At 38.2% G+C, this 144,179-nt stretch overlaps 1 protein-coding gene and 1 long non-coding RNA gene across 9 annotated transcripts; one reads left to right on the forward strand and one right to left on the reverse strand.

The window, feature by feature from the left end:
- Positions 1-20,127: 20,127 nt before the first annotated feature.
- LOC106552659 (uncharacterized) lies at positions 20,128-25,844 on the reverse strand. Its single transcript, XR_001313808.2, has 2 exons — positions 25,177-25,844; positions 20,128-21,764 (listed from the first exon to the last, which is right to left on the reverse strand). It is a non-coding gene; the product is annotated as an uncharacterized LOC106552659 (long non-coding RNA).
- Positions 25,845-26,053: 209 nt separating this feature from the next.
- Positions 26,054-98,279, forward strand: CSNK1G3 (casein kinase 1 gamma 3). 8 transcript variants are annotated; one of them, XM_087715853.1, is made up of 16 exons: positions 26,054-26,343; positions 26,813-27,050; positions 35,316-35,384; positions 40,116-40,536; positions 59,758-59,798; positions 69,956-70,025; positions 71,517-71,665; positions 72,299-72,533; positions 74,227-74,312; positions 74,411-74,495; positions 80,669-80,817; positions 82,776-82,871; positions 85,324-85,419; positions 91,371-91,477; positions 92,427-92,450; positions 97,898-98,279. In XM_087715853.1, exons 4-16 carry the CDS (start codon positions 40,362-40,364, stop codon positions 97,950-97,952), a joined length of 1,368 nt encoding a protein of 455 aa, XP_087571979.1. In that variant the 5' UTR covers positions 26,054-26,343; positions 26,813-27,050; positions 35,316-35,384; positions 40,116-40,361; the 3' UTR covers positions 97,953-98,279. The 8 variants fall into 8 exon arrangements, with proteins under 8 accessions (XP_087571979.1, XP_087571975.1, XP_087571980.1 ...); XM_087715849.1 differs by lacking the exon at positions 92,427-92,450 and adding an exon at positions 92,703-92,751; XM_087715854.1 differs by having other exon boundaries at positions 80,672-80,817.
- The last annotated feature ends 45,900 nt before the right edge of the window (positions 98,280-144,179 follow it).

Raw genomic sequence — 144,179 nt, forward strand, 5'->3', positions numbered from 1 at the left:
TCCGTGGCCTTATTGCAGAGAAACCGTCCTTGGGATGAGATCTATATCTTTAAACTTATAAATTGAGAACCAGAATTTGCACTGAAATAAATATATTGAGCAATTTTTAGATGTATAAAATGTCTTCTGGGAAATCTATATCTTTATTATTTGCCTCTTCCTGTTAATTACAATATGTCACATGACCTTAGTATAGGAAAAACTATTGAAGAGTTCAAAGCTTCAATTTCAATTCTAGCCTATTTTCAGCAACTTAATGATAGTTATGTAACATTAAATTTTTCTTATATTTCCATGCTAGGAAAACCTGTCATATGGACCTCTGAGACAGCTGGAATTTGAAACGTCTTCTGCAATGGTTATAACCAATCACAATATGATTCCTACCAACATTTCCATGTTCTTCAGAATACTTCATCCTACGTTCAACATACTTTTAACTGTGCTTTTATTACTATATGATAATATTTTTCTATAACCCTATTTTACTCAAATCAGTTACATAACTTTTCATGAGTATGCATCCAAACAACCTGGGATGCATTTAACCCACATAATGGGTTAATCTTGGTTGAGAGTTTATGGTTCACTGTTACCAAAAATACATTGCGTCCTCGTTTTTATTGTTTTGTTTTGGGGAATTTTTTTGGGGAGGGAGGGCTATACTCTTCCAAAGGTAGCACTAGAGTACCGATACTCATCATTCCCCTCCCCCTTAGAAGAGTGCTTTAATGATGCAGAAAGCTGGCATTTTGCTTTAAAGCATGCCAGTATTCCACTTTTAAAATGTAACATTATCTATCTGGTTAAAAGTCAGAAAAAGCAGGGAGCTAAGAAAGATCTTTGCATGCCAGTTGAATTCTATAACATTGTAATGGTGCAGGTGCACAAGGACATCCTCAGTATAACCGGTCCTGCAGAAAAGTTAGCATTGTCTCGTTATGAGAAAAGCTGGAAAACAGTAATAACTCAATGCCAATGAAGGGAACAAAAATATTATTTGCTTAACTTTCCCACCATTTTAATATAGTATCAGCATTAGCAGCATTAACTCAAAGAAGTAAATTCTTTGCATTTTTCCCAATAACTTATATATGTTTGTTATGATTAAATGCCTATTATATAAGACTATTTTGCCTGTTATTTCCTAATTCATGCTTTTTAGTAGTTTAGATGAGACAGTGAAATTAAAAAAATTGAATGGCAAAATATCTTCATGTTGTTGTAATTCATGCAGTCAAGGGAATCAAAGTCAGCTCAAGGATGTCTACCTTTAAAAAATTGCCTCAAGAGCTAACTAGGAAATTTCTACTATATATTTGTGGCTATTTTTATATTATTCCTAGTTTTCTTTCCATTCTAGTTATTGAATTAGTGCTGAAGAAGACAATTTGAGTTCCATTTTTTTATGTAGCATGCACCCCAAACTCTTTTTCATCATGTAATTTGAGATGTATATTCAAAGCCATATATTTGTGCATTTTTAAATTGAAGTTGCTTCAATTATTTTTTTTTCTTAGTGGAAACAGGGCTCAAATATAAGCCCTGCATTATCATTCTGTGGCATGTCATCCAAAACTTTGTAAAATGCCAACTACATACACTTAAGTAACATTGGGATAATTGCCCACTGGTTTAAATATTTAGATATAGATGTTAATGCTTTTAGAAAATAAATAAATATCTAGATGAGGCCAATTTGTTGCCCACAACAAAACATTTCTATTTCATTTTACAAGGAAACAAAAGTGTATTTCCATCTTTTTATTTCAGGGTCCAATTACTGAAATACAGATTGAGTAATAAGGCTCTTAGTTTATTTATAGTAGACATTTTGCCTCCTTTGGTGACAATTCAGCTTTTTCTTGTTCCGTGCATTTTTCTGTGTGAGGAAAAGCAGCCTTTGAGTTCTCCCTCCAAAGGAATTTCTAATTGCTGCTTTATCCTAGGACGCTTCTCAGTAGGGCTTCCAAAAAACAATAGGCAAGTAGACACAGAATGTGCTGTTTGGGGAGTAAGAACACCTGCCACTCTGTTCAATGTGAAAATTGAGGTCATGCAAATGTTGAATCAGCAATTAGCTTCACTGTTCTGGCTCTGGACTCAGTGGAAATTGATCCAGGCCAGGAACCACTATCTCCTCTTCCCAGCCCTCAATACTGCCAGCACTGAAGAGAAGGCATCAAAAGGTGGCACAGGAATGTTTAGTCTTCAAGCAAACCTGGCAAGGCTCCATTGCAGTAAGTTGCTGATGGGAACCAGGTCTGAGCCAGCTGTGATCAGGCAGAATAAGCAATTATTTAGAAAACAACCTGGAATCAGGAATGCTGTTCTATGAAATCCTTACTAATTCCTGCTGTAGAATTCCTAGATACCATTTCCCTCATTTAGTTTCCCTTGCTCCCCCTTCAAATTTATTCTATTTGGTGAGCCTGATAGGGTGTGCCTGAAATGTGGACTGAATTTATGATATTGAAATAGGCCCAATTGATTTACTGCTGCTTTAAACCTGATAAATCACAACTATTTACTACATGGGACATGGGCAGCATCATTTCTCCTTTCCATATTAAAGATGAATCCTACACACTGTACTGTAGCTCTTCTTGAGATGTTCAGCACTGTTTGGTTGGCATTAATAATGCCTATGTGAACAGCACGGTGGCCTAGAGGCAGGGGTAGGTTCCTGCCAATTCTAACCTCTTCTCTCTATTGGGCGAACTGGTAGTTGTGATCACTGGCTGGGCTCGCCCACCCGCCACTGCGCTATCCTTTCCATTTATAACTAACTTACTGGCTCATTCCTCCTGCCCATGCTGCCCAGCTGAGTTCCGCGCCATACCTGCTATACTCACCGGAGCTGCCTGATTTGATTAGCTGCATGTTTGAAGCTCTGTTTCTGCCCTGCATGCCCTCACAACCAGCGAACCGGTTGTTAAAGTAAGTGCAGCCCACTTCTGCCTAATGGGGGAGCTCTCGCCTCACAATCAGGTAGCAGCATATATTTCTCTCTCTCGGTGCAATGAATAATTGTCTGCTGTGAACTCTGCATAGGTGTCAGGAAGGGCAACTTGTCAGCAAATGCTCAGTTCCACTCAGTCACACTGATTCTGTCCCAATGCAAGGGGTTAAACAAAAAAAAAGCTTGTTATGTGAAACTATAAGAGTAACAAGCAATTCATGTTTAATCATGGTTTTTTGATTAAACCAGAGTAGCCAGTAAGCTATAAAAACCTGTACGCTCTTTCTCTATGTCTACAAATATGAATGTGTGTGTGTGTTCGTGTGTGTGTGTGTGTTCGTGTGTGTGTGTGTGTATACACACACATGTATATGACAATTTCTGTGTGTATGTATCTTTTATTTAGTACTTGAATGTGGTAATATAAAAATAATGAAAAAAGAAAATATACTGGTATCCTTCGTTTTATTGTATTTCCTTTGTTGTGCTTCACACATATCACTTTAATTTTTCACAAGATCCTCTATCAGCAAAAAGATTGGTGAAGTCATAGATGATTACCATTTTAGCTCTAAAGTATTTTTAATTAAGGTACATACATTTTTAAGCACAATATTATTGCATGTTTCATAGTCTATAGTATAGTGAAAGATTAACTTTTATAAGCACTGGGAACCAAAGAAAAATGTCTCATTCACTTTATTGCAAATTGATTTATTGTAGAGGTCTGAAACTAAACACACAATATCTTCCTAATATGCCTATAATAGCAATATAAATATAATAAAATAAAAATAGAAGCCCAAAAAGGAAAAATAAAACAATAAAAACTATGATTTATATATCATATTGGCTAAGCTGAGGTAAAATCAGTTAAACTGGGTTCGAAATGTTTCTAAAGTCTTTTATTGGTATGTCATGTTTCTCATGTATGATCTCTTGTGAGGTATTTCAGCTTCCAAAGATCTTGATAAGAATATAATCAAATTAATTTGGAAAGAGTCCTTTCTGGTGACGGATGTTTATGAAGTTGTCCTAGCTGCTGTTTCATTTTTGCCAGTAGCTGTTTCTTTGAGAATCTGCCAGTATTTTGATACTTCATCATATCAAAAGGCTTGGTTAAGGCCAGTTCCTTATGCACCATGATTAATTTTAGATTTCATTTGTATAGCAAAGCCAAGGAGCATAATTTTATCAGAATTGAAATGTTATTATTTCTTTATAAATAAATGCTGTAGTTTTAACTATTTTCATATAAAGGGGGAAATAGCTTTTGAACTGAGTGGCTATCATGATCCATAAAATATATGTAGCATATTTTGCAAATCAGTCACATTACTAAAATAATTAATGTTGTTTGTTTTGCAGATGCTGTTAGGAAAATGAACAGTGAATCAATTTCTATATGATTTTTTTTCCTTAAAAAAAACAAACATTATGCGTACAAGACAATATACAAAATCCTGTTGCTTCTTTTGTGTTTATGCTGCACAAATTAATAACACTAAGCTGGCCATTTAGTAGTGGAACTATTCAATTATCATATAAAAATCAAATTGGTCAGTCAGCAGCATATAAAATTTACATCTTGTGCTCCAAGCCTCACTTCCCCATAATTTGTCAAGGAGGCTGAAAAAGGAAAGCAGAGGTTTAGTATTTTCACATATTATAAATTATCAGTTGCATTATAAGAACGTAATAGTAAACATTAAATGAAATATTTACAATTTGTCCTTAGTGAAACATACAGCATGTACTTCTTTGGGAATTATGCCATAAATCCATATAATTATAAATAATACGTTATTAAAGATTTTAATTCACTGAATACTCTTTCTTTCCTGTCATGATAACCATAGTCATTAGGAATTCTTTATTAACTTATTTTCTTGACCCATTTTCCTGGGGAAAATCTATCATAAAAATTTTGAATGCATGTATAAACCATTTCCTGTAGAAGATGGCGGAAGAGAAGAATGTATGCTTCGCTTATAGCTCCAATACCTTCATTGGACTGCTGCCGATCCTCTCTCTTATGGTTCTTCCTGGTTTATTCATTCCCCCAGAGGCCTTGTATCATATCCAGGAGTGGGCTTCAAATTTTTTAGCAATGGGTTCTCTGCCTGGTTGCTGGGTGGGCAAAGCCATAGTGGGTGTGGCCTAGTTGGCCTCCTGTACAATGGCACAAGGGGAGGGCTTTCCCCCCCCCTGCGCTCCCTAGGCCTTCCTTGAGCCTCCGGGAGGGTGAAAACAGCCTCCCCCAAGCTCCAGAGGTTTTCCTTGAGTGTCCAGGACGGGGAAGACGGCCTCCCCCGGACTCCGGAGGCTGGAAACAGGCCCGTTTCTGGACTTGCAGGAGGCCCAGTTTTTGCCTTCCCCGGGCCCCGGAGGCTTTCTTTGAGCCTCTGGGAAGGCAAAATCAGCCTCCCCTGGGATCCAGAGGCCCTCCAGAGACTAGAAACAGGCCTGTTTCCAGCCTTTCGGAACTTCCGGGAGGCCCGTTTTTCACCCTCCCCAAGGCTCCGCATAGGCTCTGTACTTACCTGGCATTCCAAATGGGCCACGTGGGCTTCTGGGTGGGGCAGGACGGGGTTGGAGGGGCAGAATGTGTGGGGTCAGCCAGTGGTGGGATTTACGGGTTTGCTGAAATGGGCAGATCCTTAGCTAGAAGATCACGCAAACCTGTGCGAACCTGCAGCAGCCACCCCTGATCATATCCTCTCTTATGTCTCACTTGCAAAAGTAGTGAAATGTTCTATACCAGTGATGAAAGAAATGTCCTTCTGGGTTCGGCTCCAAGTGAGGAAAAAGACACTGGAGACATGGAGGCTGCTTGGAAAGATGGTTTATTGTTGGACAGGGCCACATGGCTTGAGCCCTGAACAGAAAAGGTGATCACATGCTTCAATATTGGTGGAGAAGAAGAGAAGGCTGAGGGAGGGGCTTGCTAGGCTTTTTATAACCTGTTCAGTCCCACCTCTCTGTTTCCTGTTCCTGTGTAAGAAATGTATTCTAATTGGTTGTCAGACTCCCATAGGGCCATGCAGGGGCAACTCTCTAGGCTGTGTTTTGAATCCAGGTTTAGTTGAGTTCTCAGATGCCGTGTGGTCAGTTGCGTAAAGGGCCAATATTATCATGCCTTTACTCCCATCTCCCCTGGGGCTGTAGTGGAGAAGTCTTTATTATGTAAAAGAGACTAACTTGGCCGTCTTAATAGCCCATTAACAGTTGGGATGGGCAGGAAGCTACAGGCAACTATTCTGTCTTTTAAAACATGTTTCTTTCTTTTCATATCCAGAGAAATATTCTGTCTTTTCAATATTTTCTAGGATATTTCATTTTTATGGGAGAGGGCCAGATGATAACTTCCCACACCAGGCTCCTTTAGCTACCTGAGACATCTGTAAAGTTATTATAAGGTTTGGGTTACTCATGCAACCCATAACATTGCAGTTCACTAAAAAAATTTACCTGTTTGTTTGAAAAGAGGTAACAGCTGATTCACCATGGCATATGTTAGGAACTACGGAGACTCAGGCCCAAGTCAAGCTTCAGTCCCTGAAGCTCACCAGGTGACTCCAGGCCAGTCTTCTCAGTCCTGTGAAATAAAATATAACTTCAGCAAGCCATTCTGATTGTTTAAATAATCAGAATGGGCTTGTTTACTGAGTTTATTTCACTCATAATCAATGGTCGGTAACAACTTGTCCTTCTTGCCAACAGACAAGTACTGTTTCTAATTGGTGTTTCTGCTAGCCAGTAATGAGTACATCATTCTGCCTCTTCAGTTTCACACTATAAATTTAAAAAAAATCCGCTTTCTAGAAATACATGGTAAAAAGAATTATATTTTTAGCTTTCTGCTTGCTGGTTTCAAAACTGGCACAATCCTCCTGCTGGCAAATATTTTGTTTCATTTAGCAGTTCTGAACCTCATTGATGCTGAAAAACATCTCCACTAAACACAGCTGCTTTTAAAAATTGGACTTTGCTGCCTTCAAAGGGGGGGGCTTTGTCTTTCAAATGCAGATCAACCAATGAAACTTGTCCTGAGGGGTTTGATCTCCTATGTTGTGCCATGTGCTTGTGAAATGGTTGTTTTGTTTCACCAATGTACAGATCTGCACATCTTTCACTGCATTGTATTGCATATATCACATTGCTCATTTTGCATCTGGATGTTTTATCCTTGGGGTGGACAACTTCTGCCTTAGTGTATTCTTGGGGTTAAAGAAAGTACAAGAATACATTAAGGCAGGAGCTTGTCCACCTCAAGGATAAAACCAACACAACATATATGTACACTTAAAACCCAAGAATACACTAAGGCCGAAGCTCACTCTTTTGAAGACAGAAAAGTCCACATTTTGGATAGAGAGGGCCATCTATGTTAGAATTGAACACCCCTCCCTCAACATGGGGGGGGGGGAGGAATAAGACACCATTTATCTCCACTTACAATGCAGTCCTTGCATTAGTTCCAAGAAGATTCTACAACCCATTGCACCCTTATTTAGCTGAACCTGAGAGAACAAAGAAATTCCCAAGTGGCCTTAACAGCCTTCAGAGAATGCTAATGACTAGATGACTGCAAGAAATAAAATTCTCCCATCCTCCTCACCATCCTATCTCAAAACATATCCTTCCATCACCTCACCATTGAGTCTCAATGATCCATCAGAATTGATCAAGCTTCTTGGATGAGAAGAGAAATATTTTCTTGTTCCTCCTCAAGGAAAAAACAGTCCAGTTGCCTTTTGAAAAAAAAGTACCTTTATGCACCCCGCCCCTTTAAATATTAGTTGCTATGGGCAGGATGGGAAAGTCTTTGGTCTGTAAATAAAACATAAGAGTAAGTACACTTTAGTCTTTGGTGTGATGATATACAATATTTCTTTGTTCATAGTTAAAAGCTCCTTTTTAGCTACATTGCTTTGGGAGAATTATCACTGAATAGGAAAAAAAACTTTGGTCAGCTGTGAAGATGCACTTCTGTCATCATAGTCCTGATGATGCCATGGTTATGCTGTTCTGTGGCTTTGATCTTTAGTCCAATTCATCTTTTATAAGTACCATCCAAGAAATAGACTGATACAGTATTCCAAAAGGTTACATTTCAGCATTTTAGTAATAACATTACAGTATGTGCCCATTTTGGACCTGATCTAATACTTGCTAAAGTTAATAGCTTGCTAGAGTATTTTTAAGTCTTCAGGCAATCTCTCTTTGCCAATTTTCCACTGTTCACAGAAATAAGGAGTGAGTAATAAAGCTGTATCATACTGTACCAGCTGAGATAGTTATACAACCATAAAACCAATTTATCCCAGATGGTATACAATTATCTAATCAAAGCAGAAAGGTAGATACCAGTATCACAAGTTGTTCTACAGCCATATTACAGACTAATCTAAATTATACATTTGGCATACTCATTATAAAATTTCACAAACAGAATATGAAATAGATTTTTTTTTAAATGTCAGAAAAAAGATGAAAACCTGAACTTGTACAAGATAAAATGGCAAACATTAGAAACAGCTGGGAAAACACTTAAGATGGACCAAGCTATTTCTTAATTGGAGAATGTTGCTTTGTCTAACACATTTGTCTAAAACTGCTGGGTGGAAAAAGTATGATTCATTCCTGGGTCATATTCAGTATGAGCTGAGTCACACAGCAGAATTCACATATTGTGGGAAATTTTGTAGAAGAAATAGGACAATGTAGTGAAATGAAAGGATAGAACAAATGAGAATGAACTCATATAATTAAAAAAGAATTGAGCACATTTCATACTACAGTCTGACATTAAACATAAAGTCAAAATTTGGAAATTACTGATCTAAACACAAAATATAGTTCAAAAGTCGAAAGAAGTAAGAGAATGAACAGTCAGTCATATTCTGCTAAAAGTGAGTGCTGAAAAATCCAGGCGAATGAGCTGCAGGAATTCAGCTCCAGAAGGGATGAAAATCTCTACAGTAGGATATTTATTTCACTTTTATTTCACTTTTATTTATTTCACTTTTATTCCAGGATTCGAACTTTGATGTGTGTGATATATCAAACATGAGGCCACTTGGCAGAGCCCTATTCCCTTTCACAATATTAAATTACACATTTAAAAATACTAAAACTGGGCTTCAAGAAACTACGAGAACACATTAGGTTTATTTATCACATATTTCTTTAAATCATGGTTTGTTGACTGAGGCACAAAGGTTTACCATAATTCAAATAACATTTAAATCATAAAGCAAATAACTTTGAGTCATAACGTGGCACACAAACCTAGACAATATTGGTGTGATAAAAGGAAGAGAACCCAAAGATAAAGAATGCAAAGTTTTAGAGAATCCATTTTCACATATCAGAATACACTCAAAAGGATTTTTTTCTTGGGGACATGGCTGGGCAAAAATGAAAGAGAATGTAATCGAGAAAATTAAATAAAGTTGGATTCTCTTCTAATTTAAAAAGTACAAAAATCATTCTTCCCAGAGGTGGTATTCAGCAGGTTCTGACCAGTTCTGGAGATCCAGAAGCAGAAACTGGTAAATACCACTTTTGACTGGCCCCGCCCCCATCTATTCTCTGCCTCCCGAGTCCCAGCTGATCGGGAGGAAATGGAGATTTTGCAGTAACCTTCCCCTGGAGTGGGGAGGGAATGAAGATTTTACAGTATCCTTTCCCTACCATGCCCACCAAGCTACACCCACCAAGCCATGCCATGCCCACCAAGCCACACTCACAGAATCAGTAATACATTTTTTTAAATCCGATCACTGATTCTTCCACCGATGACCATATATTGCTGCTGCTTTCATGTCAGAAGCACCAAGGTACTTCCACAGTGAAAGGATTAGCTGATGATACTACTGTTGCCCAGGGAACGACCAGTTAAGAGGTTCCCTTCATGTCCCCATTAATGTGCCCGTTAAAGTGGTACCTATCTATCTACTCGTGATTATTCACTTTTGAACTGCTAGGTCAGAATGATCTGGAGTGAATGACAGGAACTCACTCACCACCTAGCAACACTTTGGTCTCCAACTTACTGATTGTCAACCCAGCATCCTAACTACATGAGCCATGCTCCTCATGAGTCTATATTTAAATGTTATGTGGATTGTTATAAGTGATTATTTTTACCTGAGTTCTCATACCTGAAATACACTAAAGAAAACCCAGCAACTTTGGTTTTTTATGATAAGAAATAAGAGCTTCTCCAGTTGCTGCTATGAATAAGTCAGGGATTTTAATTTACTTGCCAAGAATTCCTAGGAGGCACATTCTGTCAGTAGATGGAAGTGTATTGCTCTGACTTTCCCATCTTGCAGAACTGGTGTTGTTTTTTTTCCTGGCTCTTTGCCCAACAGCATTCTCTCTCAAAAGCTTTGGAGTTGTATGTGAAGTGGTATCTGACAACAGATGTTTATTCTAACCAGAATTAGCAAGAGGATTTGCTTGAGAAATATTATAGGTTAAATCTATGGTTACGTTACTGTGTATTTGTTTGTCACAGAGTTTTAAGCATACGACTTCCACAAAACAAGGGAATATAAATTGCTTAGAAAAAATGTCATTGTGTTAGAGCTCATGTCTTTGGACATAAGGATTGATTTTATATTGCATTTTGATTAATAGTGCACATGTCACATGAAGCATTTTTAGTTTTACTTAAGTTTATTCATCTGAAGCTACAAATTACAAATTACAGTACTGTATGTCTTAAGTATTATGTGAGCTAACCATCATATGGAAATAGTCCCTACAGGAGGCTTTTTCCAGTCACTCATGGGATTAGCTCAGCAGTTGACCTAATTCTGTTATTACACACCTATCACTGTGGATCAACAGAAGGTTTAAGACCTGGAGAAAACTGGTTTTAAAAGCACAGTTATTCCAAAGAGATATAGTTCATTTGTTTTCTCTCTTTGTTATTCTAAGAGCTAAAGCTAGTTATCATAACAGAAAGTTCTAAAATGCTCTTAAAGATCTGTGGTTCATTGTCCAATACAGTAAACCACAAACTACAGAATATTTTACATTAATCTTATATAAACCCATCCCTTGTGACTAATTTGTTCAATGTATTATATGAACCTAAAGAATCAGATAAGTCATGATTCAATTAACAATGAACAAGCCTGTTATGTGAACACAGACATTGAGAGCAGCAAAGTCATTTAAAAATCATATGATAAATACTGAGAGGATCCTTGGTGCTGTCTGAGCTTGGTTATTTTCTTGCAAACGTTTCATTACCCAAACTGGCTAACATTATTATTGCTAGTAAGGAGTGGGTTTACTCTATATTTTAGTGGCTTGTCCTGTCACTGTTGGTACAAATGGTCTTGGAGGGCTGTTTACTGTTAGCTTGCTTGGATATTGTTTACTTCTTGATTATTGGTCTGATGTTAATCTTGTTAATATATGGTCATCTGAGTGTTGATTGCTGGTGGGAAGGTGTTTGGGGTTTTGTTGTTCCCTTTTTGGTCATTGTCTCTTTTGTGGAGGATGTAGATATTGTTTATGTCTATGTGTTCATTTTTCAGATTGCCAGGTTACCAGGATTTCTCTAGAAGTTTTGGACTTGTCTTGGTTTAGCATGGTCAGTGTTTTTCATTTGAAACTATGGTCTCTCATATGCTGTGAACTACTGCTGCTGTCTTCTAACTACTAGTTGGTGTTCATAGATAGGTTCTGCTAGTTTTCTGCCTGTTTGTCTTATGTAGTGGCTTTGCAGTTTTTACACTGTATGTTGTAGATGACCCCTGGTTTTTATTCTGAACCGGCTGGGTGTTTTGGTTTATTTAGTATGTTTTGGACAGCTTTAGTTGATTTGTGTGCTATACTAATTCCATGTGGTTATAAAAGTGTGTTGGTCGTTTCAGAGACATTTTTGATGCATGGCAGTGTTATCCTTTTTATAGATTGCATTGGTTGTGCTATGTTGGGTTTACTAAGATGAGGAGGAACTTAAGTTGTGATGGAATGACTCTGCTTTTGTCATTTGTTGAAAGCTTTGAACTGTCAATCCATTTAGTCATGGCATAAGCTGACAGAACAGGATCGTGGAAACAAACAACTGACTACTTTGATCTCGTTGCCAAGATGGATTTGAGTTTCTCAACCATGGAGAAAACTAAGAAAGAGGTCTTTTAAGTGTGTAGCTCAGGCAAAATATAGACTATATTGAGGTGAAATAGTTGTGCCAGAATGACTAATTATTCCTTTAATGAAGTTTATATAGTACAAAAATCTATTGTAAAAATTGAATTTGAAAAAAAAGCACAGAATTTTTCAAAATAGGGAAGATAGTGAAACAAATATACAAACTGTCCTAATTCATGTACAATAATTTTTAAAATTATTAAAATAGCAGGTTTGCAAAAAGTTGATAACTGCAATTAAAATTGGGCGTTAAATTACTAATAGTTTCATCTAGGCAGATAACACTTTAGCTGAAAGTAATGACAACTTAATTAAATTCATTATATAGGTAAAATTGTCATCTTGCATACTTAATGGTTCTTTATAATCAAAACAATGAATGTAAATAATTTTACTGAGCTCATAATAGTTAAAAAGGAAGTTGATGTCAGCAACTGAAACTAACATAAGCTATTTATGAAGTTTCAACTAAATATCCTGAAAAATGGAAAAATCCAGATTACTCATGGATAATTCAGTTGTACAAATTAAAACATTTGTGTTAATGTTTAAAAAAATTCAAGGGTGGCATCTGTGGATGGTACTTTTTCATGGTATTTTGGTTAAAAACTTATTTGGCTTATCTGAAGTTATGTTTCTCATAGCAAAGAAACCATGATCTATAGGTATTCCAGTGATAAGGAGGTAAAGCAGTAATTTTTGAATTAAACAAGGCCTATTTGCTATGTCTCTGATGAAGTATACTGTAGCTTAAAATTCTTGGTAATGTTTGATTCCAATAGTAGAAATTCCAATAATTAATATATGGAAATGCCAGCAATGCTGTGAAAAGAGCCAAGGTGGCGCAGTGGTTAAATGCAGCACTGCAGGCTACTGCTAGATCAGCAGGTCAGCGGTTCAAATCTCACCGGCTCAGGGTTGACTCAGCCTTCCATCCTTCCGAGGTGGGTAAAATGAGGACCCAGATTGTTGGGGGCAATATGCTGACTCTCTGTAAACCGCTTAGAGAGGCCTGAAAGGCCTATGAAGCGGTATATAAGTCTACTGCTATTGCTAAAAAAATAGCTATGAAAATTATTAAGGACAACAAACATGAAGTAATCACTTTTCTGATTATAACATGCACAAATTATTTGGGTGGTATGGAAACACTGGCCAGAGAAAATTATGTTTCTTCTACAATAGACAAAAGAGTGTAGCCTTTCTTTTAAATAAATACAGACCCAATATGAATATTTGTTCTTGTGCATGTAGGTCAAGTGAATCTGGTTTAGTTTCTGCTATATGGCATGATCCTATCCATTATAAGTTTCAGTAAGCTGTTTCATGGTTTGGACTAAACATTTGATCAGTGATAAATTTTCAAAAGCATCTAGTAAGGGCCTGGGTGAATCCTTCTAATATACCCTCTTTCATATTCTCTGGTATCTGTTTTTAGACATGGTCATAAAGGAAACAGAAATCTTGTCAATGCTCAATTCTAATTCTAAGATTGAGCATCATCAAAATTAAATAGGGGATATTTGTATGCATCTTGTTGATATTATTGCTTTTAATTCCATATTTATTGCAAATTTTTGCACTTAAAATATATGTTAAAGAAGGCCGAAGACTACCATGAAAGATTACCGTAATGTAAAATCTCAGATTTGTGGGGTTCTTTGATGCTTTCTGACCTTGAATGTTTCCTTGCAGACATCCAAGCTCAAATGTCTCTAAGGAAACCTTGCATTACCAAACTAGGTAATGCAAGGTAGTGGGATCTGCTCTCATTTTATATATTAGTGGTTTGCCCTGTTAGTATGGGTGAAAGTGGTCTTGGTTGTCTCATGATTAGGCTGTTTATTGTTAGATTGTTCACCTCAGTTTGCAGTTCCCTGATAGGGATATTGATTAAATATGTGAATATTTAATATTTGGCTTTGTCAGATGCCTTGAGAATAAAAAAAAAACTATTGACCAATTTCATTATTAAATAATGAATACAAACTTTTTACTGAAATATTGGCAGAAAGATTGAAGGTTTTAGTCTTGTATTCATGAAGACCAATCTTGCCTTTTGCTAAAAGGACAACTAAGAGATACTATAATGTGAGAACTGTTTGGAATGATATAGAATATTTACAATACAACAATGAGAAAAAATATTTCTGGATGTGTAGAAAGCCTCTAACAATTTAAATAGTGTCTTTATGTTTAAAATCTTGGAAGATATGAACTTCAGGAAGAAATTTATTTAAGCAGTTACAGTGATTTAAACTTCATAAAAGCAAATATTATTAATGGAAACTTAAATAAACCATGTGAAATTCAAAAGAGCATGAAACTAGGATGTCCCATATCTCCTTTGTTGTTTATATCGATGTTGGAAATGTTGGCAAGAGATATTAGACATGAAGAGAAAATAAAAAAAATTAAAAAGGAAGTTTATAAATTGAAGGCTTTTGCTGATGAGTTAGTTATATTTCTATGAGACCCCAAAACTAGTATAGAATACTTGATGAAGCAATTAAATGACTTTGGACCTTTAGCAGGCTTCAAGAGAAATAAAGAGAAACATTCAATGTTATTCAAAGGACTTTGATTCTTTTAAACATTTTTTGGTTACAATAGTTAACTAACTCACATAATTCTTGAGCCCATCATTTGTAAATTTTATTTAAGGAGGCCATTTGGTGTTTTATAATGTCTTCATTAGAAGACATTAGAAGAAATTTTCAAAGCCTTCTTATGAGCAATTTATAAGCACAGTCACTCTTCCCACAGGAAAGGATATTTTTAGTTGACTTCTACATCTTTTTAAAAACCAATTTCATCTAAATTCCTAGTATTTAAACACTAAAACCATATTTTCGTCTCTTTTGCAATTTTTACTTAAAATAAAATGTTACAAAACTAGCAACAAATATTTTTCTTCTTAAACTGATAAAAGAAAAGCTCACTCAGTGAATACAAAGCTTCCAAATTCTGAAGTTTTTTCAATCTTGAAGAGGTTGGATAAGGGATGGATTAAGGGAAGATATTTATTTTCTTGTTTATATTTGTTGTCAAGATTGGAAGTCACTGTATTTTCTTTAGCTTTTTCTTTTCTTCAACCTATTTTGAACTTTTTCCTTCTTTTTATTTTTCCTTTTTTTCTGAATACAACTTGTATTAGTTTTTATTACAGTAATGAAAAATCTTCAATAGAATATATTGAATATTTTACCTATCCCTGTTGCAATGATTTCATAAGCCAAGTTACATTTTTATTAAGATTACCAGATAAATATTAACAATTTATAACATCAGAATTATACAGACCTACCTCATGTAATATTATGGAAATTTTATAGGAGTGCAGTGGCTCACATGGTTAGCCTACTAGGTTGATAATCTGCAAGCCGTGTTCGAAGCCTGAGTGCTGCTTCGTGATTTGCTTCAGCTCCTGCCCACCTAGCAGTTCAAAAGCATGAAAACGAACGTTGGTACTTACCTCAATGTCGCTTCTGTAGGAGGGGCCACTGGTATGCCATGGAGAAAGTGAGGAGATAAATAGGTACCACTTCAGTGGGCTCACTAATGGGAACATGAAAGGAGCCCCCAAATGGATGTCCCCTGGGCTACAGAGATGTCCCCAGTTAATTCTTTCACCACAGAAGCTCTTTGGTGCTTCCGACGTCAAAGTATAGTATGAGGAAAACGTATTAGTACTATATTTCAAACATGACAGGCTCAAACCTTCTGGAAAAAATACTTTGAGACTGGATCATCTACTTAAGATTCTTTGTGGCATAAATTCTTTTAAAATCTATTTTGGCAAGTCATCAAAGAATTAAACATAAAATATAGCATTACATTCTTATAAAGTTGCATTTCATAAACTGCATTCTTCCTTCATTGTGTTGGGGGAGTTGTATACCCATTTTTGGAGAGCATGCTCATTTGGTTATTCGTTCTGATAAAAGTTTTAGGAAATTGTGAAAATCTCTCTTATTATTATTTGTAATTCTGCTATTGGTTTAATGATCAGCTTTATAAACCGGTGTAGCATAAGAAATCAATTATGTTCTTACTATTATCTGCTAGAAACTGCAAGTTTAAAATACAGTAAACAGAACAGCAAAAAGCTCAGAGGAATTATATTTAGAGAGAGTTTTAGTCAAATCTGGTTGTCATTTTGAAATTATATTAATATTTTATAATATTTTTTTCTAGGTAGAAATAGTGAATATATTGTTTGAACTGCATTTGTAAACTCTTATACCTGTTTTAAAATATTGCAGTCAGGAATTTTTCTCAGCAGTAGCAGAAATGAGAGATGCCAAATTATGTGTAATTGGAAGTATTTCATTCTAGGAAGGAAATACAACAATAATTTGTATAGTGATTTATGAAGTACAGTCACTTATGAGCTTTGGATTGTTTGCAAAAATAAAATAGGCTCTTTAAAGCTAGACATTTTCAACAGAAATGTGGAAAACTAGTGTTTGTCAGATGGGCAATTTATCCTATGATGTTTTATATGTAACAAAAAAATGAAGCACAAATATCAACACACTAATAAAAACCAAGATAGTGCTTACACATGATATCGCTATAGCAACATTAATGCTATAATTATGCACCTATTACCTAGAAAACAAGTTACTGGGCCTTACTCTCAGTAATAGTGCATAGAAACATATCCTCAAGAAATAATAATAAAAAAATCCAATCAATTTGTGCTTGCAGTTCTATGATTTAATCTGATCAGTTTAGTCTGATGTGAATTCTAGCTGAATAAAATAAGTGTTGTGCTGGGAAGAACTGCAGATATCCATTATTTGGCAATTTTCAGGGGATTCAGGGCACCATAGATTAATTTAGAAAAAAAAATGTATGTTAATAAAAGGAGGACCAGTAAAAAAAAGAAGATATATACTCTACAGCAATGAAGAAAATTCAAAACCAATGGTGTTTTTCATTATTGGATTCTCAGATTAGATCGCTGATGTTCTTCTGTAAATGAGTCTAATGTAATCACTGAAGAGTAAGATTAGAAATAAGGAGGCTCAGCCTTAAAAACCATGTTCAGCCATGCAAATCATTCTGTTGACTCAGTCTCTAACCACAACCTATTTCAAAGGATTATTCTTCTTAAGATAGCTTCCATGTGTTGCATATAAATAGAAAGGAGAAGAGAGAGATGCTTAATTTTTTAAGGACAATGATCCACAATTATTATGACTCCAGTATCAGGAGAAGTCATTTGGATGGGGTTTAGGATTCTCTTTGACTTGGAAACCTTGAGGATATTGATAGGTATCTTAATCGGTAAAGACAATCAGGCTGTTTTCCTCTGCCTTTTTTGTTCCATAACACTATCCCAGGGGTTGGCAACCTTAAACACTCAAAGAGCCATAAAGATCCTAACTGGAAGCTCCCTGTTCAATTCTGGAACCAACCAGAAGTCCGGTTCCCCACCATAGACACCTCCTAGCACGGCATCCCTTTTCCTCTACCTGTCCTAACTGAAAGTCCTATCAATTGTGGAGCCGACATGCGACAGGGAGCCACAGCAGAGGGTGGAAAGAGCCACATGCGGCTCCAGCACCACGGGTTGCTGACCCCTGCATTATCCCAAAAAGTATCCCACTGAAGTGAAAAATATTATTTTATGGACAAAGTTGTTCTTTCTTAAAAAAAAATTAATACACTTTTTATTAAATGAACTTCTAGGATACACCTGGATATTACTGATTATGTAGACTTATTTCAAGCCACTTTCAGGTGAGATATGGGACTGAGATTAATTTGGTCACTTTAGATGATCTTTGTGAAGAACTTGGTCTTATCAGTTATTTTGACTTTTCTGTAGCTTATAGAAACCTACTTATCCTTCTACATGCTTTGTGATAAGGTTCTCCAGACTTTGCAGTATTAATACTAAGATGCCTATCAGGTTTTCTGCAGATGCTTTACCACATGTCTCTGCAAGGTTTATTTAGAGCAATAAATCCAAAGAGAAGTTATGTTATGGACTATGTAGTCTGCATCATTTGAACTCGGGGTGGGCGTGGGTGTTGGATATTCACTAGAGGCCCTGTGAGGTTCTTATAATATTTTTGCTGCATTCCAAGCTGGTTTGTTCTTAACATATTTAAATCAGGTATCTTTCAAGGACTTTTATGCGAGAAGAAAAATATATTTTTCAGGGTCCTCATTTTACCCACCTCGGAAGGATGGAAGGCTAAGTCAATCTTGAGTTGGTGAGAATTGAACTGCTGAACTGCAGCCAGCAATCAGCAGTAGTCTGCAGTACTGCCTTCTAACCACTGCTCCACCATGGCTCATATAGCCCTGTATAGTTCGACTTTGTAGTACATGCCTTATAGTTGGGTTCTCTGAATTTCAGAGGATTAAACCAAATGCAAGAGTTTTTCAGTATAATCATGCAAAGTAGGAAAGGATAGTTATAAAATTTATACTGTGTCTAATTTTACTTTTTCATAAAGATCCTGGTATATTTAAAATATTTATTAAACTTATATACTGCCTGATTCCCAACAATTTTGAGTGATTTACAACTTAAAAAATATTTTAAAAATGTATATTTAGGTACTGTATTTTCCCAAAATAAGCACTTATTTTTGGGGAGGTCATTATTTTTGAGGTGCGGAAGGCGGTGAGCGTGGTCACCTCATGGCTGCTGCTGTGTTGCAATATTTTCGGAGCTGGCTTATTTTCGGAGCAGGGCTTATTTTAGCGCATGGGCTCAAAAGCTCGATTGGACTTATTATCTGGGGAGGTCTTATTTTCAGGGAAACAGGGCATACACATAGTCATTCACCATAACAGATAAAATAAATACAATAAGAGAAGAATAAAAAGAAACAGACCCGCCCGTCCACAGCAAGTCGAGCTGTGCACAGACATATGTTTATTGACCCACTGCTCATGTGGCCAGTCTCTCCCCCCCCTTTGCTGGTCCTCCAAACTGCCAAAGTTGGGACCCATTGGTTGAAGAGACATCATTTTACTATGAAGGATACCAAAGAAAACAATGAGAAACCAGATGTCTGCTACTGATGCAAAGGAAAATATCATCTCTTTGGGAATTGCTTATCAACATTCATGCCTGTTGCCTCTACCATGAAGTCAACTGGTATTAAATTGAAATGTGAAACAAAGTCATTTGTTTGGAGATAGTTAAAGATCCCAAGTACTTATTTTAATGATAGCCAAAATATTGCAGAGAAGGAAATACTAGCCACCTTTATATAGCTTATCATGATCATCATTTTCATTTAGCAACCCCATAATCCCTTGTGGGGTGGACTCTAGGCAACTGAATGGAGCTAGCAGAGTGTTTTAATTGGTCAGATGGTCTTCCAATGCAGAGTTTTGTTCAGCAGAAATATTCTTAGTGTGCCCAGAGAGAAATATCTCCCTCTACCTAGGATCAAACTCAGCCTCCTGATTGTGTGGTGAGAACTCCGCCTCTAGGCCATCGCACCACTCCTACAGATCGCCATGATGCAAATAGTATATTTCACTGTAACACTTGTATTGATTCAAATTGATGATTCAAGCTCAGTTCATAGCATCGTAATTTTATTAATTTTTATCTCAGGATTTATCATGCATTATTTATCTAAAGAAATGGGGTTGTCTGAAGACTATGCAAACCAAGATTTGTATTTGCTCTTCATTTTAAACTCTGTGCAGTGTGTGAGTAAAATGTTTATTACATTTTTTGAACAGGGCCCAGGAAGAGGCAACAATCCAATGTACAATTAAGGATGCTTAAGTTCCTTTGAAATAAAAAGAACACAATGGGAATTAATGTGCTTAACAGCATACTGGATGGTGGCCACTTTCTAATCATCTTCAACAAATAGGTTTTGGTTCCAGACCTTGGGAGCATGTTAAATAATAAAGTGAAATTGACATGGAAATGCAGCTTTTAAAAAGTACATTTTGATATGAGAGACACCATGAAGATTTATGATGGGATATTGAAGTAGCATTTATTTATTTATTGAATTCTTATTAATGCCCATTTGCCCATGGCAATTCAATGAGGCTTGCAGAATATAAAACCACATTAAAAACAATATAACAAAAAGAATCAAATAAATTAATATAGTAACAATAGCATAACAAAATCACTCCCCACCTCCCACCCCGGTGATCCCAGATCACACAATCCATTTAATGGGCTCCATCCCACTCTGGGTTCCCCAGGACCACTAGCAGAACCAGGTCTTTGGCGCCTTCCAGAAGAATATTAGAGTGGTGGGCATTCTAATCTCTGAGGGAATGATGTTCCAAAGAGAGGAAGCCACCACGGAGAAGGCTGGTCCCACCAGGTATATCTCCCTCAGGGATGGGACCTGCAACATTCCCTGCCTCCCCACTCTGATGGGTTGGGTAGATGTGACCGGCAAGAGATGGTGCTTCAGATAACCTGGTCCCAAGTCATTTATCTAGCAACAGGCAACAAAGCCAACAGAAACTTTTTTGTTACTTTCAGCAAAAGTAAAACCTATCTTTCTTCTTTCTTGAATTGGTCCAGACCTTTGATGCTTCTGACCACTTTGACAGTGACTTCTGTTGGCTTATCTTCATGTTTTTCATTCTCATCTTTGTTTTGCCATATAAACTGTTCAGGACCACATTCTCTTTCAATTCAGTCACCCGTTTGGCTCCTACTAGTTGATTATATAAAATATCAGTGGCAGCCATGGAATAAAGCATAAGAGACATTTTTCCTAGGAAGCCAAATGAATTTCATTAATTAAACTGTGTTTTAATACTTGCACATACCTTGAATTATACAAAAAAGATGTCTGTTACATTCAAGGTAGGTTATCACTACAGAATATTTAACTCCAATTGTATATAAACTGAATCAACCCCTGGGGCACAAGCTGAATGTGAGTTAAAAGGCTGTGTTAAAATCTAGTTAGTATCCGACTGAATATGCCATTTTACTATTTAGAAGGATGACCTCCTTAATGATTTAAGTTGTGTTTGTCTGAGTTACATAATTCAATAACAACTTTGGATATTATAAGCTTAAAAGCTCAAAGCTAAAAACATGATAAAACAGCAGAATCAGGAATGAATAGAACTGTTTAAAACACACAAATATTACAAAACAATTCAACAAAAATGCAGGTGCAATATATTTTTAATAAAAGTAACATTTTTATTGTGATAAAAGCTCTCAAAAATGCAATAAAGTAAATAGAATTTCCATGAAAGATTTTTATTTTTTAAAAATAAACATAGCATATATTTATAGTGATAAAGCTCTCAAAAATGGCATAAAATAAATAGAATTTCTATGGGATATTTTTTTAAAAAATGCTATTTTTTTCTACTTTTGATTATATTTGTTACTTGGGGTGATTTTTTAAAAAAAACTAGAACAAGACATGGCTTGTTTTAAAAATAAACATAAAAGGTACATTTTGAATCTTAGATTTACATTACGCAAAGGGATTTAGAAGGAATGTTCTCAGCTATCTTTTTCATCTGTACAATATGCTTAATTACCCATGTTTAGATGCTTACAGGCCTGTTTCATATTACACCAGCAACTGTTGTCCCAGGGTAATACTAGTATAATTTTCTAACTTCTATGTGCCTTAATCTGCAAAATAGAAAACAAAGAAGTAGTACATAAGATACTAACACTCAGTGTTACAATCAGATCTAAAATAATTCTGGTTGAATGCACCAATCATAGCAATGAACAACAGTAGTTTCACAATTTATGTGTACAATTTAAGGCATCATTTGATATGTAGTATCAGTGGTTATACCAGAGTGGTTATACCAGAGTTCACTATTCTTTTCTTTATCAAGCAGTTAACAAATAAGAAAAACATCCAATGTTAAGCTTTAAGCTAAATCAAGGGAAACGGCAGCTATACATGGTTACTTTCAGACAATGGCCAAATCCAACAATCAATGGGAAGGTCCAAAATGGAATGGAAATAAGCAACCAATTCCCTACATCAAAAGATAGGAACTTTATATGGATAATTCATAATGCCAGTTGCAAGTGAATGCATATGTTGCAATCAATGGTGCTGCAATAAAATACAACTATTATGGTATTTATGTTTTTCAGCAGGCATGACTTTGATATGAAAACAGGAAACTGATATTTATTACCATATTTTTCGGACTATAAGACTCTCTGAAGTATAAGACACACCTAGCTTTTGAGAAGGAAAACAAAATCTGCCTCTGAGCAAGTTGCCTCTTCGCAGCAAAGGGCAAACAATATAGTAAGCTTCCTCACAGCCTGATTTAGCACATGCAGCTGATTGGCGGTTGGAATACCTCCTGGAATACCTCCTATGAGCTATTCTAGGCTGTAAGTATTGCCACTGCCCATTGCCACCATCACTGCTGCTACCTATTGTTGCCTCCCCATTTTCGGCCTCTGCACATCCCATTTTCAGCGTCCGTATGCTTGCTTTTTCGGCCTCTGTGTCTCTCATTTTCAACTGGTTCCAGGAGGAAGGGATCCCCGCTATTGCCTATCCCCGCTGCCTGGAGCGGTCCAAAAATGGGATGTGCGGAGGCTGAAAATGGGGCATATGGAGGTGGCGATAGGTGGTAGGGCTGATGGGGGGCAGTGATCCCTGCAGCCTGGAACATTCACAGTAAAAGATGCACATACATTTCCATCCACACTTTGGAGGAAGAAAAGTATGTCTTATACTCTGAAAAACACGGTATATTTAGATCAGGTCAATTTTACCTGATGAATAATTGCTCTGATTTTTTCCAGTGATCACAAAACTGTTTCTAAACATCAAGGTTATTCTGTCTAAACTTCATAGTATTAGTAATAACATTGTTAAGAATAGTCTTGATGATCAGGATTAAAAAACAACCACAATGTAGTCCAGCGAACTGCACTGGCTACCTGTTGATCTCCGTGTGCGCTTCAAGGTGCTTCTTACTACCTACAAAGCCCTTCATGGTAGTGGATCTGCGTACTTGGGAGACCGCCTCCTGCCAATTACCTCCTCTCGACCCATAAGATCCCACAGATTAGGCCTCCTCCGAGTGCCATCTGCCAGCCAGTGCCGGCTGGCAACTACGCGGAGGAGAGCCTTTTCAGTAGCAGCTCCGACCCTCTGGAACGATATCCCCGTGGAGATTCGTACCCTCACCACCTTTCAGACCTTCCGCACAGCCCTCAAGATCTGGCTATCCCGCCAGGCCTGGGGGTAAAGACCATAATTTGCCCCCACCCGAATGTTGAATGAATGTTGCTTGATTTTAATCATATATTGTGTTTTTATGTTATTGTATGTCTTCCCCTCCCATACAAGTTGTTAGCCGCCCTGAGTCCCCTCAGGGAAAAGGGCGGCCTATAAATAAACGCAACTCAACTCAACTCAGTACTCTGTATGTTATAATGTTCAATTTGAGGCATAATTTAGAAAAAAAAGGAATTTCCTAAAATAAAGGTAGAAATTAGGTGTCTTTGTTTATTTCCACCTATTACCTATATAAAATACATCTTACCTATTATCATAAACTCAATTGCTAAAGGCCATATTTATTGTGGAATTTAGGGAGTCAAACCAGTGATTTGAAACAATTGAAATATGTTCCCAAAAGTTAATTGAGGCAATTAACCAGAGTTTCTTTTATCTTTATTCACATACAACTCAAAGCAGTGAATATACCATTCCTCCTATTTTCCCCAGAACAACCACCTTATGAAGTGAGTTGAGTCTAGCTCAGGGATGTCAAACTTGTGGCCCACGGGCCAGATGTGTCACACACTGGCCACGTCCACCCCCATTTTAGCAAAGGGAAACAAAGTTGTGATATGTCACGTGACAATGTGTCATTGAGAGTTTGACACTCCTGGTCTAGCCCAAAGTCACCCAACTGGTTTTTCAAGAATCCTGGAGATTAATCTCACAAAGAGCCATAAATCCATTCTTACTACTTCCCATAGAGACGTCCAGAAATAATGTAGACTCTTAATTGGGATGAATGGAAATTGTGTTTGGGTGAAGGTGCTGTCTTGTTTCATGGTATGTTAGTAATTAGCTATCAGAAGACAATTTTCTGTTTAAATGCATATATTTTATGTCATGTTTGCTTTAAAACAACTATTATTTATTAAACAAGTTTATATAACCTCTCAACTAACTCAATGACTCTGGACCACAACTAACTATAAAATATAATACACTATTATGGTACATGACATAGAAACAAACATAATTAAAGTCTGACTTATAAAAGAGCAGCCATAAAACCTATAGCAGGGTAAGTCTCACATTTTTTTAAATAAAGCAAAATTGGCTGAATTTTCACAATGTTCTGACAAAAATGTAAAAAGTCCTCCTGGCTTATGGCAGTATGTGAATCCAAGTATCCAAGATTTCCATATTCTTATCAATTACAATAAAATTAGAAACAGTTAAAGAAATAATGGCTTTTATTCGACCACTAGTTGGAAAGCTAGTTCTGGCAGCAGCACAAAAGAATGAATTTGGTCGTTACGACTTACTTTCACAACAGTAGTAAAAGCACAGCATAAAACTCGGTGATTTTCTTTTAAGCATTTTCAGCTCAGCTTTTCAGTTGTCTAATGTTTTTTTAAAGATTCAAATAATCTGTTTCACTTACAGTATTTTGGTAGTAGAGAATGTACTAATAAATAAGCAAGATAAGGTAATGTCTGAGCTCTGATTTTCTCTCTCTCCTTTCTCCTTTTTGCAATCCTATGACTGAGAATCCATCCACTCCAGTATGTATCCACAAGCACACGGTGCACTTTAGCTGCAATCCTAATCCTATATCCATCCAGTATGGACCAACCAAGTGTATGATTACACACATTTAATTTCTTATCTTGCTACTAGAAACATGTTAATTGTTTTTAAAGCCTAGGATTAATAAATACACCAAACTCTGGCCTTGATTAATGGAATATTCTAAGTTTAAATTGTTCTAGATACAACCCCCCCCCTTCCTAATATGTCCAGACTTACTAATGACTAAAGCAGTTTAGCACTTACCGCTGAGGAAAGCAACAATCCTTCCAGAAGAGAGCTACCTGGCCTGTCAACTATCCACCGGGAAGGCTAAGAGGTTACAAGAAAAGCCATTGTTTGTCCCATCAGATACAATCCTCTGTCCGCTCACTTCGGAATAAACTCCATTTAATCAGAGGACTGATTTCTGCAGTCAACGCAACCAGGAATGCCTTGCAAAACGGTAATCCTTTGTCAGGTTACTCCTTTCGGTTTACCTTTCGGGTAAACACAGGACAGACCCGCAAACCATGCCTCCAAGCCAATCATTACTCGGGTAAAAAAAGAAAGGAAACCACCGTCCCACAGGTGCGTCTTTCTTCCGGGCAGGTAAAAACATCGCTTGCAAAAGACGGAAACCTTCCTCCTTTCGCTCAGCATCTCTCCTGTTGATTGGGCAGAAAATGTGTCTTTCAAACGAAAGATGAAGGCGGGCTCTCCAAACCACTAACCAGAGGCTTAGTTCTCCCGTGGCGCGTTTTCTCACCAGCCGCCCTCCGTCCCTAACACGTTCCCGAGGCTCCGCCCTCCCTCCGGCGTGACTCATCCCCGCTCTTAACTCAGCCCACTTCCCCTATTGACTCCGTTTAAAAAAAACAGTCCTCATGGTCGGCTCGCTCGTGGGCGCGGCTCCGCCTCTTTCCAGGAGGCTCCGCCCCCCACTTCAGGCCTGCGGCCCGGATAGCTACGGCTCCTGTGGTTCGTGAGGCGGGGCGAGAAGAGCCAGCGAGGAAGCTCCGTTGCATCAAATCGCCGCAGCCAGTCCCAGAAAAGAGTTCCGTAAGCCGGCTCCTGGCTGAATCGAAACTTCCGGGACAAGGATTCGCGGGGCTCGTTATTCCACCCCCTCCCCCGAGAGGCGGAGGAGAGGCAACCAGAAAGACGACAGTCCAGTCGCTCGCAATCCCGGGGACTCGGTCCCGAAAGCCTCGCCCTCGCTGCCTCCTCACGCCGGCCAGGGGCAGCGCAGACTCCTCCCCTTCCCTCTTTTTCCCACCCTCCCCCGTAACCGCCGCCGCAGCAGTGGCAGCGCCACCTTCCCTCCTTCCTTTTCCCGGTTCCTGCTGCCCCCGAGTCTGAAGACGCACCTGCACCTCCCGGCCACAGTGAGAGAAGGGCAAGGCCGGAGTCGGCCGCAGTGAGTCCTCCAAGGTAAGAGTGGTTTCTCGAGCGCGCCGTGGTCAAAAGGTGGGGGGAGGCGGCGGCCGCCACGGGGATGGAGAGTGGAAGGGAAAAGGCGGCGGCGGGGAGGGGTGGCTTTCCTTGAACGGTGTACAATGGAGAAGGTGGCAAGTGGGGTGGGAGTGGGGGGGGGTCTGGGCGGAAGAGGCGAAGGCTCGGGGCCCGCTTCTTAGTTGTGAGGCTTGTTGCTCCCCTTTTTGGTGGGAAAAGGGAGTCGCAACCCTGCGGCGGATTGGAGGTGTTTATGTTCCTTGTGCGTGGGCTTCCCTGGAATAAGCCTGGGGGTCCGCGTCGCGAAGGGCAAAGCAGATCTTCTTAGGGGAACAGAGACGTAGGGTGGCTTGCAGTGAAATTCCCTCTGTTCTTCCGTGCTGTGTGGAGATGTGGAGCGTGTTGTGTATGGCGTGGTTTTTCTTTCGGGTTTTTCCCCCCCCTCCAGCGCGCTTACAGTGGAAAGGATTATGTGTGCATAATACATGAGGGTGGAAGGCTCTCACAACGCGCACGCATCTGCCGTTCCTTGCGAAGGAGTGTTAATGCGATGTGAAGATTGGGGAGAGGTGAGACCAAGGCTCCGCAGTTTGGCTGCTCCTCCAGCCCGAAAAACAGAAGACAATTAGCAGCCTGATCCTTTTCCAATGAGGAACCATCCTCCGCAGACGAGATTTATTATCATGGTAAGAAACCTCTCTCTCTCTTTACTCGGATGGATCGGATCTTCCTTTCCCAGTCACCCCAGATAGAAAGCAGAGGTGATTACTTTAGATCACTGATGCTTGTCTTAAAAAATCAGAAAAGCTTTCTGTAAATATCTGTTATTAGATGTTCTTCAGAGTTTTAAAAAACTAATGGCAACATGGTAAAACACTGTGAAGGTCTCTTTCTAGAGGCTTACTCCTATCTCTCTTTCAGAAATGGCTTTATTAAGTGGCAGTTATGACTTGTATGAATTGTTCAACTGAGAAAAAGTATTTACAAGAGCACTGAATTATCTTAAGAGTGAACACTCTTATTTACTTTTAAATGATTTGTGAAGCTCTTTAAATGTTGCATGCATTATACTGGACTTACATGCAAGTTTTGTATTATATTGAGGTATATAATAAGTCAAAATGATATAATGGGCAGAAACCCAATTAGCTTTCAAAGTTGATAATTACTTTGAGTTGTGAGTTGTTACAAAGGGTTTTGTATGTATCATATTTTTAGCCTATTCAAATTCATTTTGAACTAATTCAATCTCTTATTCAACGAATCCATTAAAAGTATTGCACTCTTTTCTTCTGTAAAGCTATTAGGAATTGTGTTAAGACGGTAAAGTTTGGATTAATGTATAATAGCAGAAGGTCATACAGTAGTATTAATAGCTCTTTATTAGACTTTTCCTATTGCTGTATACCTATATCTGTATAATTTGATATCATTTCTTTCAAGATTTGGATATACAATATGATCTAAAACTGTTTTTGTGTTTTTAATAGATGGCTCATAATGTGTTCATAAAATACTGTTCTCATGTTAGATTATGAAAACTCAAAAAAGTTTCACAAATGTACTGTGCATGTACATTAGCTGGTTGTCGGGTTTCTGAGGTGCAGTGGCCAGCTGGTCGTTGGGTTTCTGGTGCTCTGGCACGTGCGCACACACACACACCTTCCAGTTTGGGTACTGTGTGACTAAAACGTTAGCCATCATGGTGCTACTGTATTCTGTGCTTTTAGAGCGTGGGGGTCTAGTAGTGTTTCTCAATCTGGGCAACTTTATGATGTCTGGACTTCAACTCCCAGAATTCCCCTATCATCCATGTTTTAACAAGGCTAATCAGAAATTTAATCAAGCTTGAAAATTAGCCAGCTGACTGAGTAATTCTGGGAATTGAAATCTGGATGTCTTAAAGTTTCTCAGGTTGAAAAACACTGGATTCTTGAGTTTATGAGCTGGCTAGATGTAACAATCAGTTATGATTGTTGTAAAGACTGCTAATGCAGAGTAAAGCAAATTTTCCTTCTCTATTCAGAGAGAAACGATACTAGGTGGAAAATTGCCTAATGAAGGATTTGAAGAACCTATTCCCATGCTTAAATTTTTGTTTACCCTTGTTACACTTTTTAATCTATTTTAAAAATGTAATGTGCAATTTTGTCATAAAACAAATAAATATGTGTTCATAGCAGAGATGGCAACTGATTTCAGCCCCATTTCTGAAATATATAATCAGCATTGTCAACGTTTCTGGTGTTTCTTGATACAGGTGGTTGTTTTATGAGTATGGACTAGTAAATTAAAAAAAATATGTATTTACAATATGGCAGGATTTACATTAAATATGACCTGGTTTCACCTGATCTGTTGAATAAGTAATGAATACATAACTCAAGTTCTTGAGTTCTTATAATTTGATTGCACCAAATTATTTAATCTCAATGCATATGGAATTTCAAATTCACTGAAAAAGGCTCATGGGTGGACTGGGGATACTTGTTGATTTCCACATAGTCTGATAGTTCAGGTGACTGGTGGTGAAGTATTCCTTTTTTCTACTGCATTCATATTTCTTGGTTAGGACTAAATGGACTCATTCATTACCTTATGAATAGTTTGCTGTAGAACACTTTACATGGGTGAAAATAATCCAGAAACTGCAATGATTCAGGAATCCGGTGGTGAGATTTCTGCCTTGCATTCTCCGTTGGAAGAATGTAGTATGTACTCTGGCTCAGATGCACTACTTCCCATTGCTACCTGAGTCAAATTCAGAGTGTCTCTTTTAACATATACAACCCTTTACAGATTTGTCTTGTTTACCTAAAGAACAACTTTATGTTATTAATTGGGATCTCTGTTTATCATCTGTGGGCTTATAGTAAGAGCAGCTGAAAATTGGATGGCTTGCTAGAGATGGTTAGGTCGAGGGTCTTTGAAGTGGTGGCACCAATATTGTGAATGGTGAGTGGAGACTTCATCTCTACTGGATGATATTTTTTTAAAAAAATCAAAAAGCTGTTTGTATAAATAAACATTTCCTTATTAATTCCCAGAGTACTTACGACATCTGATATTGATCTTGGTTTTATATATGTTTTATATTGTTTTATTTGATGCTGTTGGAATTTGATTCTATAGTGTCCATGTATAAATTTGATGAGTAAATGAATAAATGTGTGAAGTTAGGCATACATTTGAGAAATAGTGATTGACCCCTTTATTGCAAGAAAACATTAGTAATAATGCTTTTTATTTAATTAAGACACAACATTTCTGTTTGCCAGTCTGATCATTGTTTTTCTGATTATCAATTCTAATTCAAGAAGTTCATCATAATGTAGAAGAAGAATGGGGAATATTCGAGCTTAGGTATGCCAACTTCAAATTCAATCATTCCTGGTGGGAATTGTTAACATTATCTAGGACAGTGATGCCTAACCTTTTTGTCTTCGCGTGCCAAAAGGGCACGCACATACATGACGGTGTGCACACGCATGCCCACACCCATAATACAAAGCGTGCGTGACCTTCATGTATGACTCCCTCCCCCGTGCATGCACACACTGTTACAGGTGTTATGCCTGCTTGGAATGCAGCTTTATTCCTCTCTAGCATTCATCTCCATTGTTCAGTGATATATTTCCTGCCTCTGTATGATTTACCTCTATCTGCTCCTGTGAGGCACTTCCTGTTCCTGTTGGATGTATATAGTTATATTCTTGATGGCTTCTATAGTGTTGATTAAACAACACATGCTGTAGAGACCCCAAAATCTATGTGCGCATGGGCTCTATGGCTCATGTGTTGACAGAGATGCCTCTGTGTGCCACCTGTGGCACACATGCCATAGGTTCGCCATCACAGATCTAGGAGGTATATTGATTCCCCATCTCTGATTTCAAAAATGCTAAATGCTCAAATACTTCCCTAGAAAACCTGTTTATTAGAGGCATTCAATTGTTACAGAATCAGAAACACAAAAATAACCAGAGAATTTAGTTCAGATCTTTTTTTTGGTTACAGAGTTGTCGTCCTAACATGGGGAAGTATTCTCATAATCCTACTATTCATTGTAGTTAGGATTCATGGGGATTGAAATCCAAAATATCTGGAAGATGCCAGGTTGCATATCTTTTGAGTTAAGAGTATAATAATCTTAAAATGAATATGTAAACCATGATTCATTTAGCTTTTGTATTGCTTCATTGTAATATAGTTTATTTTTTAGTTTCAGAGTCTTTGCAAATAAAGTGTTATATCATGATATGTGATCTTTTAAAAATACATACAAATAATATATTTGAGAAAATGGTATTTTAAAAAGCTGTTCATACCTTCAGTGTTGTGTGGTTGGTGGATTGGGGGTCATTCCCAAATTATTCTATTTTTAACTGTTGCAATATAGTTTAAATAAAACAGGATGTCAACCTATAGCTCCTGAAGCTACCAGTGGCTATAACAAATCCTTATAAAGTTTATTTTCATTTTGAAATGGAAACACATGAAAGCTACTGTGTATTCCAAAGAAAACCATTGAACTTCAAAACCTACCCCACTCTGTTTCTCCCATCAACCTCAGATATGTTACATTTTGGTTACCAGTTTTCCCATCCCTTGAAATAGCATTATACAGTATTTGTTCTTAAGATTATGCCCCATGCTTCACTATGACTAATAAGATTTGTAAGGGAAAAAATGTATAATGTTCAACTATCACGCTATTGGGAGATCTCAGTATATCATTACTTCCCAAACTAAAAAAAAGTCATGCAGTTTCTGAATAGTGTAGCTGTTCCAGGAGGGAGCTATGGGGATTTATTCAACAGTTTTTATATTTAAAGCAATTAGTGAATAAGCTTTAAAGAAGATTTACTCCTTTTTCCTTACATAAGTTCTTTTAATGTAAACAGCAAAAAGTGCTGTTGAGGAACTAAAGTGTCTTTTCCTAAATTGAAGTAAATTTACTTCGTTAACCAAAATGAACTTTTCCAATGAAGCTTTTATTATGGAGTTACCATGCCTGATTCATAAAATGTTACACGGAGTCCAGTGGTTTTTATTGTTTTTAAAACGTTTTGTGCTGTAAAAAAAATAGCTGAGGAAGAAAATACATAATGGCTACCCTGCAAACATAAGTAGCATTGATGTACATTGTATAAACATTTTGAATGTTCAATATTTCTGCATAAATATAATCTCAAATTATGTTTTCCACATATCCTAAAACAACCCAATTAAGTGAATACAAAACATACTTGTCCATTTATTTATTGAGGAAAATGAATGAAAGTTACATATAGGTAATCCTTGATGTATGACCATTAGTTGAGTTAGCATCTGAAGTTATGACAGCTGTGCATAAAAGAACTTAGAATGAGCGTACACCAAGTTCTGGCTGTTACGGAGTCCATGAACAAAATTTAGACACTTGGCAACCAGTTTGCACAGCAGTGTCCCACAGTAACGTGATCACTATTTGTGACCTTCCTGCCAGCTACCCACAAGCAATGTCGGTGAGTAAGCCAGCAATGAAGGGGGGGGGACCTCCCTCTCTCTTATCTGATTATTTCCCAGGTAGCATTTCTTTCCTACGTTTCCCCAAATCAGTCCTGTCAAACTGATGGCCTGCGGACCAGATATGGCCCGCGCAGGCCACCCTACCTCATCTCTGCAAAGGCAAAAAACATTAGGACATGGCACAATATGGCCCGTGATGCAAGCAGTTTGATACCCCTGGCCCAAATAATCCAAACATTCCATCACATACGCAGCTTGTATCTTCTTTTCCTGGCCTCACTGTGATCACACATATCCCATGCCTTGTTCTCCAAATCCTGTTGGTTCAATAAGACTAAAATAGAACTTTTTCATAAACTTAATAAACTTATAAGCACCACTGTCTAATTAATGAAAGAATAACATTTTGAGTTGAACTTGCTTTATAATATAGTGTGGATTTGCCTTGTTTGGAAATATTTAATAGGATATTTAAAACTAGAAAATTGGATTTGTTCTATATTTAGAACACACTAATGCAATCCATTTTATTATTTTATTCATCTTATTAGCATAACATTTTAAGGGTAAAATACATAGTTGTATCCTAGAAGATTTTCAAAAGGTTTTTGAACTTGGATGTTTTTGTCTCAAACCCAGCATATTTTGAAAAATCTTACTCCTGTGACATTTTTATTTCTTTTACTAGTGTATTCTTTGGATTATAAGAGGGTTTTAAATCATGGTTTTATGATGTACGTAATTTAAAATATGCGATCCTATCCACTTATAGCCATAACTTTGGCGTTAACTCTTGAGCAAACAAGCATAAGATTGTACTGTAAATGTTACACATAATTTTAGAATGTTCAGATTGTTAGAATGAACATTTGAAAGCATAGTAACTAATGTAACAAAGACAGCACTGACAAAGTTTAAACAGTCAGATTTAATATTCTACCCCACCTCCAGCTGAAAAAATGTTGAAGGTCTTTAGGCTTTGTATAATTGTATTGAATATAATTCGTTCATCCTAAACTAGAGAAAGCCCCACAGGCCATAAGATCAAAGCTTCACAAAGGTCCCTCTCCCCACTCTATACTCCCAAACAATGAAGGGTTATAGAAAATATTGAGAAGTGTTCGGTATGGTGATTAATTTGACGAATGAGTATATTTCTGTTTATTTGTTTCCTGTGAAATGGATATTCCATTACTGGTTGCCACATATTATATTAACTATAAGTGAATGGCACCTCCAATTGTAGTCATTTGATAGTATACATGTGACTTACGTAGAATCTCAAATCTCTATCCAGTTGCACAAAAGGAGAAAATATATTCCTGATTTTAGGTTCCAAAAATTATATACAATGTAAAATAGCACTAGGCATTTCATCTTTGGACTTCCTCAGTATATGTGATATTATGGCTTTTTGTGTTTGCCCTCTAGTTGCCTATTATGATCTGAAAGAGCTGTTTGAGTTCTTTGTAGTTATTTTTGATTCACCACTGTAAACAATGTAATTTGCAACAACCTATTCTTACCCACACTTCATTTATATTAAAAGGCACTAGTCCCAATATAGTTCTTGGTATAAATCTGTTTTTGAACAAACACTTTTTATTATTGTAATTTTTTGTTTTTGCTCAAAACTATTGTGTCACAACTCATCAAGTGAATTCAGATTTTATTGTAAGTAGGCCAAGGTCACCACAAATAGCAGTTAGCAATAGCAGTTAGACTTATATACCGCTTCATAGGGCTTTCAGCCCTCTCTAAGCAGTTAACAGAGTCAGCATATTGCCCCCAACAACAATCCAGGTCCTCATTTTACCCACCTCGGAAGGATGGAAGGCTGAGTCAACCCTGAGCCAGTGAGATTTGAACAGCTGAACTGCAGTCAGCTGAAGTAGCCTGCAGTGCTGCATTTAACCACTGCGCCACCTCGGTAAAATTGAATTATAATAGTATTTTTAAAACATTAGTTGCATGAAATATCTATGCAATTTGTAGCAGAATTATTTATGCTAAATAATAATTATTTGTATTCACTTTTATTATACCTTGTTTCCACAAAATAAGACCTCCCTGGATAATAAATCCAATCAGGCTTTTGAGTGCATGCGCTAAAATAAGCCCTCCCTGAAAATATAGTAACACAGCAGCAGCCATGAGGTGACCACACTTGCCATCTCTTGCACTTCAATAATAGTAAGACCTCCCCAAAAATAAGGCCAAGTGCTTATTTTAGGGATCAAAAGAAAACAAGACCCTGTCTTATTTTCTGGGAAACACAGCACAACAAACCAAGAAAAATAATATTGTTAATTATATAAAAAATACAGATAGTCCTCAGGCTCCAATGAAAATTGGGACCAAAATTGCTGTTACTAAATGATGCAGTGATAATGTGTGATGTGACTGTATCACTTAGTAACACTAATAATGGCAATTATGGTTGCTGTCATAGCCCCAAGACATTCAGGTTGTTAAGTGGGAAGCAGCAGGAAAGGACTACTTGTACAAAAAACTCTGCAAAGCTGCTTGTTGGTGGAATTTTGAAACTGTCAATATTTTGTTCTTGGAGACTGCATAAAGCAAGCAAAACAATTAGAGCACCTCAGTCTGCCATATCCTATATGCTCCATTCCATTGCTGGTGTTCCTACATATCTGTTTTGTCTGTATTCCAAAGATACCATCTGGAACTTCTGTAGGGTATAGACCAAGTTGAGACAGCAGTTCATAATGTATGTCTCGAGATGGTACTTTTAAAACTTAGATTACCAGGAAAAAAATAGAACACATTTTAAACTACCCTGTCTTCCCCAAATCCTGTTTTTCTATGAAGGTGATTCCTGTGTTCAATATATAAGAAAGCCACTTGAATTGATAAGTTTTAAGTCATGTTCCTTTTGAAAGAATGAAATATGCTGGATCACCCAATTCTAGTGAACGCTGAAAGCCTAAAAAGGTATAGATCTTGTCTTTACAAGAATTATACTGATTCTTTATCAGGCAGATATGTGACTTGATGATAGCTCTCTTTTAAGAGTGTTCAAATGTTATTAAGCTAACTGATGTGTAGTTTCCTGGCTATCCATCCCATTTATTGCTTTTTGAACTTCTATCACTTTCGCTACCTATCAGTCCTCTGGTATGAATGCCAGGTTTTAGTGATAAGAAAGGTGACCAGGATGGTTTATATGTATTATTGTGGAGTAATACAGGAGTTGAAATCCATAAAGGTCAAAAAATCTCAAGTATGTTCACAATAATATTTTCAGTCAAAATACATTGCTGGTATAGCTTTCACCATTAGCCTACATGCATACACATATATTTGATAGGGTAAATTGTAAAATATTAATTGCACCAAGAAGTATATATTACAGTATTTTGTGTAGTAAAATACTGAATTATGTTCATTGATAATATTAAGTGAATTTTTATTTTCAGATGCCATGCACAAATAAAACTGTATAGTTTGTGATGAGAAAATATGAAAAAGGTGGAACATTTTCTTGGGTGAGTGTGATTTATAAATTATTTTATTTTATTTTATTTACAAATGACAGATCACAGGTCTGCGACTAAAAAGCTGTTTGATTATTTTCATCTAATTTCCATGTATTTTGGTGTGCTGAAAACAAATAAAATATTGAAAAAACTCCTAGATGTCATGATTTGCTACAAGATGGAAAATTGTCTTCAAATTTATCAATTTTTAAAAAATTTTGGTATTTTTTTATATTATGAGTTTTTAACCAAATTTAAAGTCCAAATTACTATTAATTAATTCACATAAGTGAATTTAAGATATAAAATGCCCAAAAAACCTTAAAGGGTTTGTCCGAATTATGTAAAAAAAATGTAGCACTGTAAATATGATGATCAGCAATATATACATAAGCTAAGCAAGTTTTAAATTTGTGCTTCTAATTGTAGAAGGGGTTAATCTTTCCTGAAGAATCCAGTGGGAGGGAGACACAGGGCAGATAGCATCATCTCCAGTCAGTTCAGGGGGCGTGGCCAACACTGTGACGTCTCGTGTACAGACACAGAGCTGCTCTCTCCTTCATGCCACACTTGTGCATGAATCGCCATCAGGTTCTTGGTTCAAGGCTGTTCATACTTTTTCATCGCAATTCATGTTAGCTTGTCATTCTTCAACCGTTATGCTAGGGCTCCGCGAAAGTGTATTAATTCGCCAGACAGTTTCTGTTTCATATGTGGTGAATATACAGTGTTGAAGCAATAGCAGAATACTACAGACTTTGTGAAGAAAGTAAACTTTGCATACTTTGGACTAAAAATTGGATATCAAGATCAAGTTTGGGCGCCTCATAAAGTGTGCAAACGGTGTGTTGAGGACCTCTGAAACTGGATCAAGGGTAAGAAAAAATCTTTCCATTATGGGATTCCTATGGTATAGCGAGAGCAAAAGAACCATAGTGATGACTGTTACTTTTGTTCATGCAATGTGAAAGGGTTTAATTCCAAATGGAAGCATTCCATTTCTTACCCCAATCTTCACTCAGCAATTTGTCCCATCCCCCATGGCACAGATATACCAGTACCCAAGCCCCCTGCTACCTTGAAAGAGATACCTAGTTCCGAATAAGGTGAAGTCATACCTGAACCAGATGATGAATCAAGTTCTGACTTTGAAGATGATACAAGACCAAAATTGTTTTCTCAGGAGGAGATGAATGATTTGGTAAAAGACTTGAATCTTCCCAAAGATGCCGCTGAGTTACTTGGTTCAAGGCTGAAAAGCAGGAATTTATTGTTGCCAGGAGTGTCATCTTCATGGTTCAGACATCGTGAAAAGGAGTTCATTCCTTACTTCGCCCAGGAAGACAAGTTGGTTTATTGCATCGATGTCGAAGATCTGATGGGTCAATTTAAAATCCAATGTGATTCAGAGCAATGGCATCTTTTTATAGACTCTTCAAAAAGAAGTCTCAAAGCAGTTTTACTTCATAACGGTTTTTACGCTTCCATACCTGTAGGTCATTCCATATACTTGAAGGAAACCTACGAGAATTTGGAATTGGTTCTTCGTAAACTTAAATGTGAAGACCATGGTTGGCAAGTGTGTGGGGACTTGAAGGTCTGGTGCATACTGCTCGGGCAACAAGCCGGGTATACCAAATACCCTTGTTTTCTGTATCTATGGGACAGTCGAGACCGCTAAAATCACTGGACCAAGAAGAGTTGGCAGCCGAGGGTGCTAACAGTTGGTTTTCTCCTCCGAGAAACTTTAATACCTTCCCATAAAGCTCTTCTATCACCTCTCCACATAAAATTGGGATTGATGAAGCAATTCATAAAATCACTTTCAAGAGATGGAGAATGCTTCAAATACTTGGTCACCAAGTTTCCATGCCTGTCGGAGGCAAAATTGAAGAAAGGTGTGTTCATCGGACCAGACATTAGAAGGCTTATAGTTGATCAAGAGTTTGTCAATACCATGACGGATTCTCAAAAAGAATGGTGGGTTGCATTTAAAGAAGTCGTACAGAAATTTTTAGGCAATAACAAAGATCCTCACTACAAAAAGATTGTCGGAAGAATGCTGAAAGCATGTCAAGCTTTAGGTTGCCTGATGAGTTTGAAAGTGCATTTCCTCCAGTCCCACTTTGACTACTTTCCTGAAAATTTGGGAGCTGTGAGTGAGGAACAAGGTGAACGATTCCACCAAGACATTAAAGAGATGGAAAGGAGATACCAGGGAAAATGGAGCATTACAATGATGGCAGACTACTGTTTTGGATGCTTCAGAGAGACATTCCAGATGCTACTCACAAGCGTAAATGCACCAAGAGGAGCCTCACAAGGAAGAAGAATCGAGTTTAGTATGTGTAGGTGAGCTCATTTCAGTTCAAAAAAGGATTTTCATGAAAATATTGTAATAAAACTTTAATTTTATAAGTCTGTTTCCATTTATTTTGAGGTATTGCCTTATTTAACATAGTTACCTAAATTGTCAGGAAACGTGATGTCCTATGACAAAATGGAGGTCATTTTTGGATTCAGCGCACCAAAAAACATAAAGATTACGTGGAATAATCAAAACAGCTCTCGAAATTTTTTTTTGTTGCAGACCTGTGTAATAAGTGTAATTGTAGGGAGTTCAGGAAAGAAATTAAAGTGAACACCTTTAGGAAATAGATTTTTAACTAATCAACAACAGCAGGAGTATTAATTAATAAATTGCCAAGCCAGATTTGTTAGCATTTTTGATTCCTGAAGTTCCCTTTTCCGTTGCTGAAATACTTTGACCTGCACTTATATTTTTGATGACTCATTGTTTCTGATATTGATAGGCCTGTCATCCAATTGTGCTGCTTAGTTATTTAGTCTATGAGTTTAGCTCTAATGGGAGTTGGGAGTTTGTAACAGATACAGGTAGTCCTCAGGCTATGACAGAAATTGGAACCGAATTACTGTCGCTAATTGTTGGAGTTCTAAAGCATGATATATCACATGATTGCATTGTTTAATGATGACAGTCCAGATTGCTGTCATAACCCCAGGATCATGCAGAGTGTTAAACAAGGACCTCATGTGATTGTGATGGGGGAAGAGGCAGGAGTTCCAGGCAAGTAGGCTGGCAGGTGAGAGTTACAAGTGGGTACTGTGGGTGGGTGCTACAGAGTACAGATATCCGAGTGCTACAGAGCATGGGTGGGTAGGCATTATGGAGTGCAGGTGGGTAAAAAAGAGCCTGTAGGAGATGACTAGGGTGAACCCCAGGGAGGGGTCAACCTATCATATGTCAAGATGCCTGCAAGAAATCTTAAGTCCAGCCCACCTTCATTCAATGCCTTTCTTATTTCCTGCTGATTTCCCTTGACTACTAGTCGGCCAGATTCGTGTAGAGACATTAATCTTGCAATAAATCTTTAGACTAATTCTCCTGGGTATAATTAATGCTAAATATAACAGAAAGTTAAAGTACTTGATGTTACACATAATAACGGTGGCAAGGATTGCTTTTGTGCAATATTGGAAGAATATGCCGCCAGAGGGATTGGTAATCCAAAAAATATTTGATTGTGCAGAAATGGACATGCTTAAGGGAAAGGATAATTCGGAATACTATGCAGTATAGGAGAAATTGTATGAATGGATAGACAATAGAAATAAGAAATGGAAACGTACATAGGCTTAGCATGTTTGGAAATAGAATGTATATAATGTATTGAATATTGATTCTAGTTGTATGAATAATGCCATAGATCTGTTAAATATGTAATAGAGACATGTAAAGGAAAAACTGAAATAAAAATAAACATTTAAAAAAATCTTTATACTCATATAAACTGCCTGAATCTCCTGATTGCCCCAGCGCTTGGCTTGACAAAGACGGGGCAACTTGCAATCTCCTACTAACTTGCCCATTGACTTTGTGGGAAGCTGGTAGGCAGAGAAGGTTGCACATGGTAATGATTCGACTGTGGGTCTTGCAGTTGTTGTAAGTGAGAACTAGTTGCCAAGCACCCAAATCGCAAGCATGAGCTGTGATGGCCAAATTTCAAATGTCAGGATCACAAGTCCCCCTCGCTCAGTAACATCATAACTGAATGGCCTCTTAATGAGTGGTTGTAACCTGAAGACTACTTGTTGTTAATGGAAATGCCCAAAGATCTGTTCTAAAAGAAAATGAAGACAAAGGGGTAAAATGGGTTGTAAAAAATGCATTGGTGGTGATTGTAGGGCTAGATGACAAGGGCAGATGGCAGTATTGACTAGATGGGCAGCCCAAAAGGCAAGGATGGGGAGAGTGGATAGGCAAGCGGGGATTTCCAGAGCAAGTAGTTCTTTAATTGAGATTTGGAATTTTAAGGGATCAAGTCGGGAGTGGATTTGATTGGGGTGGGGTGGGGTTATTTATTGTATAGCACATTCACATAACATTTCAGTAAAAAGAATACATGAGTAAAATTGAGGGGAATATTTGGTTAAGGACTGATGGGGTTCATTTAAAAATAGCAACAGAGACTGAAATTAAGTTTAGGATTGAGCATATATTATAGTATAGTTGTTTTGATTTGTATTCGTGGGTTTCTGCAACTTAATTACAGTTTGGTATGAATTATTCTGAATAATTATTTGTGGTATCTTTATTGCTTTTTTCATTGCAGGTATTATAAGAGCATGTGTAGCTTTTATTAAATGTTTATTTTAAGAAATTTAAATTTTCTGCTATATGCAACACAATTCTTTAATTAATTATTATTTTTGTTACAGAAGCACTTTAAACAGTAAATGGTGCTGATAGAAGATCTACTGAGATTTTGCTGTAATAGCTACCAGTGAAAAACACTTTGCGAATGGGATGAATACGCAAAGAGTGACTGCCTGCAGCAGCTTCATAACTCAAAGTAACTAAGTGGAGCACTTAACTAAGGATGTTTTCATTTCTACTTTACCCCATTTGACTTGGTTTGCCTTGATTGGGGGAAGACATTCAAAGTGGAGTACCATAAACTTGATATGGATAAAAAAAAAGACAAAGACAAACTGGATGATAGAATGGCAAGGCCTAGTGCACGCTCAAGTCACAATCCACGAGGTAGCAGCTCATCAAATTCTGGTGTGTTAATGGTTGGACCTAACTTCAGAGTTGGAAAGAAAATTGGTTGTGGCAATTTTGGGGAGCTACGATTAGGTAAGCCTTTCTTTATTTAAACAGTCCAGTAAAGACATCTAAAGAGAGTGTGTGTCTAAAGAATAATTTCATTCACTAGGACATTTAAAATCATATCCACTTATATTTGTAACAGTTCTACCAATATGTTTAAACAGGAAGTAATACCGTGTTTCCCCGAAAATAAGACAGGGTCTTATTTTCTTTTGACTCCCCCGAAATAAGCACTTGGTCTTATTTTTGGGGAGGGCTTATTATTTTGAAGGTGAGCATGGTCACCTCCTGGCTGCTGCTGTGTTGTAATATTTTCGGAAAGAGCTTATTTTCAGGACAGGGTTTATTTCAGTGCATGCGCTCAAAAGCCCGATTGGGCTTATTATTCGGTGAGGTCTTATTCTCTGGGAAACAAGGTATATAATATAACACCAGGTTAGATCTTTGGAGTTATTCACATGTAAGACTCACTTGGGATTTTAAACTATAGTCTGTTGAATCATTATAGTCCGTTGGGCCACACTTCATAATAATACATATTGGGTATAATGTTAAAAAGATAATAGAATAATTTTAGCTGTTCCCACTGGAAGACATAAATGATCAGGCAACCTATGTTAGAATACTGCTTGTTTAATCTTAAACTATACTTCCCAAACAATTTCCACTAAAAGTGATATTTAACTGGCCTGTTTGAAAAAAATATATACTAGATGATTCAAGCTAGAGTTCAAGTTAACCTTGTAATGTATTAAGAAATTATTAATTCAGTTGGATTTGATATGAATTTATAATCTGATAGTAATTTAATTTGAATTCTAGTTTTTAGAAAAATACTTCTGCAAATAAATGTACATTTGGATCCATGATTGAGCCCAAGATAGAAACTTCTGAGAGAGCAGTTTCAGAATGTTTTATATGATTTCGTACATTGCTCTAAGTCATTGGTTTAACTAAAGATAATTTAATAAACCCTGTTTACAAAACATAGTGAATTGATTTATAATCTTACCCACTCACTCAAAAAAAGAAAAATTGTAGCATGAAAAAAAACAATAGTCGAAAGTACTATTTTGGATAGATGAAAAGCAATTTAGAAAAAATTGAACTTTATAGAGATGTAATTGAGAGAGTGAGATCAAAAAAAGCTGCCATGTAAAAAATAAATACGGTTAGTTGGACACAAAAATGGCCTTTGTTAAAAATGTTTTGAACAAATTGGCCAAAGCTTAGTGAGGAGCTCAGGCAGAAGATAGAAAGAAGACAGAAAAGACAAGATGTACTGGGCAGATCTAAGATAATTAAATCAGATAGCAGAAACTGACAGCAAAATGAACATTAAAGGAAATGCATATGCCACTAGACCTAGACCCTGAGACAGAGTGGGTAAAGCCAATCTCTAAAAGAAAGCTGAGGAATAGCAGGAAACAAGTTGGCAGCTCTTCATAGTGTTGTTCATGTATTTTTCTCAGATTTTTTTGTTTGCTAGTTTTTCTCTGGAATTGTCTTTTTACTTTACTGCTTGGATTTAAAATGTTATGAAAATTTTGAATTTGAATACTGGAATGGTGGTTTAAAGTTGATGATGAAAACAACTGCAAATCAGTTACTTACCTAACGCATACATAGGAAAGATGAAGTTGGTACCATGACTTGGATTCCAATGATGTGTTTAATCTGTGTGCAAGGTACATGATAGTAAAAGGGGTTGCTGGGAAAAGGGATGTTGCTGGATCTCATTATTAGTTGTCAAGCATATTGATATGAAGACAGGTAAGTTTTGATTAGTAAAGCTAAACCCATCAAATTATTGCATTATTCAAATTTACGCTATTCAAAGCAATATTTCTGTAATAGTAATTTGTTCCAGCTCAATAGTGATAGGCAATGGAAAATTGTAAACATAAATGCTTATATATGTGTGTATGTGTGTATGTGTGTATGTTTATGTAATGAAATACATTCAGAACCTAGATGTACTAGTAGATTATATAATATTAAATTTAGATTAAATTAGGTTTACTACTATTTATTTAGTAGAAAACAGCTAGTTGGACAAGGGCCCTAAAGATACACAGTTTTTTTCCTGTATTTAAGTCTTTTTCCAAGAGAGCTTTACTTACACATCAAACTCTTGATTTAGCAATTCATTTACTTATTTATTTACCATTTGTTTAGCAAATTTATCTTCCTATTCATTTTTGACCTCTCATTCCCATTTCTTTTTTTAACTTTCGTCTTATTGCTCTCTTTGTTTTCTTGCCTCTTTAGTGAAAAAGCAAATCTGCACTAAGCAGAGTGTCATTTTAGTGTAATAATTTATTGGACTTTGATTTGATTCAAAGTCCTGTAACTAAACTTGGAGATCACTGATTGAATTCAAGTAAACTTTAGTCTCTGGTCCAACCTACCTTACAAGGTTGTTATAGGATTAAAAGGAAGGGATAATTTTAGTGGGTGCAGATTAGATAGAGGTCTGTTAGAATTGCTTACAGAAATCTTCTGGAGAATGTTCTTATATTTCTTTCATAAATGAGCATCCTAGCAGAGACTCCAAAAGAGACTCAGGTGCTCCTAATATTAACCTAACCAGTATGGAAAATAAGGGATGTAATAAGTTATGCTTCAGAAAAGATTTCTTCCCTGTGATGTACATTATAGCTGTATCTTGTTGTTGTTATATATACTGCACAACAGTATGAAATCACAGCTATCATTTCTTTAGTTGGTATTGGCTCACATTCATATCATATTCTTCTCAAAATCTAGGATGTGCAGATCCAAGTAGTGTAGCCTTTTGTAATTGACAACTGTAAATTTTGTCAATGCACAGGTTTTCTAAGTGTCATCCAAGAACTTTTGATATGGCTTCCAAATGTGCTATATCAGTGATGGTCAATCTTTTTCTTACGGTGTGCCAAAATTGCATGCACATGTGCCCACACCAATTCAATCCTCCTTGCTCATTTGGGCATGCCCGTGCGACCCCCCCCCCACATTCGTGCACAACCCCTCCCCAGGCTTTGGAGGTTTTCCGAAAGCCCGGGGAGGGCAAAAATCGCTTCAGAAAAGTCTCAGGAGGCTGGAGAGGGTGAAAAATGGTGGGCCAACCGGAAGTTCAGAAACTATCCATTTCCAGCTTCCAGAGGCCCTTTAGGGGGGCAGGGGAAGCCATTTTCACTCTCCCCAGGTTTCAGGAAAGCCTCCAAAGGCTAGGGAGAACATAAAACAGGCGCAACAGGCCAACAGGAAGTTCATTCCCAAACTTCCAGTTGGCTCGTTGGGGTCGCTTTTCACTCTCCCCAGCCTCCAGAGGCTTTCCTGAAACCTGGAGAGGGGGAAAACAACCTCCCCCATCCCTCCAAAAGGCCAAAAATCAGCTGGCCAGCGTGTGCATGCGTGCCGGAGCTGACCACTGGCATGCCAGCAAATATGGTTCTTGTGTGTCATGGTGCTGTAGCATGCACAGTAAGAAAATATCAATAGCACTTAGACTTATATATGTTTTCATAGTGCTTTTACATCCCTCTCTAAATGGTTAACCCAGACATCCTAATGCCCCAACAATCTGGGTCCTCATTTTACCCACCTCGGAAGGATGGAAGACTGAGTCAACCTTGTGCTGGTGAGATTTAAACTGCCAAATTGCTGATAAAGTTGGACCTCAAGGGTCAAGTGGGTCTGCTGTTAACGTACCTGCCTCCCAACAGCGTTGCAGCAGCCCTCCCCTCGCTCCTCGAGTCGGTAGCCGAGCTGGCAATTGAGTTCCCTAGGTTGATGGTCCTGGGGGACTTTAATCTGCCGTCGCTCGGTGAAAACTCTGACGGGGCGCAGGAGTTCATGGCTTCCATGACAGCCATGGGCTTGACCCAAGTAATTCGGGGCCCGACCCATTCGGCGGGGCACACGCTCGACCTCGTATTCCTCTCGGAGCAGTGGATTTGTGATCTTGGTCTGAGGGGTAATGACATCATACCCCTGTCGTGGACAGACCACTGCCTACTGAGGCTCGACTTCCGGAGGCCAAACCCCCACTGTAGGGAGGAGGAACCGACCAGGTGGTTCCGCCCCAGGCGACTCATGGAACCATTAAGGTTCCAGACGGAACTTGGGGTCATTCCTGATTCTTTCGCCCACAATCCGGTAGAGACTTTGGCTGCTGCCTGGCATTCTGCAGCATCAGAGGCCCTCGACCGGATTGCGCCACTACGGCCCCTCCGAGGCGGCGGATCCCGGAGACCTCCTTGGTTCACCGAGGAACTCCGGGAGATGAAGCGCCGGAGGAGATGCCTAGAGCACCGATGGAGGTCCAATAAGTCCGAATCGAACCGAGCAATGGTAACCACCTGCACCAAGGAATACACCAGAGCGCTTAGGGCAGCGAAAAGATCCCATATAGCCACCTTGGTTGCGTCCGCTGAGTCCCGCCCAGCCGCCCTGTTTAAGATAACCCGCTCCCTATTAAATAAAAGGGAGGCGGGGGAACCCTTGCAGGGCAGAGCTGAGGATTATGCCCAATTCTTAGCGGACAAAATTGCTCGGTTTCGGTCGGACTTGGACTCCACCCCTGCAGTTCCAGCCGAGGCACAAGAGGATCAGATGGAACACCTCTGGGTTGAGTTTCAGGATGTTACCCCCGGGGATGTGGACAAGGCCATGAGGGCTGTGAGTGCCTCCACCTGCGTACTGGACCCGTGTCCCTCATGGCTGGTTACCAGCAGCAGTGAGGTGACACGAGGCTGGATCCAGGCGGTCGTGACCGCCTCTCTTCGGGAGGGGAACTTCCCCGCCGCACTGAAAGCGGCGGTGGTGAGACCCATCCTAAAGAAGCCATCTTTGGATCCAGCTGTCCTTAATAACTATCGTCCAGTCTCCAACCTTCCCTTTCTTGGGAAGGTTGTTGAGAAGGTGGTGGCCTTTCAGCTCCAGCGGTCCTTGGAGGAAGCAAACTATCTCGACCCCTTCCAGTCAGGCTTCAGACCCGGTTACAGCACTGAAACCGCTTTGGTCGCATTGACTGATGATCTATGGAGAGCCAGAGATGGAGGACATTCCTCCATCCTGGTTCTCCTTGACCTCTCAGCGGCTTTCGATACCATCGACCATGGTATCCTTCTGCGACGACTGCGGGAGGTGGGGGTGGGAGGCACCGTGTTGCGGTGGTTCTCTTCCTACCTCTCGGACAGGTCGCAGTCGGTGTTAGTGGGGGGGCAGAGATCGTCCCCTAGGCCCCTAACATATGGGGTGCCTCAGGGCTCGGTCTTATCCCCCCTACTATTCAACATCTACATGAAACCGCTGGGAGAGATCATCCGCAGGCACGGGATTAGATACCATCAATATGCGGACGATACTCAACTGTATCTGTCCGCCCCGTGCCAACTCAATGAAGCGGCAGACGTGATGAGCCGGGGTCTGGAGGCGGTTATGGACTGGATGAGGGCTAACAAGCTTGTGCTCAACCCAGAAAAGACCGAGTGGCTGTTGTGTTTCCCTCCCAAGGATTCCACCAATACTCCATCTCTCAGGCTGGGGGGCCAAACTCTATACCCCTCAGAGAGGGTCCGCAACTTGGGAGTCCTCCTAGATCCACAGCTATCATTCGACCACCATTTGACGGCTGTGGCTAGGGGGGCATTCGCCCAGGTACGCCTGGTGCGCCAGTTGCGACCCTACCTGAATCGGGAGGCACTCACAACAGTCACTCGGGCCCTCGTGACCTCTAGGCTGGAATACTGCAATGTGCTCTACATGGGGCTGCCCTTGAAGAGCATCCGGCGTCTTCAGCTAGTGCAGAACGCAGCCGCGCGAGCGATAGTGGGTGCACCGCGGTTCACCCACATTACACCTATCCTCCGCGAGCTGCGCTGGCTACCTGTCGACTTCCGGATGCGCTTCAAGGTGCTGTTAATCACCCATAAAGCCCTACATGGTAGTGGATCTGGATACTTGAGAGACCGCCTTCTGCCAATTACCTCCCTGCGACCAATAAGATCACACAGATTGGGCCTCCTCCGTATTCCATCGGCCAGCCAGTGTCGGCTGGCAACTACAAGGAGGAGGGCCTTCTCAGTAGTCGCCCCGACCCTTTGGAACGAACTCCCCGTGGAGATTCGTACCCTCACCACCGTCCAGGCCTTCCGCACAGCCTTGAAGAACTGGCTAGCCCGTCAGGCCTGGGGATGAAGATAGTTGCCCCCCCCCGAATGATGAATGCATGTTGGTTACTGTTTTTATTATATGTGTCTTTGTTATTGTCTGTATTTCCCCTTCCCCGATTTTATGTGAGCCGCCCTGAGTCCCCTCAGGGAAAAGGGCGGCCTACAAATCTCAATAAAATCATAAAAAAATCATAAAAAAAACTAGCAGTCAGCTGAAGTAGCCTGCAGTACTGCACTCCAACAACTGTGCCACCTCGGCTCTTCTAAAATAGTTAAATAAATACCTGCTACTCAAATAACACAAAAACCTTAAAATCAGAACCAACAGTAACAATAAAATGTCAACCCCTCCTCCCATTATGATGAACAATAACTTTTCCAAAGCCTTCTGGAATATCAGACTTTTTCAACTTCTGGAAAGCCTTTATCAGTGTGTGTGCCGAGGGGGTTGTATAATTTATACAAGGAGGCTGTTCCAAAATATAAGTGCCCTAGTTGAAAAACTACTTTCTAGTCTCGACTTCCTTCACCTCATAAAAATGGGATATCAGCATATTCTTCTGCGAATATCTCTCATTGTGCAGAGGAACACTATTTATAAATAAAAATTAGTACTTTTAATTGCACCTGGAAACCTAATGGTAATCAATTCGGGTCCTACGAGATTTTGTTATAATCATCTATTTACAGCCATAGTAAGCCCGTTTATTACAAGTTGTGACACTATTTATTATAGTTGTAAGTTGTGACAGTCATTAAGTGAAGTGTTAATGTGATCACATTGCTGAATTCTAAAACTGTGATGGAATCTCCAGTTAGAGTGGGGGTGGAGAGGGAGGTGTGATGAGGTTAGCTAGTGTCCTTGCACAGCAGGAAGTGACACAGAACTGACTTCCCCTGGAATCCCTAAAATCCTTATCTGGCTATTGCCAAGAGTCAGTCTGGCAAGATTCTTGCAAATAGGCATGCAACAATAAAGAACCAACTCTGATTAGGTGGTTGTTCTAGTTCCTTGAGCCTGACAGAAATTCCTGCTGTCCCTGTTGTGTCATTAACAGGTTCCTCAGAGGAGGCCCTGAGAGGTCTGGCATAGTCCCAGGTTTGCACAGCAGCACTTCACCAACTTACATATGGTCTGCCCTGGATCTCCCTGGACATTCCTCTCTTCCAAATACCTTCTGAAGTACTCCAGCTAGGGTGGAAGATAATGGAGGGTGGTGGTGCTGCAGCATCCCTGTGGGTTGGTCATAAGGATGGGTGAATTACTAAGAGCTTGAATTTTGTTCACATGACTAAGGGGTCATTGCAATGGATGTAACTTGGGGAAAAGGCCATAAGTCTTTTCATTCAGTGCTGTTGTAATTTCAAATGGTCACTGTAAAAGAAGCATTATATTTTCAAGCTTACAATATTCTGATACAATACAATACAATAGCAGAGTTGGAAGGGACCTTGGAGGTCTTCTAGTTCAACCCACTGCCTAGGCAGGAAACCATATACCGTTTCAGACATCATCTTAAAGACTTGCAGTGTTGGGGCATTCACAACTTCTGGAGACAAGCTGTTCCACTGATTAATTGTTCTAACTATCAGGAAATTTCTGCTCAGTTCTAAGTTGCTTCTCTCCTTGATTAGTTTCTACCCATTGCTTCTTGTTCTACATTCAGGTGTCTTGGAGAATAGTTTGACTCCCTCTTCTTTGTGGTAACCCCTGAGATATTGGAACACTGCTATCATGTGTCCCCTAGTACTTCTTTTCATTAAACTAGACATACCCAGTTTCTGCAACTGTTCTTCATATGTTTTAGTCTCCAGTCCCCTAATCATCTTTGTTGCTCTTTGCACTCTTTCTAGAGTCTCCACATCTTTTCTACATCGTGACAACCAAAACTGAATGCAGTATTCCAAGTGTGGCCTTACCAAGGCATTATAAAGTGGTATTAACACTTCATGTGATCTTGATTCTATCCCTCTGTTTATGTAGCGTAGAACTGTGTTGGCTTTTTTGGCAGCCACTGCATACTGCTGGCTCATATTTAAATGGTTGTCCACTAGGACTCCAAGATCCCTCTCACAGTTACTACTATTGAGCAGGGTACCACCTATACTGTACCTGTGCATTTTGTTTTTCTTGCCTAAATGTAGAACCTTACACTTTTCACCATTGAATTTCATTTTATTAGATAGTGCCCAATGTTCAAGTTTTTCAAGATCTTTCTGTATCTTAAGCCTATGATAATGTAGCTTTATATTAAAATAGAACTAGTTTGTCTTGTGCTTCCTGATTGGTTTATCTGGTAAGGCTGACATTATGGCAGCTCCCCTTTTAGAAACAGTAATTCCAAATATTTCTTGTGAAAATGAAGTAGAATGTTTTTTTCTCCCCTCTAAGTATAAAGCTTTATGTCTGTAAGATTGACCTACTTAATAAAGGTATCTTCTAAGCTTGAATATATCCATATTGAAGTAAAACTCATCACATTTCTTGATAATTGTTTCCACTGTCAAATCAACTTTCCTGTAACTTTACAGATCATTAGATCATTTTATATGTCCTGCAGTCTAGGACATGAGGAATTAATCTTTTCTGCAAGATCTCTTCAGGTAGATGAAAAATGCTTGTCTGTCTGTCTGTCCGTCTGTCTGTCTCTCTGTCTCTCTGTCTCTCTCATCATCAGCTTTTCTCCTGTTGGAACATACCCAGTTCCCTCAGTCTCAGTTTTAAGGTTTCTAATTCCATGATTTCACTTCTCTAAATCTATTACAATTTCCCTGTATCTTTTTTATAATATACCCAGAACTAGAAGTTAATTCACAAAAAATAGTTTGAAAATATTAGTTCTTCACAAATCTGCACTGATCTTTTGTAATTACTGCAGTTTCTCCACCCTGATTTCATTTACTTTTTTGAATATCTTCTCTATAATTTTTTGAATACTTTCTCTATAATTCCAGTTTTATGTAATCTTTTGTGACCTGACTTGTTTTCCATTTTCAACATATGTCTTTGTTTTGGTTTGTTTCTTTTATTTCTGATCTCTATTAGTCTAGTCCAGTGACGACTAACCCTTTTCCCATTGCATGCAAAAAGCATAGGGCCGTTATTTGCTCCCCGGAGGCTTCTGGGAAGTCTCCTCAAGGCTCCGGATGGAAAAAAATGGCAGAAAATGAAAGCCAAAGTCAGCTGGCCAGTGTGCGCATGCACGTTGGAGCTGACAGGGCAACACCTCGCGTGTCCTAACAAATGACATGGTGTGCCACTTGTGGCACGCGTGCCATAGGTTCACCATTATGTGTCTAGTCTTTAAACCTTGGCCTACTTTTACAAGCTGCTTCTGCTATCTATCTTCAGGGGAAGGTCCTGATTGGATTTTATGGAGCGAGTTTCAACTTGTCGCTCCTGAGGAAGTGGACAAGGCCATGGGAGCGGTGAATGCCTCCACCTGTTTACTGGACCCGTGTCCCTCCTGGCTGGTCTCGACCAGCAGGGAGGTGACACGTGGCTGGCTCCAGAGGATTGTTAACACCTCTCTTCTGGAGGGATCCTTCCCACATCCTCTAAAGGATGTGGTGGTGAGACCCCTCCTTAAGAAACCATCCCTGGATCCAGCCATTTTAAACAACTATCGCCCAGTCTCCAACCTCCCGTTCGTAGGGAAGGTTGTTGAGAAGGTGGTGGCCTTTCAACTCCGGCGGACCTTGGATGAAGCAGATTATCTGGATCCCTTTCAGTCGGGTTTCAGGCCTGGTTATGGCACAGAAACTGCTTTGGTCGCGCTGATCGATGATCTCTGGCGGGCCAGGGATAGAAGACATTCCTCTATCCTAGTGCTCCTTGACCTCTCAGTGGCCTGTGATACCATCGACCATGGTATCCTTCTGTGACAGTTACAGGAGGTGGGAGTGGGAGGCACCATTTTAAGGTGGTTCTCTTCCTACCTCTTGGACAGGTCGCAGTTGGTGTTGGTTGGAGGTCAGAGATCGACCCCTAGGCCCCTCAAATATGGGGTGCCGCAGGGTTCGGTCCTGTCCCCCCTCCTATTTAACATCTACATGAAGCCGCTGGTGAGATCATCCGGCAGTACGGGATCAAATATCATCAATATGCGGACGATACTCAATTGTATCTGTCCGCCCATTGCCAATTCAGCGAAGCAGTGGAAGTGATGTGCCAGTTCCTGGAGGCTGTCAGGGTCTGGATGGGAGCGAACAAGCTGGTACTCAATCCAGACAAGACCGAGTGGCTATTGATGCTGCCTCCCAAGATTAGTCCAGGCATTCCACCTCTTAGCCTGGGGGATGAAATTATACACCCTTCAGAGAGGGCCCACAATTTGGGTGTCCTCCTGGACCCACAGCTGACGTTAGAGCACCATCTGTCGGCTGTGACCAGGGGGGCTTTTGTCCAGGTTCGCCTGGTGCACCAGTTGCGGCCCTACCTGGACCGGGAGGCACTTCAAATAGTCACTCATGCCCTCGTCACCTCAAGACTGGATTATTGTAACACGCTCTACATGAGGCTGCTCCTGAAGAGTGTTCGAAGAGTACAGCTGGTCCAGAACGCAGCCGCGTGAGCGATATGGGGTGTATCTAGATACACCCATGTCACACCTATCCTCCACGAGCTGCACTGGTTTCCTATTGGTCTCCGGACGCGCTTCAAGGTGCTAGTCGTTACTTTTAAAGCCCTACATGGTTTAGGACCTGGCTACCTGAGAGACCGCCTCCTGCCACTTACCTCCCAACGACCAACAAGATCGCACAGGTTGGGCCTCCTTCGGGTGCCGTCAACCGGACAATGCCAGCTGACGGCTCCCTGGGGGAGGCCCTTCTCTGTTGCTGCGCCAGCCCTGTGGAACGATCTACCTGCAGAGATCCGGACCCTTACCACTCTCCCGACCTTCCGTAAAGCCGTCAAGACCTGGCTGTTCCGGTAGGCCTAGGGCTGTTGATTGATATCCAGCCCCGCTTAGATGGAATGGGTGATGTGAATTTTAATATTGTATTTTTTTATTTCTATTTTTTAAAATTTTAAATGTTTCTTTGCCTTGTTGTGAGCCGCCCAGAGTCCCAATGGGAGTGGGCGGCATACAAATTCTATTAAACTTGGAAACTTGGAAACTTCCATCAGCAAGGGCATTAAAGATGAAACGTGGCTGGGTCTTTCAGCATGACAATGATCCCAAACACACCGTCCAGGCAATGAAGGAGTGGCTTCGTAAGAAGCATTTCAAGGTCCTGGAGTGGCCTAGCCAGTCTCCAGATCTCAACCCATAGAAAACCTTTGGAGGGAGTTGAAAGTCTGTGTTGCCCAGTGACAGCCCCAAAACATCACTGCTCTAGAGGAGATCTACATGGAGGAACGGGCCAACATACCAGCAACAGTGTGTGCCAACCTTGTGAAGACTTACAGATAACATTTGACCTCTGTCATTGCCAACAAAGGATATATAACAAAGTATTGAGATGAACTTTTGATATTGACCAAATACTTAATTTCCACCATAATTTGCAAAAAAAAATCTTTCCAAATCAGACAAAGTGATTGTCTGGATTTTTTTTTCTCAGTTTGTCTCTCATAGTTGAGGTCTACCTATGATGTCAATTGCAGGCCTCTCATCTTTTTAAGTGGGAGAACTTGCACAATTGGTGGCTGACTAAGTACTTTTTTGCCCCACTGTATGCCACAGAACAAGCAAGAGGTTTCTTTAAGGTCTTGGTGTATTTTTAATGTGTCTGGTTTCTTTTGAATCCTTGGTAGAAAGATTTTATTGCCATGATAATTCAACAAACAAAGCTTCACAGGGCACAAAAGTCAATACATACTGCATATACTACTTGACAAACCACTCTTGACAGTGTTCTTTCTAGTTGACAAGCAGCCAAGTTTGTTGGACTGCCATATAGTTGTTTCTAACACTTTCATCAGACACTATGAATTACATAAACTTGCTTTAGAAGCAGAGTTCAGGAAATAAGCTTTGGTATTTGTTTCAATCCTTGTGTTTAATTGTTTCCCATATCCATAATCATTGCCCTTATGTCATCTCAGTTGAATAAAAATTGGGATATTGGAATCTTAATGCAAATATTATTTTTTGCTATTTAATGAAAGAGGTTTGTAAGCCCCACAATGTTTTGCAGAAGGCTGGTCTGCATGGAAAACTGAGGAACCATTATTTATTATACTCCATTATACTTTATGGAGAATTTTTAGAGTGGTCTGGTACTTTGGATTTGAAAGCACAAAGATCCTATAAAAGGTATAGCAGACTTGAATGTAGCACTTTTCTACAATTTCCTGAACTAAATGTGCTACTGTACCTGGTATTACAGTATCAAGAGGTAGTTTACATGATCTCTGGAAAAGTGCATGCAGCTGCTTTAAGAAATCATATGCTAGTAGAGTTTAGTATTTTTATTTGGTATTCACTTTTAACTAAGCAAAGCAGAGACCTATTTTTTTTTATAACAACTTTGTCAGATGGGTTGAACTGAGAGCAAGTGAATGGCCCAAAGTGAGTCAGTGAACTTCCATGACTAAAGACAGATTTAAACCAGGGTCTTCCCTTTGCTTGTCTAATACTTTATTCATTACACCGCACTGGGTCCCCTTCTCGCTCTCCCTCTCCCTTCAATCTTCAATCTGAAGTGTTACAAATGTCTGCTTTTCTTTTGTTTCTACTGTGTTCTATATCTCTTCCCCTCACCTAGAAGACCATTAATGTAGATAGCTGAATTCTTACACTGAACCTGATTTGTAAGACTTCCTACTTTGACCTGGTAGAGATGTTATGTGTTTTATACAGTTAGTTTTTGCTTAACAACCATTCCAAGTTATGATAGTATCAAACAAATGATAGTTACAACTATTCCCAAAGTTACAGTCGTCGCAGTAGCCCTGCAATGATGCAATCAAAATTTGGGCACTTGCGGCCTACTGGCTTTTACAACCACAGAGTGCACTTCAACTGCCCCCGCTTGTCTGTTCATCCCAATCTATATCCTTTTGGCTGCCTATTCCTGCCGACCCACACTGGCTCATTTCAGTCCAATCTATCCAATATTCCCATAGGCACCTCAATCTGCCTGCTGATGCTCTACAGGCCAGACACGACTCACTGTCTTCTTCCAGTGGCCATATGTAGTCTTGCAAAGGAGCTACTTGTTCCTTGGTGATGGCACCTCCTAGAAGACAAGCATTTGTGGTTTTGGATTATGACTCAGAATAGCTACAACCTAGGTCCTTTGTTGAGTGCAGTACTGGCACATCTTGGAGCTTGAAGGACCAGATTATTGCCATGCACCTTACATGGACCAGGCACGGGTGCTGCTTTCTTAGTACTGAAATGGGAGGGAGGGAGGAAGGAAGTTAGCTCAATCTCTTCATGTCTCCAGATTGTCTTGCCAGGCTGGTGACAGGGATGCCATTACTGAGTTTTCCTCAGGCTTTTATTCATGTGCAGTTCACCAATAAGGAAATAGATAGCTAATTTGTACTACTATACATTATTTAAAGAATCTATGAATAATCTCAAATACTGAGGGCTGCAATACCTCCTCAGGACTTTATAACTTAGCTTTATTTCTTAAGGAAACAAGAGAGTTAAATGCTGACATAGAATTGTATAAAATTAAAACCAGCAAGAATAAAGGCTTTTGGGGATCAGTTCCCCCACTTCTTTTCTGTTCATAATTATAATCCATCATCATTTAGTGAAGCTAAGTGGGAGAAGAGTTTGGACGATTAAAAGACAGTACTATGAGGTCAGTTATTGTACCATGCAGTAATTACAACCTCTTACCTATGAGATTGAGGTAACTGTTTCTAATTGATACAAAAAATCAGAGTTGAAAATTCAGATGAATAAGTTGCCATCAATACCTTGATTTCTTTGTTTAGGTAAAGAATCATGGGACAATAGCAAAATATACAGTACTGTGCAAAAGTCTGCACAACCATTAGATCTGTTGTTACAGCAATGGTTTAATGACCATATAAAATTATGTCTCAAATCTCTTTATTAGAATACAACCAGACAATACAGGAAATTTTTATGCAATAGTGTGTGGAATGCAACGCTATATGCTGTCATTGCTAACACTTATAGGTGTCCTACCGTTTGATGCCAAAATGACTGCTGTACAAAAATGTCTATTAACACCAGGTTTGTGCAAGACATTCTTGCGAATTACATTTTACAAATATATGTTGTATGACTGTAATTCATTGGAAGCTTGCTAATAAGACAATTTTCAATCACATCATTCCAGTCAAAATGTCAAAGATCACAGGATGTGATAATGAAACCATATTTTTTGCAAGGCCACTCTCAAAAACAAACTTGATATTCTAGATTTTATATTCAAGCTGTTATAAAGAAATTTGAGATCAAGAGAAGTCAAAGACAGAAAAAGGATTCGAAATCCAAGGAAACTTTGGAATTCTTATGAGAAGTTCCTCATAGTTTTTTCTTTGAGAGACTGGAAGAGTTAGCAAGGACCTGGCTCAGCATCTGGCAGCTTCATCAGGATGCCAAGTTGGCCCCTCTAAAATATGAGAAGCTTGATTGGGAATGGTTTTGATTGGGAAATGGAAGTGTAGCAACCAAAAAAAAACACTTTTGTACAAGGGGAACAAGGTGAAAAGGCTAAGGCTGAGATGGCGAACCTTATGGCATGCGCTGGCAAGCTGAGTTCAGCCTTTTTAAAAGCCATTTTTCACACACACACCCACAGGCTCCAGAGGCTTTATAGGAGCCTGGGAAGTGCGAAAACAGCCTCCCACCCCGGAGGCTTCAGGAGCTTCCCTGAAGGCTCCGGAGTGCAAAAAAACTGCTCCTATGGGCAAACCAGAAGTTTGGGAACGGACTTCAGGTTTGCTCGTAGGCAATGTTCCCTCTAATTTTTTTTCAGTGTGTGCGGAAAAGTATAGTGTTCGAGCAGCACATTTTCATGCCTGAACACCTGAATTTTTTTTAGCCATAATTGCCATCAGAGCAGATGTTGGGAGGAGGGCAAGGAGGAAAAAGGGCCCCTCCCTCTCCCTCAGATTCCCAGGAAGGGAGGGAGGGGAGGGGGAGGGAAAGGTAAGAAAATGGGAAACAAGAAAAGGAAAGGAAATAGAAAAGAAGGAAAGGAAAAAGGAAAGGAAATGGGAAAGAAGAAAGGAAAGGAAAAGAGAAAGGAAAGGAAAAAGAAAAGGAAATGGAAAAGAAGGAAAGGAAAAAGGAAAGGAAAGGAGAAAGGAAAGGAAAAGAAATGGAAAAGGAAAGGAAAAGAAAGGAAATGGGAAAGAAGGAAAAAGGAAAGGAAAGGAAAGGAGAAAGGAAATAGAAAAGAAGGAAAGGAAAAGAGAAAGGAAAGGAAAAAGAACAGAAGTTAGAAGAAGGACAGAAAGGAAAAGGAAAGAGTGGAAAGGATTGGTACTGCTCAAAAATCAAGTCTCAAGATCCTGTGGACCCCTTTGGCTCAGGCAGTCCAACTCCACGCTGCTTCCCTCTCTCCCCAAAGCGAAGGGATCGCAGAAAAAATGCTGAGCCCAGAACGGGACTTCAGACGAGGCAATGCCTGAGAAACCCCGGATGTGCAGAGAAACGCAGGCTACAACCAGCAAATCCCGTTTTCCCAGGAACTGAACGAAGCCCCAGAGGACCAATCGAAATTCTCCCTTCTGCAGCCTCATCGATCTCCGGGCAGAGTCTTTCTTGATTTCACCAATCAGAAATCAGAGTTCAGAAGGGAGGGAAGGGGAATATTTTCAGTCACATTTGAAGGCATTAAAAACACTGCGCTGCACTTTGAAACTTGTGCGCGGTGTTTTTTTGTTACCTGCGCGGCCGCTCACGCACGCACCTTAGAGGGAACGCTGCTCGTAGGGGCTGGTTTAAGCCCTCCAGAGCCTTCAGGGAAGCCTCCTGAGGGCTCCTGAACACTCCAGAGGGCTAAAATCGGCCCTAGAAGAAATCCGGAAGTGATTTCCAGTTTGTTGGCAGGGTCATTTTTTTCCCCCTCCGGAGGCTTCAGGGAAGCTCCTGAGGGAGGCAGTTTTCACTCTCCCCAGGCTCCTATAAAGCCTCTGGAGCCTGGAGAGGGCGAAAAAAACATGCAAAAAATGGGGTATTGCGTCTGTCATGCGCACATGCGTGCTGGGGGGGTGTCGCACATTGCATTATGGGTGCGGCATGCCCGCGCAAGACCCCCCTCTGCTCCCCCCACTTAGGGCATGCGAGCCAAAAAAGGTTCACCATCGCTGGACTAAGGTATGCTAACGCTCACAAAAACTGGACTAAGGATCAGTAGAAAAGAATATTATGGAGTGATGAATCCAAATTTGAAATTTTTGGCAATATGTGAGAAGAAGAGTTGCAAATAAACGTAGCTGGGAGCTGTGCAGTCTGTGCAACCTTATCAGATCTTAGACCAATACAGCCAAGCAATAAAAGTGTCAAGTTGTAAACAACCAAATTATAGTGAATTAGTTTACAGCCCGCTTGCAGAGGATCAGAGGAGGTGTTGGAGTAATCTATCCTTTGTCCATGTGAATAACATTTAAAACATTTAAAAGGTAGGATAACCACCGTCCAAAAACCAATAAAAAGATCAAAATCGCCGCTAGATTCTTCTGTTCTTTAATTTAAATTAGCTTGAATTTTTAGGCGGACTATTTATCTCTGAGTAATAAAATCATCTTACCAGCTGGAAACACTTTCGACATTCTTTAGGGCTATCTGCAGTTTCAGTTAGCCTTATGGCTAATCCGGAAGTCACTGGCAAAGGAGGTTTTTTCCAGATCCCCCAGAGACTTTGCGAACGTCTCTGGGATCACTGGATCGCCTACCTTTCACTGTCTCTCCGGGACAGCTTGGGTCCAAAAAGGGACCGTCCAAATGCTTCGGAATAGAGGAGTTTCAGGAGTAGCCTGAAAGTCCGTCTTCTCACTGCTAAGCTCCGCCTTCCTCCCCATCACGTCCTTGTCTTAACTGACAATGTTGCAGCAAAGGAGCACATAAATTGACAGGGGGGCACATGATCCAAGGCGTTGCACACCAAGGCGATGTTGCTGGGATACTGGGCGGAGAAACACCTGCACTCCATCCGAGCGGAACACATCACCGGCATCAACAACCATCAGGTGGACTGGCTGAGCTGGGAGACGGTAGACAACGGAGAGTGGAGTTTGTCCAAGTAGCTCTTCCAGAGGATCTGCCAGAGATTCGGGAGACCAGTGGTGGACCTGTTCGCCACTCCATCCAATGCTCAGCTGCTGCAGTTCTTCTCTCGGTTCCCAGCTTGGAGAACGGAGGGGTCAAAGCTTCACAATAACAGGGTAGTGCTATGCCTGGACCCGGCTTTCCTGCCAAAGGTAAACACAGACTTTCACCAGGCGCAGGATGTGGTTCTTTCGGACTTCTGCCCAGACCCGACCAGGGAGCGGGAACACAGTTGGCACCATTTAGATGTAAAAAGTGCCTTATGGATTTACCTAAGGTGGACAGCAGAGTTTCGTAGGACTGAGGCTTTGTTTGTGTCATTCCAACCCTTGTCACTAGGGGAGGGGGTCTCCCCATCCACCATTAGCTGGTGGATCTGTCTGGCCATTGCCCTTGCCTATGAGGTGCAGAACTTGCTGGTTCCGGCTGGTATCACAGCCCACTCCACTAGGGCCTCCCAGGCCCCTATAGAAGACATCTGCAGGGCCGCGATGTGGGCATCCCCATCGCCCTTCATCCGGCACTACAGGCTGGATGCCTTCGCATCTTCCGACGTGGCGTTCGGCCGCATGGTCCTGCAACAGGTCCTGTCGGATCAGTGACGGCCCACCCTTGGGACAAAACTTGGTTATGTCCCATCTCTGGACCATCCTGCAAACCCACTCTGGAAAATGACAGTTGGTCTTACCTGAACTGTTATTTTAAGAGGTGTTTGCAGCATGGGCCAGTTCCCACCCTAAGTTAGATAGACAGTATTGGGGGTGGAGGTGTCTCCTTTGTGACTTGTTTTCAGGATCTTGGGAGTGCATACTGCATTGAAACTGGAGTCAGAGGAGAGGAGCCCAGAGGTGTGGCTTCAGCTTCAACCAAGTCTCGAGGCCAATTGGCTGTGATAATACCACCTCTGGCCCATCCTGCAAACACCTCTTAAAATAGCAGTTCAGGTAAGACCAACTGTCATTTTTCAGCATGATAATGAACACAAGTACACTGCTACTACAGTTAAATCATATTTAATAAGGAAAACAGCTTGCTAAATATTATAGGGACAATATGGTAACACCTGAACAGAGAAACAAATAAAAGAAAACCTGAATCTAAAGGAGAACCCTGGGAAATGCTGAAAGAAGCCAGGTATAATATACTAGAAGATTACCTCAGAAAACCTCAGGATAATCTCCCAAAAGAGTTCAAGATGTGCTTAGAGCCAAGGGAGATCACACTAAATATTGACTTTTTGCCCGAAGTAACCATTTTGTTCTGAAAACTGTTGTTTGTTTAAATTTTGTGTACATATTTCCTGTATTTTCCATTTGAATCTTAATACTGAAAAATTCATTAAAACAAAGTGGGTGGTGGCCTAGGACTTTTGTGCAATACTGTACATTTTGATGATATATCTGCTGTGGCTTGTTTTTCCATTGACATAATGGGAGAATTCTTCACCCATGCCCCCCTTTCACTCATTCCTACAAATCCTAATATCCGTATTTTCAAGCTTCCAAATAATTCTGAAACAAGGAGAAGAGATTGGGTCGTTTGTGCATTATGGAAGAAAAGTGAGAATTAAAAACAATGTTTTAAAGTATGCATTGCTGTTTTTTAACTATAAGGCAACATTTGAATGTATTAAATTGTTAGCTACTATGAGCACAGGTAAAATATTAAAATAATGTTCAGACATTGAAATAATAACATAAAGCAGAAGACTGAGTTATATTAGTGTTTTTGATTTGTAAACTAATGCATATCAGTTTTGCTTAAGCTATTAAATGTGTTTATGTTTTTTGCTATACTTTCAATGAAGATAATTTGAATTTACTTATATATAGAGAGTTATAAATTCTAACATTCCTGTTTTTCATTTTTTTAAGGAAAAAATTTGTATACTAATGAATATGTGGCAATTAAACTGGTAAGTTAACATTAGTTATTATTTGAGACAAAAATGCACAAGATTGTAATCTCTTGTCAAGAAGTTTAAAAAATCATTGAGCTTTTTCAAATAATTTCAGTGGAATACAGGCTTTCTTCTTTTATGTGGATATCCCTCCCCTATCACTCTTTTAGATTTTAAATTCCAAGACTAAGATATAAATCATCTCAAATTATATACTTTAACATGAAAGTCATAATAAAGAAGCTCTGTGCTGATGTTGTACCATGTTACATAATAAGAGGTGTGCCTCATGAAATAATTTTGAAAGCAATAAAATTTCATTTTTCACATCTGAATAACTAATTTCTTAGGATTGGAAGAAATGTATTTGTATGATTTTAAAAAGTGAGACTTTTCTTGTGAAGTACATTTTCCTTTATGCTTTCATAGATCAATTTACTTTTCATTTCTATAAAATTAAAAAAGACAACCCAGGAGCATTATTGTCTTTTCCAATCTCTTGCAGGATTGATAATTAATAATTAAATGTTAAACAATATGGCAGTTGACATTTTAATGTAGGAAATACAGAACGCCTTCATCCCACATTTATAATTTAATGCAAAAGTTGCAAACATTTCCAAAATTGCAATGTAGCCTAAACTCTTACCTCTGAATGTATAAAGAAAAAAAAATTATATTAGGGGGTGAAATGTTTGAATGTGCATGCTTATATTTAGAACTGCACAAAATATTTCCAGCCCCCAAACACATGGACCCAATAGGTGGGTGCTCTGACTATGATAGAAATATTCAGAGCTCAAAAAAGGTGTTTGAACTCAAACCCAAAGCACTTCTGGAGTGGTCAGTGTATCTTGCTTGAAAATCAAAGGCTCTGCTCTGAACTTCAAATGAACCTTTTGAACTAGAAGCATGAATGTTTTTCACACCTTTGGCTTACATTCACATTCATCTGTCAGTTTATACTGTACAAAGAGTGATATATTGTATATGGCAATGATGGTGAACCTTCTTCTGCTTGGATGCCAAAAGGGTGCATGTGCGGGCATACCCACATCCTTAATGCAATGCCCTCCCCCGCGCATGTGCACACAACATTCCTGCCCCTCCCCACATGCATGCAAGCCTCACTGAAGCCTCTGGATTTCCTGTAGACCCGTTGGGCCATTTTTCGCCCTCCCCAGGCTCCAGAGCCTGTGGATGGCAAAAAATGGGCCCAACAGGCCTACCGGAAGTTCAGAAACTTCCTCCGGAAGGCTGAAAACCAGCAAGCCGGCATGCACATGCATGCTAGAACTGACATAGGGCAACGCCTCGTGTGCCCTCAAGCATGGCTCCGCGTGCCATAGGTTCGCCATCACGGGTGGGTGGGATAATATAGAAAAGTTTTTAAAGATTTGGAGATAGGAGTGAGATTATTGCTTATTATTGGAAGCAACCAATACTTTACTCTCTGATGAAATTAAAAGATGCATGTACTATGATAATAGTTTTGATGGTTTTTCCAGCAACCAATAGTTCATTACACAGATGTTATATGATTCCCTATTCAAAGTATCAGTATTGCAATTTTACACTGTTGAAATTTAATTTTTAAGTATCACATCTCATATACAGTATGTGTGAGAAGCCTATACTCACAAAGACACACATACATGCACACTTATTGTTTTCTTTTTCTTGACAGTTTTTTGTTTTCTCTTTATTCATTTTTTTAAAATAAGTGAAGGCAAATTTTGAAAATACCCTAAATGATGGTTGGATAGAATAGTACCTGATTTCCATTATATGAACACATGTACATACACACACAACTTGTGTGCATGTATGTGTGTGAGTGTGTATTATGTAGAGCATAGTCATTTCAAGTTCACCGAGACTGTTGGGTCAGCACTCAGCTGTTGGCAGCTTCCCAACTTTCCAGCATTTCTCCAATGAATTTCTAGCAATTAAATGTACCATTAGTACAGTTTATGTTACATTTATGTTGACTCCTTACATGAAATTGTAACTGATAATGTCAACCACAGTATCCTTATGAACTGGTTGTGGGGGTTAGGGAGTGGGAGGCACTGTGATTTAGTGGTTCACTGTTTCCTTAGTGGTCAGTTCTAATTGGTGTTGACAGAGAGAGAGATTGATCATGTCCGTAGCTCCTCATATGCAAGGTGCCTCAGGACTCGATGCTGTCTCCTCTCATATTCAATATCTATATGAAGCCACTGGGTTAGGTCATCCAGAAGTTGAGGTTATGACAAAACCACAATGCTGATGATACCCAGTTCTATATCTCTATCCCAAGTGGCACTGTACAATGTATTGACCCAGTGTTTAGTTTAGTTTTAGTTTAGTTTTATTGAACTTGTATGCCGCCCTATTCCCCGAGAGGACTCAGGGCGGCTAACAAACTAAATAGGGGAAAGGGGAAATACAAAAAATGAAAAGACAGACAAATACAAACAGATTAAAAACTCAACAACAGTGTCTGGAAGCTGTAAGGGTCTGTTGTGGCATAGAATAGACTTCAGCCACAAGACTTAAGTGTGGACTCCCTGGGTTGGGGATGTTACTGTTCTTGATATTGGAGGCAACTATCCTTCCTCATTCAAGATAAGTGCATAACTTGGAGGTCTTTCTGAGTTACAGCTACTGTTTAGTTTATCTTTGCACAGGTCCACCTTGTACTTCAGCTGTGTTCTTTCCTGACACTCATGTCCTGATCACTTAGATTATTGCAATGAATTACATGGGGCTGCCCTTGAAGACCACCCAGAAGCTACAGCTGGTTGAAAATGCAACAGCATGAGTAGTAATGGACACCTTTTGGTGTGCCCATATATAATCACTGCTATGCGAGCTGCATTGGCTGCCAATTGGCTTCTCAGTGCACTTCAGAGTGCTGTTTTTTAATTTATAAAGCCCTGTATGGCATAGGGCCTGGATATCAGAGAAATTACTTGTCTCCAATTTTTTCTGCCCATCCAATACATTTCAGCAATGTGGCTTTGCTTCAGGTCATGTCCATTAAACATTGCCATCTTGTGGAACCTTGGAAATGGTGCCTTCTCTGGTGTGTCTTCTACCATCTGAAATAGCTTCCCCTCAAATATAAGGGCAGTGCTCTCTCTCTTAGAGTTCTAGAAAGCTTTGAAAACTTGTATTTGGTCCCATGCCTGAGATTGATGTCTATTATTTATTTAATTGATCCTGTTTTGTTTTGTTCATTTTGTTGTTTATTGTTGTTATAGTCTGGGCTGACTAATTTAATGTTTTAGTTGCTTTATGTTTTTTTTCTAGTTATGCATGCCCCCCACAATCTACTGGAGCTGGATGGCCAATATATTTAATTAAAAATGGATGGATGGGTGGATTGATGAACAAAACAAAGACAACATGTAATAAAGATAAATTCTTCAGATTGATTGATCAGAACTGCCATACTTAGAAATCTGGGTTATAATCTACCTTCAGATAATCTTGGCTATTTTTTTCCACTTGCCTCCATTTCTCTCTCTCATGAGATCTTTATATTGTCACTGTTGCTGAGGAGTTTAATATAATTCTTTTGATCTTGGTTTGCATTTTGTTTTAAAGTATTCTATCTTTGTTAGGTGCTTTGATTCCTTTTTTATTCAATGCCATCTATTATATTTTGACCCTATAAAAGTTTATACCCATTTTTCCCTTGTATTTTGGCTTTGGTCTGCTTTCTCTGTTCCTCTTTGGCTATTTTCATTTTAATTTAGAAGTCCTGTAGCCTTTATATGTGAGTGTGTGTATTAATCTCTTGTGGTTGGTAGTCCACTGGCCTTACAGCTAAGGTACACGGACTTTGTGAATATGCTCACATGCTATTGTGATAAAGATTCATATCTTGAGCATATCTTGAATTGTTTTGGAGCCAATTTTGATATATGATGACTTTCAGTCATTTTAGTAATTTTAAACTTCTTTGTTTGGATTTTACAAATATACATCTTGGGTTATATACTGTCCAATTGAAGGTAATTTTTGTATTTTTTCTATCTGTTTTTTATTCTTTATTAATCCTGCTGCAACTTGCATGGCTGGAATATATCCATTTTTATGTGTTTCCTTTTATAATATATTGGCAGTCAGCTATGCTATCTACTTAGTTGGAGAGTGAAATCTTCTTGTGTTGTTTTGGATTAAAACAGTTTGTCAAAAAGAGGAATATCTTTTCCTGTTCAAGCTTAAGTATAACTTCCAGAAGTTTCTAAGATGTTGGAATGTTAGCCAGCCTCTGTATTTGTTATGCTAAAGATTTCAAATAGCCTTATGCCTCCATTATTGCTATAAACCTTAGAAGCCCAAATTACTTTCCAGTCAATAAAGACATTATTTGAACTTCTTTATGCTATTTAAGCTGTAATTAGTTTACTTTCTTGTTATTATTGAATAAAGGTGGAATTTATGGCTGATTTGCTGAATAAAGTGCTTCTTTTAATGAAATGAGAAAAGAGTGGAGATGTGAAGGGATAAAATAAAAATACAATGTTTTTCCTTAACATTTTATTTTTGTTAGGCTTAACTTGAAAGAAAAAGATAGATACATTTTTCTAAAATGCTATGCTTTAAATGATAATTATCCTACAATATTTCAGACATTTGTTTTCTTGATATTTAATATAAAACAGGTTTTAAATTAGAAACACCTTCCAATAAGGTAGAAAAAAATCAGCCCACTTCCACCCAACCACAAGTCGAATAAATAGGTCTTTAAACCCCCTTTAAAGGCTTATCAAATATTCACAAAAATGAAAGGAACAAGCCAATTCCAACATCATAGGGTCAGATGCCTGCAATCTGGAAGCTATATCTGTAGAGAATTGACCGAACAAAAGTCAAAACCTTGAGACTCCAGTGAAGGACACTAGAATAATTTGGGAATCAGTAGACTGGGGGAAAACATAATAAAGAACGAAAGGAACCATCAAGCTGAAACATACCAATCTCCCTATACAGTGAGATGATAAAAGGATATTGAAGATGAAATGTTAATAAGACATTCCAATATAGCTGACTATGTGCATTTATCAAAGACTTCAAAAGACTAATAGATCTGAATATCATCAGCATTGGGTGAGAATTAATTTCTCACACTGATAAGCATAGCAGTAATTACCAAATGAAAGTAATCATTGGACAATCATGAGTAAGACACAAAGAATATTAAGGGTAAACAAAATAGATTTCAGGACTAATTCTCAAGGGTGCCACACAGCATGCATTTCTTAAAGTACAGTATAACTTTACATTTGTTGCGGTAAAAGATAAATTCAGTTAATAAATGATTCATCCCCATATATTAGGTTTTTTAAAGGTTTTATTAGGATTTGTATGCCGCCCACTCCCTAGGGACTCAGGGCGGCTTACAGAAAAAAAGGGGGGGACATATAAAAATTAAAAAATCAAACATTAAAATTCCACAACATACATGCAGCTTGGAGTGGGGCTGGATAACTCAACAGCCCCAGGCCTGCCAGAACAGCCAGGTCTTAATCGCTTTGCGGAAGGCTGGAAGAGTAGTAAGGGTCCGGATCTCCACAGGGAGATCATTCCATAGGGCCGGAGCAGCTACAGAGAAGGCCCTCCCCGGGGAGTCGCCAGCCAACATTGACCGGCAGATGGAATCCGGAGGAGGCCTAATCTGTGAGATCTTATTGGTCTCTGGGAGGTAAATGGCAGGAGGCGGTCTCTCAGGTAGCCAGGTCCTATTATTATATTATTTTAAATAAATCTAGTTATAGTATGCAAAGCAAAATATACCTATAAGTCAGAGGTGGGTTCCTACCAGTTTGCACTGGTTTGGTAGAACTGGTTGGTCAAGTCTACCGAACAGGTGAGAGGAGGTTCCACTGGTGGACCCGGAAGTAAGTTCCAGAACGCCTGCCCTGGGCCTGTCGCTCGCTCACGCCCGTCCGGAAGCCGCTCCATTGCTTGCTCCCCCTGCCCGTCCGCACTATCCTAGCCCCGCCCACCCTTCACTGATTGGCTATCTCACCAATCTCTCTGCCCGCCTCTAAGAACCCTGTCTAAACCCACTTACCTTTTTTCCTGTTTGGCTCTCTATTGCTGCCTGCCAGGTCCGAGGAGGTAAGCTGCAACTAAGCGTGGGGCGGGGGGTGGCTGCCGCAGCCCTACACTATAAGCGAGTCCGGTGACCTTTTGCGGTCTTGCAAGGATCCCGGGCTCACTTATAGCACATGGCCGCCAGAAAGCGCGGGGGTGAGGACGGCGGTGGGAGCTTACGCGGTATGGCTGGCGTCTTTGACAAGTTCGGGGACCTCGCAAGGCCTTTGCAAGGTCCCAGGACTTGCCTGACTTGTGTGTGTAGGGAGGGTGGAGCAGTTCCGCTCTGAATGGAGGGAAAGGAAAAAGTTCGGGGACCTTGCAAGGCCTCGGCATTTTTTGCATCGGAGTGTGCAGCAAGAGAGAAGGAGTAAAGACCTTTTCCGGATTGTTGGTAGCAGAGGTGCGGGCCCATGCTCACTAAAGCAAGTCCTGGGAAGTCCTTTGCGCCAGCCGGAAAAGGTCTTCACTCACCCCCTCTTGCAGCACGCCCCGATGCGAAAAATGGCGAGATCAGCACACTTTGGGCTGCTGCTGCGATGTCCAAGGAGGCTAAACCAAGCCGCGCGCCCCTCCCGACTGCTTTCGCGGCTTCCCGGAGCACCAAGAATATCCACGCTCTCTGTGCTCCTCTGCTCCTCGCGATGGCAATAGACGTCCAGAAGCGGCGGGGGCTGGAAACCCAAGCCCCCATTAGCCCCCAAAGCCCATTCTGGACATCTGTTGCAGTCGTGAGGAGCCAAGGAGAGCGCGGATAAGAGCACAAAGGTTAGGGTTACTGGGCAACGTTTGTGTGTGTGTGTGTGTGTGTGGGAGGCTAGAGCAGTTCCGCTCTGAATGGAGGGAGAGGAAAAAAGTTGGGATTGTCCCTGCTGCAGCCTTTAAATGGCAGAGAGAAGCCGAACTCTGCCACCCCCATTCACAAAGGAGCTATTGCTCCCTTTATGTCCCCCCGGCCCGCTCTCTCCCAGGAGTAAAAGCACCTGAAAGGGACAGGCAGGCTGCCACAGCTCCACTGAGAAGACATTTCTGAGAAGAGAAACTTCTCTGGTCTGGCTGCACCCGAGCTGGTGGAGCGCCTGCAACCACCAGCCCATCGCCAGGGAGACAGCTAGTGCAGGTGAGCCGTGTGGTTGCTCTGATCGCACAGGCGCTCCACCAGCTTGGTGCAGCTGGACCCAAGAAGTTTCTCTTCTCAGAAATGTCTTCTCAGTAAAGCGGTGGCAGCCTGCCTGTCCCATTCAGATGCTTCGACCCCCAGGAGGGAGGGGGCCAGGGGGAGCATAAAGGGAGCCGCAGCTCCTCTGTAAATGGAGGGAGAGGAAAAAAGTTGGCATTCTCCCTTCTGCAGCCTTTTAATGTTAGAGAGAAGCCGAACTGCCCCCCTTCACAGAGGAGTTGCTGCTCCCTTTATGTGGATGTGTGATATTTTGCAAGGACTGGGAAATCTCTCATGCAGTCTCTGAACAAGAAAAATGCATTTGCATGTTAATGGGGGAAACAGGTGGGCTAATTATAATCTTAAACTATTTTTGGCTTACTATACAGATAATTTAGTGCGAAGCTGTGTACAACAGTATTAGATTTCTGTGGTTTTATCTTCCTTGGTTGGTTTTGGGGAGAGCTATGGAAAGCTAAAACAAATGCTGTGTAACAAGCGGAAAACATTCCTTTTGATTCATTAGAGAATTAAAACCAAACATTATTTCAAAGGAGAGAAGATTCATATCATGCAACTTTCATCAAAACTGTTTCACATGCCCTTAAATCTTTGGGGCGGGCGAGACAATAGTGAACATCTAGGAAGTAGGGTAGTAGTGGCAAATATATTAGAATAATACTTCGATACAACTATTATAAATTGTTCAGCAATAATTTAACTAAAAGAATTGTGCATACTATATATAAATTGTTATTTCTTAGCAGGAAGTCCAATATTTTTTTCTTTGGATTTTCTCATTTGGCTGAGTTTTTCAGTACTCCAACACACTATTCTTTTTTATTGGGGATATATTTATGAATTTATTTTTTTAAGCAACAGGCCAGAACCTTTTCATATTAATAAGTAGGAAATCTATTCGACATCAAGCTTATGTTAAAAGTATCATTATATAGAACTCTTTTTAGTAGTCTGGATTATGAAAGAATTACAGGAAAATATTAGATAAGACAGAAATAAGATAAAATAGGGGTGGTGGTGGTGAATCAACTTCTTGTTTCTTGCCCATGTTTTGTTACAAACTACTCTAATTGCTGCCTGTTTTTTTAGCAATAATGATTACATTGAATATGATATTAATATGTAAAGCATGTGATATGGTTCCAGGATTAGAGCTAGTCTATATTTGAATGGCCTGAAGGTGTTTTAACATTCAAGGAAGCTAAAGCTGCAATCTCGGAAAGGCAGTTCTTGGCCCCCTAAGTACTTGGAAAATAGATCACCTGTGAACCATATGTAAAACCACCCTGATTGCCATATAGAAGAAAGTATGAAATAGGCTTGTATAAATCATTTTGTGGGATTTCAAAGCATTGGAAAGTTGTAGGAGTACTTTGGAACATCTGCTTCATTGACCAGATCTGGAGGAGTGCTCAGAGTCCTGTAAAATAACTTGCCTAGCTTTAGTACAAATGCTAGGACTGCATGGTACTTTGGATTCTGTTCCAAACAAGACTGTAAATATGGTACCCCATCCACAACTCTTTAAAGTAGATATTTCATGAATCCAGGAAAAAGCTGCCGCTGCTTTAAAAAGTATCAAGTAGATGCTGTGGGCTTTACATTCCTATATATTCAAAAACAGTGCATAGCCCTAACAAACATTATTATTTAATGAATTTAAGTTGTTGCCACTGCTTTAAACTTAAATTCAGGTGTATGGATGCCTCTTTCTTTTCTGTGTAATTTATACCTCTATCTTGACTGGGAATGCTGACATTATCTTGGCCATTCCCACCTGGTCACATGGCCGGCAAGACACTCCCACAAAGTAGGCCACACCCACAGAGTAGGTTCCAAAATTTTTTGAAACCCACCACTGCTATAAGTGTACTAAAAAAAGTACTTCATACATTTCAACGCCCCCCCCCCCCCCCCCAATTGTTTTCTTCTGTTTCAAATTTTCTGGAGATTTTGACTCAGTTTTTTTCTCTTTTGCATGCCCCTAAATATTGATCAAGTCTTCTCTGGAAAGTTGTAGAATATATCTTTAATTATTTTGGGTATTGAATTGGAATGTTAATATATCCTGAAGTATACAGAGAATAAAAATTCTGATATTTAAATACTTGATACAGAACAAAATCTGATAAGGTAGACCTGTATGATTACTCTTTTTTTTTAAAAAAACGTAAACTATATAACAGTAGGTACCTTCTAAATGCTGCAGTACTTTCCAGAAAGTAGGTACTATTACAGAGAAAGTCTATCTGAAGTTGTGACAGAAATCACATGAAATCACAGAAAACTCTAAACACATTTACCAATCCGAGCTGGTAATACATGTTTACATAGCCGTAGATGTCACTTTAACCTCCAGTAAGATCAATCTTTGAACTTTTCAGACAATATCCTTGTTCTATAGGAGGTATATGGTGCCAACTCGAATAAGTATATATCACATGCTGGCTGGGAAATTCTGGAAGCTGAAGTCCACACAGTTGATGAGATTAGAAATACTGTGTATGCACTATATATTTTGTACTTATTTAGGCATGCATCTGATTGATATATTCAACCTCTACATGGGGCTGCCCTTGAAGAGTATCTGGAAGCTGCAGTTGGTACAAAATGCAGCAGCGCGCATGATTTTGTGCACATGTATCATCTCCTGTGGGAGCCACATTGGTTGCCTATTTGCTTCCGGGTGCAATTCAAGGTGCTGGTTGTCACCTTTAAAGCCCTTAATGGCTTGGGACCAGGTGATCCGAGGGACTGTCTCTTGCTGGTCACATATAATCAACCTGTCAGAGCCATTACATATCTGCAAATAAATCTATTTTAGCCTGCCCCTTTTAATTATCTGTATTATATTAGTGTAGAGTTTGGCTTTCAAAACAAAACATTCTGATTTTTCCAGGAGCCAATGAAGTCAAGAGCACCACAACTGCACTTGGAATACAGATTCTACAAGCAGCTAGGGTCTGGAGGTAAAGTATAATTTATAGTGGAATATAAATTATTATTGAAACAAACCTGTACACTAGTACTGGTTTATGCCACTGACTGTCAGAAATATGAGAAAGTTTTCTTGACTAGTCCTCTCAGACCCTGTAAATCTGATAAGGCAGTCAGGCTAGCTTTTGTCCTTTCCTTGACAGGCAAGATTCGATCAGTTCTTACTCAGCCTTTTATCCTTAAGTCAACTTGCAGCTAAAAGTTAAATAACTTGGTTAATTAATTATTTCTAATTGTTTTGCTTTAAATATATTTTAATTATTTCAATAATGTAACATTGTTTTTATCAATATTTTACTATGTAGTTATCTGTAGTAAATTGGGAACTTGTCATTTAGATTATGAAAGCTTATTAACTATAATATTTTTGCTTTACTAGACAGTGAAACATTTAATGATATGTATTATTGATACATAGCAAATTACACATTTCACTGCAGTGACATTTAGCATTTGCCTGATAAGTTATTCACAGGTAAAACCAACCATCAAAGTACCTTTGTCTTCATAATTCATCCTTTTCAAACTGCCTTGTAATTGAAAAAGGAGTTAGTGCTTTAATCATATGTGGCTATAGGTTTGACACTACATACACACAGTGAATGTTTAATTTTAAAATAAGGTTTGATAAGGTATCATCTATTTAAATAAGATGCTCTATTTCTCATGGATAGAGCTAGTTAAAAATTTACAAGCATTTTATACACATTTACCATGACTAGCATTATAAAAGTCATCATTGTGGGATAAGATTTTATAACAACAAATTTATAATAAACGAAGATTTCACTGATTTTTAAAATTGACCAGTTTGTTATTTTAGATACTAATGAAAGGTGGAAATATTTTGATTTGGAGATGCTTACAAATTAACATAGTTTGAGATCCTCGAAGCTTTTAAATTAAGTATATGAGGCTTGCCGCAAAAAGCATTAGCTATTTCCTTCATTTTTTTAAAAGCAGTTTCATTAATTTTTTTATCTATAATGAAAAGGGAATTTGATACAATGAAATTTGAGGAGATATAATGATTTTTAGGAGTAATAATAACCTAAGGTTATGCTTTTGTACAGATTTTTTTCTAGATTTATTATTTGATTTGCTTATGAATCATGTTGCCCAAAATCTAAGAGAACCGAAATTATAACAAAAGAATTACTAATGTGAAATTGGTAACTTGTATAGTTAACCCCTTTAACATATTTTTGTACTGAATATTATGTTCTTCCATATATTTAAGCTTTTCACTTGATACTGTTTCTATGGAAATTGTTAAATAACAGACTGAGACTGAACTGTTGTGAAATTTCATGAAGGATGTTGTTGCCTGATGTGTTTTTCATTTAATGGTTACAATAAGCAAGATAAAATTTCATTTGCAAATATAGCTAAGATAAAGAAAAGCCTGTTTAGGAACTGAATGCAACTAAATGTGATGAATACCATTTGTTTTCACTTTTTAGATGGAATACCTCAGGTTTATTATTTTGGCCCTTGTGGCAAATACAATGCCATGGTGCTGGAACTACTGGGACCTAGTTTGGAAGATTTATTTGATTTGTGTGATAGGACTTTTTCCCTAAAAACTGTACTTATGATAGCCATACAACTGGTGAGTATAGCTTCTCTATAAATTATCTTTTGTGCCTTACACTTAAATAATATAAAAATATCAAGAGTGCACAAAAAGTGTATCATTATTGGGTTCCTGATGTTTTTTGAGCTTTCTTCTTTTCCTGCTGATGTTTCATTGCCAGTCCAGGTAACATCAGTGAATGGGAGAGTGGAGTTTGCTAACTGTTTATAAGTGGTAGGTTATGTTATCTGCTTTGATTTGGATATTGCTTTTCCTTGATTGATGTTGGTGCTTTATTATTTTAAACTATGGAGACATATTTGACTTTGAGGTTACTTTCATTAAAAAAAAATAAAGTGGGATGTTATCTTTTCCTTTGTAGTTTGTCTTTAACTGGTGCTGTTTCCTTATCTGGGTATTGATTAATAGGTGTGTGATGAAAAAGGATGTGTTTGTCTTTTTCTTTTAGGTTTGGTTGCTTGCTTTATTATTTTTATTATTTATATTACAAAAGCAAAATAAATTAATATTAGGAAAGTTTTCATTTTTTAATTTCATTCATGAAAAAATTTAGATTTCAAGACAGCAGAACACAGAAACTCCTTTATTTGTTTTATTACTAAAGATATGACTATTTTAATTTCTTTAAACTTTCATTTTGTTTGACAGATTTCACGAATGGAATATGTTCATTCAAAGAAATTAATATACAGAGATGTAAAACCTGAAAACTTCTTAATAGGACGACCAGGGAACAAAACTCAACAAATTATTCATATTATAGATTTTGGTTTGGCAAAAGAGTATATAGATCCAGAAACAAAGAAGCACATACCATATCGAGAACACAAAAGCCTTACAGGAACTGCTAGATATATGAGTATAAATACACATTTAGGAAAAGGTATGTATATATGTACATGAACACAGCAGTTTCACTAGATTTTTGTAAGCAGCTTGTATATTAATAATGTTTTTATAAATTTATAGTCTATTTCGTTGAAACATATGTAGAAGAGTATGGATATAATTCTTTAATGTTATCGTTGCATGGCAAAATACTAATTTTTAATAAAGGTTTTTAATTGTCAAGTTCAGTTATATTGTTATTAATTAAAATTTAGCCCTAAGGTTGTACAGCTCCTCAGTTTTTTGTATAATGCAGCAGCATTTATTAGATTTAAATAGCCATCCACCTCACATATAACTGCTCTGGATGGCAAACACAATTGCAGGTAGTCCTTGATTTATGAACGTAGTGGAGCCTGTCCATTATGGTCATAAGTTGTGACAGTTGTAAATTACCGTATTTTTCAGAGTATAAGACACACTGGAGTATATGACGCACCAAGATTTTAAAGAAGCAAATTAAAAAAAAGTTTTTGCACTCTGCAGACCTCCCCAAAATCACCTGTTTTTCGTGAAAACGGGCCTGTTTTTTTAAAAAAAAGGCATGAATAGCCTTTAGGAGGCTTGTAGAGTGCTTCTGGAGGCAGGGGAGGGACAAAATTGAGTAAAAAAACTGCCTGTTCTTCATTCATTTCTGCTCTCCCCACTCCTCAGCAGCATTCTGGAGGTCTCCTAAAAGCTATGCACAGCCATTTTGGTGAAGGGAGCGGGATTTCGGGAGGCCAAAAATGCTGTATTTAATGTATAAGACACACCCAGATTTTCACCCTCTTTTCTCTACTCCGAAAAATACGGTAGGTCATCATGTGACCAATCTGATTGTATGATTTTGTTTGCAGCAGTCGTTACATGAATCATATTGGTCATTAACTAAATTCATAGTTGTTAAGTCAACATCACAGTTTTAAAGTGAACCTGTTGTTTGCTGTGGGATGTTTTTTGCCAAAATTGCTTTCGAGAAAAATGTAAATCGTGGTCATGTAACTGTAGGATGCTGCAAATGACTGTGAATATGGGCTGGTTTCTGAGTACCCAAAATGCGGTCACATGAGATGGTTTTGGCTGTTGGAACTTTGGACCTGGGTTGTAAGTACTTTTTGGGGAGTTTGTTGTAACTTTGAACAGTTGTTAAATGACTGGTCATAAATTGAGAACTACCTGTAAAATATCAGTAGAAAATAAAACCTGTTAGAAAATGAGAAAATAGGAAAAATCAATGAACAATAAATTAATTCAACTCAATGGTCCCAAACCTGAAAAATTGCACTTGTGTCGGTTTTTCTATATTTTCATAATGACAATTTATATAGATTTAAGGAAAGTTTTCTTTCTTTAGTTTATAGATTTCTGGGAAAACTTGTTAAAATGTTGGAGAAAACATTTTCTGGGGATCTCTGCCTCTGGAAATCTGTAATCAGCAGATGTAGAAGAAAAAAAGAGAAAGCTTAGAATCACAGCATTCTAATTAGTTCAGCTATGAGTCTATAGTGTCAGTTAATGCTTTTACATTTTGTGGGATTTGTCAAGATTTACTTGATGGAGTTGTTAATTCCAAATTTGCTGTTTGTTTATAATGTTCAGAAAATATTACATTGCTTTATACAGTTATGCAGTTTATACATATTTTCCTTTGATTTTATACATCAGTTCAAAAATCTAGCCTTCATATTTTCAATTTACATTTTCAGAGCAAAGTAGAAGAGATGATTTGGAAGCTTTAGGTCATATGTTCATGTATTTTTTAAGAGGCAGCCTTCCCTGGCAAGGCTTAAAGGTAGTATGAATTCTTTTGATTTGCCTTGTTTCTTCTGATATTACCAAAGTTTCATATAATGTTTCTGAAGCAGTTAACTTGATGCTCTTTCAATTTAGGCAGATACACTGAAAGAACGGTATCAGAAAATTGGAGATACTAAGAGAGCAACTCCTATTGAAGTACTATGTGAAAACTTCCCAGGTAAAGAGTTCTGCTATTGAGTAGGCTGTGTGTGGCTATATTGCTTGTTACATAATATATTATAGTGCCAGATAGTGCAATTAATGATGCAATAATTAGACTCATAGAGTTGGAAAGGCCATTTAGGCCACCAAATAGCTTCCTGCACAGTTCGAGAATTGAAATTAAATCTGTCTAGACTTCCCTTGAACACTGCAAATGATGAGTAGCACATCCCTTCTCTGATTAATTAACTGCAGTGTGAAGCTGCTCATAAGGTTAGGAAGCTTTGTGTAACATTCAGCCAAAATCTAGGTTCCTGCCTGTAACAAAGATTCACCATTTCCTGTCTTAAGTTTGTAACAAGAGATATCAGGTTTTGACCTAGTTTTTGTATGACATACTTAATGTGTATTTTGACGAATGCTGACTATTCTAATATTTCTAGTATTCTGTCATCCTTATTGCTGTTTTCTGAACCCGTTTCACTGTCACTGAATTCTTAAAATTATATGTCTAGAACGGGACATAGTATTTCATATGGTATCATAACAAAGCAGAATAAAGTAGAATAATTACTTGCTATGAATTGTTTTGTTGATGTCGTTTAAATTTAAACTGTAAATGCACACTGCTGGCTATACAGTATTCAGTTTGCAAACATTCAAATACCTTTTTTTACAAGTGTCTTTACTAAGGCAAGTATCCTCCAGCCTATATATACAGTGCATTCAGAAAGTCTTCAGCCTATATATACAGTGCATTCAGAAAGTCTTCAGACCACCTTAATTTGTCATGCTTCAACCTACAGTTGTTGAAATTCATTTTTATCATTAATCTATATTTAGTGTCCCATAATGACAAAGTGAAAACTGAATTTTCACTTTAGAAATATCTGTAAATTTATTAAAAAGAAAAAAAATGAAATGTTACATTGGCCCAAGTATTCAGACCCTTTGCAACAACACATGAAATTCAGCTCTGGTGCCTCCCATTTCGCTTGATAGTTGCTGACATGTTTCTACACCTTGATTGGAGTTCACCTGTGGTAAATTGATTATTTGGAAAGGCACACACCACTTTATAGAAGGCATATAGATGACAATGCATACTGCAGCAGAGCAAAAGTCATGCGATCAAAGTAATTGCCTGCAGAGCTCATAGACAAGATTATTGCAAGGCACTGATCTGGGGAAGGCTACAATAAAATCTGCTGCACTGAAGGTTCCTAAAAGTACAGTGCCCTCCATAACTCTCAAATGGAAGAAGTTTGGCACAACGGAGACTTCCAAGAGGCGGTTGCCTGGTCAAACTGAGCAATTGAGGGAGAATGGCTTTAGTAAGAAGTGACCAAGAACCTGATGGTCATTCTGACTCTGCTCCAAAGATCCTGTCTGTAGTTGGGACAGAGTTCTAGAAGGACCACCATCACTGCAGCCGTCCCAGTTGGAGTTTGCAAAAAAGTACCTGAAGTACTCTCAAGACTTGAGGAACAAGATTCTCTGGTGTGATGAAATCAAGATTGAACTGTTTGGCCTCAGTTCTAAATGATATGTCTGGAGGAAACCAGGCACCTCTCATCACTTGCCCAATACCATCCTAACAGTGAAGCATGATGGTGGCAGCATCATGCTCGGGAGGGGAGTGTTTCAGCAGCAGGCACTAGGAGACTGGTCACGGTTGTGGGAAAGGTGAATGGAGCAAAATACAGGAATATCCTCAATGAAAACCTGTTCCACGGTGCTCAGGACCTCAGCCTGGGCCAAAGGTTCACTTTGAAACATGACAATGATCCTAAGCACACAGTCAAGACATCACAGAAGTGGATTAGATACAGGAGTAGCTTAAAATGCCCAAGAGTGACCCGCCAGAGCCTTGAATTGAACCTTATTGAACATCTCTGGACGGACCTGTAAATGGTTGTCTACCGACAGCCTCCATTCAACCTGACTAAGTTTGAAAGGATTTTCAAGGAAGAATGGCAGAAAATCTCCCAAACCAGATGTGCAAAGCTTGCCGTGTAATATCCCAAAAGACTGAAGGCTGCAATTGCATACTATCTGAATGTACTGTACATGCATTTATTATTTTTCCCTGAATGAAGAATTTTGCACTAATTCTACTGCTTTTAACCTGTTTCTCTAATATTATGCTCTTTAATCAGGGTGTATATCATACCTTCCACCCCCCGCATGATTATTTCTTGATTTTTGATAGGCACCATGAAAAAGAAGGAAGTAATGAATTTGTTCATCTGGTTGATTTTTTTAAAAAAATGTTCAGTTTTCCTTGTTTATGTGTTTGTCAGAACGCTATTTCATTTGTATTTGGTATCCTGAGTTGTCTCCATCTACAACTCAGTAGAAGTATCAGTAATTTAAAAGCATGTGCAACTCATGTTACTTGAACATTTGAATTGATTATTTGAATCCTTGTATATTTGTTAATATGCCATGAGAAATACAAGAAGTTTTGAAACTATGCTTCCAAATATAAATGATTCTCATCATTACCTATCAAACTTTGCATATACACTTAGGCTTGTTATTGGAAGAGGCTTTAAAATAGCTCACCATTTCTGTAAACATTTTCAAATGAAGCGATGAACCTTTCTCAACTTTAATCATCTTCATGAAAAACATCCAAGCAAAAATGATAAAGACTTTGAATATTTCAGAAATGTTCATAGGTTATTTATTAAACATTAAACAATACTTGTTACATTAAAAAATGTTCTAAGAATGCCAAAAAGACTTTACTCATTTTACTGTATTTCAAAGTTTATTGCTAACATAGCATTGATAAATGCCATGTTTGCAGGAAGTTATTTCTATAATAATGCATCAAGAACCAACTGAACTATTGAGACTCTTACCAAATAGTAATATTGTGGTACAAAGAAGCATTGATAAAATGGGTAATGTTATTGAAAACAATAAAATTTTCCCTATGGTTGGATAAAGCTGTGGACAGCAAAGTTTTATTAATGGACTGTATACTATATTTTGAAGATAACTTTATATCCTATAAGAAGATATGCAGCTACAAAAAGTCTTATAGCTATAGCAAATCAATTTTGCTGCATTAAAAGCATACCTTGAAAATGCCAGTATTCCATTAAGTAACATTATTGCTGTGTGTAGTTGATAAGAGTTTTGCGGAAGGAAAATACTGCAGATTTATGGCATTTTTTAAAAAGCAACTCCAAACATTTTTTGTATTTGTATACTTCATAAGAATTGCTTTGCTGACCATTTTATGTCCAGACGTACACAATTCACTAAATATTGTGGTAAATGAAGTGAATAAGATTAAATTCAATTATGAAAGAATAAATTGTTTCAGCAACTTTGTTAAGATAACAACAGTTTGTTCACTTATTAAACATGGATATTTGGTAGATTTTTAAGACTGCTGTTTGATACAGCTGTGGACTTATTCAAGATTAGGTTTGCATTTTATCATAAAGAAAAGAAAATGGATTTCTGCAATCAATATGAAAATATGAACAATATATTATTTACTTGCCTGGTGTCAGACCTGGAAGCAAGCCTCGGAATATTCTTTCATTGGGGGTGTTTCTTGTAACACTGACATTTGGTATATTTCAGAAATTTAATGAGATTAATTTGAAGCATCAAGATAAGCTTAAGGACTAAAAAAATGTTTCAACATATTTTATTGCTGTAAAAAATACATCACAATAAATACACAAACCATTGTTCTTGTTTGTCCAGATTAAATTTTGCCCTCAGGAATCACATTGGACAGTCTTTCCATTACATTTATAAAGAGCCAGTTCAAAGATTGAAAATTAATATTTGCTTCCATTCAGGACTTGATGTTTGAGATTGTATTTTTTTCCAATTGCACAATATATTGTTTCCCAGTGTTGATATGGGCTGCCATGAGGTGACAACGCTCATGAGCAGCCATCTGGCAATGCTCCTTTTCAGTCGGGCAGAGCACCACTCACCGACCCAGTGATACCCCAAAGGCGCTAAGCCACGTCGCACTCTGCCCAGCTAGAAAGAGAGGTTGCACGAGCACTTGTTCTGTCTTCAGCTCGCGTGCCTCCCAGTCTCACCATGCCCAGCTCTCCCTGCAGGGCAGGGCCAGGGTGCCACTGCCGCCACTGCCCTGCTGCCACCGCCACCATGCTCCGAGCATAACCGGCTTCCAAACTCTGGAGATCTGCTGCCAAGTCTTCCGGCAGCGGCTGCTCTGGGACTACGCTCTATGGTTGTGGGCTGGCTGCGGGAAGACTCTCTGTCTCACCAGAGTCTTCCAACAGTCAGGCCACAACCATAGAGCATAGTCCCAGAGTGGCTGCTGCCGGAAGACTCGGTAGCAGATCTCCAAAGTTTGGAAGCCGGTTATGCTCAGAGCATGGGGGTGGCAGCGGGGCAGCGGCGCTGCCGCCCTGGCCCAGCCCTGCAGGGAGAGCTGGTCATGGTGAGGCTGGGAGGCATCAACCTAGCGGTATCCCAAAGGCGTCAAGCAATGTGAGTGCCTTTGCCTCCCCTCCCCTGGCTCCTGCGGCTTTGTGCCTTCAGGATATTGCGAGGTTGGTGAGTGGCTCTCTGCCTGGCTGGAGGGAGGGTGTTGTCCAGGGGGCTTATTATTGGGGGAGGGCCAAAGGCGTCAAGCAATGTGAGTGCCTTTGCCTCCCCTCCCCCAGCTCCTGCGGCTTTGCACCTTTGGGATATCGCGAGGTTGGTGAGTGGCTCTCTGCCTGGCTGGAGGGGGGGTGTTGTCCAGGGGGCTTATTATTGGGGGAGGGCGTATATTTTTGCCCACAGGAAAAATATGGCATGATCTTATTATCAGGACATGTCGTAATTTCATGGAAGCACGGTATTATAAATTGTATGGGTTTGTTAGATAACATTAATGATGGCCTTCCCTTTATTGAGTGTGTTCAAGTGGATACTGGACAGCCAATTGTCAGAGGTGCCTTAATTTGGGTTCATGTACTAAGCAAGATATTGAAGTAGTTTTCATGATTTTCTTTTATTAGGTCTGTACAAATAATTTGATGCATTACAATCTGAATGATGCATATAATTGGTAAAATATGCTTGCTTAATCATTCCATTGCTATATTTTGATATACTAATGGCATTAGGAAAAAATGTTACCTATAGCCAAAATATCATTGAAAATACAATCAATATCATAGCTTGAATTTCAAGCTGTCAAGATTAGACATTTGATTTGGTTATCCAAATTTTATCTTTTTTCAGGCTGGAAAATGGAAAGAAAATAATCCATTGATACAGTCATAAAAGACAAATTTGGGAAACTCTCAAACTCTTAAGACATGTTCTTCTACTTAATTTAAAGAATAAAATTTAAAAAATAAAATGAAAGCCAGTAACAATTTATTATCTTGGGCATTATACCATTATATGCATCATTTGTTGGGACTAAGTCTTTAAGTTACAATGCACAGAAGCAATTACTAATTGTTCCCAATAACTGTGAGACAACACACACTTCTAAATTTATCTGCTGATTCTTTTTGATAAAAATATATTTTAAACATTTTGTCTGAATATTCTCATTTGCATTTCAGAGATTTTTTTCATAAACTGAAAAGTTTTTAAACTTGTGTATCTTTAAACACCACTGAGATTTCCTTATTTAATAAAGATGTTAAATATCATGTGAATACATATCTTTCAGCATATTGCAACAGCAATATCGCTGGCTATAAATTTTAGAATAGTGACAACATGCTATGATACAAATGATGTCATTCAAGCTCTCAAAGTTTCATCTACTGATATCCCTCCCCCAAAAGCAGTATTAATTTCACTGATTGTTACCCATTAATTTTGAAATTGAACTGGCTGCAACATGGTTTTATAATAATATTTAATAAATGATATATTTATTTATTTATAGTGGCTTTTCATCCCCCGCCCCTTCAGTGGAATAAAAGGTTGGAAAAATAGGTTGCATGAGTATTTTTTTTTCTATACTCCCTTCTCCCTCCAGATCTTCTAATCACAAATTTGTTAGAAAGACACATACAATTTGAATAAATATAATTGACAAGATTGGCAGTACGTATATTAAATGATAATTTATAAAGATATTTTCTCCTACGCGAAGAAGCTGAGGCTTATAGTAATTGATACTAAGTTTTCTAGCAGTTAGTATTACCAATGTTTTCTTTATTCCTGTAGAAGAAATGGCTACCTACCTTCGTTATGTGAGAAGGCTAGATTTCTTTGAAAAACCAGATTACGACTACTTAAGAAAGCTCTTTGCAGACTTATTTGATCGGAAGGGTTATATGTTTGATTATGAATATGACTGGATTGGTAAACAACTGGTAAGTATGTGATCACCATTTGCAATTTTCCCAGTTACCTTCTGACAAGTAACGTCAATGAGGGAAGCCAGATTCATGTAATAGCCATGTGATTTACTTGGCTACTGCAGTGATTCTCTTTTTGTGTGTGTGTGTGTAAAATGTGTTTTTATTTTCCATTTTTCATTTTCATACAGTCACATATATACTGTGCACAACCGGGGCCATACAACATTAAACAATAAACACAGCAATTCCTCTTGTCAACAATACCCCCCAAAATAGAAACCCAATATACCTCTTCGACCCTCCATACACCTCTTTCTTTCGCCCCTCTCCAACTTTCCATCTTCCCTCCATCATTCCCCTCTACCCTACTTCCCCTCCCCCTCTACCACTCCTCTCTCCCAGTCCACTTCCTCCCTTCCTTCTCACCCTCCCTCCAATCCTCTCTCCCGCCCTCTCTACCCCTCTTTCTTCTATCCCACTACTCCTCCCTTTGGTGTATTTCTACTATATGTCAATATGTTCAGCTTGTCCTATTTTTACAGTGAAATTAAAGAGAAACAGTATACATGTGAAATCGCATTACATTGAAATCTAACACATACTATATATCCCCCCTCCCCCCTAACACCCCACCTCCCTTCCCCCCCCGACTTGCCAGAGCCCGTACATGGTATAGATTTTTAACAAACACAGTCTAAAATATATTAAGACAAAAGAAATAAAAAAAAGAAGTTAATAACATCTGTACATTGAACTCAGCTTCTTGCTGTTGCACTAACTTTGAACAGTTTAGATTATTCCTGATCTTAAGCATAGGCTATCTGGAATTTCTTAGTCCCGTATTTGTTTTGTATATAGTCAATCCATTTTTTCCAGTCTCGTTTATATCTCTCATTTGAATGATCTTTAAGATATGCCGATATTTTAGCCATCTTGGCTAGGTTTGTAACTTTCAATGTCCATTCTTGAGTTATAGGCAAGTCTTCCTTCTTCCAGTATTGCTACTGCAGTGATTCTCTTAACAACTGTTCCGAAAAGGTTATAAATTGGAAGCAACTCACTTAACAACTGCTTTAACATCCTGTTCCCAGTTGTGGTCATATGTCAAGAACCACTTCTATGTCTTTGGTTCTCTGAGTTTAGTTGTTTGCTTGCTGATTATTACCAAACCAAGTAACTGATGAGTGTGGGATTTACTTCTTGTTTATAGACAGTGGTTTGCCTTACCAGTGTTGGTAGGCGGTGTGGTTTTCTCCTTGTTAATTCTTTGCTTAGGGTATTGTTTTCTGCTTGATAGTTCATCTGGTATTAATCACTACTTATTTGAGTGTTGGCTTTTGGAAGGTGGGGTGACATGTTTTGGTTTTTATTTCCTTCTTAGCTTTTTGTTTCTTTTGAATTGTAACTATAGTTTATTTTTATATGTCTGATTTCTGATTTGTATATTTTTATATGTCTGATGGCTGATTTGTTTCAATGCCAAGCCAATGCCAAGAAATTCCTCAGCATTTTTGGATTTGGCTTGGTCTAGGGTACTCTCAGAAACTGTGGTTGAGTTTTTCCATGTGTTGTGAAATTAATTTTTATTATGTTTTCAGACTGCTTATTAGTGTTCAGGAATGCAATGTGCCTATCCTACATAATAGCTGTTACAGTACTTAAATACTCAAGTTGTAAATGGCTCCTTTAGGCTTCTGTTTTTCTTCTTGGGCAACTGGATCTTTTGATTTAAGATATTTTAAAGGGATTTAATTGATTTGTCTGTTGTGGTGATGAATTTACTTATTGTAAGTTAATCTTATAATCAGTGAAATTATTTCCCTTTGTCCACATGTGCCAATACTAAAGGTTTGCAAGTCAAGTTATCATGGAAACTAAAAATAATCTTTCACTATTTCTCAAAATAAATATATTAATAGTTACTGTCGTCCCAGTTTTCTTAACATGTACCTCTAATACTTTTTGTGCAGCCTACTCCAGTGGGTTCCATCCATTCAGATCCTGCGATAACTTCCAATAGAGAAGCACATCCACACAGAGATAAGATGCAGCAGTCCAAAAATCAGGTATGCCATCTAGCAATATTGTATGCCAGTTTCATGTTGCATTTTAATAGTAATAGGTTGTGACTAAAATTATATATCATTTGTTTCTTTGAAGAAATATTTACTCATATCATTTTTTTGACTCTAGACTTTAAATAATCTTGTGTAATACTTCATTGTACAATATAATGTTAAAAAGTTATTATTGTTAATACAGGCATAATTAAATGGAATTTTAAAGTTTAATAGTGGATTTGAGATTATCTCATTGCTGTCTTCAAAGAGAATTTCTCCCTCTCTTCACAGTGGTTAAACATATTATCATGGGAATTAATTAAAGTTCTGTATAATCAGCATCCTCTTTAGATCAGGATTTGAAGCCCGCTTCAAACTCACATTTTACATATTTTTATTACTGAATTTTGTTTCTTTTGAGAGGTAATATTGAGGCTTCTAAACTAATTTTTTTGGCCTAAGAAAGGTAAAATTCATTCTAAAGAAGTGATCCACGGCTTTCATTTGGTCTTTTTATAATCATTGAAGTTGTTTATTATGACTCTTCTGAATCTTTTTTTTAATTTTAAAAAGTAAAACAATGACCTTTGAGTGTAAAATTAATATTATTATAATTCCTGTAACTAATTTGACTTTTCTTAGAATTTTTGGAATGAAAAATAACTACATGGAAAATAATTTTTGTGAGCAAGAATGAGTGATAACTTACTATACTGTACTTTATCTTAACTGAGTGATAATATACTATATTCTATTTTATCTTAATTTTTGTCTTTGCGTATACTCAAGTTTTTCCAGCTCTGTTGCATAAAACCTGAGAAAGGAAGTGGGGAAGGAAAGTAAGGAAGAGGGGCAGGGAAGAAAGCGAGGATGAAAGGAAGGGTGAGATACATGAATAGTTAGACTTATATACCGCTTCATAGGGCTTTCAGCCCTCTGTAAGCGGTTTACAGAGTCAGCATATTGCCCCCAACAATCCGGGTCCTCATTTTACCCACCTCGGAAGGATGGAAGGCTGAGTCAACCTTGAGCCTAGTGGGATTTGAACAGCCGAACTGCTTAACTGCAGTCAGCTGAAGTAGCCTGCAGTGCTGCATTTAACCACTGCGCCACCTTGGCTTGAAGTAACATAGTATCAGCTATGCTGACTGCAGAAAAGTGTTACTTAATTATACAACTACTTTGTATTAATGAACATCACTCATTCCCACTATTATTATTTTGACAGACTTTGCCAATAGCAATGCCCACATTTACAGCTCATATGCAAAATAAAGAGTTGTTGTTTTATATACTTATTGCAAACCTATATTTCTGCAGAATAAAATACAACTGATATTTAATATTCTGTGATATTTTCAATTTCTGAAAGGGATCCTGAAGTTCAATATCAAGATAGCACAGAAGTACTTAGAAACCAAAATAGCTTCCATCTGGTTCAATAAATGAAATCAGCATAAAATCATTTTTGCATTTCTAAATGCATGCTGGAGATTTCTTATCTGTAGGCAAATGTCCAGACTGCATACAGAAAGTCTCAACAGAGTACAGCAAGACAGCATCTTTTCATCACTTTAAATGCACTTGGTAACTCCATATTAATAAGCACAATAGATAAGATCAGAAAATAAGTACAATATTCTAAAATCAGGATTAAAAAATGAAATCCCAAAGAGGGCTTGCTTTAGAGAGCATGCAGATGTAATATATACTCAGCAACACAAGCATAAGTTATAGTGACGCCACCATAATTGCATGTTCCTGACAGCACTCCTTTTCTTCTTTTTATGTTTCTATCAAGAAAAGTTGAATCGGGAATGGCTACTGACTTAATCATATGGTGTGTAATTACTTCCCATTGCTCCAGTAGTTCATTTTTCTGTTACCCAAGCATATATTAAACTTGATATTAAGTTTAGAAAATAAAATCCCAATCTCAGGAAGTAAGAAACACTCAAGTTGCTTGAAGCAATACTTGAAATGATGACAATTTTAAAAAGTTCAATTTTGCTCCATTCTCAAACTCTCAAAACACCCTTAGATCATGGGTGTTTTATTTCAGGAAGATATTGCTTGATCAGCTGATTCATAATCAAAATGGTTCTTCTTGGAATCATTTTGCATGCCCCTAATTATTCAGAATAATTTAGAAATTAGTGTGTATAATTGTATAATTTCCAAAATTAGTTCCCCAAATATTTTTATTCTGCATGGGATTCCATGTTTGACATGTTGTTAAATGATTCAACTCATTGTTGAACTCTTTAAAAGGGGGGACTTTAAACTGATTTGTTTCTGCATTTGTACATGTTTTATTACACATGCATTCGCTTCTATGCATTTTTGTGCTCTATATTTAGAATAAAATACCATTGATTAGCTGCATGATGTATTTAATATATTTTGGGTTCTTTTTCCTCCTCTTTTATGCATGCTTAATGCATTATATTACTGGCAGTCAACAGACCACAGGGCAGCTTGGGACCCCCATTCGGCCAATCCCCATCACTTGAGAGCTCACCTGGCAGCAGACAGACATGGTGGCTCGGTACAGGTATTTTCTGTTTTTTGTATGACTATTTCCGCATCTTAAACTCCTTGGACAAAAATGGCATGCATTTAGTTGCCATTTACTTCTAATTGTGTCCATAACTATACATCTTCTGTTATAAAAGCCATAATAAAAAAATCAGGCAAAAATTGTTTTTGTTTCTACAAGTGCTTGTAGAAGAACAGCCATCTGCATTTTGAAATATATTTGGATGATTCCTAGGCAATAAAATTGTTATTGAATGATGTGTAGTGAAAATGGCAGTACCATTAGAGCTTCAAATGATTGCTGACTCTTAGTAATTTGATCATATGAATCACCCGTTATAGTAACAATTTCCAGCTCTTATTTAATATCCTTTTATGCTTATGATTGAAAACAATATTGATATTCCTGTTATTATAATAATCCATTGGAAGTGTAATCAAATCTACCTCCCCTCGATATATTATCTGCCTTGTTTGTGAATGTTATATTTGCTTAATTAGTGAATAATTTCTGAAATATATTATGCCTATGTAGCTGTTCATTTTCCCTAAAACAGTCTTGAAAAACAAGTTTACTAAATCCAGTAAAAGTTGTTGCAGTCCATGTGATGTAAAGAGAGCTCATGTATCTATGATTATACAAATTTTCAAAAGAGAGAAGCAGATGGAATGTTCCCTGTCACCTACTATTCCTTCTCTGTTTCAGTAAGGATCTGGATTATTTCCTGCTGCTTTCTCATCAGTTCTTTTATACCTTTTCTTTTACTTTTACTTCTACCAAAGGGCTTATTTCATTTTTTTAAACCACCAATATCTCTCCATTGCTAATATATCTTTCTTATGTATTTTTGAATGGCTATATAGCAATTTGAAATCACCCAGACCCTTTGAAAAGGTATATTTGAAGAATCATTTGTCTAGCTGTAGTTGTCTAGTCTGCTGTTGTCTCCCATACTTAATGATAATCTAATTTCCTATATTAAATTACTGTAATTTGCATCTGAGACAGGATTAGTGATTTCGGGATAAGCCATAGAGATAATAATGCTTTACTGCATGATACATTCTGCTTTGTTGAAAGAAAATTAGACGGCTTCATTTTTTGAAAACTGATCATAATTCCTAAGTAAAAAATATGTGTGCATTGTAACTAATATTGAAGTATAACATTATCTCCAAGGAAATGCACTTTGTTAATTATTGTTTTTTCTGTTGTTCCTGTAAAATTTCAGATTGTAGTCTTCAGCTTATATAGCCTTTAAAAAAAAATCTATCAAGTACCATATTTTTCGGAGTATAAGATGCACCGAACTATAAAACACACCAAGATTTTGAAGAGGCAAAAAAAAAAAAAAAAAGTTTTTGCACTCTGCAGACCTCCCAAAAACGGCCCGTATTTTGCAAAAAAGGGCAGTTTTTTTGTCAAAAAAGGGCATGCATAGCCTTTAGGAAGCTTATAGAGTGCTCCGGGGGGCTGGGGGGGGGGAGAAAAAACAAGCAAAAAACAGCCAATTTTTCGCTCATTTTTGCCCTCCCCAGCCCCCAGACGCACTCTATAAACCTCCTAAAGGCTATGCACGGCCATTTTTGCAAAGGGTTTCAGGAGGCCAAAAATACTCTATTCAATGTATAAGAGGCTCCCAGATTTTCACCTTTTTTTGAGGAAAAAAAGTCCGTCTTATTCTCGAAAAATACGGTAAATTTTTTTAGGGTTGTTTATTACAGTTTTTGGAAAACATGTAACAAACTTCTTTAATACACCTTAACAGCATGCCTGAAAGATGATATGATTTCTCTTTTGGGTATTTCTCACCTTACTCAACCTTCCGTAATCTCTTTGTCAACCTTTGTAATAGATGTAGGAAATAATTGTCATTCTGCCTAGTTGGTGGAGATAGCATCCAGGATGGGTTAATTCTGTTCAGTATCCACTGAGTGTACAGTTATGATGTCACGCCTCCTCTGGTGAATCCTCCCAGCTTTAGACTCAGTCCAATCAAAGGAGTGGATGTTCTCTGAGGGGTTGCCACAAAGAAGAGGGAGTCAAACTATTCTCCAAGGCACCAGAGGGTAGAACAAGAAGCAATGGGTGGAAACTAATCAAGAAGAGAAGGAACTTAGAACTGAGGAGAAATTTCCTGACAGTTAGAACAATTAATCAGTGGAACAGCTTGCCTCCAGAAGTTGTGAATGCCCCAACACTGGAAGTCTTTAAGAAGATGTTGGATAGCCATTTGTCTGAAGCTGAATAGGGTTTCCTGCCTAGACAGGGAGTTGGAGTAGAAGACCTCCAAGGTCCCTACCAACTCTGCTATTGTATTGTATTATTGTATGTATTCCCTTAGCTCTCCTCCAAATTAGCTAGCTAGATAAAAAGAACTTTTTTCCTTTCAATTGGCTTCCTGCTTGAATTTCATCTAGAGTTCCAAAACATCAAAATCTCTGATCGGGGTCCGTTCCTCCCCCCCCCCGCATTGCGCGAGCCTCGCCTCACATGGGGCACCTGCCCCACCTTGCTTGATGGCCAGCAAAGCATACGGCGAATAGCGGGCGCCACACATTTGCTCTGGAGCATTCCGCAAGATTTTTCTCAGCGGACAAGCCCCCTGGCAGTAACGTAACAATCTCTGTCCTTTTCAGACCAGCAATCAGCACCATTTGCATCTATTCTTTTGGCATGAGTCAGCAGCGGCCATTTTATTTCAGCGCAAAGAGGTGGTGGCCATTTTCCCCAAGACTGGGTGAGCTTTCCCAAGCGCATCGACCTCCCTCAGGTCCTTATAGCCACGAATCATGACCTCTCTGGTCAGGGGTGGAACAGGATCTTTTCAGTGGCCCACAGCCATCCCTTCCTGACAGTCTGATTGCCGGCGTCAAGAGAGACAATAAACAGGCAGCCCCAGATCCACGATCCAAAGGACGCCTGGCCAAAGTTTCTAAGCAACGCAATAGGCGAAGCCTCATCGCCAATGGTTGTTGGACAAAGAGTTCCTCTCCCCTTTGGAGAGCTAGTCCTGCCTAACTTTTCTCTCTCTCCAAGACATAGGCTTGAGTGCAAATAGCACACACTCTTGATGTATGACACGCACTCCAAATTTACATCAAACGGACTGCTGGGTTCAGACACACATAGGCGTTGTTCGTCTCATTTCAGCAGACCAGACTGGGTTCCAAGGTATCTTCAAAGTCTATTGGATGCTGGATCAGATCCTGCATTTTAAAGTCCTACGGGTCCCAGGCCTTGCTGACTCCTCAACATATGACGACCCATTCTACCAGGAGTGCCGCCACGTCAGTGGCATGGTCCACTCAGGCCTCGGTCGAGGAGATCTGCAAAGTGGCTACATGGACATCTCCTTCTCTCTTTGTATGTCATTATCTCTTGGATAGTTTTGCATCGGCGGATGCTGCCTTTGGAAGAAGAGTGTTGCAGCAGGTCCTCTCAACACAGAACACTGAGGTCCAGACATCAACCCTCCCTTGAGGCCAGGCCAGGCGTTGGTATGTCCCATCCCGGATGCTATCTCCACCAACTAGGGAGAATGGGCGTTGGTTCTTACCTGAGATGCCCGTTCTCTGGGTGGAGATAGCATCCATCCCCACCCTGTATTAGCCGAACCTTATAATAAGGAATAGGGACATCTTAGGGCACTTGTGATAGGTACTGGAGGAGAATGTTGGCTTGAAGGATTCCTGTTTACACCATATGTCAGTCTACAGATTCTCTTAGTGACTAAGATGGGCAACCTTTTTGGTGTGGTGTGTCAAAAATCGGCAAAAAATCGAGCATAACTCGCGTTGTGTGTCACTTCGACAAAAACATAATTTTGCGCAATTTATAGTTTAAACTACAAAAATGTATAATTGCAATATATAATTGTATTTAATAAACCAAAAACAAATTATTTAACATACCTGCTTAGTAACTTCTTTGTTCATCAGTCGATTTCGTATGTTGCCCTTGATATTATTGAACTTGTTTGGGGTGCCGTGAACCAGGGCTGTGGAGTCGGCTGCTTCCAGCTCCACGTCCTCATCAACATGCCGCTCCAGCCCGCCCCTGCTATGAATATTCCTAGTGACGCGAGGGCGAAGAATATGAATATTCATAGCGGGGGCGGGCCGGAGCGGCATGTTGATGAGGACGTGGAGCTGGAAGCAGCAGACTCCACAGCCCTGCCATGAACTGAGATAAGTGTGGTGCGGTCGTAACCGACAGTCCCAGGAGTAGACTCTCTGTGCCGGCCTGACTGGAGAGAGGCGCACACTGTTCCCGTGCTCCTCTCCTGCGGGTCCTCCCTCGCCGCGCTGATGATGTGTGTGCGCACGGCACGCACGCCTTACCAGCAGCCCCTGCGCTCAGAAAGGGGCGGCAGCGATATACAGTAAGTGAGTGTGGGCGGGGGAGATCACACAGATTCTTTCATCCTCGGCGGCCGTGCAGGAGCCGAGGATGAATCGCATGAAATCCTGTGCGTGTCACCCCAAATGGCTACGCGTGTCAGCACTGACACGTGTCATAGGTTCGCCATCACTGTCTTAGTCAAAAGCTGGGAGGAGTCACCAGAGGAGACGTGACATCACAACTGTAGACTCAGTCCAATTGAATACCGGACAGAGTTAACCCATCCTGCATGCTATCTCCACCACCCAAAGAACTGGCGTCTCAGGTAAGAACCAATGCCCATTTTCATTCTGAATGGGAATCTGGTTCAATTACCATGGCCTGTCTTATGTTTTGGGAAAATAGTTCTATGTACTGAGAAACATAAGTATTTATCAGTTTTTACTAAAGGTTCTCAGTGATGAGAGAAGTAGTAGTTCCATCTATGCAAAATGGTTTTATTTTTGTGCATTTTGTTCCTGGTAATGAATGGACTTTATTCATTTTCTTTAACATAGTTTCCCAGCATTTGAAATACTACTCTATATTACTAAATTAGGCAATCATAAAGCAATTAACAGCATCTTTAAAGAGAAGATTTTTGGAATCGAAATTCTCTGACTTGAATTGAAACAATCTGTTGGTAATGATTATATTTTTAAGTCACTCAGAATTGCAATTTGGTTGTTTCTGTATTCTGCCTTCAGTTTTATTCTGTATTTTCCATTTCCACTAAAGTTTGGATGTCCAACTGGGGGCCCATGGGCTGGATTTATCATGCACAGCAGTGGTGGGTTCTGGGCGATATGGCCCCGGTACGGCCATACTGGTAGTAGCCGGGAGAAGCGGCCACCGGACCGGTATGGTGGCTTGTTTGGCCCACTGCGTTCCATGGCCCTTTAATAATGAGATTGGCCCATTGCACACGTGCACACAACATGCGGCGCCTGCACGACCTCCGCCGGCCAGCTGGGTGTTTTAGGGCGGTTGGGTGCACATGCAGCACGTGTGCCCATTTAGGATGCCCGGCCTCTTGCGCAGCATACCAGCTGCGCCGGGGTCCGGAACCCACCACTGATGCACAGGCACGGCCACCCCAGCTCCGTGAAGATAAAAAATCTTGCAATATTTTGTATTGCTTATCACCATTTTTGTAGATGGCTTTTTCTACAAGCAGTTGGAAAATTATTAGTAATTAATAAAGGCAGATATATGTGTCCCAGGATAATGTTGCAAGACCCAAACTGGGTTGGTCACTGGGACCAGAGGTTTACTATTCTGAGCTTTCAGACTTGTACAGGAGCCCATCCTCGGGATCAAAGCACCTCTTCCAGTAGAGAAAAGTTTCCTGATGAGTCCAAAACCTCAGAAGTGTAAACCTCTGGTCTCAGTGACTGATCCAGATTGGATCTTGCAATGATTAGTAATAGAAACGTTTGACTGAATTAAAAAAAAAAACATACTACCATCTTTGAAATAATATGTTCATACACTAATTCCAACTCTTTGCTGTCATAATAAACCAGTGTAGTAAATGTAGGTAATTGTTATTGCATAATTTTTGAATCTGTTTGCCATTGCAGGTTGTAAGCTCAACAAATGGAGAACTCAACACCGATGATCCTACAGCTGATTGTTCAAATGCACCCATCACAGCCCCTACTGAAGTAGAAGTTATGGATGAAACCAAGTATGTAGGCTTTGAAATAAACTCTTTAGAAACAGCACATTTTGTGAGATTCAATTTTCCAATTGAAACTCTCACGATATTTAAGTTCTTAACTGTTACAAGTAAAACATGAAGCCCTTAAACAGTTCTTTTTTTTAAACTCTTAAGAGACAAAGGAAATGTGTTCCAGAATTCCAGAGAAAAATAGTTACCTATAACTATTTTAACTACCTAACCTATAAATTGGTTTCTTAGTTGAACCTATTAGACTCTCTAGGCTGTACAATTTCTCCATCATATATATAATACTACTAGAATAAATACTAGTACAATAATGTGATAGAGGGATTTTGCCATTATGCAGCTTGCTGTTATTTACAACAGCATTTAGCCCATTTATAAGAAAGCAAAAAAATAGCATTTCCCAAAACTTTTTAAAAGAATGTACAAAATGCTCTAACTCACAATACAGCAAAGTATGCAGTTTTTATACAGGAAAACACTTCGGATTTTATACATGAAAGCAATTCATTTTTCTCTCCTGAAGTGCATCAAAACTCTGAAGGGAATGGGATATATAACCCAGAGTCAAATTTGCCATCTATAAAGAATAGTGTTAGTGACAGGCACAATTGAAATTAACTAAAAATATTTCAATCTCTGCATGTAAAATTCTCTACCACATTAAAACACCAGAAATAATTATGATCTATGCAACAAAGTAAGCAAGATATGTACACTTGTTGTACCATAAACTATTTGAAGAAATTCCTAAACTACAAGCTGAAATTTGAAAACGAAATACTATAATATTTTAAAAGGCATTGTTGGTTTGATCCATTTGGTCTTCATTAATTTAACTGATGTCACTGTCTTACTCATTACTTGACTGTATGTTCAAATATAAGTTTTCTTTATAATGTGCTGCATTCTGATTTTTCCCCCCTTCCTTGTATTTTCCTCATATTAGCTGCCAGAAAGTGTTGAACATGTGGTGAGTTTTAAAGCACAGGCAGGCAGAAATAGCTCCAGAGCATTTAAAAATAAAAGTACAATTGGAAAAAAAACCAAAATAATTTTAATTGTTTTAATATTGGTCTTCTTTAATACAAAAAACTTGCTAGCATATTGAGGAGCACTTTTGCCTGCTTCAATTCTTGTTTGTTTTGAAGTGATGTAGAATTTATGTATTTTTATCTAATACGTCTGAATTTATGCTTTAATTTCAATTTATGCTTTAATACAGTTGTTTTGCCCATCGATTTGCCATTTTAAAGGGAAAACAACAATTTCAGGTATTTTAACTTCCACAGTAATACCTTAACTTCATGAATAATTAAATATTTTAATAGCACTAAATTACAGTATGTGCTTTCAACCATATTTACTGAGTTGTTAGCGATTGATAAATTGCTAACTAGTAAACTCAGAGAACAATTACTCCTATCAAATTTGTATTTTAGTGCTTTTCCACACTTCATTGTACTCATCTCAAAAAGCAGTCTATAAAACATTTTCACTTTTAATTTATTATTGACAAATTTAGTTTTGGATGGAATGAAAAATTTTCTAAAATGATTTTATTTTTCTAATTTATGAATGCTAATAATTGCACCAGATAGAGAGGCTATATTCATAATATCATTGGAAGTTCTTTTTATGTTTTAAATAACCAATATTTGGATATAATTAGTGAAATTGTATTTATTGGTTTGGAAAAAAACACCCCATTCTTCCGGTCCTCTCCTCATAACTTGTCATCATCAACTTTTCATTATCAAAACTGGAAGAAATAAACTTATTAAACATTTATTTCCTCCACTTTTCAATCTTCCATACATGATATAAACAGAAAAATGCAGGTGAAAATAATGGCTTAAAATATTAATTTGTAGCTACTCATCATGACATAAAACTACCGTAAATATATTATAAAAACCATAGCTTTCAATATAGTGGTATAAAAAAGTTACAGTAAAACTACAGAAAGTGGCAGTGATGTTGCATAAAGCTACTATCCCTTCTAATAAATTAATACACCTTCATATTGAAGAAGGATACTGGAGAAACCATAATAATATATCCTAAGTTATTTGTAGGATAATATAGTTAGATACAGTACAGGAGAGTATGTCAAAATTTTCCATCTATTGGTCCTTTTAACCTGTTTTTTATGCTTGAAATTGAATTTTAATTGCTGTGGCTAGGACAGATTATTTACATAGTTTTTTTTTAATCATGCAACTATATTTAGGTGGATGCAAAAATATCAATTCAGTCCCTCTAAATATAGTTAAACATTTTTAATATATATAATAATATATATTATGTAAATATATTTAGTATTTATTTTGTATATGTTTTACAGATAGCATTGAATTTATGCTAGATTTTTATATAGTGAAGTATATTTGATTTTCTGTATTACCATATATTGTCAGTATGGTAACCACCATAAATTTTGTCTTCCATTGTATCTGTTTGCACAACCCATCACAATTTACATTGTGAAATGAGTTTTATTGGTGGGTTTACCAAAGAGTTGGAAGTATAGGAAAAACAGTAATGCATAATTTTACCACAAAAATAACATTCTTTCAGTTGCAGATTTTAGATGGGAAATGTATGCATACTGAAGTTTCTTGTGATTTTATCTATTTATTTATTAAACATATTTGTATGCTGCTGCAATAAAAAATGATTCTTGGCAGCTTACGTAAAAAGAAAACAACACCAAAAAGAAATAAAATTACATCAGCACTAGAAAAATAAGAAGAAAATAAAATATGGCAACAATAAGAACTCTTATCAGGAGAAGACTCTTAAAAAAATCTTGATCTTCAGGTGCTTATAGCAAACCAGTATAGAAGAGCCAGTCTAATCTCCACAGGGAGGGGCTATGCCACACAGTGTCAGCATTGCAACAGAAAAATAGAGCCTTTTTGCCTCACCCACCCACCCCCCAAAGTAGAATTTGCAGCAGTTTCTCCTAGCTAGATCTAATTGGTCAGTCAGAATTTGGCTGGACAAGGTGGAGAAGGGACCTAAGTGCCAAGCCACGTAAGGCTTTATAGGTTAAAACCAGCACCATATACAGATGGACATTCACATAGCTGAAATGGAACAAGTAAGGATTGTGAGGGAGGTGATTGGGTTGATAGGAATATTTGAATTTTATTTTGCTGCTGCTAAGTCAGTCTAGTCCCATGATGGCGAACCTATGGCATCTAGAGGTGGCATGCAAAGTCACCCCAGGTCAGATCTCTGTGACCTTTCTTTCGTGAGCTTTTCTTTCCCTGCAAAGGACGAAACAGAAGCTCATGAAAGAAAAAGATTTTATCACTTGCCGCGCTTCCGGTGTTGAGATGCCCTGCCTGCCGCCAGCCAGCTGAGTCTAGAACTCACAGTTCCTTGATTTCTAGCCTGGTGCCTTAACCACTAGACAAAACTGGCTCACAGATAAAATTATAAAGGTTGTTTCTTATTAGATACATTCTACCAAATGTAGCACCAGTGTCCCCTGAGGATAAATTTTGGATGCTTTAGCTAGAAAATTTCTCTCTTTGGAAAATATTTAGATGCAAATTATCAAGGTTGCCTAGCCAAGGAACAAGTCTTATATTAAAGATCCCACTTTTTACTCTCATTCTTAGAAGATAAAAGTATATTCCCAAGTAACTAATCAAATGCTTAATACATCATTCAAGAAAAGATCAGTTTTCAAAGCAGGCTTAATATCATGTAAAATGACAAGCATGAACACTTTCAAAAGAAATGCTTTGTATTGTACTCCAATGTATTCAGAAGAAGCCTTTTAAACACATAATACAATTACATAAAACAGATTGAGTCGTAATAAAAAGTTATGTTATTACTTTTCTATATCATATATGATTCTATCCTTTTTCTGAATCTAAGGGTAGGATCAAGTGCTTAACATTTGAAAGTGAGTCTCTTTAGTTGCAACGATGCTTCAGTTGGAGTTGGGAGTACAGAAACTACAAAATATACTTGCTCTATTGGTTAGAGCAGTGTTTTTCAACCACTGTGCCGCGGCACACTAGTGTGCCGTGACATAGTGTAAGGTGTGCCGTGGGAAAATTACTTTATATATAGTCAATATAGGCACAGAGTTAAATTTTTTTAACATTTTCTAATGGTGGTGTGCCTCGTGATTTTTTTCATGAAAAAAGTGTGCCTTTGCACAAAAAAGGTTGAAAAACACTGGGTTAGAGTACACAGTGGTATCTATATTGCCAATCAAGAATAAACTAAACTAAACTATTCCAGCTCATTTTTTATGACACTTTAATAGCAAAAAACTAGGCCAAAGAAATTCTTTTTTTAGTATCCTCCATATACATTTTTGACTATCAGCATTCCCAATATAACCTTTTCAGAGAAAGTACGTCTCTGTTTTTCCCCCTTCCTCTGGTTTTATTTTCATATTATGGCAGATGGTTGGGTTTTGTCCATAATTAAAAGTATCTTTCTTCCAGAGATCATCACTGCAAAAAGCTGCAGTAGAAACAATACCATAAGGCAAACAATGGTCTCTTGAAAAACAGTTCACCATTCTGAGTAGGACTAGCTGATTAATTCCATTTAAGATCTATTAATCACTGTATTCATACTAATAGATTAACATATGTTTGCATTCTCTAATGTAGTTTCTCTGAAAAATGTTTTTCAACAAATTCCTGGTAAACAGTGAATTTCTGTTTCCTGTATAAGATCTGAAACATTTTAGAATATTTTAATGCATGGTAGAATAAATTAGTATAGACTAACTTTAACTTTTAATAATAGTTTTAATATAAATGTTGGCTTCACAAACATTTGAGTCCTTGAGGAGAAGAGAGAGAGAGAAGAGAATAGAATTTGGAAATGTTTAGCAAATGTTTAGTACATATGAGAGTGAGGCCCTCTAGTGACCATTTACTTAAGAGCACACATTTTGCTGGAGTTATGGTAGTTCTTTTATTGTATTTAAATACTGTACTTTTTAACACAGCTGAAATCTTACAGAATGTCTCTATGTCCGAAGAAATGGAGATGATGTTAGCATTTAAGACATGATACTGTTCTCATTTTCTTCAGTTCTACAGTGAATCACACCAATACATCATCCCTTAAGATTAATTACAAATTTATTTAGAAGAACAGACATTTACAGTTTCTGTCTGGTGGGACAATGTTTGATTTGTCATGGTTTTAAAGGCTAGATGATACGTTCTGCTAAGGGATTATACACAGAATTTGTTCTAAAATGAGGCTTGGTTCAGTCCCTAGTTGATATGTTTTTTAAATTCCCTGATACTATAATAAATCAATTTGGAGATCCAAGTTTAAGTCCTGATTCATATACTTGAATTTCTGAGTTTCTCATTACTGTTCATTCAAGCAAAGATTTATTTAACTTCCTTAGAAATTGAATGAACATTGCAGATATAGTAGTTCTTATAGACAAAATGCCAAGCTTTGAAGAAATTTCAAAATTTCTTATTCATTTAATTGCTGATATTTCTTGAAAGATGCATACATTTTGTAGGCAATACTGACCCCACCAAGAGATCCAAAATGAATATATGCAGTTGAATATATGCAGTTGAATATATATCTTTACCTTGCAAGCCCACTAGTGTCTTCTGAAGTTCAGCTGCTGTGCAAGGTTTTAGTGAAACAGCAATGCCATTTTTTTTCGTTTCCAGGATCTTAGGCAATTTTATTGATAACATAGTTTTACTTGATGTAATTATCTTTTATAATATGGTCTATACACTATTATAAAAACAGCAGAAGCAGTCCAGAATGCTTTCCTATTGATAAACTGGTAGGAATGTTCACTACATTTGTCAATCTTAATTCTGCAGTATACAATAAGCGTTTAGATTTTAGTAATGCTATAGCTAACATTAAACAACAAAGAAATTAAACAGATATTAATTACCTAGAGACTTTTTAGAACTCATAGAATTATGTAGATGTATTGCTACACATTAGTACTAATTTTAGAACTGCAGTTCTCTCAGCTGTTCAGGGCAAAGGAGAATCTGTTTTTTTTTAAAGACTATCCTCTCAAATACCCACAAAATCTGTGCAATGTATTAAAATAATAGGCTAATTGTAATAGTGGGACATAGCAATACATAAATAATATATTGTTTCTAAACACTGATTAAACCAGATAAGAAAATGCCTGCATTGTGCTTATTTTGATGTTTGGCTATGACTGTACTATCTCATCACACCATTTATTTAGATACATAATGGAGTGGCTTGTATTATGTGTCTTCATTATTATACCTTTTTGTTTGCTATAGTGCATTTTAATATTATCTGAATGGCTTCAATTTCAAAACTTCATGATAACTTTCAAGGTAACCTTTATCAAGCATGTTTTGTCTGTTTATATAAGATTGTTTTTATGAATAATTTTAGGTGCTGCTGTTTCTTCAAGCGAAGGAAAAGGAAAACCATTCAACGTCACAAATGACTTTGGAGGAAAGGAGACGGTGTGGAATTACTCACTTACTCATCTGCTATATCATGATAAGTCATCTCTAGTTGCCACTCATTTTTCCAGCATCATCTTTAAGTGAGAAGGTTCTCATACCTGCTTTGATTTTCTGGTTCAACATATTTTTAATTTGGATCATCTCTCCTGGGAGCTTTACTGCTGTGTCAACATAAGTACCTTTTTGATCACCAAGATACAAAAAAATGGTCTTTTTCCTCAGAAAATTTGACTTAGAAAACATTAGCAGTGATTAGCTGAAGACCAGATACTTTATAAACCTGGTATTTGCTAAGGTTTGGGAGATGCCATACGGAAAACGATTAAAAAAAGGAACACTGGAAATTAAGCTATTATTGTCCAAGCATTTAAAATATCTTGCTTTAAGATTTCTTCTCAGTAATAGCGTTTTTTTAAAAAAACCTCCCCCCCCCCCCAGTTGTTGCTCTGGTGGTACTACATTTCCAATCTTGCCACTTAATATTATTACAAATATGGTAGAGTCACTGCCTGGTGGTACTAAGACAGAAGCTGGATGAATCATTTGAAGACAAGCCTAAATGCTGTGCTTTCTAAGGGAGGAAGTGTATCAGTGTTTGTAAAATCTGGGCTTTCAAATCTGCTTTTGTTGTACCTCTAGTTGAGATGCAGTGTAGTTAAAGTGGCAATAGTGCTTGTACTGAAATGCAAATATTTGTATAATGCAAGTTGTGCTTCCAGTTATGTATGACATCAATGCTGAAACATCAATTGAAAGTTGCTTAAGGGTTATAAAACCACACTCCTAGGAAGTAACTGCAAACATGTAGAGTGGGAAATCACAAAACCTTAATCAAACATTATTGTTGAATGATAGTTTTAAAAATGAAGGTCTGGATGTGCCAAGTAACAAACTGAAGTATGCTTATTATTGATTTAAGAAAGGAAAAATGGAAGTCGGTTAAACATAATGCTTCCTTCAATGAATGTTAGCCTGTGGTTTATGATTGCCACTGGGGGTTTCTAGAACATGCTTACATTTCAACAAAATACTGCATCACTAAAATACAGATGATTGGATTGATTAGGTACTTTCCCGATAATTCCTTAAAGTGCCTGTGTTAGGAAATAACAGTTCATTAGAAAAGGCAGTTCTTTCTCTTCCTCCTTCTCCCTTCAGTTTGCTTTGTTTAAAGCCATAATGACCGAAGCGTATGTTTATCATGTTAAGCTGCCAGTATCATAAGGATTTGAGTAAAGGAAATAAAATGGCTAGACAGATTTGTTGACCAAAATTCAAATTATGTGTCTTCTTATAAAAAGGGTTTCCTAGAGCTAACTTTTGTCTATCAGTGCATGCCTTTGGGCATAATTATTTATTTTTAATATCTTATGGTAACATTCAAACTGTGTATTAATTGATAAATGCACACCAGTTGAATTCATTATTGCATTACAGGGATTGTTTTATAATTTATTTTTCTTAACTGCCAAACTGCAGTGTGTTTTCTTGAATTAGGCACACATATAAACACATTGTGCAAATCTGGCTGTTGTTAATCACTGTTGCTGTTAATAATTGTAATAAAATTTTAATTTACCAACTTGATCTGATCAATAAAAGCATAAACTAAATGATTTGATAAAAAAAGTTCCACTTGACCATTTCAGCTGATTATACTTTAAGCACTAAGAGGCTGATTTTTTTAAAAAAAGAAGGTAGGTGGATAACACCTTCTTTGCAGTATTTGACCAAATTTCTTTTCTCTATTATATTTGTAAATACTTGCAATATATTTCTTATCATACACCTAGCCGTTTCAAGGTTTTCTTTGCCCTGTACAGTGTTTATATGATCTGAATTCCTTACACATAACACTGTGTATATTAATCCAGTTATGATGAAGATTAAATCAATGTAAAGCTTGTTCGTTTACTGCAAAGACTGGAATCTAGACATTGCTGTTTAGCAATATTTTAAGTACACCATTTTAATGCTAAGGAGAATGTTCTCACACATGACTTGGTCAGTAGAAAGTTACACAGTTGTGTTCAGGTTAAATCAACAATGTCTGCATTTATATGCTTTTTCCGGGTCTAAACTAATAAAATCAACATTGCCTGAATGTATGAATAATAAAACACATCCCTGTTTAAAAATATGTAATGGATGAAGAAGAAAAAATAAAGGTAGTTTTTTTTAACCCTTGCTTTCATTTTTTTGGTAGCACTGAACTAATGAATCTAAGTGATAAGAAAGTGGATGCTTACAGACAGCTTCATATTCTGATGTTTTCATTTAACGAATATGCCAGATATCATAGACATTTAACTTTATTACATGCTTTCTAATGTTGAGTGCCTACGCCTGGAATAATTGGGAAGTAGGAGATATGGTGTAATCCTAGTATTAAAAATCTACTTAAACTAGTTTGAAATTCTGAAAATGAGAAAAATTATAGAGAATGTCAAATCAAAGGGAAGTAGACCTGCAGGGGTCAAAGACTGCATCTTTAGGAATTGTTGATCCTCTCTCTTTCAAGCACCCAAGAAAGGAAGAGAGATGGGTGGAAAGGTGAAAAGATAAAACATAACCACCATGCTTTAGATTAATGGTATGTAAAAATGTATGAAGCTCAAGATATCTTTTTAAGTGTATGTGCTTGAAACAATATTCATGTATTCCAAGAGTTTGTTTCAAGGTCAGAACAAAATATGCTGTTCCAAACTGAGAATGAAACTTAGTCATTATGAGCAGCAAATTTCAATGTTATGGTCACAGAAAACTGAAATGAACCATTCCAACCTTGAAATAGATTGATGCAAGGCTTCCATGCTTGAAACCACAAAAAATTGCCACAGAAATGTACATTTTGATCTGACATTCATGAAGCACATTGGAGTGAATTCACTGTTCTTGTTTCTTTGCTTAACTCAGTTCCATGGCTATTTGTACTGGCAAGTTGCAAGACTTAATTTTTTTAAAAGAGCTGAATCTAGTGAGGCAGCAACTAGCAGTTCTCAGACTAGAGAAGACTATTATGTAGCCTAAGGCTACCAAGCAAACTGCCAAGTTAACGTTCATTGGTGGAAGGAAAAAGCCTAGAGTTCAATTTCTGGAAATTAGAAAAGACTTTGCATGAAAGGGCCAAATCATCTGTATATTATTCTTATCTACAATTAAGTTGCTAATCTATCCATCACCTAAGACTCATCTGCCAAGTAAATATGTTCGTTATATACTGAATCACTGCTTTCATTGATAAATATGAGAGTTGGGATGAAAAATCTCCTTTGCCTATTTTTTAAAATAAGATGGTATATACATGTGTAAGGCTATCGTCCTACCTTCTTTGTGACTTTACCAAGAGAGAGGGAGAGAGAGGGAGGGAGGGAGGGAGGGAGGAGCAGAAATGTTTCAAAATCCCACTGACTCTTATTTAAAACATCTACATAAATTGTTTCCTTAACAGGACACAAATTCAAACTTACTGGGGGAATATTCCAACTGGAGGTAGAGCTGCTCAAAATAAAACTCTTCAATACCTGTGTTGAACTCTTTCTAAAAATAATATTTTATTTATGAGTAATTATTAATATTTTTACCTCCTAGATGTTCTCATAGCATTAGCTCTACATTTTTTTTATGCTAAATGAAAGTGATTTCTTTATTTGTACTTATTTGTTCTACTTGTACCAGGTACTGTTGGTTAACAACAGTAATTGGAACCAGAATTTGAATTGCATTGCTTTTCTTTGCACCACCCTTTAATTCCTTGTTTCAGAGTGGAGTCAGGGCAACTGAGTGGAACTGAGTGTTTACTGGCCGGATGCCCTTCTTGACACCTATGTGGATCGGAAGCCACCAAGTCTACATGGTATAAATGTACTTACAGATTTTGTTTGCCTAAGCCCTTGTCTTGTTGCTCCACAAATCTGCCATTGAGTGGGGGGACAGTCTTGTCTCCTGGTAACATTTTTGTGATCTTTATCAATGTTGTTCCTTGTTATCTACCTCCCAAAGGGATCATTTTGACAAGCTTTTGCCCTCTACATACATGCCTTTTCCATTTTTAGGTTATGTCTACTTCAGCTGAACCTCCTATTGCTAAAAGACAGACTAGGAATACAAATTAAAGTAGGCAGGAAAATGGTAGGCAAAGATGAAAAGCAAAGATAGGAAAGAAAAAGAACTAAAACACGTCAAGGAAGCCCTCAGAACTTGTAGCTATCTCAACTGGGCCTTCATCAAATAACTAAAAGAAGGAAGGAAGGAAGGAGGAAGGAAGGAAAGAAGGAAAGAAAAGGAAAGAACCAGCAGGAGTGTCTCCATAACAGACAAAAAACAACAAGGAAAGCAACATTGTCATTCCAAACATTGCAGGAATATGTGAAAAGTTCAGGAGGATTTTCAACCAATACTATACATACACACTTTAAACCCCAAATAAACTAAGGCAGAAACTTGTCCACCCTGAAGCTAAAACATCCAGATACAAACTGAGCAATGTGATATACGCAGTGCAATGTGGACGTGCAGATCTGTACAATGGAGAAACAAAACATCCACTTCAAACATAACACAACATAGAACAAATCCATTAGGACAAGATTCAGCAATCCATCTGCATAAAGGTCACTCTTTTGAAGATAGTAAAAGTTCACATTCTGGATAGAGAGGACCTCTAGCTTGAAAGAGGTCATCTACATTAAGATTGAACAGCCCTCTCAACAGAGACAGCACCATCCTGTTTACAACCCAGTCCTTTCAGCAGTTCCAAGAAGGTTCCACAGCCATTTGCACTATTCAGGTGACTGAGGGTACAGATCAGTGGTGTGTTTCAAATTTTTTTGGAACGTCTTCTGTAGGTGTGGCCTGCTTTGTGGGAGTGGCTTGCTGGCCATGTGACTGAGTGGGAGTGGCTTGCCAGCCATGTAACTGGGTGAGAGTGGCTTGGCAGTCATGTGACCAGATGGGAGTGGCCAAGACGATGTCGCTGAATTCTTTGCCCCAATGGATCTACAAAAAGAAGATATAAAAAAGGAAATTTATTATTTTGTGCACTTACTACTTAAAAAAGATTAAAATAAGTACACAAAACAATAAAAGAGCTACTTACAGAAGGAAGATGACTGTCCTTGCCAGTCTTCAGTATCACTGACTCCAGTGAATGGCCTGCACAAAGAAGATACACTGCATGCACTGCATTAGGATGAAACCAGCACACAAAACAAAGAGCTACTTACAGAGAAAGGATGACTGTCCTAGTGGTCATGCTCTGTTGCCTCTTCATCCTGTTAAATAATTAAACTGCAGAAGAAATAAAACAATATTGGACTTGATTGTGGTTGTAAGCTGAGGACTACACTACAGGTAACAGGGATCTCTGTTTTCACCCAACAATGTACAGTCTTTTCAGGAAGGATGTCCCCCAACAAATAGGAAAGAGATAGTTTTTCATCTAAGAAGCTAGATCAAGAATGAATGTCATAGGTAGATTCACAGAGCAAGATTTCTTTTTCTGAAATTTATTCCTCAGTTCAAAAAACAGGAATATAAGAATTAGGTTCAGTACTTAGGACAGACCAAGTAGCCATTCAAGAGTTAGTGGTGTCATGGTTAGAAGCAATGGTAAAGCAAGATATGGATTTAAAACCAGTAATATTTTGTTGTGTATTTCAAAGGGAATACAATACATATTTAATTTTACAGCTGCTGGAATTGTGTTTGCCGAACAGTGGAAAAACAAAGATATGAAAATGAATAAATATTAGAATGTGCAGGAATGAATAAATTGACAATTAAAATCAAGAAGGCTTCAAATACTTTTTCACGTGGGATTTGTTTTATCAATTGCTAACTAACAGAAACAGAAATTAGAAATCTAAAAGTATGAAAGAAAACAAATTATGCAATGAAAGGTCAGTAAAATGTATAAGGAAATAGTAATAATACTTTATCATTATTAATGTGTAGATAACTGCGGGACATTACACACCCACAAACTATGACAATGCCAGGAAAACACCAAAAAATAACAATTCCCCCCCAAAAGACTGCAGATGAAACCAGTTTTTTCCCCCCCTAACCCTAAAGACAGGAAAGACAAAGCCACTGGAACAAAAACCATCAAGGCATTGTGGGAAATTATAAAGGACAGTGCCAGGAAGCTCAAAGAACCAGCAATCACCAGGTATCACACAGAAACACACACTGCTGATGTTACTTAGTTTGGTAATGAAATGTCTGCAAGCTCAACTCCCAGGACCCCTCATTTCAACCGGGAGCTATCAAGAGTCTCTTCTGTTGGAGAACCTTGATGCAAGGGAAAACTGAAAGTTTTAATTTTAATTCAGTTTTAGCATAATCCTCTTTGCCTCTTTCAAATTTTATATGCTTTTTAAAAAGGTTTTAATGTTTTATTTGTACACTGCCCAAAGTTCCTTTGTGAGGGAGATGGTTGGTTTCAAAATTTGATCAAATAAATAAATCAAAGCAGGGGCTGAGAGAAAATATGGAGGTGTGGTGCTGTGCCTAAGACACAAACAAAAGGACCATCCCTGCGTGTTTCATCCTCATGGATTTTTAGTCTTCATTTAATTGTTAATATTAATGCTTGTCTATTAGCTTTTATGGCATTGTAAGCTGTCCCGAATCAGTTAAGCTAGTGTGATGGGATATATAAATTTAATAAATAGACAAACTTGTTTATAGACATGCAGAACAAATTAGAAGTCTTTAAATGATGGATTACAATTGGTGATTCTCACACAAGTCATTCCTCTTTACCCTTTCAAGAATATTTATTTTTAAAAAAAAACTTTGGTGGGGATGTTACCTTTGCATATAATCTGGCTTTTACTTTACTTACAAGTAATTTAGGTTCCTTCTGATAAAGACCTTTTTAACATTCTGAATTTGCAAAAGATGCCAATCGTCTCTTGTAGGAGCACGAGTCACACAAGAGCTAAACAATCTTAGCATTAGTCCTGATTTTCATCTGTCCCACTAAACCACAATAGGGTTGATTGGGTTCCAGTTGAGTAAACCCCAATTTGGGGTACTGGAAACATGATTTGCAATCTGTGGATTGACCCCAGGACCCCAAGTCCAGTAGCCCCCAAAGTTTCTATTTTAATGATTTACCTATTTGAATTTATTAGCCGGCCAACTCCAATGGACTTCCCTGTCCAGTATCCCTCCCCACTCACTCCTTTCGCCCACTGTGTGTACACTACAGGCCCCAACCAAGGCAAGAGCGAACTGGCGAACCCATCCAGATACAGAATGTGGAAACACGGTGGAGTCTTAAGGGGAAACTCCCCATTTTGCAAAAAAACCCGTTCCGTGAAACTTTCCACCAAACCATGTGGGGAAAATCCTCCCAAGCTGCTTCCCCCTCTGCGTTAGCCCCAAGAGCCATGGCTACCGACACACATGGAAACCGGTCAACTCCGCAGCCTCGAAAAGATAGGGGGGGTTAACACCACCGTCCCCACCCTGGCGCCCATGCTTGCTGGCGGCCAGGCATCTTAGGCAAGTCTGGGGACCTTGCAAAGGCCTTGCGAGGTCCCCGAACTTGCCAAAGACACTGGTTGCGCCCTCCCCATCGTTATGATTTATATTTATATTTATTGTTTCTTGATTGCTTATTTGTATCCTATGATTATCATTAAGTGTAGTACCTTATGATTCTTGATGAACGTATCTTATCTATTTATGCACACTGAGAGCATATGCACCAAAGACAAATTCCTTGTGTGTCCAATCACACTTGGCTAATAAAGAATTCTATTCTATTCTATTCTATTCTATTCTATTCTATTCTATTCTATTCTATTAAGTGAGCAGATGTTAAGTGTGTACTACCTATAGAATGGAGTGAGTGGAAGGGTTAACTCCACCTGGAAAGAGAAATTGGCAGCATATTTACTTATGGATAAATATGCGCAGGACTTAACTGGGGCTCTGCTTCTAGCATAAAGAGCCAGAACTAGGAGCAACATGATAGTATTGTTGCAGTATTTGTGGGGCTGCCACAAAGAAAATCCAAATCAAAGTTTCTTGTAAAATGATAGCCTAGCTTTTGCTTGAACACATCTAAAGGTGGACCTTATCAATTGCTTCACTAGCTTGAAAAAATTCCCTGTTATATTAGTTTGTTTTGTTAGAAAGCCTATTACTATGCTCAATGTTTTCTTGTAACTTAAAACAGCTACTCTTTATCCTGAAGTGAGAAACATTACAAAGCAGACCATGACCTTCTATGGGATTCCCTTTATATATTTATTATCTTATACTCTTATTAGTTCATAATTTAAATAAGATAAAGTGATAGAATAAATATCCATTGCTGCTTGTACAAAGGTATTTATGTTCTGAAGTTACAGGCAATATGCTATTTAGTGTTCCCCATATCCTTCCATAAAAAGGGTTGTGGTGGCTAAGACACTGAGCTTATCAATAAGAAGGTCAGCAGTTCAGTGGTTTGAATTGCTAGTGCTGTGTAACAGAGTGAGCTCCTGTTACTTGCCCCAGCCTCTGCCAACCTAGCAGTTTGAAGGCATGTAAAAAAATGCAAGTAGAAAAATAGGAACCAACTTTGGTGGGAAGGTAACAGTATTCCGTGCGCCTTTGGTGTTTAGTCATGCCGATAACACGATCACGGAGACGTCTTTGGAGAATGGGCTCTTTGGCTTTGAAACAGAGATGAGCACCGCCCCTAGAGTCGAGAATGACTAGCACATACTGTATGTGCGAGGGGAACCTTTACCTTTACCTATATCCTTCCATAAAAATGCTGGCTAAGCAAAGTTCCCTGCCCACTGTATCTTTCAACTTTCTCTCCCAATTCTGTTCTTGACAGGAGGCAATGCTGAAAGATGGGAATGAAAGGGCCCTTCATATGAATGAAAGTTCACATGGACATCACTGACAGAGCTCATTAAATAAAATTGAGAATAGTTATTGGATAGGCTAGAATTTAATTTTTTTTAAAATTAAAACATGTAAATACATTAAAATTAAACACAATCAATGTGATTATAATCCCATGTTTGTAATTATTTGCCCCATCACTTTAAAATATAATTCTCTGGCAATCATTCAAATGATTTTGGAGGTTAAATCCCAGACTTTCAAGATGTTCATGTGACTTTCAGGTCACAAAATGGTGCATTCTCATTTTATGATGCTGCCCTTAAATTTGAATGAATTCTCAAAGCAATCATATAGACTAATACTTTTAAACTTTTAATTAACAGTGCAAGTAGCAAGAGTGTTATCAAACAAATGAAACAACTGAAATTGTAAAAGCCCATCTAGTTTAAATGAGCTATCTGGCATCCTGGAAAACCTGTCCATATGAAAAATGATTCTGACACAGCACAGACATATTTGATGGTATGGCAATCTGGTATTTCATCTACAGCTAAGAATCTTGAGTTACTATCTGCCTAATTAAGAGTCTTTTGAGATGGAACAACTTCCTGTCTATCTTTGTTCCATTTTTAAGGCTGCTTGATCCCATGTGCTACTTTGCAGGAAGAAAAATATGTGGGAGGCTGGGTGTGTAAGAATTCAACTGTCCCTCAAGAGTCTTAAATAGGGACATAAAAAGAGATTCAGATGCAAACACATAGCAGACTTCCGAATACACTGTGCTTGAGGCTGTCAAGTCATGAAAGGTTAAATAGAAGTATTTTATATAGCAATCACAAAGAGGACCAGCAGCTTACATGCTATGCAAAAGAACTGCCAAAATGAGCAGAGGCGTGTGACAGTTTTCAAAGATGACTTTACAAAAACGTGTTCTAGTAGTAAACTCTGGAAGGTACCAGCATGAACCACAAACAATGTTATACTGTAAATGCTTCAGTCCATTCCAGTAACAATCTATTTTAAGATCCAGTCTCCTTTCTTCCCTGTCCCTTGCACTGTTAATGCACTCCTGCTTTATTTCACAGTGGCGCCAACTAATAATTTTGCCACTTGATGGCAGCATTGCCTATGTAGTTAAACTTGATGGCCCCTTTTCCTTCTGACTGCTTAAATGTTGGCTGTGGGAAAAGATTGATAGCAATGCAAATGTATTTATAACCACTAGAGATAGTCACCTTCCACCCCAATTAGCCCCTGAATTGATTTAGTGAGGGAAAAACATCTATTACAGAACAGCTCTACGGATTTCTGTGACATTATTTCAGGATGTTTTTGGGAAATTTTGTGCAGGCAGAAACCTTGCATGTGTAAACTTAATATAAGATGACAAAAAGGGTGGGGGAGCCAAAATAACAGAGGAAGTGGGAGAGGCAAGTGCTGTATCTAAAATGCACTGATTAGAACAAATCATGTGTAGGAAATTCTGTTGAATTTTCTAAATTATTTTCACCTCTGTGTTTGAAGGATGTATTTATAAGAACGTTGCTTAGAATGAAAGAAGTGATGTACCAAAAACACTTTTTAATGCAAGCTAGCAGAAATCAATTATAGTTTTGAATTAAAGCCCATTTCATTAAAAAAAAAAACCTGCAGGTACTAAACCATACCTCAGCAGATCAGCATGACATCTCAGGGCTTTTTCCTCTGTTGAAAGAAAAATAATAATTGCATAATATGACTGCAAAACAATTATTTGTGTGAGAGTTGAAGCCACAGAGGAAACTCTGCTGAGAGAACCTTTGTAAAAAGATTAGAATCATCAATTTTTGCAGAACAAGGATTAAGTCACAGCTGTTGAGGACTACTGTCAGAAGAAACATCTAAGTACCCCACCCAATGAAACAAGGATCGGCAAGTATAGGATGGTTGCAATTAATTGTTTATTATTGGTTTGTCTGTGTGTGTATATTTGTATAAAGTTGTTCTTGTCTTAGTGAACATTGGATCAATATAATAAAAAGCTATTTTCTATCTGTAATATGAATAAGCTATCTTGTATGAAAGAAGTTCAACATGAACAAATAAGAATTGCAAATGTTCAGCTCTACTGTAACAAAGTCCATAAAATTCCATTAGTGTGAAAGCCAATGTTGAGTTAAGGGTAAATCTGCCTGACTTTTCCAACTTTCTCTGGGTTAATTTGCTTTTAGCAAAGCAAATCAATAGGATAAAGTGAGATATTAATTCAGATTTAATTTTAGAGTGTTTATAATAAGTCATAGGCTGTTTTTACCATCCTATTGATTTTTGTTGTTTCTGGAACAAACATTAGATTACTGGTTAAGTTAAATGATATATGTTATATATGATTCCATTGTATTTAGGGAATTGAGGATGCCGCAATTATTGTCTTTATCAGTCAGCTGATGAAATGATCTGCAAGGATTTCTGAGCTTCTCTGGCAGTATTAAAATGATGCAGGTTGCCATTTTACATTCCCAATGATGACAGGAATCTTATGGGAACTGTGAAATAATAGCCACTCAGTTTTAATCAATAAAGTGATGACACCATCACTGATGACCACAAATTGTGAATATATATATATGTGTATGTGTATGTGTATGTGTATGTGTATGTGTATGTATATGTATATATATATATATATTGGTGCATGCCCTGTTGGTACCCTGTTAGATGGCTAGCTATGTAATATTCCCCAAATATGATCTCATCATATGGAAACATAGTTTGGAATCCTTGGTGCTCCCTGAGCTTGGTTGTTGCCTTGCAGACATTTCATTACCTGATTAGGTAACATCATTAGTGCATGGATAATGAAACATCTGAAAGCCAACAACCAAGTTCAGGGAGTACCAAGACTCCACAGTTCAACTCTTTTATAGTTGGCTCTGTAGTATACAAAGGCAAATTCACACTTAATATGTAATACCCTGTTTCCCTGAAAATAAGATCTCCCTGGATAATAAGCCCAATCGCGCTTTTGAGCACATGCGCTAAAATAAGCCCTCCCCCTAAAATATTGCAACAGAGCAGCAGCCATGAGGTGACTACACTCGCCGCCTCCTGCACCTTAAAAATAATAATAAGACCTCCCCCAAAATAAGGCCAAGTGCTTATTTCAGAGGTCAAAAAAATAAGACCCTGTCTTATTTGCGGAGAAACACAATAGTTGCATAAATATTTTTTTCTTATTGTGGTTATTCTGCCTTTTTTCCCCTAATCATCAGCACCTGTGGTAGAGAATATGTGGCTTTTGGGCCCAGTGCCTTTTTTTATCCAATGATACTAATTAATTTTACCAAAACAACTTCATTTTTGACACACAAAATAATACCTGTGTTGCAAACCAGGCTTCATATGGTAAAATAAACTAAGAGGAACCCAATCTTATTTTTTGCCAAGAAAACTGGGGGGGGGGGGAGAGATTGAGTCCTGCCTATCCATGTGACATGACTACACCCATTATACCTCCTCTTTCATATATTTCCCCCCCCCCCCAAAATCTTAAACATGCTCAAAGGTGCATTATTTATTTAAATATGCAGTGGGTTCTTCCAATAATGTTAATTCTCATGCCCCTAAATTATGCATTTAGTATGATTATGTAGAGACCAACCAGAGCTTTTCCAAGAATTCTATAAATGGCCCAATCCATTCTACTTCCCTTCCAGAAACACGTGACTTGACTTGCACCCGGTCAGAATATTTGCTCTCCTATTTATTTAATCTGGGGAAAACAAAAATGGCTACAATGATTTTGTTTCTTTTTACCATAACAGGATGAAATTTTGCAAAAAGGTTAGAATCATCCATTTTTGCCAGAACAAATATTAAGCTGAATCTCTTTTTAAAGTACTCATGTTTTTCCTATTTTAATGGATAACGTTTACAGGAAATCTAGATTATTATTAAGGCTGAAATATGAGCAGTTTCCTAGAAATCTGTGTAAAGGTTCTCAAACTACACTCTCTTTATAAATATTTTACAACCCTTAATTTTTGTTTGTTTTGGGAAAAATACACTGAAATGAAGAGCAAAAAGAGTTCCTCTAGTGGAGAAAATGTATAGCATATTTCACAGATTAAAATGGTTCATACAAGAGAAAGGCTAATTCTTTATTGTGATTATTGTGACAGAGAGAGGAGATATTGAGGAGAAAAAATATATCCTATCCTATCCCAACAATAAGGCATAGCTGGAGAAGAACCAAGTCTGGAGTGAGTCAGGGGCGGAGATGATAGGTCCCAGGCAGGGGTGGGTTGCTGCAGGCATTAATGCCAGTTCACTTTGCATGCTCACACCCGCCACACATTGCTTATGCATGAGCAGTTGCCTGTAAATTGTGTATGTGCAGAACAGTATAAAATGACTAAAAATATGCTGGCAATGTCATGGGCAACCGGGGATCCAGTTCGGGGACATGGCCAGCCAGGCGTCCCTACCGATTTGGTGACCCAGTCGCAATTTCCACTACCAGTTTGTCCAAACCAGTGTGAACCGGTAGCAACCCACCTCTGGTCCTAGGCACTGAGAAATTGTGCAGTCCATCTGATCAGGGATGTGATCTCGGGGATCCAACAAAATCAAGATTATTGCTATGATCACATTATTATTCTCAACCATTATTTTACATCTCTGACATCTGTAAAAAAGAAAAGAAAAAAGGGATGAGGCTTCAGTCACATGGCTGCTGCTGTCCTCTTGACCTTTGTGGCACTCCCAAATATCCCTGCTCCAATTTTCATTCTTGGGCCATGAAATTTCGCCTCCTCTGCAGACTACATAAATTACTTTCAGTGGTTCCATTGTTCCAAAATCATTGAAAGTTAGGCAATGCTTATTGCTTATTGCTCTGATCATACGGTTGCTATAACCTAGAACTGTGGATCACTAAAGCCAGTACTCCACCTCTGTCCTTCCTTACTCTGGCATCTTATATTACTGAATAGTATTTAAGATATCTGCATTTGCAATGCGTTAAATCAGTGGATCAAGATGATAATTTTGAAATGGATTGTGCCATTTAAATCCTTACAATCTATTTTGAGTAAATAAGATCTGTTGTAAATCACCATAACCTGCCTTGAGTTTCAGCACTGCCTACTTCTGGAGAGTAATCCCAGCAGAAAATCAAGCTGTAGATCTTATAAAGAAGTGAAATGGAAAAAAAAAGGATTGGGGCCTTTATTTCAAAACAATTCTTCACTTTTAAAAAGAAAACAAAACAAGAAGCTTTTGCAGAATACTGGAAAACTGGGGCCTTTATAACTATTGAGTGAAAGAGATTTCCCAGATGGTATAGCAAAACTCAATTTCTCAGCACATATTTTGTTCAAATTCATTACATTCACCCAATAACCTCATTTCTCTAGCAGTGTATCAAATACACAGAAAGTGTGTTATGAAAAATTTCTATGAATCCATTCTACCTATTATAAATACTTTATCTTTAGATAAATACTTTATGATGATGGCCATGGTGAGCAGGCCTAACAACTAACACTTCACTTATTTCCCCTGTGTGTGTGTGTGTGTGTGTGCATGTGTGTGTGTGGTGTAAAACAACAATAATAACTACCTTTCAAAACTTAAATGCAAAACAAAAGGAAAGCTGTAGCTCCAAAATATCTTAATTGCTCTAAGAAATTCATTTGCTGTTTTTGTTCTCAGTGGCATTTATTTTGAATGAATTGAGCAATTAGCAGCATTTTGAGACATTCCCCAACTGCTTTCCCCATTGTGATTCTGTGGGAAAGGTTTTTTCCTCTGTCCACCTACCCCCTGAATCCTATTCATTTTAAACTTTTTCATGGATTCTTCTACCCAACCAAATGTGGGTTTGTACTTTTTACTTTTCACAACTATGCCATATTCTCTGACTTTTCAATCTACTCTTCAACCTATTGTTCCTTGAAAATCTCCCATCCAAATAGTAAATAGGCTCAATGCTTGCTTAACTTTCAGACTAATCATGTTCCTGTTTAGATTCTGAAATATTGGCAGATATATCTTTGCACATAAAAACTTCTAAACTCCCCCAAACCACAACAAAACCAACCAGCTAACCAAATTTGCTACAGATATTAAAGCACCTAGCTACTGAGGTCATGTTCTACCTCCAGCACTAATTCAGAAGAAAGATTCTAACATTTGCTCTAGTTCTTATGTTTCTGAGCCACTTCAAAACAACAACTAAATTATAATTATCTACCACTTCTAGTTAGTTTCTAATACACTTCTAGAGCTCAAATGCATTTCCGAAAACAATGATGGGGCAAAAGGCAGAAAAGTTGCTTTGCAATACACAAGTTTTCAATGTGTGTGTGCGCATGCGTGTTTGTTGTGTAGCCCATGGGTGTCCAACTTTTGGCTTGCCTGGGCCTGTTTGAGGAATTGTCATGGGCCGCAATCAAAATATATAATATAGTTTATATATATATATATATATATATATATATATATATATATATATATATATATATATATATATATATATATATATATATATATATATATATATATATATATATATATATATACATACATACATACATACATACATACATACATACATACATACATACATACATACATATATAAGATTTTTTTTTTTACAACCCCTGGTAAGCCCCAATTATGGGAGGAAGCTAACTGCTTCCATCATCTGTCTATCGGCTCGTCACAAGAGTCCATCACGACAGAAACCCAATATTTTTACTGTTGCCTTTGTTATATTTGTGTTTTTTATTTGTGCTGATAAATAAATAAAGGGAGACTAGTATATATATATTTCATATATATATATATATATCATATATATATATATATATATATATATATATATATATATATATATATATATATATATCATATATATATATATCATATATATATATATCATATATATCATATATATCATATATATATATATATATATATATATATATATATATATATATATATATATATATATATATATATATATATATATATATATATATATATATATATATATATATATATATATATATATATATGTTATATTTATGCTGATAAATAAATAAAGGGAGACTAGTATAGATCTATTTCAAGCTATTTAGCTCTCATCAGCTAGCCATACCCAAGTTTTTGGGAATCGAACCTGTGCTCTATTGCCTCCCAATAGCTTGAAATAGATCTATACTAGTCTCCCTTTATTTATTTATCAGCATAAATATAACAAATGTAACAAAAAAGGCAACAGTAAAAAATATTGGGTTTCTGTCTGGATGGACTCTTGTGACGAGCCTAATGACAGAGAGTGGAAGTGTGACCTTCCTCCCATACTTGGGCATACCAGGGGTTGTGACTTTAAGTATATACCTCCCACCCTGGCTGGCTGATAAAGGAGTCGTTCTCTGTAGCTCAAATGGTTAACTCCCTGCCTGGGAGCCAATAGAGCACAGGTTCGATTCCCAAAAACTTGGGTATGGCTAGCTGATGAGAGCTAAATAGCTTGAAATAGATCTATACTAGTCTCCCTTTATTTATTTATCAGCATAAATATAACAAATTATATATTTATCACACAATAATGATAAAGTTTACAATTTTGTGAGACTAGCTGTCCAGGGCAGTATGTAGCCTGCAGGACATGGCTTGGACATGCCTGGTGTAGACAGACAGATAGCCAGCTACTTTGCTATGTTGTATTGTTATAAACTTCAGAGTTTCATGAATACTAGTATACCCAAAAGATGGGTCCATTACATCCAGCAATATCATATTAGTCCAATCCAGTTATATATGTTGAAATGATGCCAAATGCTTTTGCTAGAAAGCTTGTTAGAAGAATAAAGAACAAATACAATAAATGCATTTGTAAGAGCTACCAACTTATTTTTGAGATACTATGGTCAGCTAAAATGTACCATGCAGCATTACTGAAGAAAGAACAGGATATAAAAAGTTGATACTATTAATTTCCTGAAAGAATAGCGGAATGTTCCAGCTGTGTTTTAACACTGATTTCCTCCCCCCCATAGAATGTTTCAAATGCACTTGAACAATGGAGTGTGAACAATGTCTATTGTTTGCCTGAAGCTATGACTCCAAGCAAAGGGGCATGTAATCGTGACCCCCACTGTGTGCTGCTCAGGGTCACTGTCTGGACTGTTTTGCTGAATACCCAGCCAGGCTGTCTTGACAGGCAGGATGTCTTTTGCTTTTTACAGACTCATAGTCTTACATTAAGCTTGGCCTTAACTTGTCTGTCACATTGCCAGCTCCTCAAAGAATGACAGTCATTCCAATGCATCAGCACAAAGCATCTTGCCCATTTTAATATTCAGCTTGAGGCTCTCTTTTGGCCATAGAAATACAATTATCTTATAAATGGCAAAGCTTAAATAAGGAAATTTAGCAGCTTTTCCAAATCATTTTCTCTTAAAAATGTGAATCAATAGGTGTTATTTTGGGAGGCAAGTAGGGAGCTACAAAGCATTTTCAGCCAGTCCAATCTTTGATAAATAGTAAAAAAAAAATTGTTTCTGTCGCTCATGTTTAACTGATTCTCTTTCTCTCTCTTTTTTTCTCTCTCTCCACCCTCCTTCCCTCCCTTCTTCTCTTCACTCTCTCTGTTTGTGTGTGCCTCCAAAATTCTAGGTTTTAAAATTAACATAGGCTTTCCTTTCCTCTTCAACGTTTTTGTTACATTTTGTTCTTCCTGTCTTATTTTCTATCAGTTTTCTCCTCTCTAATTTGGCTAAAGTATAATTGGTGTGCTATAATCTTTTGTTTTCCACCAGCTCATTGATTGATGCTTGTGGAAAAAAATGTTTCCATGGTAACAAAGGCTTGTCGGAAGAAGACTTGGTGAGCATGTGATTTACGTTCTTGCTCTTGAGCTTAATTTAATGTAAAATGAAGTAAACTTTGACCATTTAGGATGGTAACATTTCAAAGTGCTGGAAAAAACAATATCCACATGCTTCTGAATGATGCTTGCAAGTCAATAAAATGCTGACTGCTTTCCATCTTCTTTTGGTAGAGCATTGAATATGTTATATTATCTGGTGATAGAATACAAAAGCATATGGTATCTTAATCATATCTATTCCTGTATATTTTAAACAAATAACAGGGTTTGGAGGAGATGTTAAGGCAGAGAACTGCTTAATGTTTTCACAGCGAATTAATGGAAGACAAAAGATATTCTGTGAGACATGTCTTTTGGTGTGTCTTGACTTTTTAATTATATATAATCAAACCTATGTTATCAGATAACATAGGAAGTTGTGGCCTTTTCGTGGCAAGTTACAGTTTTGTATCCAAATACGAAGCTCTTAAGCCATGTTTAACTGGACTGCAAAATGAGAAGAAAACCAGATGTTTCCTTATGATAATGACTTAAGGAAAAATAGCACTAAGGGCAAAGCAACTGGGTGGTAGTCACACTAGTGGAGAGACAAACACAATATTCACCTTGGTCTATCGGTAGGGGATATGTAGAGCCTATAGAGGATGCCCTATGGGCAGGTAGCAAAGCATGATGACCCATACTGCCCATACAGCAGAACATCTGGGAATAAATATGTTCTGCAACAGAGTACTGCCACTTCTCTCCTTTTGATCTTGGATTTATTATATGTAGCATCTCCTACAGTTCTACCTACACTGGATGATTGCTGTTATCAGGTTTCCAGCAGAAGGTGAATGCAATAGAAATAAGTTCATACAGTTGGTCCTTGGCTAAAACCATTTATTCAGAATTGCAATCACACTGAAGAAAAATAAGTTAGAAAGGGTGATATAGTTCGAGCTGTTGTAGTGTCTCTTGGCCCTGGGATCACAATTTCCTACATTCCCTGGCAACCTCCCACAAGCAAACTCAATGGGGAAGCTGCCAGGAAGTCACTTAATGACCTTTGTGGTCCTTGCTTAATGACAAGATAGAAAATGTCTGGAATTGCCACCAGTGACAGACATAGTCACATGATATCACGCTTTATGACCACTTAATAATGGCAATTCAGTCCCAATTGTCATGATCATTTGAGGACTTTATTCATTTTAAAATTCATTTCAAACTGAATTTTAATATTCAATTATGAATATTAAATAACTATTATTTAGAGCGTGGTAGCACAGTGGTTAGAATGCAGTATTGCAGGCAAATTCTGATTAATGTCAGCAATTCAGTTCTCACCAGCTCAAGGTTGACTCAGCCTTCCTTCCAAGATCGGTAAAATGAGGACTCAGATTGTTGAGGACTCAGATTGTTGAAGCAATATGCTGATTTTGTAAACCACTTAGAGAAGGCTGTAAAGCACTATGAAGTGATATATAAGCCTCAGTGCTATTATCTGCAGATTCCATGTAGCTTAAATTATAGTTTAGTTCCAGAACAATTATTGACATGAATCTGGCCTTCTCTATTATTTAATTTTGAGAAAATCATAATGTTATTAATATTTTTAAAATTACTGCTGATTGTTAAACATGCATCTGTTTTCTTGTCTTTAGCATATGAAATCTATTTTTATGTATCAACAATAAGTCAAATGGCAAGGAACTAAAATAATTATTATAGAGCATTGGAAAAATAATTCCTATCCCAATTTGTAGCAATGTATTGTTGGTATATATTCTCTCTCATTGTTTGAATTGGCTTTTTCTCAATAGAAAGGCAAAGAATAAGACTGCCAAGCAAACTGATCTAATTTTAGCTGTCATCTTGATTATATATTCCACTATTTTTCTATTTTGGCATTATGCATGAACATATTAATATATTAGATACTGTGTTTGCTGTTTTCCTACTTTAGACCACATTTTTATTCAATACATATAATCTATTCCATCTGATAGTTGAATTGGTATTTTTATTTATTTCTGGCAAAAACAATTGGGTCACACAAACCACAATCTAACTTTTAAAAGCAAGGATTAAAAGTAGCTAAGCAGGTGAACTATGAATAGATTACATTAAGGCATAACCGTAACACATCCATTTACAGTATGCAATGTAAACTTACTGAGCTTATTCTAAAAAATATTTATTCACCTTTAAACTGAGGCTTAGATAAACTGGTTTAAAATGATCAGTTGCATCCTGTTGAAAAGTATTCCAAGTGCACATCATGCAGATTTCCAAGAAACTTGAACTATTTTGTCATAAACTGGATTTCTGTCAGAATTCAGACCTTTTCATACAATTAAGATGGCTTTGATTGCACTTGTCATGACTTTTATCAGGCTTGGAGTTACATTAGTGCATCTGTCATAGTTGGCTTTCTACCCAAACCCCACTCATAACCAGACATCAGCAACGGGAAGGGAGAGAAATGCATTGGAATGCAAGCAGGCAAGCCGGGGAGGGTAAAGGAATGCAAGTGTGCCAACTTGAAGCTTGAGGCAGATCCAGTTTTCCAAGGTCATCAACTGGGAAAGTCTGAAGTGGAGAGACTATTCCCAAAACAATGTGAGTGTAACCAATTGGCTAGAGAAATAGAAAGTGTGAGGACCAGAAGTAAAAGAGAAGTTTTCCTATGCTGTTTGTGTGTGAAAATGTTAGAATTGGCTTTTCCACTTATGTACCCACATGGAATTTTCAGAAAAGATATATTCTTGGTAAAAAGATGTCCTAGGAGTCTCCTTTGCTGTTTCAACTAGTGGGATGGTTGACAGTCTCCAACCTGAGCCTCATTGATTTCTCTGTAGTCTTCAATACTATAGTCTTCAATAATTCAACACTGTAGTCTTCAAATCTTGCTTATTCAACCAATTTTGTTGTATTTAAGTACAATGACAATAAAGATTATACTTATTCTTCTGGGCTGGCTGAGGAGCTGTGAGTAAGAGGCACTATTATTCAGCAGTTCTCTTCTTTTCACTGATACTGGTTCCAGTTGGTGTTGGAGGAAGGGAGAGTCTGAAGCTGAAGCTCCTGCTGTATTGGGTGACCTAGTATTCCACCTTCTTGCCACTCATATTTAACATTTATATGAAGCTATGTGATACTTCATTTTTCAGTACAGGGTGCAAGATCATCAGTATGTTGATAATTATTGTATATTTTCCCTTGTTCAGATTAGGTAATGCTTTTGAAGTTATCTTCCTGTGCCTGGTGGATGAATGATATGAACAGGAGCAAAAAAAAAAGGAGCACATTGCCATATAACACTTTTTGAGCTCTCAAATCCATCTTCTGAGACACGTGGAAACTGGGGAGAAGAAGGGATATTTTTCTTTTGCTACCAGAATAAACTTTCAGATGTTTTGCCTAAAAGTACTGTGCTTTAAAAGTTTAAAGTTAGTTTAAAAAACATTAGAATTTCCCAAATATTTAATTTGGGATGCATGAAGAATTTTGTCACAGCAAGTATCAGAACCAGATTTCAGAAAAACTAAGTAAGATCAAAGCTACTTAGTATTATTAGGAATTCCCATGGCTATAAACTAGACTAAGAAGTTAAATAAACAAACAATCCAGAAGATAGCACAACAAATTGATTGATTGACTGATTATGTGCCATAGATTTTCTCCATGACAATCTGAGTTCAACCTGATCCTTCAGGTCTTTCAATGTTACACATGTCTTACTGCTGATTTCCCAGACTTATAGACTTCTTCAGAGACCCAAGTCTTCACATAATGTATGATAATCGGAGCTTTTGCTACTCAATTGTGAACTATAGATTTATTTGTTCAGTGATCCATTGTTTGTTTTCTTGGATATCCGTAATCTTCTCCAACATCAACCCCAAAGCTTAAAAGTGCCACTACTCTTTCTATCCTGATTCTTCAAAGGACAACTTTCAGTTCTATGACTGTTGCAAGAAAACCATTCCCTACACAGTTCTGATTTTTATAGTTATAGACATGTCTCAGTATCTGACATATTTTCCAAAAACTGAATTTCTATTCTATCAAATCAATGGCATATTGCTTGGTCCTTTACTTTTAAGATTTAATTAATACTAAAAGAAATTATTCACAATTTCATTATCTATATTGTCAGTTTCAAGTTGGTTGGTGTACCTGTTATCATAGATTTCTTTATACTTTATACCTGTTGTTATAGTTTTCTGTATACTTCATCTTAGTTCCATTTTTTATTGTGCTCCTTGACTTTCATTATTAGAACCTGTGAAACATCTGCATTTTCAGCTATCAAAATAATGTCACCAGCATAGCATAAGTGGCAAACTATTTACATATTACTGTGAGGAAAGAGGGAAGCAAGGATGGATTTGGCCATGTACCGGTAATTAGCAAGAGCTAAGCTCAATACATTTTTTTTTAGCTTTTCAGAATGTTTGTGCTTCTACAATTGCTCAAAGGTAAGCAAAAAGCAAATAACTGATCTCCTGAAAATTGCCCAAAAAACTATAAAAATAGTCTAAGTGAACAGCACAAGTCTGGCAACTGATGTAAAATGACACGAAAAATCTCAGAAGGATATCCAGGTGGTGTTTTCTTATCTAAAGTTGGTGCTCATGAATCCATCTTCAAAAGAGATGTGAATAAAAATAAGATTCCTAGAAAAGCATGAAGAGCAGACGACGTAGTTTATGTGGTAGAATTTTCTACAGAGGATGAGTGAAAAGTGGAATTCTTTGGATTGCATGAGTGTAATCTGGTTTGTGGAAAAGCAGACACTGTATTCCACAATACGAACCTCATATCACCCTTAAAGCATGAAGATGGCATTGACAAAATTTAGAGATATGTTGCTACGCAGACATCATGCCTTTATTGAAAGAAGACTGCATCTTGCTTTGTATCAGCGAACTGTATAGACAGTATTAGGCCCCTGAGGCTAAAGTGAAAGGGGTCATACAGAAAGGCAATCATCTAAATGTACAAGCAAGGTTATAAGAAAAGAAATAAGACATTTGTTGTTTTATAGCCAAAGTCTAGATCTAAACTCACAGAAATATTGTGCCAGGATCTGGAACAAATGATTTATGTCAGAAAGCCTTCAGATATTATTGAGTCAAAGCAAATAGCCGTTGAGGAATGAGCCAAAATTCCTACCCAATATCAAGACAGGCTGATCACTTATGGGAAGAATTTAATTGGCACTTATTGCAGCCAAAGGTGAACAACTAATTAGAGAATTTGAGAGATAATTACTTTTCGTTGGAAGACTTCATTTTATGAGATAAATGAAGGAAGCAACAGCCAAAATTGATTATTTGTTCAACCAAATTCTCTATATGCATCAGCTGGCCTTGCATGACACTCTGATCATAATTAGTAGAAAAAATATGCAAAAATTCAGAAAATCTGAAAGGGGACCAAAAGTCGCAGAAACCTGCCCTCCAGGTATGTTACATAGGAACACATATCAGCTAAATAGCTGATGGAGTTATTTGTTGCTGTTGTTGTTTGGGCTATCTTTTTTTTTTTTTTTTGGTCTAATTGCAGCAATTCACTAAGCTGAAAAATAGCATAATTTTCTTAGCAAGTAAAATTGGATAATAAAGACACAGTGGGAAAAACATTCCCTTGGCAAATGAATGATATGTTGTGGATAAAATTAATTCCTTGGCAATTGGGAATTTCTGATGGTAGGATCAGAACTGTCTATTCAGGGCACAGAAGTGCTTTTCCTGGCCCTTCCTTCACAGTATATGAGAAGAAACATAACAATATTTTCAGTCCAAGTTGATTGATGGAGAGTTAGACACAACTGAGAATGTGCTACTTGCTTGCCGATAATTTAGCCATATATTGAGAATCAATTGTATATTTATTATATCACGGCTACTGGATTTTCCAGGTTATCCCAGACACATCAGCATCTATTGTCTGGCAGGAGCTTCACTACCAGAATTTCAAGGTAGTGAAATTCTGTGTGGTGGCCTGTAAGATGAGAAAGATGTTGGTCCCTCCAAAATATTACCAATAAACGTAGTCCTTGACTTACAACCACAGTTGAGCCCAACATTTCTGTATTAAGTGACACATTTGTTAAGTGAGTTTTCCCCCATTTTATCAGTTTTCTTACCATAGTTATTAGGTGAATCACTGCAGTTGATAAGTTAGTAACATGGGTTGTTAAGTGAATCTGACTTCCCCACTGACTTCGCTGGTCAGAAGGTCACAAAAGGGGATCAGATGACTTTGTGACACAGCAAAGGCCAAGTTGTCAAGCCTCTGAATTTTGACCACATGATGGGAACCCTGCAAGGTCATAACTGTGGAAAACGGTCATAAGTCACATTTTTCAGCGCTGTTGTAACTTTGAATGGTCACTAAATGAACTGTAAGTTGAGGACTACCTGTACTTTTTCTCTCTCTCTCCAAAGCTACTTGTAATAGCTTTTTGAAATAATGTTAATTTTATTTAAGACATATATTTTCTGTTTTCAGCAAGGTTTTTTTTTAGATGTACTTTCCTGCACTGGTATTTTCCTACTTTACCTGTGGTTGAGTATATATTGTACAGGGTAATTTTATTTCCATTTGGTCCATATTATTTCTGTACAGGATGAAATGGCTATATATTCTTTTATCTTTATCTTTTTTATTTTGTTTTTTAATACTTACTATGGATACAGTTTTGACTATACCTTGTTTTGAATGTTTCCCTCTCTTTATTATGATTTATAAACTTTTTATATTGTGTATTCTATGCTGGTCTTTGACCATAATAAAGTATAAGTAAAGGTTGTAGAACCAGTTCCCGTCTGGCAGTGCATATTTGCAAATCATTTTTTTCACCCTTCTCTCCTCTCTTCCTTTTTTAATGTGTATTATAAATTCATTAGGTTAATTTAAAGTAGCTTTACTTTTGGCTCTCTGCAGTTACATTAGTAGTCCCTTAATTAATTGCTACCTGAATGTTGGTCCCTGAGTGAGTTTTCTTAATATCAACAGCATAAATTAGCTGTTTAAGATAAAAGTCAACTATGCCTTTACTTTGTTTTTTTTAAAAAAATCTATTTGCAATCCTATAAAGTAGAATTCTGCAAAAGGTATCAGTTGTGTGTGTGTGTATGTATAGTGAGATGATAGATAAGTTGAGATAGCTAGCTTTTGTCCTTTTTGCCTCTGTACAGTGTACTAAAAATATCACAATGCAGTGAAAGAAGAGGACAGCATATAAAAAAACGTTAAAACGTCCCACAAACGTTAAAAGAGAAAAAAAAAAGAAAAGCAAAAATTATTCTGATCAAAAGGTTGCATTCATTTAAAAAAAACAAAGGAGGAACACAGAAGATTTGCCCTTTTCTAGAATGTACTTTAAGCAGAGAGGAAGAGAGCCTTGCAATCCTCAGTATGTGGCAAAAGTCTGCAGAATTCACTTTTGCTGATATTGTAGAAAGTACTAATACTGATTTATTAGTGCTATAGCCAAACAGCTGGTTCTCAAATAGGTAGCATCCTATTTCCCTCACCTCTAGCCATACTGGGATGATCAGGACCTGGCAACCCCTAATGTCTGAATGTAGTGGGTTGATAAAAGTCAGGAGGGTCATGGAAAAGTATATATAGAAAATGGCTAGGAATTAAACTGGTTAGATAGAGTTGACTTCAGGTGCCCCTGGAAGCTTCTGTCTAGGTTCTTGTCTAGGTTCTTCAAACCAAAAAAATACATTAATAGATGTTTAATAGAATACATTAAAATAAACAAATCATACTATAATTTATGTGCTATGTGAACTCATTTATATTGCTGGATATTTTACACGATAATTAATGAGTTCATAATGGTGGAATGCAAGGCAATGCAAGGTAAAAGAAAAGAGAAACAGTAAGACAATAGGTATTTATGGTGATAACTATATAAACAAATAGATGAAAGCCATATTATGTGCTTTTATCTTGAGACTAAAGGAAAGAACTATCATTCAAAATCTTATTTGGACCAATTAGGTATCATTATGTCTATAAGTATGCTTAAGATAACCAAATAAGAGAAGCCTGATGAAGCCTGTGATTGGTTGGCTGGACTAGACTGGGGAGGTCAGTATGGAAGTCACCAAAGTTCACTGAGGGATTTTAGGCTAGTCAAAACTTATCTTAGTGGGCCTATGAAAGGAGTCTGATTAGGCCACTACAGCCTAATCAACATTCTCCCTCCAGTGGACCAATGCCCGAAGGATTTGGGGCAATGTGCCAGGATCATAGATAGGGTGGGAAAGAGAAGCACAGGGGGGAGAAGGGAGAGGGCAGGAATGATGGGCATGGGAGTAGGGGGGAATAAAGGCCTCTGGCAGATAAATGGTTCCCTGTCAGACAAACACTTCAATGTCTATAAATACCCGTACAATGCCGGGTCAGCAGCTAATGTGAAATAAATATAGTCTTGTCCTTAATTCAAATCTACTTCCTGACTTCCTGGACTCCCTCATAAAACGTTGTGACCTGCTATTACCTTGTCCTGGTATCTTTGGTCAACTTTCCAGTTTATCCTATAGCTATAGTATAACCTGGACAGGTAGTCCTTAACTTATGACCATAATTGAGTCAAAATTTCTGTTGCTAAGTGAGGCATTTGTTAAGTGAGTTTTGCCCCATTTTACGACCATTCTTGCCATAGTTGGTAAGTGAATCACTTCAGTGGTTAAATTAGTAACATGGTTGTTAAATGAATCTGGCTTCCCCATTGTCTTTGCTTGTCAGTTCGCAAAAGTTGATTCACCCCAAGACACTGCAATCATCATAAATATGAACCAATTGCCAAGCTTCCAAATTTTGAGCATGCGACTATGGGGATGCAGCAATGTTCATAAATATGAAAAATGATCATGTTATTTTTGTTAGTTCCATTGTAACTTTGAATGGTCACTAAATGGACTGTTGTAAGAAGGATTACCTATATTATCCAAGATCAACCCTATTTTGCTGCTGAATTCAGGCAAGGCCAGCCAGATCCTGCTATTTATTGAAGCATAATTAAACAGGATGACCTTTAAAAACCCCAACCATATTCCTCATTTTCATTAAAAAAAAAAAACCAGACAGATGATTAGGCTAAAACGTATGAAGGATGCTTGTAGGAATTGGGTTTGTCTAGTAGATAAAAGAAGCCCTAGGGATGACATGAGAGAAGTGTTCCAATATTTGAGTGTCTGCCACAATGAAGAAGGGGTCAACGATTTTCCAAAGCATCAGTATGGAAAACAAGAAACAATGGATGGAAACTGATCAAGGAGAGACCCAACCTGGAACTAAGGAGACCTTTTATAACAGGGATAACAATTAACCAGTGGAACAGTTTGTCTCCAGAAGCTGTGGGTGCTCCATCATTGGAGGCTTTTAAGAAGAGACTGGACAGCCACTTGTCTGGAATTATATAGGGTTACCTGCTGTAGCAGGAGGTTGGACTACCCTGTTTCCCCCCAAATAACACCTCTCCAGATAATAAGCTTGTTGGGCTTTTGAGTGCATGCTCTAAAATAAGCCGTCCCACAAAAATAAGCCTTCTCTGAAAATATTGCAACACTGCAGCAGCCATGAGGTGACCACGCTCGCCACTTCCTGCACCTCAAAATTAATAAGACCTCCACAAAAATAAGGCAAAATACTTATTTTGGGGGTCAAAAGAAAATAAGACCCTGTCTTATTTTTGGAGGGAAATGGTAGAAAACCTCCAAGGTCCCTTCCAACAGTGATGGATTTCAAAAAATTTTAGAACCTATTCTGCAGGTATGGCCTATTTTGTGGGAGTGGCTTGGTGGTCATGTGACTGGGTGGGTGTGGCTTGGTGGGTGTGTGACTGGGTGGGCATGGCCAACTTGGAAAATGTGGTGAAACTCACTTAACAATGCTCTTGCTTAGCAACCAAAATTTTGTGCTCAATTGTGGTCATAAGTTTTCTTTCTTTCTTTCTTTCTTTCTTTCTTTCTTTCTTTCTTTCTTTCTTTCTTTCTTTCTTTCTTTCTTTCTTTCTTTCTTTCTTTCTTTCTTTCTTTCTTTCTTTCTTTCTTTCTTTCTGTCTTTCTGTCTGTCTTTCTTTCTTTCTTTCCTTCCTTCCTTCGTTTCTTCCTTTTGTTTCGCTCCTCTTTCTTTCTTTCTTTCTTTCTTTCTTTCTTTCTTTCTTTCTTTCTTTCTTTCTTTCTTTCTTTCTTTTGTATCTCTCTCCCACTTTCTTTTTTCTTTTTTTTTCTTTTTTTTTTTTTCTCTTTTTTCTTTTTTCTCTTTTTCTTTCTGTCTTTCTCTTTCTGTCTTTCTCTCTTTCTCTTTCTCTTTTCTCTCCCTCTCCCTCCCTCCCTTCCTCTCTTTCTTTCTCTCTCCTACCCCTCTCTCTCCCACACACTTCCCTTCCATTTATATTCATAGTAGATATAGCCTATGAACTAAAACCGGTGCCTAATAAATCCCATGATTATGGCATTCTGTGTCCTACAAGCCAATTCATAGAGCTCCCAATTCAGCCTCTTACTGCTCTTGGTGTTAACTGAATATGGTTAGTCATCCTGTTATCGTCTGGCTGCAGTTCCCGCCTTTTTAGCAGAGCGGCAGAGAGGACTAATTTCAATTGGCTTTTTTTCCTTTTGCCAAAGCTCGATTTCTCTGCGCTCGGTGGGTGACCTGGTGGGTGTTCGAAGGTGTTGGGCACGCTATGGAAGGCACTCTTTCTCTCTCTTTCTCTCTCTCTCTCTCTCTCTCACACACACACACTACACTTGCTGCAAGGTGCATGTGTAAGTGGAACTGGAGCAGCTGGGAGGCTGACAAAAAAGAAGCCTCTGCTTCTCCACTGCTGTGGCTCCAAGAGAAAGGAGGCGGGGATGTTGGCAGGCACTCTCTTCATTTATCACTCCTCCCTGCCTGGTTGGGTGGCTGGCCGGGAAAGCAGCGATGTGTGTGTGCGAGGTGGCGCAGTGGTTAAATGCAGCACTGCAGGCTACTTCAGCTGACTGCAGTTCTGCAGTTGGGCTGTTCAAATCTCACCGGCTCAGGGTTGACTCAGCCTTCCATCCTTCCGAGGTGGGTAAAATGAGGACCCGGATTGTTGTTGGGGGCAATATGCTGACTCTGTAAACCGCTTAGAGAGGGCTAAAAGCCCTTTGAAGCGGTATATAAGTCTAACTGCTATTGCTATTGCTATTCCCTTTGCCATTTAAAAAGAAAACAAAGCTGGAAAGGGGGGGGACATACAACCAAAGTTTTAGGGGAGTTTTTAGAGAGACATCTCTCTCTTTTCTGCTCTTTTGCTTAGGGGGGCATGGGGGGAAACACAAAGTGGATTGCCTAGAATAGAAAAAAGGCCCTCTGTAAAGGTCCTTTTAATCCAGAAAGCAGGAGAAGGTACGAAAGGAGGAGAGAAAGAATTTGGGCTTTTCTTTTCTCTTTTCTTTCTCGTCAAAGCTGAAGTTGTTGGCCCTTTCCCTCCAAAAGTGGAGAGAACTAACATCTGGAATTACATCTTCTCTGGAGATCTGGTTTTGGTGACAATCAAGAGTCAGCCAACACCCTTCAAGTGGCTTGTTTGAGATGGAGGTACACGTGGGGAAACACGCATGCGCATGCACGCACACACACACATGCACACAAGACTTCTTTGTATGCTTTGCCCTTTACCCCCACCCCCTGAAACCCAAAGCAAAGGCTGCGTTGGCACAAGATGTTTCATCGGTTTAAGGGAAAAGGTGGTGAACCTGTTTGGTGAATTTAGAACCCCAGTTCTTCTCTTCTGCTTTTGGGCTTCCTTCTGCTTCTCCCCCCTCTTTTTTTCAGAGGCTTAGCCTAGGGAGGGTGTAAACCCACCAACTTATATCCAGCAACAAATTAGGAGACCCCGGAAAATACTGTCTCCTGAAGGCAAAAAGGCTTGGAGCTCCCTCCATGCGCCTGCCAGCCAAAACCTCCCAGGAGGCTTCTGCTGGCAGGTGAGTGATGGGGAGGCTCCAAGCCTTCTCACCTTCAGGCAGACTTGATTCTGCACCTTCTAAGTGTTCCTGGGCAGAGTCATGCACCTGCCCGCCTGTCTGTCTTGCCTTACACAAGTTGGTCTGGAGTGGGAAAGGGCTGTTCCTTCTGCTCAGCTTACATGCGATTCCACATCTGCAGCTGATCTCTTCCTGGCCAAAAGGGGCACCTTTTCAGTCTCAGCGGTGCTTCTGGAAGAGAGTGGCCAAAGCGGCTTTGCTCTCCTCTTCCTGCCAGCTGAAGGAAAAGCCTCTGAGAGATATTGATACAAAGTCAATCGCCTCACGGTGCGGCCGGTAATTACCCTGTCAAGCATCTACAGCTGATTCAAGTGCTGATTGGAACAGAGATAAACGCAGAAAATCGGCCTCAATAGATGGCTCAGCTTGTGTAGTAGTGGCTGGCTGGCTCACTCTCCAACGGTTGTAATCTGCACTAAAAGCCGAGCTGTGACTTTCCGGTAGAATGGACTAGGATCCGTGTGAGCCAAATGGTACTTGTTGATCGCTCCCAGATGCCAGCCACTCCTCTCCTATCTATTTTGCTACATTTAGCAGAGAGCTAGATCGTAACACCGGACCGGCGATCCGGCTCCTCGTGGTGTGGCTAGGTTAGACAGCCCCCTCTACAGCCACCTCAATCCTTTCAATTTAGTAAGCCAATCAATAAATTTAAAATATCCAATATCTCCCTGGGACTTTTCCTTCGGCTGCCCAGGAAAACATAGAAGGTGCAGAATCAGCTCTGCCTGATGGCAAAAAAGACTTAAAGCTCCCTCTGCACATGTGCCAGCCAAAACCTCCCGGAAGGCTTCTGCTGGCAGGCAAGCAGGGGGAGGGGCAGGCCAAGGGAGGAACCATTCTGATACCAGCTCTCCAGAAGCCCCGGTACAGGAAGGCATACTAAATTCTTTCAACCAGTACGTACGTACCAGATAGGACCGGCTGAAACCCACCTCTGCTGTTTAGCATGCTCAGTTTACCACACTGATATTATGCAAGCAAGCACAACCAATCCTAAACTAAGTGTTACTGAACTAAGAAATATGATGCATGCTGGGGTGTGGCATGAAGAAGATACACAAGAATAATTGCATTTTGAGTTTAAAAGATTTCATCTAGACTAAAATGACTGTGAAAGTTTTGCCTCGTAAAAACAAGTGTCATGTTTCAAGTGCTCTTTGTGCAACTAAATTACAAACAATTCAATAGATTTCTTTCTTCATAGTGCTTAAAATATTATCTTCACCTTCTGTGTGTTCGGTCAGCATCACAGTGACCGTAGGGCAACAGTATGAAGAACATTTCTTAAAATAACTTTCCTGGCATACTTAATGATATACTTTAGATCCTCAGTGGCACACAGGTTCTTTCCTTTATCTTTAAAGGTCAGCCATGGCATAATTGCAAATCTGCTTCTCAGATTTATTTGCACAAGGCTAACAGTTCTGGGATGCAAATATTTAGAAGAGGGAAGTAGCCATGTCTTTGACACCATCTACTGATTGTCTGGATATTTGCTCCCCAGATGTGGTAGCATTTTAAAATACACATGAGAAAAACTATTTTAAAATGTCTCTATCAGTATAGTTTCGCCTATTGGGCTTGAATTTTTTGGGTATGTGTTGTCTACCTTGCAAATTTTCCTCATTTTCTTAGAAACAATAAGTGTCAGATCAAAGACCCTATAAAAATAAATATTTAAAACCTTAAATCCAATTCCGTAATTGGCTCCAGCACTGTAGAAATCATTATTACATAGAAATAACTAAAGCAGTATGCATATCACTGATCTTAACCAGATATTCATTTTTCAGTATTTTTTTCAATGGCCTCTCACGAAAATGTCCATTTTCTGATCAAACAACTTGTGCTTTTCTCCTGATTTTTGCATTCTGACATTGCCAAGAAACAGCATTTTCAGCTTTTCTAAAAATGTATTGACACCTGAATGGTTTTACTTCTCAAGGTACCTGTTTATGCAAGTCCTTATGACTTTCTTATGTTGCTTTCTACTATGACTGCAGTAGAAGTTCAATTCTCTTTTTCCTCTTCTTGCCTGATAATAGATTTGGAGATTTCAAAAATTCTTCACAATGCTTAATGTACTAGTTTGGTTTAACAAAGATATTGCCAGTACATGTGCTTGAATCATACTTAAAGCCTGCTTAGAGTTACCTTCAAATAAGCTGTTCATTTTGATACCAGACACAGATGTTCTGCTTATACTGAACTATTTATAAATAGCTGTATTTAAATGATGTGTAGGACACTAAAGTTGGAAATAATCATTAATCAATTCTGTCTCCACCTTTCCCCCTGATGCGTACACATTGGTGCATGCTGTTTAGTGGAATATGTCGTTGAGAGGATGTAAATAAGTTTTCTAGGTAAACCACTGCCTTTCTCTTCTCAAACTGAAATGTATTAGGAAAAGTTCTTTGGGAATTGCTTGTATGATTTTGTTTCTAAGGTCTACATTCCAAATCTCTCCCAAGGAGTTCTGGACGATCTAAAAATGCCACTTATGACAGAATCAGAGACATCTATAGGATATGATAAAAAAAGAGTCAAGACAATAACCATGACAAATTGGGTGGCAAGAAAGTGACCCAAACTGTATTCTATATATTTGTAAGAAAATAACTGTAAATGATTAATGATAATGATGTAATTAATGGTAATTATAATAGTGTATATTTGTCAATGACCTTGAAAGAGAAAATAAAAAACTTTTTAAAAAAAATAAAAATAAAAATAAACAATGCATGACGTTTGCCCAATAAATTAAGGTTAAGCTTACCACCATCACCAAGGTTAAGAGCACTCCTGCAAACAACCCCAAACCAGGTTGAAGATCTATCCAGGCAGGGTAAGCAAGTTTGTGAATGCAGATGCAGGCAACTTAGTTAAGGAGGCTGTGAGAATAAAGCCACTGTGTGTCTCTGTGTATGTATGTGTATGATTGTATAGCAGCTGAGGTTGTCCAGCCTCCAGGATGTGATTCTTTTCAGACCCAAAATTTAGGAGCAGAAAAGATGTTGGCTGCCTCTATAAAAAAGATGTGGAGAATAGTCAGTGGTGGGATTCAAATAATTTAAGAACCAGTCCTCTGCCCTAATGACCAGCTGGGTAGGCGTGGCTTGGTGGTCTGGTGACTGGGTGGGTGTGGCAAACTCAATGTCACTCATGTCGCCTTAGCTGTTACAATGGAATAAGGGTGAACCAGAGAGGCAGTTTCTGTAAGCAGGACAGTAAAGATTAGGCTAGAAACAACAGCAGAATGTTTTCTTCCTGCCTTCCTTACAGGATTAACCCTGTAAAGTGTGGAAAAAACAAAAGGAGATTTCTTTCAACAACCGGTTCTCCGAACTGCTTAGAAAGTTACCAACTGATTCTCCCGAATAGGTGCGAACTGGCTGAATCTCACCACTGAGACTAGTATAGAAAAAGTGCAAAGAAGAGCAACCAAGAGGATTAGGGGACCAGACCGGAAGCTCAAACATATGAAGAACAGTTGCAGGAACTGGGTATGTCTGGTTGAATGAAAAGAAGGGTGATATGATAGCAGTCTTCCAATATCAATATCTACATTACGATTCATAACAGTAGCAAAAGTACAGTTATAGAGTAGCAACGGGAAAAAATATGGTTGGGGGCCACCACAACATGAGAACTGCATTAAAGGGTCGTGGAATTAGGAAGGTTGAGAACCACTGCTCTATGGAAGTAGAAGTTGAAATCTCTGTCTCTTAAACTATTGCATCAAGGAAACACTCCTCCATGACACTGGAAATTACTCACATTAGATGCTCATTGGGATACAAGGATCTCTTATCTAAGCTTGTCTCACAAAACATATAACCCAGTGTCTGTCCACATATTCCAGAAGACCAAGTAGTGTACCACAAAATGCCTTGGGCCACCACTGGAGGAAACTGAACCTCTTTTGATTAGGTGTAGAGGATGGTGTGCACATTTTCTTTCTGCAATTTGCAAGCCATACATGCCTCAGGGCAATGTTGTGCAACCTGAAACTCTACTTAATTGCTACAGTTTTCTTTGAGTTACTGCTGAGATAGAAATACAGGTGGGCAAGCATAAACATATCAGCATCACTCAAGTGTCATGTAACACTTATCCTCTAGCAATGACTTACATTTTTAAGAAAAAAAACTGGTATTCATTTATTTTGCAAGTAAATCCATCCAGTGCTTTCATATGCTGTAAATAAGTTATGAAATTTAATTGTCTTTACATTTTGATTAGCATTCACATTAATTGTTGAAAGTGATACAAAAAGTAGTAGGTTCCAGAAAACCAACAGCTCGTTGTTATTCTGTTGTCTTCTTCCTTTCCTTTCCTTTCCTTTCCTTTCCTTTCCTTTCCTTTCCTTTCCTTTCCTTTCCTTTCCTTTCCTTTCCTTTCCTTTCCTTTCCTTTCCTTTCCTTTCCTTTCAGTCTTGTAAGAGTTAGAAATGAACATCTCCTTTTACTTTCTTTGTCTGCAATAAATCCTTTGGCAAAGCCTCTTGAGTAGAAGGCATTGTCACTGTACTATCTTTGAAAGTCCTCACTATTTAAAGTATTTGTACACAATTATTTTACTCAAAATATAATAGATCTATTGCAGCACATATGTGAATATTGTTTACTGGATTTATACCACCAAAATTTGGAAACCATTATTTAAATTATCTTCAAATCTTTCACAACCAATACAATTTGGTTTACTTTTTCAAGTAAATCTTCATAAATTATTTAGATGAGGATGAATTTATGAGGAATAAGAATTTTCCTGTCATAATCAACCAACTAACATTCAAATAGCTTTAAAGCTATAGTATAGTCATTACTTTTCTCTTATGCTTTCGCCCATGTTGTTGAGTCATGTGGCTGGCTTAATACTTCCATTGCAAAGATTTATTTTTACTATAAATTACAAGACAGCTTGATGATTTAGATGATTTAGATAATCCATAAATTATTTAAAAAACTTTCATAAATGGTTTAGATGAGGGGATAGAAGTGGAACTCATCAAATTTGCAGGCAAGCTGGCAGGAAGAGCTAACTTCCCAAAGATAGGCTCAACATCCAGAACGATCTTGATAAATTGAACACTAGACAAACAAAACCAAATGCACAGGTACAGAATAGGTGGAACCTAGCTAAATAGCAGTAACTAAAGAGGGATCTAAGAGTCCTAGTGGTCAACCTCTTAAGTGTGAGCCAATAGTGTGCTGCAGCTGCAAAAAAGCTAATGTAGTCCTAGCCTGCATTAAAAGAGCGATAGAATCAAGATCATGTGAATTGTTAGTGTCACTTTATAATGGCTTGGTATGACCACCCTTGGAATACAACATCCCCTTTTGGTCACGACAATATAAAAATATGGTGAAAGTCTAGAATGCGTGCAGAGAAGAGCTACAAAGATGACTAGGGGACTGAAAGTTAAACATTAAAAAATGGTTGCAGGAAATGGGTGTGCCTTATCTAGTGAAAAGAAGGACTAAGGATGACATCATGATAGCAGTGTTTTAATATGTGAGTGCTGCCACAAAGAAGAGGGAAGTTCAATATCCTTTGCAAAGCATCCGAAGGCAGGACAAGTAGCAATGGATGGAAACTAATCACCAGCATTAGAAGCAACGTAAAACTAGACCACAATGTTGGAAAAACTTGAAAAGCTGATAGGAAATCCGTTATAACTACCTGCATGGAATTAGCAACCTAGTCTTATACTAGGTAAGGCGAGATGAGCTATGGGAGATGAAAATATGTAAAGAGCTTTATCTATTTTTGTATCGTGTATTTTGTAAATCTTGCCTTTTTTTATATAACTTTCAAATAAGGAAAAAAAAAAAAGAGAACCAGGTCATCCCCTGAAGAGAATATGTAAACCCAACAACAGATAGAGTGGATGGAGGGAGGAGTAGAAGGAAAGATAGGAAGGAGAGGAGAAAGGAGAGGAATAGGAGAAAGGGAAAGGCAGAGGAAGAATGGGAGGAAATGTAAGAGTAGGAAAGAGGGGAGGAATGGGAAGAAGAGGGGAAGGGTAAAGGGGAGGAAGGGGAAGGAGAGAAGGGAAAGGAGAGGAGGAAGGAAGGAAGGAAGGAGAGAAGAAAGAGAAGAAAGGGGGGTGGAAGGAGGGAGGGAAGGAGGGAGGGAGGGAAGCAAGGAGGGAAGGAAGGAGGGAAGGAAGGAGAGAAGGAGAGAAGAAAGGTGGGAAGGAAGGAGGGAATGTAGGAGAGAAGGAAGGGGGGAAGGAAGGAAGAAAGGAAGGGGGAAAGGAAGGAGAGAAGGAGAGAAGAAAGGAGGGAAGGAAGGAAGGAGGGAAGGAAGGAGGGAAGGAGAGAGGGAAGGAAGGAGGGAAGGAAGGAGAGTAGGAGAGAAGAAACGAGGGAAGGAAAGAGGGAGGGAGGGAAGAAGAAGTAGGACCGTTGTAAGATAAATGGATCTATGGGATGGTAAGAAAGCAATCTTCAAATATATTGTCAACTGTAGGGAAAAATTGTTATAAATACGTATTATTAATAACAGTTATGAGATCATATAATTGTGAATGTATATATGAAATTGATAAAATAATTTTTTTTAAAAAAATAGAAGCAACGTAAAACTAAGGAGAAATTGCCTGATAGGGAGAATAATAAGCGAGTGGAATGGGTTGCCTCCGGAAGTTGATGATGTTCCATCACTGGAGGTTATTAAGAAGAGATTGGGTAGCCATTTCTCTGGAATGGTATAGGCTCTCCTGCTTGTGCAGGGAGTTGGACTAGAAGACATCCAAGGTCCCTTTCAACTCTGTTATTAGGACATGCTTTATATATCCAATTGATGGACAAAGTTCTGAGTCCTAAGATGATTTAAATGAAATTGTTGGACTGGGATAAAAACTTTCTTATATAGATGTATGCATATACAAACTCTTCTCACTTTTGTATACATTTTATCCCTTTTCATCCTTATGCCCTTCCTCTCCCTTGACCTTTTAGCAACTCACTGCAAATCAGCAGTCAAATGAATGGCAGACTGGCCCAGAATGGCAGACTGGCCCAGAACCAGCAGGTTTTCTTCTACCCAAAAGGAAAAGTAGGTGCAAAGCTATGGAGAACTTTTTTCTCCTTAATGGCTGTTCATAATTGCTAATCCAAAGGTACAGAAAGGCACTGTCATCAAAAAGCTATGATTGATTACACCTCCTGGTCAGAGGTGGGTTGCTCCCGGTTCAGCCTGGATCATGTGAACCGGTAATAGCAGTAGCGGGAGGCTCCGCCCACCCACCTGGATCCTTCTGTGCATGCGCAGAAGCCTCACACATGTGAACGCACCCGAACAGGTAGTAAAAAAAATGGCAACCCACCATTGCTCCTAGTGGATAGAATGCTTGCAGAGATTTCAGTTTTGCTTCTGCATAATGTGTGAAATGTTCCTCAGGGAGGAGTTCTGGAAAATGAAACTCATTTCCCCTGTACTGTAGTGTAGTTAGGAAGAAAAGGAAATATTTATTACTATTTGTTTATTACAAAAACTGATGAAGGTCTACAATTAAAATTGGGAAACGGCCTTGTAATGTATGGTAAAAAATCTTTGTAATACAAGGATTAAGCTATTCACATAATTTGACATAAATAACGAGAAAGTATTTATTTGCTTATAAAATTTATTGGCTGCCTATCTTATCATCGGGTCACACTGAGTGGTTTACAGTCATATTATATATGTGTTGTATTTGTGCTGATAAATAAATAAAGGAGCACAAATACAACACAAATGTAACAAAGGCAACAGTAAAAATATTGGGTTTCTGTCTGGATGGTCTCTTATGACGAGCCGATGGACAGAGAATGGAAGCAGTGAACTTCCTCCCATATTTGGGCATACCAGGGGTTGTGACTTTATACATATACATATACATATACATATACATATACATATACATATACATATACATATACATATACATATACATATACATATACATATACATATACATATACATATACATATACATATACATCATATACATATACATATATACATATATACATATATACATATATACATATATACATATATACATATATACATATATACATCATATATACATATATACATATATACATATATACATCATATATACATATATACATATATACATATATACATATATACATCATATATATGTATGTATGTATGTATGTATGTGTATATATATATGTGTGTGTGTGTGTGTGTGTTTTATTTTATTAACAAAGGCAACAAAGGAGTCGAGCTCTGTAGCTCAATGGTTAACACATCTGCCTAAGAGGCAATAGAGCACAGGTTCGATTCCCAGCAAGGGTATGGCTAGCTGATGAGAGCTAAATAGCTTGAAATAGATCTATACTAGTCTCCCTTTATTTATTTATCAGCATAAATATAACATATGTAACAAAAAGGCAACAGTAAAAAATATTGGGTTTCTGTCTGGATGGTCTCTTGTGACGAGCCGAAGGACAGAGAATGGAAGTGTGACCTTCCTCCCATATTTGGGCATACCAGGGGTTGTGACTTTAAATATATATATATATGTGTGTGTGTGTGTGTGTGTGTGTGTGTGTGTGTGTGTGTGTATACACACACATACATACATACATATGTGTGTGTGTGTGTGTGTGTGTGTGTCTTCAGACTTGTGTTTTCGGCTTCGTGCTTGTGTGAGTAAAGCGTGGTCGGAGCTGCCGTCTTTCTATAAATCTTGGTGTGTGTGTGTGGAGTACGGCTTTGTTGCTGTAAGTGGGTTGATTGGCTGTGTAGTTGCAGCCTGATTGGTAGATGGAGTTGATGTTTGTAGATTGGTTGGCTATTTCATATCACCCTGTGTGGCTGAGGTGCTGGCTGTATGTCCGTTGTTGTTTTGTGTTGTAACGACCTGGGTGGGGGGGTGGGGCTAGTTTGTTGACTAGGGATGGTTTCCAGATGTCTGGTAGGTGGGAGGTATCCTCATATTTATTCATGTTGTGGGGGTATTTCTCTGTTTCGATGGCTTCCATAATTATTCTCTTGTTGAAGTGTTCTGTTTTGGAGATTAATTTGTTGCTTTAAGGTGCTGGAAAAGGGAGGAAGTTTTTTCTTTTTTTCTGACTGCATTCTTGTGTTCTGCGATGCATGCATTTATTCTCCTATTAATTTGTCCAATGTAGGTGGCAGGGCAGATTTTGCATGGTATTTTGTAGACTCCTTGGTTTTCTAGCTGGATCTTGTCTTTGGGGTTTCTTAAGATGTTGGCTATTTTTTGGTCAGTGCTGAAGGTTGTCTTGATATTGTGCTTGTGGAGAATTTTGCTGATTTTATCTGTGGTGCCTTTGATGTAAGGGAGGAGGGCGATGCCGTTGTCCTTTCTGTGTCTTGATTCTTGGGTGTCTCCCTTTGGATTAGGTTGGTAATTGTTTTCCTTTGGAATCCGTTGGATGTGTGTGTGTGATGTATGTATGTATGTATGTATATATGTATATATATGTATATGTGTGTGTATGTATGTATACATACACACATACATACTCATGCATGCATGCATGCATGCATGCATGCATTCATTCATTCATTCATTCATTCATTCAATGGACAAGAACTAGGATGGGGCAGGTCTACCATCAATCATGAATTGGTCTGCCATCAGTCATGAAAACTCATGGGATGAACTTGGGGCAGTCATTTCCCATAAGTTCAAACTACTTCCAAGGTTTGTGATAAAGAAAATAGGAGGAAAGCATGGTATGCACATTGCTTAAGCTATTGGAAAAAGTAGAATATAAATTTAACTAATACATAAATTTAATAAATTGATATAACATAATATGTATCAGTGCAGTGCAATAGCAATCCTGGTTTTTGCATGCTTGTCCTTGGAATACACAGAAAAAGATCACATAGACAACTGCTTTATTTGCATGGCTTGGGAAGTGCAAGATGTTTGCAATTAGCAGCTGTTCAACAGCTGCATCCAACAGTATAACTATATAATCTTTTCTTATAAAGCTGGCAGTGCTGAACTTGGTGGTTTGCATTGCATTCTCATTCTTTTTATTTAATTCATAAGAATGCAGTGCCTCTTGAATAAACCACTTTGACATTTTCCAGACATGCTGCTTTACATTTCCAATTATCCTGACTGCCACAGCAAGGGTGATGGAAGTTGCAGCCAAAAACATCTGGAGTATATCTGATGGGAAGGCTCAAACATACAAGGAGTTCACAAACTCATCAAAAGCTAGGCAGAAATTGTGCATGCCAGTTGGGCATCTAACTTGTGAAGTCAACTATCAATTAAATAAACAGTGATTCAGAAGTCGAACAAATGGAGAGTGTGCCCTTCACCTGATGTGATATTTGTTTGATCGCTTTGATTCTGCTTCCAGTAAACAAGGAATGATAACACAGCATTTTCCTGACAATTGACGCATTCAGGACATAAATGAGTAAATAAATGATGAAAAAGGCCACATGAACACTTACCACATTGCATATTCATTTTTAATGTGCAATCCTCAAAAGAAGTTTAAATTACATGCAAGTTAAATTTCCCTTGCTGATTTGTTAATGTAATCTAAATTCTAGACAAAGGTAATGATAGAACAATGTAGAATTATTTTGTAGAAGTTAAAAACCTCATAGCACCTCAAAGCTCTCAATTCATTTTTATGTGAGTATCCAGATATGATGCAGAGAGATTACAGTCTTATTGTTTTCTCTCCCCCACCGCCCATGAATACATAAATGAATAATAAGTTCAACAAATACCACTTTCCTACTGGGTATGTCAAACAAATCATTCTGTATGGTGCTTTGAATTTAAATCAATCATTCTCGGTGCCATTTGCCCCTCTATGATTTCTGTTTTAACAGCATTTGGAACTGTTATAAATGGCCTTGAGCTGAAAGACGAAGGCTGGAGAATACAAGGTACAATTCTGTGTTGTACCTGTCTATCACCTTTGGAAAGCATTGTCTGGATTAAATTAGAATGCAAATATTCTCTCCTCGGGTCACTTTTCTTGAATGGTATGGAGTTATCAGATGGAAACCAATTATGATTCTAATCAGTATACTGGAACATTACCCATTTTGACATCATTAATACTGAAATAGAACGTGATGAAAGTCGAACAAATGAGCACTCTCACATTTGGAGGACTAATATCCCTAATATAAATAGAATTTTGAGAAGCCAACTCCTGCCCCCTAAACATTTAGTGTATACCATATTTTTTGGAGTATAAGACGCTTTGGAGTATAAGACACACCTTAGTTTTTGGGGGAGGAAAATAAGAAGAAAAAAATTCTGCCTCTGCCTACCAGCATCCATGATATTCAGCTTGCTAGCTTCCTAACTTGGACCACATGGTAGAAGGTCAGTCAATGAATATGCATAGGAAATAAATCAGCCAATGGACTCTGAAACAGTATTTGCTGTGTGAGCAACAAGGAGACAGGCAGGAGCCTAGCTTAACTGAGAAGCGTTTTGCTTGTATTTACTGCTACCTTGGAAAATCTGCTTGTATATTATTATTATTTTGAATCCTGCTGAATCAGTTATTTGTGTGGTTTCTGAATGTGATTGCTGCTACAGCCAGGTCAGCTTCAGCACTTATTGCAGCCTGATTCAGCACAGCTGATTGGTGGGGTGTATTGAACTCCCAGGCTGCAGGGATTGCCTCAGACCATCACTGCCTCCATGCCTCGCATTTTTTTTGAATTTTTTTTATTTTAATTGAACAAAAACACAAAAAAGAATCATCCTTCATTACATCTTGTAGAAAGCGTGTTGATTGGTTACAGATAACTTTCGTGCATTTCTTCCACAGCCATTACTTATAGTTCATATTAGATTATATACTTTAAGTCAAAAATCTTTGTATATCTTACTATCAATGTACCACAATTCTCAATTGACTACAATTATTTGAACATGCTTTTACCTCAAATCATTCATACTTAAAGACACAACCACATAATGGCATTCATTAGCTATTTCAAAAAAAATTCTCCAATAACATTACACCTTTATAGCATCTTTTAAGTAAAAGTCAATTAATAAAGTTTCTAAGCCTTCCCCCCCCTTTTTTCCACACTCAGTGACTAAAATTTATATCCAAATTACTTTAGCCAATACCATAGGATGTATATATTGTTAAACAATGTCCATTAACATTTCCTTGTTGTTATTATAATTGGCTAAAAATCATTACTATATATGTCTCCTCTCATCAGCCCCCCCCCCAAAAAACCCTTACACCTTTATAACAAGATCTAAATGAAAATTTGTTAATAAAATGTATAGGTCTTTTTCCCAAGTCACAATTTACAATTTATATCCAAATTTCTTTTACTAAATTGTCAATACAATTGACAATATATCATTATGCTGCATCCATTATCATTTCATTATTATTATTTATAGTTAATTAATTGTTAGCGAGTAAACATTTAATAACAATCTAAACAATCTAGGAGTTACAAAATTCCTACTTATTAATCACCAATAATAAAAAAACAAACTATTTTTTATTACCAACTTTCATTGTCAACCTGTATCTTTCCAGTAACAAAACAGTCTTATCTCTCTTGCCAATTGTCCCCAATTTTTGGGGATCCAACCCCATCATCTTTTGCTGTGAGGAATACCAGTCTTTCCAACTTCTTCTCAATTCTCCCATATCCTTACAATAGATTTTGAATTCCAGCCAAGATATTTTGAAATTTTACGGTTTCATCATCTAAGTATTGACCCAAAACAGAAGAGAGAAAGAAAAAAAAAAACCTCTAATAATGGCTGCAACTCTAGTCTTCCAGGCCTCTCTTACTTTTATTTTAAATTGACTTGAACACAAATTCTTTTATATTTTTCAAAGGGCAAGGGTTCTGTTCCTTTCTTTCTTTCTTTCTTTCTTTCTTTCTTTCTTTCTTTCTTTCTTTCTTTCTTTCTTTCTTTCTTTCTTTTTTTCTTTCTTTCTTTCTTTCCCTGCCAAAATAATTCTGAGAGGCACCTGTGAAAACAGTTCATGCCCTTGGTTCTTTATCAGTTTCTGTAAACAAGTTGCAAACCCTTCAGCTGAAAAGTTAGTGAAGTCAAGTTAGAAGAGAGATATGTTGTTTCAAAAAAACTCCGAGTAACAGTTAATTTTCACATTCTGTAGGAAACAAAGTTCTTTGGATTTCTTTTAGTGTGGTTTAATAACAAGTAGTAGGAAGAATTGTTAAAATAAAAAGGAAGGTTTTAATCCAGAAGTCAAAAAATAAAGCAACAAGAAGCAGAAGGAAAAAAAACCAATCCATTCACTTTAAGAGGAGAGATGAAGAACGTTACGAGCATTTCAATCCACTAAATATACTTAAAAAGACAAAGGGGAAAAAAACTTTCCAGCGATATCTTTAGGATTATTTTCGCCCCTCAGTTCTTTTGTTTAAAGATCTAATTTGGCTTTAAAGAAACATTTCTTTGGGCAATCTTTAACAAAATAGAAAAAATACTTCACCAGATGGACTCACTTTCTCTTTTCACTTCCTTCTTTCCGGAGCATCCCAATTTCATCAGCTTAGTGGCTGCCTGTTTACTGCAGGCTTGAAGCAATTCCCTTGGGTCTATCAGGGATTTTGCAATATCCCTGAGACCAGCAAGGCTTTGTCTTCCTGATCACCATCTCTACAGGACAGTTTAAGTCTCAATGGACCCACCAGTGGCAAAAGTATCAATGGCGGTCTCAGAGTATCAAGACAGCACGTTGTAACATCGCGATGTAGATCCTCCCTCCCATGCCTCACATTTTTGACCTCTGGTGAGGGGGGTAGGGCTAAATTTGGTGTATAAGATGCACCCAAATTTTCATTCTCTTTTTGGGGGGGTAAAGGTGTGTCTTATACTCTGAAAAATACAGTGTTTAAATTGGGCAGAGAGCACATTTTTATTGCACAATTCAAATAGAAATATTTTAGAGCCACATTGTGTGACTCCGGTCATTTAGATTTTGAATAGTTGCCTTTGTGATTACAAAATTTTAATACGGGGTTCCTTAAATAAATTTCCAAGAATGGAAAAAGAATATGATAAGAATCAATGTAAGTTCAAGGCAAGTGTAGGCCTACCAATCTCTGCCATCCGACCAACACCAACTGCAACCTGTCCGAGAGGTAGGAGGAGAACCACCGAAGGACGGTGCCTCCCACTCCCACCTCCCGCAACCATCGCAGAAGGATACCATGGTCGATGGTATCGAAGGCCGCTGAGAGGTCAAGAAGCATCAGGATAGAGGAGTGACCCCTATCCCTGGCTTGCCAGAGATCATCGATCAGCGTGACCAAAGCAGTTTCCAAGCTGTAGCCAGGCCTGAAACCGGACTGAAAGGGATCCAGATAATCGGTTTCATCCAAGGACCGTCGGAGTTGAAAGGCCACCACTTTCTCAACAACCTTCACAAAAAAGGGGAAGTTGGAGACTGGGCGATAGTTACTCAAGATGGCTGGATCCAGAGAAGGTTTTTTCAGGAGGGGTCTCACCACCACATCCTTTAGGAGGAGCGGAAAGGATCCCTCTTGGAGAGAGGTGTTAACTATCGTCTGGATCCAGCCACGTGTCACCTCCCTGCTGGTTGAGACCAGCCAGGAGGGGCACGGGACCAGTATACAAGTGGAGGCACTCACTGTTCCCACGGCCTTGTCCACTTCCTCAGGAGCGACAAGTTGAAACTCCCTCCATAAACTCCGCTCAAGACCTTCCCCCGGTACCTCGGCTAGCACTGTGCAATTGGAGTCCAGGTCTGTCCGAATCCGAGCGACTTTATCCGTTAGAAACTGAACAAATTCTTCAGCTCTACCTTGCAAAGGGTCATCCGCGTCCCTCCCTTTCAAGAGGGAGCGGGTTATTCTAAACAAGGTGGCTGGGCGCGATTCAGCAGATGCAATAAGAGCGGCAAAATGTGCACATTTCGCCACCTGTATTGCCATGAGATAGGCTCTGATATAGGCTCTCATCAGTGCTCGGTCTGACTCAGATTTACTGGCCCTCCAGCGGTGCTCTAGACGTCTCTTTTGGTGCTTCATCTTCCGGAGTTCCTCGGTAAACCAAGGGGCCCTCCTGGATCCGCTGCCTCGGAGAGGCCGTAAAGGCGCAATCCGGTTTAGAGCCCCCGCCGCCGCTATATTCCAAGCAGCAACTAAGGACTCCACCAGACTGTGGACGAGAGCGTCAGGTATTTCTCCAAGTGCCGTCTGAAATCCCATAGGTCCATCAGGCGCCTGGGGTGGAACCACCTAATCGGTTCCTCCTCCCTACAGTGGGGGATTGGTCTCCGAAAGTCAAGCCTTAGTAGGAAGTGATCAGACCATGACAAGGGCAAGATCTTAATACCCCTCAATTCTAGATCACGTCTCCACTGCTCCGAGAGGAATACGAGGTCAAGTGTGTGACCTGCTGAGTGAGTCAAACCCTGGATTAATTCTATGTCACTATGTGGATGTGTTTTACATAATGGTTTAGAGCTTTGCTGGCTGGGGAATTCTGGGAGTCAAAATCCTCCAGGCTTAAAGTTGCCAAGGTTAGAGACCCCTGGTTTAGAGAGAGGTTGCATCAGCAGTGTCAATTCCTGCTTTAGCCCCAGTTTAATGTTCACTTTTTATTTAGAAAAAACCAGTGGAGTCTGATAGCCCATTTCAGATAAACAGATGTGATGAAGAGACACAAACTTTTCTGAGTTACAGCTCACTTCAAGGAATGTATGGAGTGGCTAATCTGGTGTAGGGATTTAAATTGAAATTTGTGAGGGGGAAGAATGGAAGACAGGTTGGTTATACATATGCAGGTTACGTGTAAAATAGAGTACAATTACCTTATAAATTAGTGTTTCTCAAGCTTGGTCCACAAGAGGTACAGACTTCAGCTCCTAGAATTCACCAGAAAAGAAACAGCAGTTGAGAAACACTGTAATGAATTAACAATTGTATCGGGGTTTCTGAAACCTTATGTAATAACTTGAAAACCCTTTAATATGTGTGAATTCAGCAGTTGTTTGCTGAATTGTGATGGTCAAGTTTCCTTTTACCAAAATAGTTACTTTTGAAATATGTAATGGCATCTCCCCAGAAATTAAAATGCCCTACATTACTTAGTCCTTGCTTTGAGTTCTATTATCAAACATGTGTTCATTCATTCTTTAGAACAAAGTTTGGAATTTTTTCTTGTAGAATTCAGAAGGGCCTTGCTGGTAGATGAAGGTATATATGACCTTCAAAGAAGACGTTATTTGGCAGAATTATTGGTGGCACTTAAAAAACTTATAAAATATAAAAGTATTTTGAGAATAACTGCTAAATGTAGTCAAGAATAGTGTTGTCAGAGATTTTCTGTCCCAATGTGCAGCCACATATGTTAAACTTAGGGATCTTTTAACTGGGATATGCATAGTTTAATTTGCTGTTGA

The sequence above is a fragment of the Thamnophis sirtalis genome, unplaced genomic scaffold (genome assembly GCF_051295495.1).
Source record: "Thamnophis sirtalis isolate CommonGarterSnake01/CBP01778 unplaced genomic scaffold, rThaSir2_p1.2 scaffold_5, whole genome shotgun sequence".
Taxonomy (NCBI): Eukaryota; Metazoa; Chordata; class Lepidosauria; order Squamata; family Natricidae; genus Thamnophis; species Thamnophis sirtalis.

What these genes read in the sequence shown, in the direction of transcription:
- CSNK1G3 (XM_087715849.1), top strand. Translation starts at nt 40,362, where the DNA reads ATGGATAAAAAAAAAGACAAAGACAAACTGGATGATAGAATGGCAAGG. An exon ending in TTCCCTGGCAAGGCTTAAAG is followed by an intron (nt 74,313 to 74,410) that starts GTAGTATGAATT and finishes CTTTCAATTTAG; the next exon opens with GCAGATACACTGAAAGAACG. An exon ending in GAAGTTATGGATGAAACCAA is followed by an intron (nt 91,478 to 92,702) that starts GTATGTAGGCTT and finishes GCTTTAATACAG; the next exon opens with TTGTTTTGCCCATCGATTTG.